A 144179-nucleotide genomic window follows, 5' to 3' on the forward strand; every position below is an offset into this window, starting at 1 on the left:
AGAGAAAGGAAATTTGTGTGAGTTAAAAGTGTAATTTCATTTGCTTAATTCAAAATTTCACTCATCTCCAAACATAGGTTAGAATTTGAAATTTTGGAAATGAAATTCTGATATTTCCCAAACACCCAATATTGAAATTGAATATCAAGATTTCAAATTCTGAAATTCAATTCCAACATTTGAAATGAATATCATGTTTCCAAACACAACCTTTGTGTAATTAAAATGTTAACAAAAATAAAAATTCACATAGAAGTAACGTTTACAAATCAAAGGAGATGAAAGAAGCCAGCATGTCTCGAACTTCATTAAGTTCTTTGCTTGTCAACGGACCTTCCTTTTGTACCTTGCAAAACTTGGAATAAAAATAAATTATGTTAGAATTAATTATTTAGGTTACACATGTATAAATAAAAGTTTAAAAAATTAAATCCCAAACTTGATTTATTATACGAGGCTCACATATATAGAATGTTTCTATTCTTTGCAAGTATAAACAAGCAAGTAAGAGTGAAATTCATGCATTTACAAGTTCACTTGGGCAAAAATGGCCTAAAATGGCATGTAATAGCTACTAACGTTCCCAAAGTTGTTCTTTTCACTCTAATTATCAATCCAATGACTTATACTAAGCTTATATACCATATTTGTATTGTTGATAACTATAAACAAGCAACTAGGAGTCAAATTCATGCATTTAAAAATTCACTTGGGCAAAAATGGCCTAAACTGACATGTAATAGCTACTAACGTTCCCAAAATTGTTATTTTCTTCCTAAATTTCAATCCACTGACTTATACTAAGCTTATATACCATGTTTGCATTGTTGGTAACTATAAACAAGCAATAAGGAGTCAAATTCATGCATTTACAAGTTCACTTGGGCAAAAATGGCCCAAATAAGGCCTATATGACTTCTACTTTGCCCATATTCTACATTTCTTATCTAATTAACTATTTTTTCTCATAACATGTCAATATTACATAATTTTAGGTGGTTAAGGCTTGAAATCACAGGAAATGAGCATTTTACTAAGTTTTAGGACGCATTTTCATCGAAATTCAACCAAATAAGCCTATATGACTTCTACTTTGCCCATTTATTACATTACTTATCAAATGAACTAGTTCTTCTCATAACATGTCAATATTACATAGTTTTAGGTGGCTAAGGCTTGAAATCACATGAAAAGAGCATTTTACTAAGTTTTAGGTAACCAAATAAGGACAATCTGACTTCTACTTTGCCCATTTTCTACATTTCTTATCAAATGAACTCATTATTTCTCATAAAATGTTAATATTACATAGTTTTAGGTGTCTAAGGCTTTAAATCACATGAAAAGAGCATTTTACTAAGGTTTAGGATGCATTTTCATTCATATTCAATCAAATAAGGCCTATATGACTTCAACTTTGCCCATTTTCTACATTTCTTATCAAATGAACTAGTTCTTTCTCATAACACGTCAATATTACATAGTTTTAGGTGGCTAAGGCTTGAAATCAAATGAAAGGAGCATTTTACTAAGTTTTAGGACGCATTAGCATCCAAATTCAACCAAATAAGGCCTATATGACTTTAACTTTGCCCATTTCTACAGTTCTTATCAAATGAACTAGTTCTTTCTCATAACATATCAATAATACATAGTTTTAGGTGGTTAAGGCTTGAAATCTCATGCAAAGATCAATTTACTTAGTTTAAGGACGCATTTTCATCCAAATTCAATCAAATAAGGCCTATACGACTTCTACTTCTGCAAATATATATTTCAAAATGGTTACTACGTACTTATGCAGAATCCACCTTTTTTTTTATCTCCTCGACAATCAGCTTTATGGAAATCGCAGCAGGGAGATCACACCTCTTCTTGGCTCCGGGCGGTTCCTATTTCGGGGTTGGGTCAGACAATGAACGCAAAGACTTATCGATGTGTGTTGTGCTACCAATTGGGTGTTCCATTATTAACTGTCTAGACACCGTACTCTGCTTGTTCAAGGGTTTACTGGGGATATTTTCGGTGACCACGCGGTGTTGTGTGCTGGGAATTGTGGGTATTAAACATCGGCATAATGTTGTTCGGGATAAACTTGTTGATGTTTGCTATAGGTCTAGTATTTCAGTGATAAAGGAGGTTAACATTGGGTTGTCTTGAGAGAACGACAGGGCCCTCAGACTTGCAGATGTGTTACTTTATTCCTGGGATCGTGGTCATGATGTCTATGTTGATTTGACAGGGTCTTCTCCATTGACACAGTCTGGGCTATCTGACTTTGTTCCTAGACGTGTTGTGGGTGATGCGGCACATCGGAAGTTAGTCATATATGAATCTAGTTATCGAGCAATTGGATATGGATTCCTTCATTCCCTTCTCCTTTTCTTCACTTGGGGAATTGGATAGGACGTTGTTGCATTGCAGAAGCGGGTTCAAAAGTTCTCGACAACTCAGGATATTAGGGCGCGATCTGCTGCTCATATTTTTACTATGATAGGATTTACTATAGCTAGAGGAGTGGAGGCCTAGATTATATCTCGACTTCCAACTAATTTAGTGTAGCTTGTATGGCTTTGTTTGTTTTTAAGATATAATAATAATAAATAATAATAATAATAATAATAATAATAATAACAACAACAACAATAATAATAATAATCTAATAATAATAATAATAATAATAATAAAAATAATAATCATCTCTCGTTTAGTCTCGTTCAGGGGCGATTAGGGTTGGGTAGTTCAGACTTCCACGTCACTATTCCGGCAGCATCTCCGGCATTCGGTTAGGTCAAGCGAGGGCTCCGGCTATCACGTCATTCTCCGGTCGAATTTCCGTCGAAGATAAGGCAGTTTCAGGGCATTTCGGGGGCAATTTCGAGGCGAATTATAGGCAAGTTCCGCATTGGTTTTCAGGCAGGTTCCACGACCATATCCCGGCAATTTTCCAAGCGCTAATAGGTCCGGCGAGGGCTTCAATTTTCCAGCGGTTTCAATCGTAATAAGGGGCGTTTTTTCAGGCGTAAAGTTAGGCGATCATCTTTTTTTTAAGGTGCAGTTTCAGGACGTGTTTTGTTGCAGTTTCAGGAAGTTTTTAAGTGGTTTTCCGGCAACATTTTTTTCAGGGCAGATAGGCTTCGTTTCTGGGTTGTTTTCAGGTGTGTTGTGGTCGTGTTTGGGGCTGTTGTGGGCGAGTTACAGGCTGTTTTTAGCGCAAGGTTCAATTGGATTTCTCTTTGTTTATTAGGCAGTTTCCTGCTCGGGTTTGTGTGCAGATTGGCGGTCCGTTTGGGTGTGACTTCGGTGCAGTTCCTAGTGCAGTTTTGGTATGGTTTCGGAGCAGTTTCGGGTGCAGCTTCTGGTGCAGTTTTGGTGGGTATAAGGTGCAGTTTTTGGTGCTTTTTGGGTGTGGTTTTAGTGCTGTTTTGGTGCAGTTATGCCTCCTATGGTTCGATTTCATTGTCCGTTTGTAGGACTTAATGGGTGTCAGGATGGTGGGGGTAATGGGCTCTCTAAAGCTTATTTGCTCACTCATCTCCGTGATCGTCATTGTTGTGGGGATGCACGAGATATGACGCGACACTCTCTTACTTCTGATTTGGCTATTTTCTTAGAGGCGGAGTCAACATTTCGTCGTATGGGCATTTGGTTTTGTGGGGAGTGTTTCAAGACATATACTTTTCGTACGAAGTGTCGACATGGTCCTGGTTCTGATGATATTGTGGCCCCACCTGATTCTGGGGATGTATTGTTCGGTTTGTTCTTTATGGTTTTCCTAAATCGCAGGGTCAATCTTCGGGGGTATCTGATCTTATTCCTAGTGTGACTTGTCAGCCTCTTCTGTCGTTCGATTTTGCTCTCCTGGATAGTTTGCTATCTAAGCGGTTCCGTTCGGTGAAATCTATTCCTCCTAAGTGTCGCTTGGGTTTTTCTCGGGTTCTCAAAGGAGCGCTTGATAAGGTGTTGCAAGCCTGATGACGTCTCTTGTTGGGTTCAACTACTAGTGTTGCCTCTTTGTGTTCTTAAAACCTTTTCTCCGAGGAGTAGTCGTGAGTGTTCTTCGGGTGTCAAGCGGCAGTGGCCGGAAGAGGGTATCACCGTTGCTATTCGTTCTTGGTCTTAGCCTGGTGGTCCTGCGCATCTTATGCGGGATACGTTGGCAGATGTGTCTCCTCCTTTGTTGGATGCTGATGATGAGCCTGATTTGTCTTAGCGTAATATTAAGCAGTGTAAGAGAAAGATTAGTGACGGACATTAGTGACGGACATTACACTGTTGCGGTTAGGGTTCTTTCATCTTCTGGTCTTGCCCCTTACAATGATGCAACTCATGCTGATTTACAAGCTAAGCACCCTTCCTTTCCGGTTCCTATCTTACCGGATATCCCCATTGATCAGCCCCTTATTGTTACATCTTCTGTTGTTTTGGATCAGATTAGAGGTTTACAGCGTGGTACGTCATGAGGTAGAGATGGCTTGCGTGCTCAGCACCTTCTGGATTGCTTGAGTGGTGCTGCGATTGTTATTTCAGATGAGTTGGTGGGCTCTATTACGCAGGTGGTTAATCTCTTTCGCGCAGGGAAATGTCCTGCTGTGCTGGGGGAGTATATTGCTAGTGCTCCTCTCACGCCACTTGTTAAGCCCGGTGGTGGTATTCGGCCTATTGTTGTGGGTACTGTTTGGCGGCGCCTGGTTTCAAAGGTTGGGGCTACTTTAATAATAATATTAATAAAAAAAAAAAAATAATAATAATAATAACAATAATAATAACAATAATAATAATAATAATAATGCTGAAATCTGCTCTGCTTTGCTGAAATCTTCTCTGCTCTGCTCTGCTAAAATCTATTCTGCTTATCCCTGCTCTGCTCCGCTCAAAAACTCAAAAGAACAAGGCCTAAGTCTTGAAGATCACATGAAAAGATCATTTTACTAAGTTTTAGGACGCATTTTCTTCCAAATTCAACCAAATAAAGCCCATATTAAATCTACTTTGCCCATTTTCTACATTTCTTATCAAATGAACTAGTTCTTTCTCATAACATGTCAATATTACATATTTTTAGGTGAACAAGGTTTGAAATCACATGAAAAGAGCATTTTACTAAGTTTTAAGACGCATTTTCATCCAAATTCAATCAAATAAGGCCAATATGACTTCTACTTTGCCTATTTTCTACATTTCTTATCAAGTAAAATTATTCTTTCTCATAACATGTCAATATTACATAGTTTTAGGTGGCTAAGGCTTGAAATCACATGAAAAGAGCATTTTACTAAGTTTTAGGACGCATTTTCTTCCAAATTCAACCAAATAAGGCCTATATGACTACTACTTTGCCCATATTCTGCATTTTTGAACTAGTTCTTTCTCATAACATGTCAATATTACATAGTTTTAGGTGGCTAAGGCTTGAAATCACATGAAAGTAGCAATTAACTAACTTTTAGGACGCATTTTCAGCCAAATTAAGGGCTATATGACTTCTACTTTACCCATATTCTACATTTCTTATCAAATGAACTAGTTTTTTCTCATAACATGTCAATATTACATAGTTTTAGGTTTCTAAAACTTGAAATCACATGAAAAGTGCATTATACTGAAATTTAGGACGCATTTTCATCCAAATTCAACCAAATAAGGCCTATGTGACTTCTACTTTGCCCATTTTCTACATTTCTTATCAAATGAACTAGTTCTTTCTCATAACATGTCAATATTACATAGTTCTAGGTGGATAAGGCTTGAAATCACATAAAAGGAGCGATAAACTAAGTTTTAGGACGCATTTTCATCCAAATTCAATCAAATAAGGTCTATATGACTCTACTTTGCCCATATTCTACATTTCTTATCAAATGAACTATTCTTTCTCATAACTTGTCAATTTTACATGCTATTAGGTGGCTATGGCTTGAAATTAAATGAAAGATGCAATTAACTAAGTCGTGGGACGCATTTTCATCCAAATTGGACCAAAAATGGCCTAAAATGGCGTACCTCATGCAGCTGTAGAGTGTCCGTAGAATGACTCACTATGTCAAACATGAATCTTATCACGTATAGGCCACAATCAACTCCGTTATCTTGTCATGCTCACTAGCATAGGAACAAAGTAAATGAATCAAACATGCATAGCAACAACTTATGCAATGTTTATTAAGAAAATCACAATATGGTGTGGCATTACCATCGGTGATTTCCATGTAGGACCCTTAGGAGCACGACAATTTAGCTTCTTCATAACACTATAATAAAGTAAGTTCAAATTTGATTAGTATGACTACTAAATGAGTTCGGTAATGATAATCAACACTAGGTAGCTATATTTACCTTTGTAGTATGGCCTTCATGAGCAACTTTAGTGCTTGAGGAAATCGAGCTGAATCAAATTGGAAGATTGTGTTATTGGAAACACAAATCACCATAAGGTACCACTGCAAACTACATAAATTCACAATAGACAAACAAATTAATATTACAAGTTAACATATAATCAAGGGAAACGATTGAATTTGACATGGTTAGACGTACTTCTCATAACATGGGGCAAATATGAACTTGTCTCTCGCACACACTGATTCTTTGATACTCTATTCAACGTAATCCATCACGTCAGGGTGGTTCAAAGATTCTAGTAGCGGAGGTCTGCTCGGGGCATAACCACACAACTTGACAAGGAGAATTAATTGAACTTAAGTGCTCCTGTAGTGCTCTGCATGCATGATAATAGGGAAATGAGGGAAATCTTAAGGATTACCACCACTAATATGAATAACATAATTTAAGTGGCATTAAAGTACCTTATGAATGTTTGAATGAGGAAAATGATAAGCATTGAACCACTTAGAAATTCATTCACATCTTCTTTGCTAATCCATACTATTGCATCCTCATCATAGTGGAACAATGCCTTAGGTAGTGTAACTTCAATGGGATCTCCACTAGGCAACTAACTAACACGATTGTGTAGAAAAGTTAAATCCTTAGAGAGCGATTGAAGAACAATGCCTTCAACAAATGGAGTAGGTTGCATGGCTGAACCTCTCGAAGAGATCTTCTTCGACGCTTGTTCACTCTTCAACCGTTGTTCACTCATCTTCGTTTGAGGTTGATCAATGCTTTTAGGCTTCTCCACCATCTTTCTCTTTGAAGTTTGGCTTTTATTTGAAATCTGATAAAAAAAATCTTGCAATTGGTTATAAAAGAAATCCATCCAACTCTAATGAAGACAACTGCGCAAAGAGCTAAGCATGAACAAAAAATACAGCCCGGGAAGCTACTGCCCAAGCCGCAGCAGCTGCACAAGCCGCAACAAACCATGCAACAACTGCCAAGGTCGTAGCAGCCCAAGCAACAACTGCACAGGCCGCAACAGCCCATGTAGCAGTTGTCAAGGCCGCAACAACTTAGGTAGCAGCTGCACAGGTCGTAGCAGACCAAGCAACAGCTGCCAAGGCCACAACAGCCCAGGCATCAGTTGCACAGGCCACAGCAGCCTAGGTAGAAGCTGCCAAGGATGATGGTGGCCAGGCCAGAGAGGAGGGGATTCGCAGCGGACATGGGGGGTCGGGGCTTACCTCTTTGATCAACCTTACCTAAGCACATGGCTAACACAAAGCTACCTTTTGCTTCTTAAAGTGTAAATATCTCATCCTCCTCTATAGGCACCGGTAGTCAAATGTCCTTGAACCCCTCAATCACAGAATTGATCCTGACCAAGTAATGTTGTGACCTAAGCGATCACAAATCGACCGTATCGCCGGGCGGTTGTGCACTAACATACGCCACCAAATGCAATTCTCCACTATTTGATAGCCTCGGGTGTAGAAGTGCACAACGGGTCTCTTCCTACACACATTCGGGATATCACTTAAGATCAAACAAATTACAAGGGGTCTTTTCCTACACAATTGATAACGTAACGAAATTCACTACACTAGAACCAAACAAATCACCCATAAATCTGGAAATTTATGAGGTGTTGGATTATCAAGCTCCCTCGAGTCTGCATGTGTAGGAGTACCAACCTGCAATAGTCATAATCACATCCGCCTGCAGAGCATCAAGTGTACAAGAATCACGCACTTTGTTGCACATTGTATTGAAAAACGAACAAAGGCTTGTAATAGCTTCACTCACGTGCTTCAGTAAAATACCACGTATTGCAATCGATAGGAATACTTGCATCATATTCTGACAATCATGGGATTTCATACTTGTCAACTTTAATTCTCCATTTAAGGATACAAATCTTTTCATGTTAGATGCGTACCCTGATGGAACCTTAATGTCGTATAGACATGCACAAAACATCCATTTTTCTACCCTTGACAATGTGTAGCAAGCCGGAGGTAAATAAACCTTTTCATCCTTGCCTTTTCCCTCATCTTTCTTCTTTGACGCATCCGTGGATTTTCCCTTTCCCTTGCTCTTCCCCTTTCCTTTTTTCAAAACAATTTCATTTTCCTTTTCCTTTTCCTTTCCCTTTCTAACCCTTTCTTGAACCCACAATTCTTGACGAACCTCCATCAATTTCAAATCTAATCGTGCACCCTTTCCATCCTTTGTTTTGCCTTAAATATTCATCAGTGTTCCCACAAGAGCATCACACACATTCTTCTCTATATGCATCACATCAAGACAATGCCTAACGTCATGTTCTTTCCAGTACGGAAGCTTCCAAAAGATTGATTCTTTTTTAAAAAGAGTAGTTAGGTCCGCAGCTTTTTTTGTTTTTCCAAATATCGTTGGTAAACCCTTAAATCGAGCATAAACCTCCTCACTAGTCAATGGCCTAAGCGCAGTCCCCTCTTCCACTTTCCCATCGAATGCCTTTTTCTGCTTACGATATGGGTGATCGCGCCTAAGCTACCTTCGAGTCCGCACGTACTCATCTTTGTGACAATTATCAAGGTGTATGCTAGGTGTGTCATCAATACAAATGGGGCATGCTTTTCTCCCTTTGTTTTTGTAACCTGACAAGTTGCCATATGCAGGAAAATTTTTAATTGTCCACATTAGGGCTGCACGTAATGTGAACAGCTCATTCTTATAAGCATAAAAAACAAAAACCCCTTCGTCCCACATCTTTCTCAAATCATCAATAAGTGGCGCAAGATAAACATCTATGTCGTTTCCAGGTTGCCTTGGCCCTGTTTTTAGAAGTGAAAGGATTATAAACTTACGTTTCATGCACAACCAAGGAGGCAAGTTGTAGATCATTAAAACTACTAGCCATGTGCTATGTTGGGTACAAAGAGTGCCAAATGGATTCATCCCGTCCATGCACAACCCAAGCCTTAAATTTCTGACTTCATCACCAAATATCCCAAACTTCATATCAATGTTCTTCCATTGCGGGGAGTCAACTGGATGCTTCAACAATCTATTTTTCTTTCTTCCCTCTGCATGCCACCTCAAGTTTTTAGCGTCTTTTGGTGTTGAGAATAGATGCTTGAACCTTGGAATAATAGGAAGATACCACAACACCTTAGCAGGAGGTCCCTTCTTACTAACATTGCAACTCATGCGCTTGTAGCGCGACTTCTTGCATCCTGGACACTCTTCTAATTGTTCATATTCATTTTGATATAGAATACAATCATTAGGACATGCATGTATCTTCTTATACTCCAAACCAAATGGACACATAAGCTTCTTTGCATAATAGTAAGACTTAGGAATTTCATTCCCATCTGGCAACATCTCACTTAACGCGGTCAATAAAGAAAACTGGTGTCCATCCAACCATGCTTCGACTTAATGTTAAAAAGTGTTAGCACGACTGAGAGTTTGGAGTATTTTTTGCACCCAGGATACAAAGGCTTTTTGGAAGCCTTCGATAATGAGTCAAACACATCACCTTCAACACCATGCATCATCTCATCCACTTGTTCAGCCTCAACCTCATCCACCTGATCATCCTTGACCTCATCCTCATCTCCATACTCACCATTATCAATAATATATTCATCATTCCCATATTCCTCGTTTACACGAATCTCATCGCTTCTGTCATGCACATCATTCCCATTAACATTCCCACTAAACTCTTCTTCTTCATCGTGCCAAATCCACACATGGTAGTTAAGCCTAAACCCACGACAAATTACATGGTCTCTAATGATTTCAACACTATTGATCATCTTCACATTATTACATTCAACCCAAGGACAATAGAGACAATCAACACCCATTCTAAGCTGATAAGATGAAGCCCTCTCGCAAAACTCTTGAACCCCATGAAAGAATTCCAATGTATCACGTCTACCATACATCCAACCACGATCCTTCTCCATTTAAATCGTCTCTAAAAATAGCAACATATTATGAATAATGTATAATTGCTACATATATTATGTCAATCAAATTAAAGTACACACCATGCATATACCATTCATAAAGTGAAAAAATGCATGCTTCTAAGGGGTCCTTATCACTCCTACCTAGCCCATCCTTGAACGTCTAATCTCACTAATGAATGTATGTCGACTTTTCAATTTTAAGGAAAATCCGACAGCAATTCCCCCCAGTTCTCCAAGTACATGATGTAGGTAATTACTTACCCACATATGTACCCAGAGAACATGGTGAGGAAATAGTAAGCCAAGATGTTCCTTAAAATCGAAAAAAAAGACATACATTACCACCTAACTGAGAGTAAATGTTCAAGAACAGTCCCAACCGGGGACTATTCAAGGATTTCTCCTAATGAGAAAGCCTTGAACGGGTATCTAGGCATATGATGATGCAAGCATACTATAGTTGCATTTATTTGTCATTAAACAATACACAAGTTGTAATAGCATGAAAAAACTTTTATTAACTGGATAAAGAGAAAGAAATATAACTTAGTAAAGTTTATAATTCATACCAATATACCAAGTACAATGGATGTACACTTTCTAACTTCCCACTTGAGCTAAATATGTAGTCTTCAAGCTAAACTTGTGCTTCACATATGAATATATATATATATATATATATATATATATATATATATATATATATATATATATATATATATATATATAAGTTAGTAATTAATTAGTACCTACATACATTGCTAAACTATAACACATCTATCATTCATCAAACTAACAATTGCTAATCACTAATTTATTTAAAATCTAGAGTAATTAATGTAATTTCACCAATTTATTCACTAATTTATAACACAATTGCTAATCACTAATTCATACAAAATCAGAAATTCAGGAAATAATATTATTTTTTTAAAGCTAAATTCAACCACGTTATATTTTACATACCAAAATTCAACTAACTAACAAGGTTACTAATCTCTAATTTATTCAAAATTTCTCATTAAAACCACCTAAAATTCACAAAATTGGGGTTTAATTATATTGAAACCCTAACTTTAGTTTGCTAATGTGCCTAATAATTGTTCAAAATGAAAAAGAAAATATAGGTAGAGAATTGAAAATCATTTTTCAAAATGGCCAAAAAATTAATACTAACCCTAGGTGGAAGAGGTGAGAATATCCACCATAATTGGAGGTGGAAGGGGAGGAGAGATGGAAGGCAGAGGACGGCGACCGGTGGAGGGAGTTCCGGGGTTGTGGAGTGGCGGTTGTGGTGAACCTCAGGGCTGCTCCTATGTCGCTGCTAAGAGGAGAATGGAAAGGGAAAGGAACTCAGCTCGCGGTGGAGGAGGCGACTGTGGTGGAAGGAGTTCTGGGGCAGGTGGCGGCAGTGGTGGATGGGGTTCCGGTGCAGGTGGCGGCTCTGGTAAAGGAGGCGGCTGTGGTCAAGCTGCTGTGAGAAGGGAGAATGAAGAGGAGGGAACGAGAAAGAGAAAGAAAGTAGGAAAATGAAAAATGAAAACCAACGGGAAAGAAAGAGAAAGAAGAAAAGGGGCGGTTTTTTTTATTAAAATTGGCACCGGTTTGAACGTGTGCAATTACTATAAGTTCGCACCGGTTTGGTTTGAACTGGTGTGCTTACTCTTTCATTAAATCCCTCTTATTTTTTTCGCACCGATTTTTTAAAACTGTTGCGCATTTCTCGGTGCTCATTTATGATTTCCTACTAGTGTTTCCATCTTCTAGCAAACTCTTAAGCGCTTGCATGGTGTCTAAGATCAGCCTTGGCTCTGATACCAACTGTCACGGTCCGAGTGTTTTGACACCGGATCGTGCGGCGCGCTCTTGTCTTTTGGCGACGAGAACGCAATGGGGCTTGTGAGCACAAAGCAACACAGGCCACATGTATCTCAAGGGGAGCACATGTCTTAATGTAACAAGTGAGGAGTTGGGGCTTGTGGCAGTCGATACTTTAAAGCGGGCACAAGCGGGTCCGACGACAATGAGGGTCTCTTAATTTGGAGGGGTGCTTTAAAACAAGGCAAACAAAATATCTATAAAGGCTTAAATCAACAAACAAATCTTAAAGCAATATGCAACCGGGTAGGGAGCTCAGATTTCATTCAATCATTCGCTCCCTAATGAGCTTTAATAAGATTACACATAAAATTACTAGTGAACACTGAAATGACAGTAACACAATAATTCTACCTAGAGCCTAGAAAACATAAAGAAAGACTTAAAAGACATTACATAGAGAAAATACAAGGAAAAGGGAGGGGATACATAGAAGAAAGAGGCGAATTCTAACACTATGGCATACCACAACCCCCAATTCCGTCAATTAAGCCCATATGCTTCATTACAGCCCATTTGCCAATTGAATCCACACTATTTACTAGTTTGTGGGTATAGATAGCGACATTCTCCACACCCTCAAGGTATTCACACATATTAGCATTTAATATACTTACACTTGCATTGAATACTTTCCTTTATTTTCGATAACCCGGCCTGATTTAAGCATTTGAGGGGTTTCCTTGGACACACCCACAAGACCAACTAACGTGCTCTTTGGTGTAGGTAATCTTTAGCCCAACGCTAAATTGGATTGAGCTCGTTTTCAGCCCACAATCAAAGGTCAAAGTCTTGAACACATTGCTTTACCTATAACACATTTTAAAATAAATTAAACAACCCGATAATCTTTATTTCAAAGACTAGAGATAAGACTACTCCAGTGTTTTAATAAGTGTTGCAGTTTGACCAAACACACATGTCGAGACACAAGTTTGACCATGAATTTATGTAATTATATATTAGTAAAATGATAGGAAAATTGATATTATGAAAGTATATATTATAACTAATCTAACGATGTATTATACAATAACATTTGTTTTTTATATATTGGTAAATTAATCAAGTCAAAACCAATATGTGAATAGTGAAAAAAGTCAAACTGTAACACTTATTAAAATACGGAGGGAGTAGAAGTGTTTGGTTCGCTTCAATGTGGTTCGAGTTCAAATCAAATTTGGATCGACTCTGCACACTCCTAGTGAGTTCTTATCAAATACAAGAGTGTTGTAATTAATTAGAAACGAATAAAAAAGAAAAAAAATTATAATTTATCAAAAACTAAGGGAGTATAAAGTTTTATCTACAGATGGAATTGTTACACTTCAAACAATTGTTATACAGAAGCGTTACATTACATATTACAGTCAGTCTTTTAAGGTCTGCTAGACTGCTAGTAGCCCGGCCCCTATTATACCTTTGACTTTTTTGGGTCATTGGCTCCAGAAAGCAACACAAGACTTACGTAGCTTGCGGATGGAGTCTTGCAGAGAGTCATGCAGCAGCATAAAAATAGTACTCGTTGAGCTTAAATATGTTACACGAAATATCTGATTCATTATTTGTCCTTAGTTTATGTACATTACTAGAAATTTCGCAAAGTCTGAAATCAAGTCGCCTCACACGTGGGCTGTCCGATCTAGGCCAACCCTCACTATTCTTGCAGGCATCACCATTCACCACTATCCACCCTTTCCACTATTCACATTGTACGAATAGAGTAGTCACGTTGCCGTCGAACGAGTAGAGTAGTCAAGTAGCCGTCGACCTAGGTTAATTAAGGGTTCATTCTCCCATAATATCATTTTAAAGGTAGAGATCTCTTATTCTCGTCCCCATCACTTTTTAACTGTTTGATCCGCAAATATTTAATCACAAAAATTGTGAGGGTTGAAATCTGATTACAGTTCTTTTCCTTATTATGAAAAATAAAAAATATTTAATAATTTCATGCTTAAATCAAATAACTAAAAAAGTACTTCTTATGAGTACTATAATTTATTTCTCCCTTCTTATTTGTTTACTTTTCATCCTTTTTCAACGTTTGTACCAAATGCCCCATAAGTAGTCGTCTAGTCAAAGTTAGCAAATGAATGGTAGGATCAAAGTTGAAATATAACGCGTGAATAAGCTCGGTAAAAACACATGCTTTAACTTGAACTAATGTTTAAGGCTTGTTTGATTACTAAATAAGCTTCATGTGAACAATTTCGTGTTCCATTTATTAGTGCTCACAAACATCTTGTTTATTTTATATTTTGAAAATATAAAATAAAAAATTATGTTTTGAAAATATACCTTACCACCAATATACATATTGTGCATGCATTCTATTTTCAACTTTCAAGTGCCTTTCGGTTTTGGGTATGTCAAGTCTGTCAAATCTTTACAGCAATATCATTTTAATAAATTCAAAAGACAATCTACTTTTATTCCCCACACGAATGTATAATGTAAATGTACAAAATCACAACAATTACTAATATTCTCAAATCCACAAGAAATAAATTTTGAAATCAAAAAAGATAGTACTCTCTAATTTCTCGGGAAAAGGGTATGTCAGCCACTAAAAAGAGAAATGCCATCGTCATCATACAATCCCTTATTACAATGCCCTAAGTAGACACAGCAAATAACCACTTGGGGTGGTTATTAGGAGAGAGATTGTGAGAAAATAATAAAATAATGAGGAGAGAGAAAATTTTGGTGGAAAATATTAATAACCTGGTTATTTCAATAACCGGTTATCATAGCTTGGTCATGCAATTTTTTTTTTGCTTTTTGGTTGACATGGATGGCTAAGATTTTGACACGTAATACAAATATCAATGGTTGAGATTTGCTCTGAATTTATAACCGTTGTAATTTTTGTAACGGCCATAATTTTTAAAATACAATTCTGAAAAAAAAAAAAAATACACCAACGGCTCTATTTTATTTTTCTCTATAAAATGAGCCCAATATTGAAGTATTTTGAAACAACTTTTTTTAAGTGAAAATTACTCTTCTTATTGGCAAATTGTGTTAAGATGAACATTCCAAAATCTAACAGAAAAAAAAAATCCACAAAATCTCATAACTCATCACAGCCCCAAAATAATCCAAATCCTCAACCTTACTATTCTAATCTTCCAATTGATCTCAACTCAGATTTAGATACAAATTTTCAAAATTTTCCGAATTACGGTTCACAAAATCTCAATTTCTCAAATCCAAGTACTTTCACTCCGTTTCCTTTTCAACCACCACAAAATCCTAATTATTCAAATTCTCCAAATGTTATCCCATCTTTTGAAAATATTCAAATCTCTCAAATTGATTCAACATTTCCCATGTCTCAACATTTTTCTATGTCACAAGGTGATGGTGCATTTTCGAGTTTCGATTGTTCATACACATCGAATGCATCAGATGACGAAAATGAACCAGAAGTTGAAGAAGGCGAAGGTAATGAAAGAGGTAATGAAGGAGGCAATCAAGATGGAAGGAAAATTTTTTGGTCAAAAGCTGAAGAAGTGGTTCTTGTGAAGGCTTGGCTTGAGGTTAGTCAAAATAAAAAAACTAACACTAACCAAAAGGGGGATGTTTTTTGGAGGAAAATAAAAGACAAGCATGTTTGGGACATCTTAAAACAACATGAAGCATGGAAACCAAGTGAAGATGTTGTTAAAAAATGCAAGGAAAAGACATCCACTCAAGGAAGTGACTCAAAGAGATCTCGTATCAATGAAGCTGGAAACTACTCCTCTTCATCAAACCCAGAAACACCAACCAGTGGTGATATTGGGTATTCAGGCTTTCCTTCTAGCAACGAATCTAGTAAAAATAAAGGAAAGAGCAAGGTGCCAAACATGCCAAGTGGAGCATGGCAACAATGGTTGGACACTGCCCAGAACATGAACCTTCTAAGGCAATCAGAAAATGAAGTTGAACTTACAAGGTTGCAACTAGAAAGGGAGAAAGAAGCAAGGAAGCAAAGAAAAATTAATATGGAGTTATTTAAACACCTCGATTCAAAGCCAAACTTATCTTCGGAAGATCAAGAATTAAGGAGCACTTTGTTGAAGAAGTTGTTCCCCTCAGACTAATGTATTAGTGTATGGTTGATTATTGTCGTAATGTTGGTTGATTTCAAATAATTCCTTTTTTATTGTTCTTTTTTATGTACTTAAGGTCTGATTTGTAGTTTGAATACTTATGGAGTTATTAAGTTAAATTACATGTCTCTTCTTATAATCGTATTATAAGCTTAATAATATTATTCAATACATTAAAGTTTTTATATAATAACATATAATTATTATTGATCTGACTAAACCTATTGATTCACTTTGATATATCACTGCAAAAGATGTACATTGATTTACATTACACTGTAAAGTATTTGATGTACCCAACACTGAAAAGCAAATATTAAATACTAGACATTGATGTACTTAACACTGAAAAGGTAATAGTGAATTTTGTTCACTGATGTACTTAACACTGAAAAGGAAATAGTAGCATGCATCACTTGCTTTGACGTACATAACAATGTTAAGGTGATAGTGACAATGCAAAGGCATGCATCTCCATTACTTTTAAAAATTATTAACTACTTTATGAATCATTGCATGCATGCAAGACTTCAAATTTACCATATAAGACAAAAAAATTACTACATATCATACACACTTGTTCTATAAGATGGATACATCAGAGTGGGATTCCCTTGAACAACCATCCATTTCCCCCTATTATACTTCTACCTTCCATTCTCATATCAAATTTGGTTTTAAAACATGTCATCTGACGATAGCTCCAACTCTTCTAATTCCTCTTCCAATTCAGAAAATAGCCAAACCCAACGATATGAAAGACGAAGGCAAGCCAATCGCCAGTTCGATCGAATGATGGATGAAGTTTTTATGTCCAATCCAGTTGAAGTATATCAAATGTTTAATCAAGTGCCAAGGCCACCAAGGGTTCCCGTTCCAAGGGATCGTGAGGATGGACACAGTCGTTTATGGAATGACTACTTTACCGACCATCCTGTGTTCCCTCCACAATTATTCCGTCGGAGATTTCGCATGAACAAACATATATTTCAACGAATTAAGCAAACTTTAGAAGAACGTCATCCCTTCTTCCAGCAAAGACAAGATGCTACAGGAAGATTTGGTGCCTCTGCATTACAAAAATGCACCGCGGCTATGAGACTAATAGCTTATGGCACCTCCGCTGATTCTGTGGATGACTACATTCGGATTAGTGCATCTCTTGCAAGAGATTCACTTCAGCATTTTGTGGAAGGAATAGTCTCTTACTTTAGTGATGAATACCTTCGAAAGCCCAATGAAGAAGATCTAGTAAGACTACTAAGGATTGGTGAACGTCGTGGATTTCCTGGCATGTTAGGTTCTATTGATTGTATGCATTGGAGGTGGAAAAACTGTCCACTTCGATTAAAAGGTATGTTTTCTGGAAGACCAGGTAAACCCACATTAATCTTGGAAGCTGTGGCATCATATGATCTTTGGATCTGGCATGCCTTTTTTGGGACACCAGGTAGTCGTAATGATATTAATGTTCTTGATAGATCCCCATTGTTTAATGATGTTTTTGAAGGTTGTGCACCCTCTATTAACTATGTTGTGAATGGTCGCACATACAATATGGGATATTATCTCACTGATGGTATATATCCTAAATGGGCGGCATTCATTCCTACAATATCACTACCACAAAATGAAAAAGAAGGTCTATTTGCCAAAGTACAAGAAGCTAAACGAAAGGACGTTGAGCGTGCTTTTGGAGTATTACAAGCTCGTTTTGCAATAATACGGAATCCAGCGCTAGCTCGTGACGCATCAATGTTAGGAAAAATAATGATAGCGTGTATTATTATGCACAATATGATTGTTGAGGATGAAAGAGATACATATAAAACGTATTACGATCCAAATGAATATGATCAAGCTACAAATGCGTCTTCAAGTAATGAAAATAATGAAGAGCCTTTTCAGTTCCAAAATAGCAACAACCGAATTGCAAGTTTGGAAACTTACATGTCTAATAGAGCACGTGTTCGTGATGAAGCTATGCATAAAGCATTGAAGAAAGACTTAGTTGAACATATGTGGCTCAAATTCGGTGTTCAAAGTAGGGACAATAATATGCATTAATAGATGTGTAATCGCAATATTATATCATTGTGTTTGTACTTGTTCGCGGTTCGTTATTATCTTTCAAAGACTTTTGTCATTTGATAGAATATATATGTATGATTTTTATTATTGTGGAATGTAGTAGGGTTACAATTATTGTTTGTGTCTTAATTAACGACTAATTACATACTAATTAATATCAAAATTGCATTATTTTTAAATTTTTGAGATTTTATCTAATTAATGTATGCTAATAAATAATTATTAATTTTGAATGATTATTACCAAATGCATTATTTAATAATAATAGAATTTAAGTAATAAATTGTGTGGTGGGGTTGGGTAAAAGTAGGAGAGAGAAAATGTATAACCAAAATATTATGGTTAACTATTGGCATACATTGGTTATTAAATGGTTATAAGAGTGGTTATAAGTGAGGTGGAAGATGGATAAAATAATAAAATAATCAATAACCAAGATGGGGTTGGGCAACCATTGTGTATGCTCTAAAGAAAGGTTTTTTTTTAAAAAAAATTATTAATTATGACAAAAAATGGTAAAGTCACCCTAATATAATAGAGGTCGTCCCATGAAGCCATTAATCCATGACTGTAATAATCATTGATCCCTTAGACCCTTGTGGATCTAAAAAAATGCCCCATGCAGTGGCGGAAAAGGTGACCAAGATCATATGTTTTTTCATAAAATTTAAAGACTTAGCTATTCTGTATAAATTTATGAAAAATAATCTAGCATCATATTATATTATATCACTAATAAATAAAGCCGATCTGGTAGCCAAGTCACAAGACAGCGACACTTGGTATTTTAGTTTTTCGCCGAGTGTCGCGCCATGTAGGAAATAAATAAGTATTATTGTGACACATATGATGCTAAGTAAGTGATTTTTGGATAGATTTTTTAAGATAAAATTGTTGTATAAAGTTTTATTATCGATAAAATTATAATATTTCATATATACAAAATTAATCATAACTTGTTATAAATATCCTATAACTTTGTTCTATTTCCATCATCAAATTCGTTTTAAAATGTTCTTTAAAATAAGATCCATTTGTAATATATTTAATCACAAACTTTTATAGGTAGCTGGCTAAATCGTGTCCCACCAACTATTACAAGTGTTACTTTGTTAGCGCTATAGGGGTTACTTAGTCAGTGTTATAGTGAAAACTCAATCGGTGTTATAGATAGGGGTTACATAGTTAGTGTTAGAGGTAGTTATATGATAAGCCATATGATATCGTATGTCTAAATATCCAACATTATCATAATGAATTATTTGATCGTATTTAACATTCAAGTAAATGTTATCTTAAAATTTTATCAACCATCTGGGTATCGCCCGGACACAAAACCAAAGGAGAGTTTTTTCCCAAGTTTTTAGAGCACCATGTAGGATTTTAATTTTTAAAAAATGATTAGAGTGCCACTTAGGATTAATATTTTTAAAACGCTACAATCGGATTATGCCACGTAAGATTAGTTATTTTTTAAAAAACGCTACATAGAATTATAATAAAAAGCATTTTAGCCAATGAAAAAAAAAATTGCAATTTATTTTAGATAAAAAAATTTATATTAATTATAAAAATAAAATCAGCGCCTTTTTATATTAATTATAAAATTTTATACTAATTTTAGAGCTTTTTTGTATGGCTAGCCATATCTTGTGGTCGACTGAGACACACCCAAACACTGACCGAGTAACCCCTGACCGTCCGAGTAACCCCTGATCGATTGAATAACCCTTGACTAACCATGTAACTCCCGACCCAAGTAATCCCGACCACACAATGTGACCAGCCACATATGAAACTTTTTGAAATAAAATATTATCTTTTTATATTACAAATTTTATCTAAATATGAGAAATAAAGTTAATAATTCATTTTATAATAAAAAAATTCAAGTTGCGAATATCACAAAATTTATTAGATAAATATATATTTAGTAAAATAGTCTATTTGAAAAAATATAAACAAACCGTGCATCGCACGGGCTTCATCTAGTCACTAATAAATAAAGCTAGTTAGGGGTGTACAAAAACTGGACCGGACCTGAAACCGGACCTGAACCGACCTGATCCGGACCGGACCTGACCCGGACCTGTTGATTCAGGTCCGGTCCCGGTCCTTAAAAATCAAGGTTCCCGGTTCCGGTCCGGACCCGGTCTAAACCCGGGGTTTTCAGGTCCGGACCTGAAACCCGGAAAAATTGTATTTTTAAAAAAAAAAAAAAAAAAAAATTCAAAAATCAAAATTACGCTGCAACCCTAACAAACAGCTATCTGACTATCTCCATTCTCCAAGACTCCAATCTCCAAACTCCCTGGCTGTCTCCCCCTCTCCCTCACGCTCACTGTCTCCAGTCTCAGCCCAACGCGGCAACGCCCACCGCCGACACCTCCTGCCTTCCTCACTCTCTCAGGCGAAGCCCCTTGCCCTCCCCCTCGAAACCCCTAACATTCACTCCTCCCTTGAAAACCCCTAACATTCACGCCGGTAAGTTATTTTTGGGGTTTTTGGTGGTGAGATTCTAGAGCTTATCTTGAGATCTTGCTGGGCAACAAAAAAAGGAGAACTTTTTGAGCAGCAGAATAGCGAAGAACACCGAAGGAGGCTTGGTTGGGTTGTTCTCTGGGCTAGCGAAGCTGCTGCAAAGTAGCAGAGCAGCGGCGGTAAAGCAGTGCAGCAGCGGTGAAGCGAAGCAGCGGACGGAGAAGTCGAGGTGACTTAGCTGTGTTCTGTAATCCTTCATTTTCTACGGGAATTCAGAGGCTCTGCTTTGATTTTTCTGGGCTGGCAGAACAACGGATCTGTGAAGAAAACCACCTAAGTGAAACAGCAGCAGCGGTGAAGCCGTTTAGTTGGAGTGTCGTTCGTGGTTGCTCTTTCATTGATTTGGTATTCTGAATTTAATTGATTATTTACAACTTTTGCATGTAGAATTTCAATTAATGAGTACTTTGCTAAATTATCTAATTATGTTTGGGTATTTTGTATTCGAAATAATGAATTAAGGTTTTTTATTAAAAAAAAAAAAACGAAAAAATCACAAAACAGGTCCATTCAGGTCCAAACCTGGACCGGACCTGATTTTTCAGGTCTAGCCCGGAACCGGACCTGTTAATTCAGGTCCGGTCCCCGGTCCTCATAATTACCCAATTCAGGTCCCCGGTCCAAACAGGTCCGGTCCAGGTCCGGTCCGGTTTTGGACCGGTGTACACCCCTAAAGCTAGTCTTGTAGCCAGACCACAAGACAACGACATTTGGCATATCAGTTTTTCGCCAAGTATCATGCCACGTAGGTGACAAAAAAATTGTGACACATATGTTGCTAAGTAAGCGATTCTTGGATAGAATTTTTTAAGATAAAAAATGTTGCATGTATAGAGTTTTATTAACACCATACTTCTAATATTTCATATATACAAAATTAATCATAACTTTAAATAAATATTGTATAACTCAGTTTTATTTCCATCATAAAATTCCTTTCAAAAAGTTCTTTAAAACCAGATCCATTTATAATATATTTAATTTAGTTAAAAAAAATAATAGAGAATCAGTAAAAATAAGTTTTAATCAATAAAACAATTTTGGTTTGGTAAAAATACTTTCGGTTCAGTAAATAAAATTTAAGTTCAATAACAATAATTTCAAGTCAATAATAACATAGATATCTATTTACAAACAAAATTACAAAAAGTACACTGTTATATGATATTGTATATCTTGCATTATCAAAAGGGATTATATGCCCATATTTAACATTTAAGCCAAAATTTTATCCTAATATTTTATCAACAATCTGGGCGTCGCTCGGGCACAAAACTAGTACATATATAAAGGGGATTTTTTTCCCGAGTTTTTAGAGAGCCACATAGGATAGAAATTTCTTAACGCGCCGTGTAGGATTATAAATTTTAGTGATAGCCAATCAAATAAGAGATTTGTAATTTCTTTTAGAATTAAATAATTCAAATGCCACATAAGCAAAATTGACGAATGAGATTTTAAATTTTAAATTAATTGAATACAATATATTATCTTAAATATAATATATAATGTATTAAATTTTTAAAACGCTACAATACGATTATGCCACGTAAGATAAGTTTTTTTTAACGCTATGTAGGATTATAATAATAAATTAAAAAAATATCAGAGCGACACATAAGATTATTATTTTTTAAAAATTATCATGAATAAAATTAAATAATTTATTTGGGTGATTAATGGAACCAAAATTATGATAAAATTTTACAAAAATTAAAAAAAGGAGAGTTTTTCAAGATATTTTAGAGCATCACATAGAAAAATATTATATTTTAGCCAATGAAAAAAAGAATTGCAATTTATTTATATCTAAAATTTTATATTAATCATAAATCACCCATTTTTCGTGTGGCTGACCATATCGTGTGGCCAGCTGAGATATCAAAACGCGACCGGGTAACCTCTGGCTGTCCGAGTAACCCCTGATCGATCTAGTAACCCTTGACCAACCGAGTAACCCCTGATCGATCTAGTAACCCTTGACCAACCAAGTAACCCCTGACCAAGTAATCCTGACCACACGCTGTGACCAGCCACATATGAAATTTGGTGGAATAAAATAAAACATTCAAGTAGTAAGCAAGCGAATATTACAAAGTTTAGGAGATAATATATATTTAGTAGAATATTTTATTTGAAAAAATACAAACAAACCGTGCATCGCACGAGTTTCATCTAGTTTATCATATCATATACTTGTATTATATATAAAGTTGCTACCATGATTAATTTATGAAATAAGCTTTTAAATACTACGAGTACTAAGTAAATGCTAATGGGACTTTGCTTTTTAAGAAAAGACTGGAAGAAAAAATAAAAATATATAGAGCAACAAAATTCGAGCTCATAGTCTCACGTAAGAAATCCCATAAAGAACTCACATGTTAACCAACTAAGCTGTGAAAATTTATTTGATAGCAAATGCAAAATTACTGTTTAAACAGTATAGAATCAAGAGGGTGCCCCTAGCCTACCCCAGCTACCCCCTGATTCCGCCCCTGGCCCCATAGCCGCAGAACGCGCCTTAAAAAAAATTTAATTCAGATCTATCGTTATTTTGACTTTTTGAGTATGAATGAAGGAACGAATATAGAACTTGTAATAATCCTTTATCCAATTTTGGGTGTTTTTACAGTCACGATAAGTCAACTATCCTAGCTTTGGGGTAGTTCAATGGTAAAGTTAATATTGTTCAATAGGACTGTAAAGTGAAAATTAAATAATTCCTACTTGTATAATAAATAAATTGTTGTGTGCCTTTAGAATTTTGTGGTTTGGATAATTATCATTTTTTTTTTTTTTTGGATTCAATAATTTTCATAAGGTCTAAGTAGATAAGTGTCACGTACTACTAGTAGGCCTTTGGTCACTCATAAACATAACTAAAAGTGTTGTCCACATGACGCCATTTTGGGGACTGCTGGTAAGCATTTAGAGCCGGTATGACATCCGTACCCCATATAACCATGATACTTGAATTTCTCGAGAGTGTTGAAGGAACACAACTACTACAACAATTTTTTTGATAAAAGCACAATAAACTCTACAAAATAATATATAAGAATGATGAGATTGTAATTTTCATAGAAATAGTAAGAACAAATAATAAAATTACTTCATCATACAACTCTCAATTGTGACTTGATTAAATCAAGAAAGGATGACAAAGGTCTGACTTCAATTGCAAATATCTCTCAATAATTTAAAGTATTTACGTACACATAGTTCATTGAGTAGAATTTGTTTTATATACCCGGGTATATCATACACCCAACTAATTCAAAATTAGTTTTGCTATTCATTTGATGATTAAATAAAAAACAATTATCATAATGAGAACAAAATACCTATGGGTGTATGGTACACAGGCGAACCGGAACCGACGGAATCACTGTAGCAAACCCTCCCTGGCTGAATGATTGAAGCACTCTAAGGGGAAAGCTGAGGGGATCCAGCTTTAAGAGTAACAGACCAATAAAAGAAGGTTTGTTACTTTTTCGCTAGGGTGAAGGAAGTGAAAAACCTCTTTCACTCTACACCCGGGTGTATATAACAAGCTCTCTTCATAGAGCGTTGTTTTTTGTTTTGTTTTTTTTTTAATTTATACGTAAAGAACAATCTAACTTATTATACCTTTAATAGTCGATCTGCCTTTAATTTCAACAGCTTTTTATAAGCAACCCCAAACCACGTGCAAAAAAAATACTAAGACTTTAAGAGTTGGGACACTTCATTGTATTGGTAGGTTAACACAATTGCGTGGGTCTCAAATTCGACAAAAAATAAAAATTACAATCATATGTACCATATACTAATATTTTGTGTCTATTTCAGAGTAGCATGTTTTTGTTGGAAAGTTGCTGCCAGGCAAAAATGAGCTTAAATGGGTCATGGGCTAAAGGGTCAATTGGGTCAATAGCCATGTTACACGGACAGTTCATGAACTCTTTTAAAAAAATAAATAAAAAAATAAATTATTATACTATTTTTATTTGTGTATAAATACAAACTAACTAGGTTAGTTGTCATAGAAAAAATATATCTTGGTGCATTATAGAGCTTGAGTTAGTGTGAAAGGTAAATAATCATGGCCGAGTTCAAGCATTTGGTGGTGGCAAAGTTTAAGGAAGGAGTTGTTGTGGAAGACATTATCAAAGGCATGAAAGATCTTGTCTCGGATATTGACGCAGTTCGGTCCTTTGAATGGTAAGTCTTTTTTACTATAACTTGCTATGTTTAACATACATACGTTACCTACATGAATCACTCTATAAATAATACGGATTTCTTTATCGATCCCTAATTTCATTAGATCATTTTTACGATATAGTCTTATTAACAAGGCAAATGCTAACGAGCTTCTCAATCTAGATCGATTGATAAAGAGAATCATTAATAAAATTATCTTATTAATGAGAAAAATGACATTTTTTATGAGTCGACTTTCTAGTTTCTTTTAAAGTTAATCATAGTATACCATTAAGAGTCGCTAAGGATTGAGGTACACAAGGATCAAACTTCATGAAAATATGGTAGTAGACGGACATATAAGTATCCGTCTTTGAAAATTAATCATGTTTAGACAGTACTTGTCTCATAAAAAAGTTAATACATATATACAACTTCCTGAGATGGATCAGAGGTTGTAGTTTTTTTTTTTTTACACTTCTGTAAATAAGTTATTAATATAAATTAATATTATGAAATCCTCTAAATAATTACATTGGGTAGTAAATTTAATTTGGTAAATGCATACACAATGTGTAGGGGACAAGATTTGGAGAGCCATGAAATGCTTAGGCAAGGGTTTACACACTCATTCTTGATGGCATTCAACAACAAAGAAGAGTACACTGCATTCTTGGCTCATCCTAAGCATGTTGAGTTTTCAGCCACATTTTCTGTAGCAATTGACAAGGTCATCTTGCTTGATTTTCCCATTGTCCTTGCCAAGCCCATCAAGCCATCGGAAACCACCGCGGCCGAGCCATCGGCTTAATTAGGCAACACCCACTACCGTCAACACCACGGGAAGCTGAAGCTTAATTAGACATAATAATGTCGTTCAGATCAATCCAAGTAACTTATATGGTGTTTCAAGTGGGATTAATTAGATTTTTTTTTTTTTTTTTTTTTTTTTTTTGGGGTTATGTTTAAACCTTACATCATTAGATGTAAGATTTAATTTGCAGGGTATAATGACATGCATTCCCTTTCATGTTTATCATTATAATGCAGGCATATGATGATTTATTATGTTTTGTACGACTTTTTACTTTTGTTTTGCCTTTTAGCTTTATATATCTTATGTTATTGTTGTATTGGTAATTGATGATAATCATGGCTCCCTTCTATATGTGTTGTTAGTCTCTTTTAGTCCGTCTAATTGTTTAACAGTTAGATATGTGACTACTCTCTTTTATCCCTTAAAATTTACTAATTTTCACCTTTTAAAAAGTTGTATTGATAAACAAATAGATTTGAGAGTGGTCAAGAAAGTACGTAGAAAGAAATTGTGATGACCATGGTGACAATATTTAAAGGATGGAAAAAATAACAAGGAAATTGCGTACCCGAGCTCGTAGTTTGTGTCCAATTATTAACCCTAATAGAGCTGGAATTGCTCAATAGTAATGTTCAAATTAACACTTTACCTCGTGTTTATAATTATCTAATTAATTAGGTCAATAAGTACAACATGTATGTAAATACAGTACAGATTATCTGTGAAATTTGCAGGTGTAAAATCATAGATTTCATGTGTGGCTGCTGTAAGGTGTGCGCTTTCCTGAACATGTCATGATAGATTAACTCACTTTCTTGACATTGTCTAAATAAATGTCCTGATTAACTGATTTGACAAATTCTTGTCTGCCACTTAACCAAGATTATTGCAAATGTTGTCTATTCTTCATGTAAGCTAGCCTTCCATCGGTGCAATTTGAAGGAGGATACGAGTTCAACTAGGGGTGTCAATTTAGTACCTGGATGAAGTTTGGGTTGATCCACGATGGGTAAGATTTGTTCGGGTTGGGTATGTTCGAGTCAAGGTTATCATTTTAATCTTGCATAGGTTTGGGTCGGATTAATTTCGGGTCAAGATTTGTCGAGTTAGAGTCGTGTACTTTGTAGGGGTCAGGTCAACTTCAGATTGGTTCATATTCTATTGACATAAATTCATATTGGGTTTAAAACGGGTTTGATTGAATTAATTTCGAATCAGATGAATTTAGATCGGATTGATTTCGGTTTGGCTGATTCAGTTTGGTTATGCTCGGTTCAGTTTGATTTGGATAAGGTTGATTCAGCATTGGATCAATAATTCCAATTCAGATCCTTTTCAGGTTTGATTGAATTTGGGTCAAGCTGACCAAATTCAAATTTCAAATTAGGTCATTTTTTAACCTAAGTAATTATTGAGTTATTACCTTATTATGGGCCACTATCTATCAATCATTAATTTGTTATTTTCTATATCGTTTCATTAATACTTATTAGTATTCTCATTAGATTAGATCTTGTATTAGTTTTATCTTTAAGCCAAATTAAACTCAAATTATCGATGACTTATCGTAGCTATATAAGTGGGACGATAACTAACAAATTAATGACCAATTGCTAGATGACAGTCACATAAGGTCGGGTTATGTTTAAATATTGTAGAAAGAAAGTTCTTAACGATTAATGAATCAAACAATTACATGAATCAAAGTAATTATATATGTTAAAGTTAAAAAAAAAATTGTTTGGTTTGAAATCATGTCGGGTTAAAAATTAGGTCAGAATAATATTAGGTCAGCTCAAAGCAGATCAGATTAAATCTGTATTTGTCGGATCAATTTCGAGTCGAATTGAGTTCAAGTCGGGTCAAATAATTTGTGTCAGCTAGGTTGTGAGTTCAAGTCGAGTCAAATAATTTGTGTCAACTAGGTTGTGAGTTCATGTCGGGTCAAATCGATGTTGAGTTAAGTTCAGATCGAGTCAACGTTGAATTCGAGTTGAGTTCCAATCGGTTACAGATTGGGTTTGGATACTGAATTTCTTGAGTCAAATCAGGTCAGTTACAGCTCGAAATGAATGGTCTTTTTTAGACCGGGTCGGTATGACATCTCTAAATACAACCCAAAAAATGTTTGGTTAAACGGTCTTAATTGAGGGAATGATAATGGATATGTATGTGATTTTGCAAGGAAGTAACTTACTTTAAACAAATTTTTTACTAGAAATATCAGTGTCCTAGTTCGTGTCATTAATGAAAATAAATGTTTTTTTAATGTATTAATTGACATATTCATATACACTATTAATAAATTATAAAAAAAAATAATAAATAAAATTGTGACAATCTTTTATAGACATAAATATTGATATTTTATCCTTAAAAATAATATAGATATATTTTTAGAATTTCATACTTCCTTTTTTTTTTTTTTTTTTTTTTTTTTTTTAAATTGTGCCCCATTGGAACATCATATGCCGATTCAGAACTTTGACCAATAATATTTTTAATTATCAACAAGTATAAATAATTATAACACAATTGAATTTAAATAATCTATTCAGAGTTTTGAGACGATTTCAACACGTATCAACGCAATTATATTTTCTCTTATACATAATTTTAGGTCATATTAAAATGCAATAGGTCCCAATAGGGACTTAAAAAAACGGAGGGAGTATATAATAAGGTCAATCCTGTCTAACAAAATCTTTTTATTGATTTGAGTTTTTAATAGAAGTAGAATTTTGGGATACCACACAAGTTTTAGGACAATGTTTTTGGGTTCCAATCAACCAACTTGTTGGGCCGCACACTGATCTTAACTCTATATTAATTTTATATTATTCATTTTAGGCTTATTTTACACGGAATTATTTTTGACCATCTTTCCAATAGGCCTCATATACATGAATGGAGTAAATGGACACTTATAAGCAAGTCATCACTTCCCTTATTCTTTCAATTCCATATGGGACTTGAGTTGCATACCCAAACAATTCTCCATTCAAACCAAGGACTACATAACTTATAATGTGACAGTTAAAACCCAACTTACCCTCTTTTATTTATTTATATTTTTTTTATTCCCATCCGATTCTCCCTTTAGGCTAATTCAGATCAAATTTGGGGTTCGGTTATGGGTGGTTAGGTTCTAGTTCTCTCCCAATTGTTGTTTTGGGAGATCGAATATGCAGTCTCCCCTACTAAATGCAGCCTCATCACCATTGCACCAACATCCAATTGATTAGGTTTCATATTTGTATAGGTGCAACAATTGCCTTTCAAATGCCAAAAGGCCCACTGAGGGTGAATATAGGTCACAATTAGGCCCTAAGATATGGAACAACCTTTATTTTATAAAGACATGATCCATCTTATGAGAAAACATTCACCCTAAATTTTGGGCTGGGAACTAGCCCATTTGAGATAATAAGGCCCAATTCAATTTGTGGTGTCTTTTTCGTCTGTAATATCCAATGATGACTTGACAACAGTTGGTCCAGGTGAAAATGAAGCTTTTTTATTTTATTTATTTTTTTATTTTATTGCTATCAGTATATATTTAGCTCAACAAAGCTTAGTATTATGATTGGTCAAGAGATTTCATAATAGACTGTAACAAGCAGACATTATAGTAATTAACTAGTAATAACTAGGTTAGAACCTGTGCGATGCACGGTTTATATAAAATTTATTTTTATAATTTGTACATTTAAAAAAAATGGATAAATTTAAATAAGAATTATGCCCCTTGTACAAAAATATTTGTAATTTTATAGTTTTAGATTTTCATCAAAATTATGATACATTACCTGTTCAACGTCGCCTAATACATATTTCAATATAGGAGTCCATTAATTAGTGTGCTATTTACAATTGTTTTATTTTTTAAAGATAAATTGATAGGTTGTTGTTGTTATGTAGAAGCTTCTAATACTCAGATTTTAAAATTGTTAAATATGGTAGCTCTAAAAAAAAAAAAAAAAAAGACATCATCCTTACATTTAGGCGGGAAAAAATTTATTATGTGAATGACATGTGGACAGTGATAACATCGGCAATATTTTATTTTAGTAATAGTTAATAGACTACGTAGTACTTTGTAGGTTTTAAGAAAGACATAGTAACAAACTCTAACAATCTGGCCTTTTTTTTTTTTTTTTTGTAAAAAATAAAATAAACATACAGTATAAATATTGGTGTAATTCATGGCAGAAGATTGGTAATTAGAGTTTTCCTCTTTATTTCTCAAAAATGAAATGAGTTTACTTCTTAATCAATAATATTGATGCTATCTTTCAAAAATTAATATTGATGCTAGATTGCTAGAATATCAGTAATTCTTTTAGGCTTTTAGTAGCTAGTTCTCAGGTTTTGGCTTGATGGAGGTAATGATTACCACGACGTTTATGACAATATCACTGTTACAGATATGAGATATAATCAATATCGGAAAATATATTTGTGTAATATACTTTCTCCGTTCTTTTATTATCGCACCAAGGTTGGGCATAATATTTTTGGTAGTGGAAAAGAGGAAGAGAGAGAAGGGTAAAAGTACAACATTAACCATGTGATGTAAGCATAAACCAAAGAATCAAGTGTTAAAAATAAGGGTATATTGGGTATTTGCAGTGTGAATAGAGACATTTTGTTTCCTTAAATGGATATGGTGCAATATTTGTGAAACTTCCTTAAAAAGCAAATGGTGCATTAATTAAAAAAACGGAGGAAGTATATATTATTAGTATATATATAGTCATGGTAGTATATCTTTTAGGAAGATTATTCTATCTTATATATTTTATCTTAAATTTTGTATAAATATTCTACCTATTGATCAATAGTAAACAAGTCAGATTAACTATAGACTCTTTCCTCCAAACTTGTCAATGATTGCCACTTTCTCTAATTACAACAATTTTTTTTTTTTACAAGAAAAAAAAAGGGATTTCAATAATAAATTATAGCCAAACGACACTTACGTATAATTCCTAAGAAATCAAGAATTTCAACACAAGTACACACCTTAAAACTAAATACATCGTAGATTTGATTAACAATCGCCTTAATAAAAAACTTCATCTGAAACAATACAATCTGTGAGTTCGCGCTGATTCGGCTTGAAATCCACTGATGCGTAGTCATTTGATTGAAAATTCTCATGTGGTCCTCGAGATTCTTGTAGAGATTATGAAACCCTAGATCTACAATTTTTGCCATACAAACATAAAAAGAAAATAAACTCAAGAGAAAAATCATCATCTCAAGGATGAGATTTATTTATTGAAAGCAATTAAAAGGTTTTTGAGGGCTTACCACCGGTAAGAACACCAGTGGAAGCCCCTACAAAGATTCACAACTGAGACCAAGAGGAAAGAGATGGTAGAGATGGGGAGAAAAGGGAGAAGAGTAGAGAAGAAAAACCTTTGAAAAAACTGAAAAAACCTAGCAGTGGAGGTTAGGAAAACCCTCCCAAGGAAGAAACCCTAAAGGGAACAAAAAAACCCTCCCCAAGAGAAAACCTAGAGGGTCTCTAATTACAACAATAATTATAAGTTTATAAACTATTTTATCATTTTTTTTTTTTTTGGTAGTCCACAATTAGCTAGCTAGCCTCATTTTTTTTATTTTTTTTTCCACTACAATTTAATGACACCAAATTGAAATCATTACTATAAGAAACAATTTTATTTTATTTTCTTTTAAAAAAAAATAATAAGAATCAAAGCATATATCGCATTGGATTAAATCTATTTTGAAAATCAAAAGTCGAAGGTCTAGACATATACATTCAACCTCGACAAATCATGGTACGTACGTAGAGAGTGCTGGAAAGTCGAAAGCAAAGCAGCAGTTCTAATATCACATGACATTAAATTTGAAGGTGATGCTGCTAGCTTGCTAGTCAGTTAGGGCATCCATCCATGGTGGACCTAAGTAACAACACCATTAAATTCGAAGGAAACTGGATCATATACAGCTATATATGCTTATAGTCAATCATTTCATCAAATCATTCAAATGGTTGAAGTTATTTCATCTAATACAATCATTGCTTAAGAAAGATATAAAAGATGGAGATATATTGGACAAAGTTGGAAGTTCTTATACGCAATCGGGTGCACCTATCTAGAGTCAGGTGCATCAAATGGTATTTGTTTGCTGCTTGTTTTTAATTCTTCAAATGCAATGAAAAAAAAAAAAAAAAAAAAAACCCTTTTTACACTCGGATGCATATTAGAATATCAACACTCAAACAAATTAGCATGCAAGAGAAATACACTATAAAGATCAAAAAAATCATTAATTTAAACTATGTAATATGTCCAACAATATTTTATTAGACAGAATATCAACTCTTTTTATATGACAATGATCACATCTCTTAAGAATATGAATGACTTAACTCAAATATAATCTTCCTTTACATGTATTAATGTATATTGGTCTTATTAGGCGTACTCCTAAAAGCAATAATACTTCATAATAATATTTGATTGAACACTATATAAACTTTATGTATCGTATTTTAACTCGAAATTGGATCTATGGTTTCTAACCAACATACTCCTTCAATTATTATTAATATCAGAAGAGTGTTGATTTGTTGAGCAAAGTTAAAAAAATCGAGCAAAATTTTGTTTTTTTCTTTTTAGAATATTTTCTGACGAACCGCTACAAATTAAATCACAATGAGCTGCAAGAAGTTTAAGCAATCAATTCGATTATGTAATCATATCCACAATACATTATTCAGACTGTACAAATAATTTCATCAAATTTGAATTCATAAAGTTTTATTTCAGATTATATAAATTCCCTAACGTTCAGGGTACGTAACTCACTGCACGTACGTTATAAATAAATAACACCATCCGATAAATTCTGCCTAATTGACTCCCAACTTTTCTTCTGTTTTTCTCCATCAATTCTGTGAGAGTTTTGCTAGTTTCCAACATTTCATTCGATACAACCAGTATTGGCCCTATGCAATATAGTGCACATGGGTTATTGGACGTTTTTTCAAAGTGAACCAATTTTGGCAAATATTAACCAAAATGGTTGTGTGGCAAAAGTATTTACCAACCTAAGCTTCCAGGCTAAAACGCTATCTCGGTCAGCGTTTTATGCCTGGGTTTTTTTTTTTTTAAAAAAAATCAACCTAAAAACGCTGTCTGGGACAACGTCTTTGTTGTTGACCTTTTTTTTAAAAAAATTTTGTAATTGCCTTTTATTTATAAAAATGTTTTAAAAAAAAACGGTTATACCAAAGATGCTGTCCCAAACAGCGTTTAACTCTGGAACTATAAACGCTGTCTCAGACAGCGTTTAAGGTTATTAATGAAACGTTGTCTGAGACAGCGTTTCTGTCGGTTTTTTTTCCCTCCAACAGCGTATTTCATTTCATTTCCTCCTCCTTCATTCTCAAACCCCTTCTTTCCCAAACTCTAACTTAATCCCCCTCTCTCTCATACTTGTGCTCCTCCGTGTAGACCGCCGCCGGCGCCGCCACCTCCACCGTCGCCCTCCGTGTAGCCCACTATATACTTCCCTCATCCTGAAATAGGTATTCATTCAACTTTCTTTGTGTTTTAAATTCTAGGGTTTATGTTGGTGATTTCTAATTTTTTTGGAATTGGGTTAAAATGTTGATGAGGTTGAGTTGTTAGTGTTAAAAATGTTGAATTGTTAGTGTTGGTATTGTTGAATTATTAGTGTTGGTAATTGTTGAATTGTTAGTGTTGATAATGGTAGTGTTGATATTGTTAGTGTTGATAATAGTTTGGATAATGTTGAATTGTTGTTGTTGGTTTTGTTGAAAATTGTTGACAATGGTTGATAATTATTAGGTTTTGAACAATTGTAATTACCTACATTGTTGTGTAATAATGGTGATTTAGGGGTTCTTAGTAGTTAATTTGTAGAGTATGTAAAATTTTTTTGTTTGATTGTGGTGATTTAGGGATGATTTAACGGCTTTACGTAAAATGTGTTTTGGTTGTTATGTAGAATATGGCTGGACAAAATGTAGCGTTGTTATGTCGATGGGGAGGTGAAATTTTGTGTAATGGATCAAATGTGGAGTACAGTGGAGGGAATATGGACCTTATAACACTTGAACCGAACATGACTGTGACTGATCTGATGAATGAGGTTCACAGTTGTATTGGTTCAAACCCTATGACTGTTGAACTGAACCTTAAAATGAGGTGTGGTACTGGTCATGGGGTGCAAGTGTTACCTATCTCTACGAACAGACATTTGAAAGGTTTGAGGAGCATAGTAAGAATGAAGGGTTTTCCCAATGAGATATATGTAGAAACAGTGCCTATATGTACCCAACAAAGTACTCGAGCAGAACAGCAAGCTACATATGTCTCTGATTACAACACCGCGTCCTTCCAAGAGCCTGCAAACCACATTCCATCGAATGCATATGGGATGGGTTCTTTCACTCAAATGATGCAGGACGACCAATTTCACTTGCCTTTTAGTTCTCATATAGCTTCACTAGTACATGCGGGGGGACGCGTGACAGTGTTCAGCCAGCCTGCTCCGTCGTCATCGAACACCGTGGCATCTTCGCCGATGCAATTGCATAGCTACTCTCCTATGCAAGGTGATGATGGTTCACCGTTTCGAGAAGAGCCAAATCATTTTGATGATGTTGTGAATAATGAATTGTCGGTGTATGATGTGTATGCAGAAATGGATGATGAGGACGAGAACGGAGAGGGGGATGATGAACCGACACAGGTGGAAGATGGTCAGCCGTTGGTTAGAACTCCCATACCTTGGTTCAGTGAGGTACCCGAGAACTATGAAGTTGATCAGTATTGGGCCGAATCGGGTAGCCACACCTCTTTTGTTCCTGGGGGAGAATTTGAGAAGGGAATGTATTTTGAGAGCAAGAAACTGCGTCAAGAAATGGTGAAGATGTATTCTATTCAGAGGAATCAATTCTACACCACAGTGACCTCGAATGATGGTGTCCTACATCTGCGATGCAAGAAGAAATGTAGTTGGATGCTACGGGGTACCAAATCGAGTGAGCACTCGCGTGGTTTTACCATAGTCACGTACAAAGGCCAGCACCAGGAGACATGTATCACCGAAGTACTATCTAATGATCACCCACACTTGGATTCGCCCGTAATAGCCGAGTATGTGAAGTCCTTTGTGCGGAAAGATCCTTCGTTGAAAGTGGAATTCATACAGGAACTGATCTCGAAGCAATTTCATTTCGATGTCCCGTATCGACGAGCGTGGTATGCCAAGGAGAAAGCTATAGCTGAGATATTTGGGGATTGGGAGAATTCATATGGCAGACTTCCCCACTTCATGCAAGCACTCCTACGGTCGAACCCGGGAACATGTGTCGTATGGAAACACAAAGCTTTAGTGGATGGTGTATACTACAGCAACATGGAAGTGTTTGAACGAGTGTTTTGGGCCTTCGGTCCTTGTATCGATGGCTTTAAACATTGTATGCCTATTATCTGTATCGATGGGACGCACTTGTACGGGAAGTATAAAGGAACACTGTTGGTTGCTACGAGTGTTGATGCAAGCTTCCAAGTATTTCCTATTGCATTTGCGGTGGTTGAAGGGGAAAACACTTCCAGCTGGTCTTGGTTCCTAGGTTGTATTCGAGATCGTGTCACGCAACGGGATGGCCTTTGTGTTATTTCTGATCGGCATCCTGGGATCATCGCAGCAATGAATGATCCTAATGTTGGATTCACCCAGCCTCGAGCGTATCACAGGTTTTGTGTCCGCCACATAGCCTCTAACTTGAAGACTCACGTGCGAAGTAACGACATGAGAGACATGTTCAAGGCCGCTGCGTACCAAAGGCAAGAAAGAAAACTTCAAGCTGATCTGTGTTTCATTGGTGAGGCCTGTCCCAAGGCCATTGAGTACATTGCTCAAGTCCCGTTCCCTATGTGGTCTCTGTTTCACGAAAGTGGTCGCAGGTATGGTATATGTACTACTAACTTCTCGGAGACATTCAACAATGTGCTGAAAGGAGCTCGGTTTCTACCGATTATGTCCCTTGTCGAGTTAACCTTCCATAAAGTTAACAAGTATTTCACTTTGTGAAGGGAGTCTTCTGAGGCTAGGTCTGATCAGGGACTTCCATACCCCCCAAAGGTCACTGCCATCCTAGAGAAGAACACCGCTAAATCCAGATATCATAGAGTGGATGCCTATAACCGGCGATTGCATATTTACCAAGTGACAACAGAGAGGGGAGAGAGAATTGGTAATAAAGGAGGCCACAAGCATACGGTGAACTGGCAGTTGAGAACTTGTACGTGCAACAAACCGAAGATATTCCACCTCCCATGTTCTCATGTGCTAGCAGTCTGTTCTACATACTCACTATCAGAACGGCCTTGGGTGGACCCTATGTTGTAGTCGGCCGCCTACATGAACACCTATGCACCACAGTTCTGGTCGATCCCCTGCGAGACAACCTGGGCACAGTGGGCACGGTACGTAGGCCCTAAACTCATTCCGGATGGCACAATGATACGTGGAAAAGGTCGTCCAAAGTCGAAGCGCATACGCAATGAGATGGATGACAGCAACCGGCCCCCAACCAAATGCAGCCGTTGTCACCAGCAAGGTCACAACCGCACTACTTGTCCATCTAGACCAACATAGGACCTAAGTGTATATGTGTTATTTGATATAGTAGTATGTAGTGGTGTTATTTTGATGAAACAGTTATAATTTTCTACATTATGTGTTATTGTGTTCAATTCGATGAATTTTATTTTGTACGTTGGATGTTTGAGATTTCCTGTTTATGCCTTTCAATCGAAATTAGTATTCAATATATTGTGTTAGTGTTTGGTGTGTAACGTTTTCAATGAACAGATATCATGGACGTACGGGATAGGACACCTGGACCTGTTGACCCTTCTGTCCTGACACTACAGGACACCCATCGGAGCGTCGACGTATGGAACCTGACGGTAATGATTCATCTTTAACGTTTTTGGATTCTTTGATGTACTATCTTTTGTTACTTATAAATGCTCCTGTGTTTTCAGGGTGACGTAGCGAAGCCACTACAGTGCAGGCACTACAGGACCCCCTGGGTTGTCCATGATCGCTGCCTTGAGTACGTGACGTACGCTGGCTTTGGCGGTGTACATCGCTTGGGATTCAGGGAGATCGACCGACACCTTGTCACGGCGTTAGTGGAGAGATGGAGGCAGGAGACGCACTCCTTCCACCTACCAGTTGGGGAGGCGACTGTGACATTGCGGGACGTGGCAATACTGACGCGCCTTCCAGTACAGGGGACTGCGGTGACGGGATCATTTCTAGTCGATCCCGTTGGATTGGTTGTGCGGGTTCTCGGGGTGCAGCCGGGTCCCAACGATGTTAGGGGCTCCGCCTTGAGGACGGTCTGGTTACGAGATACTTTCCAGGGCTTGCCTGCGGACGCCGATGACGCCACAGTACAGAGATACGCTCGAGCGTACTTGTTCTTCCTCATATCCGGCGTGTTGTTCGGCAACAAGAGCGGGAGCCACTTGCAGCTTATTTACCTACAACTGTTAGACCACGACTGGGAGCATATCCGTGGATACAGCTGGGGTAGTGCCTCTTTGGCGGTGTTGTATCGCCAACTTTGCAGAGCCTCACGGAGTGGTGCGCTCGAGATTGGAGGACCTCTGTTTGTGCTTCAGGTATACTACGTATATTATCACAAGCGAATTATGCAATGAGTAATGTCATATTTAACATAGTTTTGTGTTTTGTTATTGAAGCTATGGGCTTGGGAGCACATCCACGTAGCAGGACCAGGTAGGCCTGTTGTACATCGTCCGGGGCAGCAGGACCAGGATGACCAGTATGAGCCGTACATTGCTCCTCCTCGCCCTGCAGCTGATGAGGCTTACGGTTGCAGGTTTGTCACAATTGTCATTTTTTTCCCATATACGATTTCATTTTGTAAACATACTTACCAAATTTGTTGCCCCAGGTGGATGGTCCCCATACTCACACAGGCACATGCGCCGACGGGTCTCCCATACTACCAAGACGCCCTTGATCGACTCACTGAGGATCAGGTACAAACTCTGAAGACATTTGTAATCATTTAGGTACTGTGTATACTGATTGTGGACTAACTTATTTAGGATGTGTTATTGCAGATCACATGGGATCCGTATGTACCGGAGTTGGTAGATGTCATGCTTGCACATCTACTGGGGCATCAGGGAGAGTGGCGTGCCCGGGTCCCCCTGATCTGTTTCGAGGTTGTGGAGAGTCACCTACCTGACCGCGTCATGCGACAGTTCGGACTGCAGCAGCCTATTCCCCAGAACTGTGACACTGTCGTGCGCCTTCACGACATTGACCGTCGGGGAAAGACGGAGACAAACTGGGCACTGGAGCATTGGTAGTATCTTCAGCTATGGGAGCAGCGGTTAGGTCATGTCGTTCAGGGTTATCCCATGCAGGGCGTTATGGATCATGACGATCCGTACATGGTGTGGTACAGGCTTATCACACGCCGTTTCATCAACCCCAACTACACACCACCGTCCACCCATTACCACCCGGCACATGACGTCATTAGCGGATATGTGAGTTTCTTTTACTATACTTATCATCCTCATTTTTTAACTTTTTTAAATATCATGTACTTGACTGATCGATGATTACTACAAGCGGCGGATATGGTGGCGATGTATGATGCACTGTCCCTCGCCCTTACAGACGGACCCACCAGAGCCCAGGTCAAGCGGATGCGAGATATGTCCTCGACTTCCTTACGCAGACATGGTCACGGTCATCTCATCCAACAGCGGGACGGTGATGATGGTCACTCCATCCATTCGCGGTTCGACCCCGGCCAGAGTAGCAGTGGAGGTGATCCTACGTCGCACACAGAGGCAGAGGAGTACATCTTCCACAGTTCTGCACCCTTCAGAACCCAGGAGGACGTATCGTCCAGCCAGCTCACTCCCCCCCCCCCCCCGCGCCGGAACCCATTCACCACCATTCACCATTACACTCGGCGTCGTCCAAGACGAAGGGGCGACAGTGAGGCTAGGGAAGGGTTACACCAAATTGATGAGTAGTGAACGTATTGTATCATTGTTTTGTCCTTTTTCCTGGAATGTTGTATATAACGATTGCATTATCAATATAAGACATGCTGGTTGAATGAATCTGTTTGTGTTTTGAAGTTTTGTTTGCTTATTTATCCAAATCGGATTTATGTCAGTCAAAATAGATCCTTCAGGGCTAATGTACATTAAACAACAGACATTTAGAATCCATAGTCAAAATGGGGAAGAAAGGATGGCCCGTGGTGGTTAATGTGGTTGTTCATGGTGGTTTTAGTGTTGTTGGTTGTGGTGGGTGGTTATCGACGGTTGTTGAATGGTTGGGGTTGGTGGTGGAGCTGGTTGAAGTGTTGTTGGAGGTCAAAAGTGGTGGCAGATGGTGGTCGATGGTGGGGGTTGTTGGTAGATTGTGGTGGCAAGAATCATGGCAGGGGGTGGTGGGTGGGGGCAGAAGAAAGTGGCAGATCAGTGGCAAAAGGCTGATTTTGCTGCTGTTTTGCACACCAGCAGAGAAACGATGTCCCAGACAGCGTTTTAGGTTGAAAATAAGACGCTGTCTGAGACAGCGTTTTAGGTACAAGGAAGTTTGTATATAAAGCGCTGTCTGGGACAGCGTCTTTGGTATAACTGTTTTTGTTTTTTAAAAACATTTTTATAAATAAAAGGCAATTACAAAAATTTTAAAAAAAAGGTCAACAACAAAGACGCTGTCCCAGACAGCGTTTTTAGGTTGATTTTTTTTTAAAAAAAAACCCAGGCATAAAACGCTGACCGAGACAGCGTTTTAGCCTAGAAGCTTAGTTTGGTAAATACTTTTGCCACGCAACCATTTTGGTTAATATTTGTCAAAATTGGCTCACTTTAGAAAAACGTCCTGGGTTATTACTTTGGTTTTATTTATACGATTTTTAGTTTTTAACTAGTGTTTAGCTCGGGCGATGTCCCTTATCATATGTTATATATTATTGTATTATAGTTTTCATGTATTATACTTATAAAGATGAATTTGTCTGGCCTTTCATCCCTAGGAGATATGAGATGATAGTTGCATTGAATATTTATTTGAATTTATTATTTGAGTTTCTTATTTTTTTTTACAAAAAATTGAACCTTGTGCTTTTCATTTATATACTTAATTTTTTTTACATATTGATAATGTGGTTGGTAAGTGGCTTAGACAGTTAAGTAGTCATCGTTGTTATAAGAGGTTGGGTGTTCGAATCTCCTTAACCTTATCTTTTTATACAGATTAATGTTGGTTTTCTTCGGTGATGTGGCGTAATAGTTGAGATTGTTAAAGGTGACATGGGGTCATGAGATGTTGGGAAGCTGACGCAACGTAACTAAAAAGAGCTTACGTAATTACTTGATATTTCGTAGGTTTTATTTTAATGGTAAGATGTAGAATCCTATTTTAATGATTCGTCTTCATTATATATATTTTCAATAATAATATACTCTTTCATAAGTTATTAAATAGCCAACCTATGCAATGATAATATAGATCATCGTCTTACATGATAAATTACAAAAAGAAATATAAAATTAATGTGTATAACCAATTAAACCACACACTTCCTATGATATTAATTAATTAAACTATATTCTTACTATTACACCTAATTAATTAAACCCGGTTCTATCCACCTTATTCGAATAGTATCTAGTTAAAATTATTTCTGTTAGATTGTGACTCGAAATCTAGTAGGGCTGACTTTGAATGCAGATATCTCTCAAACTACAACTGAAGTTGGAGGTGATTCAAGTTGGAGGTGATATATTGTTTCAAGATCTTTCCAACGATAGGTCATATGCCCAATTCCGATAAGAAACAAGAAAGTTATGACTGTTTTACGAAGAACTGACGATGTTGGAAATTTGATAACGAGGTACTCGATGAAGCACGCCCGTGCCTAGTCGAAAATTCAGTTTTTTGGTCCGGTATAAGCTTAATTGTTTTAGGGATAATTTCCTAAATTTATATCATTTCTATGACGGCTATTTGACTATACTTGGAGAATAATTTAGGGTTTTTAATTATGGTTTTCCTGGTGTTATAAAAGGACCCTTTAGTTGATCAATTAGATCATACCTTTTGAGACATTAGATTTAGGATTCCTTGTATTATTCTCTCGTTTTTTCTCCATTATAGTGAAGAAGCTCTTGAATCCCCCACTCGTGGATGTAGGTCTAATTTGACCGAACCACGTAAATCCTTGTGTTCTCTATCTATCTCCTTTATTCCTTTTTCTCATTCTTATTTTTCATTGACTTGTTCCGCATTAATCAAACACAATTGCAATTAAAATAAAAATATAAAATTATATTTAATTTATATAAAATTAAAAAAAAAAACAAAAAATTTCCCAGCACCTCCCAACTAAAAAATTGGTTTAAAATAAAAATATAAAATTAAAAAAAAAAAAAAAAAAAAAAACCAACTACCAGCACCTCCCAATCACCACCACTGCCTCCACCCCACTCTCCCATAACCACCGCGAATACCCTCTTCCTCCCTTTCCCCGACACTTTCGGCCACCACACTCCACTTCCCGGAATCGTACTCCCTCTCCTTGCCCAGCCACACCACCCACGCAAACCCCCTGCCCAAACCTTGACACAACCACCTCCAAAATTGACTAGTTTTGGTTTTTTCTTTTGTTTTTGTTTTTTTTTTTAATTTTATTATTTTAAATTATAATTTAAATAATTTTTTAATAAAAAAAAAATCAAAGGTTAACTATTTTAACTAAAAAGGTTAGCCATAAACCTAAAAAAGGTCACTATGTAAATTTTTCTAAACCTTGGTGCCACTGAAGAGAGCTGGAAAAAAGTTCGTCTTCCACGTAGAAAACGCAAAACCATGAGTCCACCATGTAGAATTTCCCTTTTCTATTTTCTAGAATTGCTTAAGTTTTTTAGTTAGGTTTTGAGATGAAGATGTGTTTGAAGAGAGTTTGGTCATTATTGATAAGCATGCTTGGCGTCGGGACATTATACTCTCAATCTAGGCCATGTGATGGTTTTGTGTACGGAATCTTGTGTTTGGAAACGCACCGGTTCACAAGTTATGGAAGATTGCTGTTTGTTGATTGCATAATGTGAGTAGGGTTATGGAATTTTGTTTAAGGTGGAGGTTCTATGTTTTCTTATGAGCATTACATCTTGTTTTTGGTTTAAGGTGGAGTTAGCTTGTTTTGGTCGATTTCAAGTCAAGGTGGAGATTTGTTAGATTGTGACTCGAAATCTAGCAGGGCTGATTTTGAATGCAGATATCTCTCAAATTACAAATTATTTTGAGGTGATTCAAGTTGGAGGTGATAGCTTGTTTCAATTGCTTTCCAACAGTAGATCATATGCTCAATTCCAATAAGAAACGAGAAAGTTATAGTCGTTTTACGAAGAACTGACAATATTGGAAATTTGCTGACGAGGTACTCGATGAAGCACGCCCGTGCCTAAGTCCGTGCCTAGTCGAAAATTCAATTTTTTGGTCCGGTTTAAGCTTAATTGTTTTAGGGATAATTTCCTAAAATTATATCTTTTCTATGACGGCTATTTGAGTATACTTGGGGAACAATTTAGGGTTTTTACTAGGGTTTCCTTGTGTTATAAAAGGACCCTTTAGTTGATCAATTAGATCATACCTTTTGAGCCATTAGATTTAATACTCCTTGTATTATTCTCTCGTTCTTTCTCCATTATAGTGAAGAAGTTCTCGAATCCTCTACCCATGGATGTAGGTCTAATTTTAACCTAACCACGTAAATCCTTGTGTTGTCTATTTATCTCCTTTATTGCTTTTCTCAATCTAATTTTCATTGACTTGTTGCATTAATCAAACACAATTACACCCTTATTTCCTCACAATTTCATTGTAGTGAAATAAGTTTTTTGTTTATTGTTTTTTTTTATTAACTAGCTTTACAGAGAACGCGCCCACGTGCGAAGCCCTAAAACCCCAAAACCAAAAACCTGTCTTCAAACCCCTAGTTTTCTCAAAACCAACCTCCTCCTATCTTCCTCAGGTGGGAAGCCGGTGACCGGAGTAGGCGGCCTTCCTTCTCGATCGTCGGCGAGTCCTTTGCCTTCTTAGTTTATCTAAATCGAGGGAGATTAGAGCAGCCCTCGCCCCTACCGTAACCGCTATAGGTTTTTGCGGCTGTCCTTTCTATTTGGTGGTGCTCTGACCACCGTCTCTTTATTCTCAGCTAGTGGGTTCCCCTCGTCGTGGTTGCTGGTGGTGTGTTCCATTCGCTACCCACTTTGCTTCCCCTTTTCTTCTGCGTCCCTAGCGGCTAGTTCTTAGTCGGAATTTGGGTTACCAACTTTTTGGGTTGGTAGTATGCAAAAATTCTCAAGAATTTTGAAGCCTTTTTTCAACCTCCAAATTAATGTCTTTAATTTGATGCTCTCGGTATTATACCTTGCTGGCCTTTTGAACTTTTGTTCTCCTTTATTAAAATAACAGCACTTCTACATCCTTCCTTTCATAGTATTTTAGTTATTAGGTTTGGTCCTGTTCTTTGTTGTTGTTTTCTACCCCTCTCAGCCTCTCTTCTGCTTTGTGGTTGAATGGATTGCCGCAAATTACTTCAAGCACTTGCGTTTACTCATTTGAATAGTGATTATGATGAAAGTATTGTTAATTTTGCAACTTATAATTGCCCCCTAAACATCTTTAATCAAGCAAAGGTCTTGAAAGAGGAGGGTAATTGTTGTTTTAAAAAAGGTGAGTTTATTTACGCTAGGGCTAAGTATGATAGAGGGTTGATATTTTTATGTTTTGGTTTACCAAAGAATGAGGAAGATAGCATCATGTTATGGAATCTTGCTATTGCTTTGGAATTAAATCTTGCAGCTTGTGCCTTGAAAGTCCATGATTATGAACAAGCTAAGGAACTTTGCTCCTTAGTCATCGAGTTTGATGGTATAAATGCTAAAGCTCATTACAAAAGGGCTTTAGCAAAGATCAATCTTAACCAACTAGAAGAGGCTTATGAGGACCTTGGCAAGGCAGTCAGGTTAGAGCCTAATAATCAAGACATCCTCCGTGAACTGGAAAAAGTAAAGAGCCTAATTTGTAACAAGCTCGTCGGCAAGAGGGGTGCTGTATATTCTGTCATGACTCACTGTAACGAAAACAAAAAAGGAAAAATCAGTGAGCCATCTATTAACCTGGTGCGAGACCCAATTTCTCGTAGCAATGACCAGAATGGTGTTACGAGCTTGCCCTTGACAGGTCAAGCTAGTGAGATGGAGGTAGAGAGTCTTATCCCTACCCACAATGCTTATGCTCCTTTAGAGAATGAGCATGATAGCTCTATATACCCCCTAAACAATCAAGAATTAAGACATGCAAAGGTCATGGAATCTGGTAATATCCATTGCTTTTCCAATGGAACGAAAAGAAACTGGTCTCTTAAGATTTCCTCTCTTACCTAATCTAATCTCACGAAAGGGAGGACTTTGAGTTTCTTTAACCAACCAGTTGGTTCATGGATGACTGTACGAATGAAGGAAAGGACTACTAATGATAGGCATTTTCAAACTTACAAGGATATGGATCCAAAAGATCCAAAAGCCTTATCTATGTCTATTAAAAAGATGAGCCTAAGTGTGAGGAGCCGCGACAAAAAGTCCAAAAAGAAAAAGGTCATGCCCTCTCCTAATCCAGAAGTGGTCAGCCATGCTCTTGGGTTTGGAAAGTCCCACACTACTGATGTTGAGGAGGTAGCTGAGCCCATGCCATCATGCCTAACTGGTAACAACAATGAAGGTTCAAGCATCGAGGATGGGAGTGAAGTTCCAACGAGAGAATACCCTACCACTGACTTTGTTGATGTGGAATCTGTTGGATCCAATGAAGATGAGCCCATAACTCTTGAACCTGACCAAGTACATTTCACTCCCACACCCACTACGTTCAAGTTCTCTGTCTCGACAAGGAAGCATAGAAGGTCGCACAAGTCATGGGTGAAGAACAAGAAAAGTAAAAAAAAAAAAAAGTATTGTTTTTGCAGGTCCAAGACACGCAAAGCATCAAACTCCGAGCATCTTATGCCTAGTGTCTACGATGGATTTTGTAAACCCCCATATTTGTATTGCTTAGCAAATCATGAAAGTTGTACCCCCATTCCTTGGTATTGTCGTTAGTATGGTTAAGAGAGCTAAACGCAACCCTCTCCTTATTTTACTTGTAGTCTCGAGTATGTTGGGAGCTAGTCTCCTTTTAACCGTTGTAAAAAAAAAAGTTGTTTTTTTTTTAACAAAAATTAGTAATTTCAAAGAGCAAATATAATAGAAAATCAATATAAAAAAATTAATTAAATTGATAAAAAAATAATTTAATTTCAATAAAATAATTTGATTCAGCAAAAATAAAGATACACCGAAGAATTAGGATTATGATTAAAATTCTTAATTAGTAAAAAAAGTTATGACTATTTGAAGTTGACCCTAATGCAAAACCTTATCGTTTACTTTTCTCTATGACTCCTCCTTTCCTTGTTAATTCTTGTTCCTTCTTAGGATGATAAAAAAAAATGAGATAATGGGGGAGAGATAAAAGAGTTTGATGAGATGATATATAGCAAGATGATAATAAGCTTCATTGATTAGTTTGCACCTTTAACCCCCCTTTCTCTTTGCATTGATTCCTTTTTTCCCCCTCCTCTTTCTCCTATACAAGACTTTCTTTGCATTGAACCTAAAGAGTGGAGGAGAAATATTCTTCATTCCTCACAATAACGAAGAATGTAACTCCTAAATTAAAATGCATTTACTATATATCTCTTAAACTACAAGATTTTCTATCCTAAACGAGTTTAATTAATAAGTATAGAACTCACTTAATTATGAGAGAGCCCAAGTTTCACAAATTGATAAACGTAACATTTATCAAATGGCAAATAATTAAAAAATAAGTTGCATCATTTTCCGCGAATTGTGTTTTTATAATATATATTCTCTCACTTACTAGCTGGCATTTATGGAGCTCTGTCAACGCCAAATTAATGATGGTGTTAACTTCTAAAGCAACATCTTCTTCTTCCTACTCCATCTTCTTCATCCTCTAACTTCTTCCTCCTCGACCTTCTTCTTGCTTTACTGCTCCTCCATTGTAATTGCCACTTTCTTCGTGAACACCAGGCCACTACCACCACCTTCTTCGTGAACACAAGGCCACTGTTGAGCCCGTAAGCAAACCCACATGTGAGTGAAAGTGTTGCCCCACATTGAAGGAGAGTAAAAGTGAAGATGAGTATTGGGATGTGTATCCTACATTGAAGAAAAGAGAAAGTTGTGTCCACTTTATAAGGCTAAAGGGTTACTCCCCTCATTGCCATATGGTTTTGAGGTGGAACCTCCTTGGTCGTATAAAGTGGGCAATCGTGACAGATGTAGCCTAGGCCCAGTTAGCATGGTATCAGAGCCAGGTTGGGTTTGAGTTGTGATCTAGGCCAACATTATGGATAACTCACATATGAGGGGGAGTGTTAAGCCAATGAGCAAACCCACAAGTGAGTGAAAGTGTTGTCCGACATTGGAAGAGAGTAACAGTGAAGATGAGTATTGGGAAGTGTATCCCACATTGAAGAAAAGAGAAAGTTGTGTCCACTTTATAAGGCTAAGGGTGTAGACAACTGATTGTGTCTCCCCAAAAACCAAACTCAGTGATGAGTACCTTTCACGTCTTTGATTGACGAGTTTGGTAAAGAGTTGAAAAGTCACGCAAAGTTTCCTAGATCCTTGACCATATTTCTAACCTTACTTAAAGTGTTTTAATCCAAAACATTCATTTCGTGTCCTTGACCATATTTCTAACCTTACTATCTTTTAGAACCAACGCACAACGTCAGGACCATCGCACTGCGACAGTCTTGACGCGGCGTGACATCACCCTACGCGACAATCCTGTCGCGTCGCATCAAAAGTTGTTCTATATTATTTAGAACTTCTGATCTTTTTCTAATCGTTCGACTCACTTTTTTCCTTATAAATAGAGGTCGATTTTCCCGTTTTAAAATCAGCTTGATTTAGCCATAACCAGCTAGAAGCATCAAAGAATTTGTAGCCACTACCATCAACAATCATCAACAAATCAGTGACAATTAGCCTCAAAAATCCCCTCATCCGAGAATTCCAGAGAATTCTTAAACTAATGTTCTTATCTTAAATACCCCAAAACAAACACAATACTTCCTTTGCGCAATTCGATTACTCCAAACCATACTCAACGTTGCCTTCGACCTCGACATGAAAGGTTGATTGTTCTGAGGGTTTGTTCCCAAATCTACATTTCAATTCATATTTGATTTAATTTTATTGATTTAAATTTCTTGAAATTTGCTAACTTGTGTATTGTTTTAATAACAAGAAGGTTGAGGCATCAAAGTGAGTAATATAATCACCCTTCTTATTATTCTTTTTGATTTTGGAGTAGAAATCATGTTTAGGATGTTATTTTGATTTCTAGTATCATGTTTAGGATGTTATTATGATTTCTAGTATCATGTTTAGGATAATGTGTTAATTTTCTTATTAGTGACTATAGACACCTGATTGTGTCTCCGCTCCCAAAAACCAAATCCTTAGATGAGTACCTTTCACGTCTTTGATTAACGAGTTCGGTAAAGAAGTGAAGCTCGTGAAGTTCCCTTAAGCCTTGACCATATTCCTAACCTTACTTAAAACTTTTTGATCCAAAATAATTTATTTCGTGTCTTTAGACCCAAAATCATCCATTTCGTGTCTTTAAATCCAAAATCATTCATTTCGTGTCCTCAAAATCAATCATTCGGTGTCCAAATCATAAAAACGTCCAAACCAGATTATTTTGGTCTATAATCTCAGTACAATTATTTTTTAGTTGGATGGGGCTTGAAAAAAGCTTTCCAACGATATATTATAAGCCCTAATCCAACTTAAAACGAATAAGTTATGGCCAAAATACTAAACTGAGCCCAAACCGGACCTAGGTCCACCTTGCCTATGACCCAATGATCATGTGAGGGTCCAAACACCTTATTACTAATACTAAACCCATTAGGATTCCTTAGGAGTTTCTAGAAGTCTCTAGAAGGTTCTAATTTATCCTTTTTGAAAAGATAAAGATCAAAAGAGTTTGAAGCTGAATAAAACTTCGCATATGATAGTCCTTATCCCGTCCAAATTAGAAGACGTTTGGATAAATTTAGTTAATCTAATTCTATTAGAAATCAAACTCCGTACGGCTTAATTATCTTCAAAATCATCGCAGAACGACAGGACCAACGCGCCGCGTTAGTTCCACCGCGCAGCGATGGACACTGGCGCGCCGCGATGCATCTGTCGCCCCGCGTTGGAAAGGGTTCTATTCCGATAGATATTTTCTGATCGTCTAGACTCTATTTTTCCCTATAAATAGATGTTGTTTTCCCTGTTTTCTAATCATCAACAATCACCGAGAATTAGCCTTGAAAATCCCATCATCATAGCCTGAAATTCTTTAATTTCCATGTTCTTAGCCTTAGCCTAAACACATCCTTGACATTCTCCCTAATCAGTCACAATTCCTCATTCACGAGATTCGGATACTCCAAGTCATCCTTGACGTTGCCTTCGACCTCGACGTGAAATATTGATAGTTATGAGGGTTTGGTCCCAAATCTATATTTCAATTCATATTTGATTTATTTACTTTATTGATTTAACTTTCTTGAAGTTTACAAACGTGTGTATTGTTTTAATAGCAAGAAGGTTTGAGGCATCAAAGTGAGCAATTAAATTACTTAATTATTATTCTTTCGATTTTGGAGTAGAAATCATGTTTACATTGTTATTTTAATTCCTAGAAATCATGTTTAGGATGTTTTTTTATGATTTTTAGTATCATGTTTAGGATAACGCTTTGATTTTGTTATTAGTGACATGCTAGGATTTGTTATTAATTCATTTAGTATCATGCCTAGGATCTTACTGTTAACGATGCTTTGATGATGTTGTTATGATGATGATTGTTGTGTTAATCATATGTTGCTTGATTATTCATGATTTATTGCTATTACTTGATAACGCCCTTTTTGCAGGTTTAAAGGAAATTTGTACTTGAAATCACGCCTAATAAAATGATTAATTTAATAATTGAATTTAGGCTTATATAATTTTAATTCAATTGATCAACAATAATAGATTTTATTGTGCATTAATAATCAACCAACATAGATTAAACAGGTTTAGGATTAATTTGATGTATGTATGTTGATCGAAAAGCGCGCATGAATATCATAAGAATTAATTAGAGGCCTTTTTAGGGCAGGTTCATTCTCTTTTAGGTTGGATTCTTAACATCATCCCCAACATCCAGTCATGGTTCTGAACCACTGTGGAAGTAGTGATCTCCATGATCGTGAATGGGGTGTAACCTTCACACCCGTGAACGATTTATAGGTTGCTAAAACTTGTTGGCAACCTTTTTATCTTTAGCTTCTTTTCTTTGGAACGCTACCATGCCTAAAAGAATGAACCACAGTAGGGCTCAAAGACACGGAGTTGAAAAATTCCCTACAATGACATGCTAGGATTATTATTAATCCGTTTAGTATCATGCCTAGGATCTTACTACTAATGATGTTTTTATGATGATTGTTGTGTTAATCATATGTTGCTTGATTATTCATGATTCGTTGTTATTGCTTGATCACGCCCTCTTTTGCAGGTTTAAAGGGAATTTATATTTGAAATCACGCCTAATAAGATAATTAATAATTGAATTTAGGTTCAATATGATCTTAATTCAAGTGATCAACATTATTGGATTTAACTGTGCATTAATAATCAACCAACATAGATTAAACAGGCTTAGGATTAATTTGATATATGTATGTTAATCAAAAAGCGCGCATGAATATCAATAAGAATCAAGTAGAGGCCTATTTAGGGCGAGTTTGACTTCTCTTAGGTCAAATTCGTACCATCATCCCCGAATATCCAGTCATGGTTCCGGACCACTATGGAGTTAGCAATCTCTGTGATTGTGAATGGGGTGTAACCTTCACAATCGTGAAGGGTTTACAAATTCCTAAAACTTGTTGGCGACTCTTTTTCTCTAGCTTCTTTTCCTTAGAGCGCCGCCTGCTTAAAAATGACCCACATGTAGGACGAGGGGAGTTGGAAAAATTCCCTACAGTTTTTGGCGACTTCACTGCGGAGGATTTCTAAATTAATTCCCAATTTATTTAGCAATTTATTAGAATGAGTGGATGGGACTTGAAAGATTCTTGATATTCATGTCCGTAATTTTGATTAACATTGTGGCATAAGCATAAAAAGGTACGCATTGGAAATACCACCCGTAATGCGTTACATAGGAATACACGTAGGAAAGGCCAGAAATATTTTTCACAGCTAAAATCGTAAAGACGCTGCGAAAAATCGAAAAAAAAATCAAAAACCGAAACTGCCACAGAGCGTTAGAATTGTCGCCTAGTGACAGTAACTAACGCCGGACGACAGCCCTGCCGTTTCGCGACAAGGTTGTCGCTGGATGTTGGATACCACCGTCCAGCGACAGAGCCTAGTGATTTTGCGCTAGTTTTCTGTCTTCCTATTTGGCCCGATTCTAGTACTATCTCGAGGATTTTACTTCCTGATTAAGTTTTTTCTACCTTCCTGAACCCATATGTGTTTTATATATGGTTTGTAATTCCCCTTGGGAATTCATGCTCCGTCCACCCTAAAAATGCTATGTGCTATAATGGGTGCATCTGAGTTTGTGAATTCACAAACCATGCAGTTGAGTCTAACTCGCGGGGTCCTGTCCATCACGCCAACCCTTCTAAGGTAAGGCTTCCGTGCGATGCATCCTGACTCTTAACCATGGACCCTCTTGAATACCAAAATCCTTGACCGTAGAGAACTAGATCCATAGTTAGGTTGCAAACTCATTGCATTATGTTGTAACTACTAGACTACTTGTGCATACGTTATTTGTGATTAAACTAACCCTTTGTTTATGATTAAACTAACCCTTTGCTTTGACTTGTTTCTTGTACATATGCCTATATATACTAACCCAAAGCAAAAAAGACCTTGTCTAATTAATTTGGTTAATTGAAACGAACCCATAAAGTATAAATATGCTTGACCTAGAAGACTTTTAGGCTTAAACCTTCGAAAGAATGACTGAAAACAGACTGCGGTGACGTTCCAGTTTTTAGCACGCCACTTTGATCTGTGGCACAGAACAATGGTAACCATCGCTTGCGACAAGCTTATCGCAATGTGATGGAACCATCATTTTGCGACAGTTCCATCGCCACGCGATGGTTCAGTCCTTCTTTCCGAGCCTTTACATCGAGTCCCACTATCACGATTAACTAGTTTAACGTTAGTGTATGGTCTTTCCCTGGTCTTGTATGGGTCTTGCCACATGTCTAGTCACTTGGTCATGACATGAGTCTTGTAAATATCACTTCCACTCACGAGTCTTTGCACACACCTTGTACATATCTTTTTTCACACCATGACCATGTCTTAGATTCATGCATGAGTCATCCTTTCCTTCATTTGAGTTAAGGGTCCGTCCTATTCTCAGAAATTTCCATATCCTTCCACAAATACATCTTTTCCCTTTACATAACTTTCCATACCTCACACTTTTCTTCTTAAACAGTTTCCATATTCACATACTTTCCCTATACATATATACTCTCCCACCATACTTTCCTCCTACATGCTTCCCCCATGCTAATCATTCTCTCTCACATGGCATGTTCTTTCGGGAATTCCCCTGTCTATGCATCTTGAATTGAGTTCAAGTCATGTGATTGACAATAAGTATCCATGTGTTCTCTTTCTACAGCGTTTGGTCAAGAAAAGAGGGTCGATTAGTTCAAGACAACTCCTGCATACAAGAGATCTTCTTTATGAACACGGTTCGAAGAGAGAAGAAACCAATGGCCTCTAAGGAAGATGTTGAAAAACTCTTAAAGACCATGGAGGATCTTGCTAAGCTTGTCAAAGGACTCACCATTCGAATGGAGAAAGTGGAAGGCTGTGATAAGTACATTCCACCTAAGACAATCAAACCCATCCAAGAAGGGCTAAGCCAACTCTCCAATGAATACAAGTACCTCGACACAAGTTCTAAGGGACTCTCACTGGACAAAGAACTTCTTCCGCACAAGTTCTCAGCCACTGACATCTTTAAGTTCAAAGCCACTGACAATCCTTATTTTCCCTTAAAGGCTTTTGAGACAATCATGGAAATCAAGGGGATTGATAAGAAAATCTTCCCCTCGCTTTTCTCTCTCTCCTTAGAACCAGTATGCCAACAATGGTACTTTTCTATGGGTTTCGAGAAAATTGCTACGTGGGGGATAGTATTACACAGGTTTTCATTGATAGATACAAGTGTAATATCCAATTGGAGACCGACTATAGAGAGCTCGAGATCCTTAAGCAAAAGGAAAATGAAGGCTTCACTGCATTTTACAATAGGTGGAAAGAAAATTCTGCCAAGATGATCACCGTCCCAAATGAAAAGGAATCCGTGCGGACATTCATTAGAAATCTCCAAGATAAGTACCAAAAGCACCTACAATATCAAGTTCTGAACACTGTCAAGGCGGTATATGACATAGGCATTGACATTGAATATGACCTCTTAAAGGCTAAGGCTAATAACAATGGCAACAATGGCAAGAGCAGGAAGAACGACAATCCTTCTTCCGCTTCTTCCCATCAAAATAGCAACAACATCGATGACGATGAAATCTGGGCCCTTGACAATGATACTTCAAAAGCCAAGAAACCCAAAAGAGAATTCATACCCATTGGAATATCCTATGATGTTGTTTTCGATCGTCTCTACGATTGGGGCTTAATAAAGCCTATTGGCCCTACTGAAGATCCAGCACCAGAAAAACGGTCTTCAAGATGGAATCCCAACTCTTATTGCAAATATCATCGAGGCAACGGTCATACCATGGATGAATGTTAAAGGTTTCAGAACATTATTCAAGATCTCATTGATGCAAATAAGCTTAAGTTCCCTCTAGATGGAAAGAAGACCGAGTGATAATGAAACAAGGCACAAGGCACATCGATTTTTAGGATTTTCATGATTTTTTCTTCCTTTTTTTGTTTTCCCCTTTCCCTCAATAAGTCTAGCATAGACACCCTCCATCTTTTTCTTAGATTTATTTCATGTTACCTTTTCCATTTTCAATAAAATGAGCATTTATTTCCTTGCATATGATCATTGCATTTCCTTCCATTAAAAAAAAAAAGAAAGAAAGAAAACCACACCGAACTAAGCACAAGGTATACCAATGATTTGAGGCACTCCCTTGTAGCCACATCAAATCACTTTTACCCTTTCAAATATAAAATCTCTTTTTATAAACCACTTTAAACCTCGTCTAACGATTGTCCTTTCTTTTTTACCTACATCTATCTAACCTTGGGATGGGACGGTGTGCAACTTATGCAATTTTCAAAAAATAATACAAAAAGCTTAAACAATTCCTAAAGCAAATTAATAGAAATAAAAGTGTGCAAAATGGCAAGTGTTCCAATGTCTTTGATATGAACATGACTCGGATTGCGTTTCTTATCGAGTGCTTGGGACCATGTATGAGAAACATGAATGCCAAATGAGTGATAGACTGCATTATTAGGATTGCCCACACTTATCTAAAGAAGATTCAAATACAAATCAAATGCAAAAAAAAACAATAAAAACAAGTTCAGAAGTGAGAAATCTTAAGCATACAAGTACCAAGATTCAAATGCAATGTTGCACACCTTGGGGGCTTATTTTGGGTCTAGAGCCTTTATCCCTTCTTCTTCAACAATTAGCCTAACCTCGTTACAACCCTTTAAAGGCCTCCTTGAGGTGTGCACACACTTGAGTGAGGTTCGGCTAGAGCTACGTTCGGCCTGATTCCTAACGGATACGTAGGCAACCTCACAATGGGGTACGGCCGTAATAATTATTCATCACATATTCATGCATTATCATATCAAGGGATCTCCAATGCTCATCCTATCCATTTAGAGCTAGACTTGGGGGCTTGATCCCTACTTCATTAGCCTACCCAGCCTAAGAGTCACCATCATTTGGCTCTTCTCAAGATATTTTCCATACCCTTAGCCTAACCTTAGTGTCACTTTCACACACGTCACAAATACACAACCTAATAATCCTTCCCTTAGGAACCCTTTCTCATGAAATCTTGATATAACCCCGAGCATGCCTTGTCATCTTCGAATCACTCATTATCATAATCATTATCGCATCACAAAGTATGAGGTACTTAGCCTCCGAGCCTAAGTTACCTAAATATTTTCATTATCGGATCATCAATTGAGATAGTTTAGGATGTTATAATCCCTACACCAAGAGATACAACGACCAATACATACACATGATTTGACTTATTCAACATGCATCATTACTCGATTCATTCTTTTCATCTTTTTTACTTTTGAGGAAGTTTAAAAACTTCATTTTTCACCAACACCTTACCTTTTTTCATTTTCACGTCTTTCTTTTCGGGAGAAAGTCGGTACCCTCCACAAAAATGAAAGTTTTTTTTTTTTGCTTTTCTGCATTTTCGAGTTGCACGAGTACAATCATCACACAATGCACACACGAATCATGCACATTGAGTCATGTCGTGTCACCACATCAAATTGAGTATGCATACACGAAACATACACTTTAAGCTATGTCGTGTCAAAACACATCGAGTCGAGTTGAGTACATCAAGTTACAAAATAGGTCAAGTACACAAAGCCTTGAGTCAACCTCAAGCCAACCAACTGTCAAGGTCTTTCGGCAAAATTTGACTTTTGCAGGGCTCAGGTACATCACCTATGCGACAATTTTTTCTAAAATTGGATTGTCATCTTAATTGGCAATGTTTCCAAGAGTGGATTGTTGGGCATCTTCCTCAACTGGCAATTTTTCCAAGATTGGATTGTCATCTCAATTGCCAATTCTTTCAAGAGTGGATTGTCACGCACTTTTTCATCCGGCAATTTTTTCCAAGATTGGATTGTCATGCAATCCTTGGAAATTTTTTCAAGATTGGAAATTTTCATTTCCCTTGGCAATTTTTCCAAGATTGGATAGTCATTTCCCTTGACAATTTTTCCGAGATTGGATTGTCATTCACCGAATTCACCATGGCAAAATTTCTCAAAGAGGATTGTCATGAGTCTTTATTCAACTTAATATCGACAAAGTTTCCCCGACGTGGATTGTCATTCTTTTCAGTAGTGGCAATTCTCCCGAAGCGGATTATCGATCGACTCTTTTGGCAAATGTTCCAAGACATGGATTGTCGATTGTGGCAGTTTTCCTAAATGGATTGTCGCATATTATTGGCAAATTTTCCGAAGTGGATTGTCCTTTGAGAGTTACTTTCCAAGGTGTGGACTATCGATCGTAGCAAAATTTCCTATGATGGGTTGTTATGCAGCATTGGCAATTTTTTCTGAGATGCAGATTGTCGTTTCATTGTGGCAATATTTCCTATGGTGGATTGTTACGTGGCATTGACAACTTTCCCCAAACCAGATTGTCGTTCATCATTAAGATTTGTGTTGGCAACTGTTCCTAAAATGGATTGTCATCACCAGCAGATACGCGTTTTTTCCCTATATATAACTCCTTTATTTGTAGAACTAATGTTTTCTTCAGGTATCGGTGTTAAAAGGATGATTTAGGATCGCAGAACGTTATGAATCATTCTCCGTCCCTTTCGGCTTACTTTGACTTTTGTTTTCGAAACTTACGTTTCTCCAAACTCAGTCAAAGTGGGGGCTTCTATATATAGACAACTGATTGTGTCTCCCCAAAAACCAAACCCAGTGATGAGTACCTTTCACGTCTTTGATTGACGATTTTGGTAAAGAGTTGAAGAGTCTCGCAAAGTTTTCTTAAGCCTTCACCATATTTCTAACCTTACTTAAAGTATTTTAATCCAAATCATTCATTTCGTCTCCTTAGACCCAAAAACATTCATTTCGTGTTCTTAAAATCATTCATTTCGTGCGCAAATTATAAAAATGTCCAAACTTGATTATTTTGGTCCATCTTCCTATTGTATAGTTGGATGGGGTTTAAAAAAAGCTTTCCAACGATACATTATAATCCCAAATCCGACTTAAAACGAATAAATTATGGCCAAAATACTAAACCGAGCCCAAACCGAGCCTAGGTCCACCTTAGCTACGACCCAATGATTATATGGAGTCCGAATATTTTATTTAGGCCCTATATGATCATATTCTCAATCCTAAATCAGTTAGGATTTTCTAGAATCCTCTAGAAGGTTCTAATCTATCCTTTCCGAAAAGATAAAGATCTAAGAAGTTCGAGATTGAATAAAACTTCTCAAATGATAACCCTTGTTCTATTCGAATACAAAGACATTCGGATATCTTCTGCAAAATTCCATTGGAAATAAAACTCCGTACGGCTTTACTATCTTTTAGAACCAACGTGCAACGTCAGGACCATAGCACTGCGACAGTCTAGACGCGACACGACAACACCCAACGCGATGCGACAATCCTATTGCGTCGCGTCAAAAGTTGTTCTATTTTATTTAGAGCTTCTGATCTTTTTCTGATCGTTAGACTCTCTTTTTTCCTTATAGATAGAGGTCGATTTCCCCGTTTTAAAATCATCTTGAATTAGCCACAATTAGCTAGAACCATCAAAGAATCCTTAGCCATAATCATCAATAATCATAAAAAAATCAGTCACAATTAGCCTAAAAAATCCCCTCATCCCAGAATTCGAGAGCATTCTTAAACCAATGATCTTAGCTTAAACACTCCAAAACAAACACAATACTTCCTTTGCGCGATTCGAATACTCCAAACCATACTCGATGTTGCCTTCGACCTCGACGTGAAAGGTTGATAGTTCTAAAGGTTTGGTCCCAAATCTATATTTCAATTCGTATTTGATTTATTTACTTTATTGATTTAACTTTCTTGAAGTTTACTAATGTGTGTATTGTTTTAATAGCAAGAAGGTTGAGGCATCAAAGTGAGTAATTTAATCACCCTTCTTATTATTCTTTGATTTTGGAGTAGAAATCATGTTTAGGATGTTATTTTGATTTCTAGTATCATGTTTAGGATGTTATTATGATTTCTAGTATCATGTTTAGGATAATGTGTTGATTATGTTATTAGTGACACGCTAGGACTATTATTAATCCGTTTAGTATCATGCCTAGGATCTTACTGCTAACGATGTTTTTATGATTATTATTGTGTTAATCGTATGTTGCTTGATTATTCATGATTCTTTGTTATTGCTTGATCACGCCCTCTTTTGCAAGTTTAAAGGGAAATTGTACTTGAAATCACGCCTAATAAGATAATTTATAATTGAATTCAGGTTCAATATGATCTTTATTCAAGTGATCACCAATATTAGATTTAATTGTGCATTAATAATCAACCAACATAGATTAAACAGGCTTAGGATTAATTTGATATATGTATGTTGATCGAAAAGCGCGCATGAATATCAATAAGAATCAAGAAGAGGCCTATTTAATGCGGGTTTGACTTCTCTTAGGTCAAATTTGTACCATCATCTCCGAACATCCAGTCATAGTTCCGGACCACTATGGAGTTAGCAATCTCTGTGATTGTGAATAGGGTGTAACCTTCACAATCGTGAATAGTTTACAAGTTCCTAAAACTTGTTGGTGACTCTTTTTCTCTAACTTCTTTTCCTTGGAGCACCGCCATGTTTAAAAACATGACCCACATGTAGGGCGAGGGGAGTTGGAAAAATTCCTTACAAAGGGGCTACTCCCCTCATTGCCATATGGTTTTGAAGTGGAATATCCTTGGTCGTATATAGTGAACAATCGTGACGGGTGTGGCCCAAGCCTGTTTAGCAGCCACTTTCACCACCACCTTCTTCGTGAACACCAGACCACTTTCACCACCACCGACCTTCTTCGTGAACACCAGGCCATTTTCACCACCAGAATTCTGGCGGCTTCGCCACCGAACTAAACAAAAACACTAATTGAAAAGGGTGAAAAGAATGGTATGGTCAACCCTTAGAGGAAAGGGTTGTGTCCTCTGCCCAACTCTAGTTAAATGGTAATTCCCACCTTCAATGGTTAAGTGCTCCAATTTAGGAGAGAGAAAATGTTCAAAATTACAACAACAGAGAGAAATGTTCGTTAATGTCTTCTAACATCGTTAAATCTATTGTCCATTAAAAATGTCAGTATTACCCTTAACTTTTTAGATGAAAGTAAATCAAAACCCCTTGCTATTATAAACATGAATTTGCTCCTTAATTATTGACCTCTAATCTAGCGTGGTCTCATTCTTTGGGACTCCTTTCTTTAGTTGCGGGCCTCTAGTCCACCCTTTTAATCATTTGAGACCATTAACTATACAATCTTGATCCAAATTATATGAGTTGGTTATATTATCATTACCAAACTTCGAGATAAAGAGCAAGCCAAAAGTAGGCATCTACACTTTGGAGGCAACGTCAACAATTTTGTTAATGTGAGTCTCTTAATTAGATTTTTAGGGTTGTTGTTCTCTTAATTATTTTCATATTGGAGTCATTTACTCAATTTTGTCGGTCTTTCTTTTGTTGGTACTACTCTTTACATTTAGGAGGTGTTTGGTATAAACATCGTAAATGAAACGGAAAGAATTCAAATAAATTGGGGAAAGGGTAATGATAAACGTTACCTTTACTATATGTTTGGTATCCTAGTGGAATGGAAACAATTTAAGTAGATTTGATTGAGTAAGAAAACGTATTTTGTTTCCACTACTTTGTCAAGGGTAACAAGTTTGGAGATTTTGTTTCCCTCCGAAAACGGTATTTGTTACTTGTGACCCATACCAAACGACAAGAAATGAAAATACTTAATTGAATCTATTTCCTACATCTAAAATTACCATATCAAACGCCCCCTTAGAGTTATAGTAACTGAGAAAATGGATATTTGGATTCAATATGGACTAATTTACTATACAAACTTTCCGATCCCAACAAAGTAAAGTTGTGGATTTAAAATTGTGCTCGACAATATGGTTAAAGTTGATTGTTAAAATTTATACGCTTCCTCTGTTTCTTAATACTTACAACACTTCTCTTTTCACGCTTGTCAATGCAGTATTTCAATCGTTAATATCTTTAATTACCAATGTGTAAAAATTGTAAAAATTTGATATTATGAAAGTATAAATCCAGACGGGTATAACAAGATCCCACATGACTATATTTTTCCTTATCTATAAATCACCAAAGTTAGTCAAAGTGAGATATGTGAATAGTGTAAAAGTCAAACTGTTGCAAGTAAAAAAATGGAGGAAGTATATTATAAGACTTATTAAAAAGTTTGATTTTTTTTTTTTTTTTTGAAAGAAGATAATATTATTTCTGCCCAAAGAAAATGTTAAAAAAAAAAAAAAATTCAAAAAGTGGACAAAATCAGCAAATAACATTCTTATCAAAAAAAAAAAAAGAGAGAGAGACAGTAAAAGGACAAAGCTGTTTGCAAAAAACTGCATAAAGCAATTTCAGCTGTTACTCTTGTATGAGATCTTTTTGTACCTCTCCTGCTGCCCATTTTGGCATCTAATTCCTACAATCCTTCCCACTTTTTACTTTATTTATTTATACTGCTTTTTCATCATTGCTTTCCTAATTGTTACTAATAGAATACTAAATGATTAATTAAACTAATCCTTCTAATAGCTTTTCATTAAATTACTTTAACCTGATTATAATGTTATTCTTTTGCTCACATAAAGATTGGATCAATTTTCAAGATACATTCATACAAGACTCAAATCAATGCATTTCATGACTAAGACGATTGGGAACGAAACCCGTTTACATCACAGTTGGTTGTGCCTCCGGCCTCCCTATACAACACAAAAATTAAACCGGAGGCATTCTAAATAATCATTTTTTTTATGTATTTACTTCCTCTTTATCAGCAGCAATTACATTCAACCGAAACAAAAACTAAAGTTGAATTTAGATGATTAAAAAGAAGAACAAATTAAACTAAGATTTATTTTCTAAGAACTCTTACTAGCATAAATCAGCAAAGAAAATTCAACTCTTTCTTGATCTTTTTGTACCAATTTTTCTTCCAACCAAAGCCTACTTTCACCTCCACTTCTAGTCTTGAACATAAATACTGCAGACCCTGAAACCGGATTGAAAAACCAGTCATGAACATCCCACATCAGATCAACCAGCAACCCGTCGACGAACACGGTCTGATTGCCTCTGAAGTTCCACTGCAACCTCCTAACTTTGATCACTGTCCGCTTGTCAATGCTTACATACAGAACAGGCTGCTTAAGCCTCTCATGATCTTCGCTGCATCGGATCATAATATCATGACTTATACCAGAATCACAAAACTGTGCTTTAGTAGTGTAGAGAGCGTTTCCTGAGTAATGCTCCCTGCGAGAAACGAGCTGTACTGATTTTGACAGCAACGAACTGTCAGTTTTTAGTCTCTTGGTGACGGCTTCATGAGCGAGGTCACCAAGAGCTAAGGTGAGTTCGGAGTTAACTACTACGGCTACGTAGTAGCCGTCTACAGGTTCAGGGCCGGAATGGTATGTTGCAGACGAGAGATCCCAGTATACATCGACCTTTAAAGAGTCTACCTCGAACGATTTCTGGCCTTTCTTCTTACGAAAAAGGCGAGAAAATGTGTTGAGCTTAAAAGAGGCTGAAGAAGGGTCATCACCAAAGTTAATGCTAAGACCACCCTGGCCGAGCGGGTTCCTACACCATGTTACAGTAATCATGAACTGCGTTTGTTCAGAAAGAAGGACGGCTTTATAGAGAAAAATCACAGCATTTGGAACAGAAGGGGTGAGATTCAGATTCGATAGGAGGCACGGTTGGTGATCTTGGTTTATGTAACTAGAACACGTCGTTTCGGATATCCGAACCGCGTGTTCGCTAAAACATGTTACCATGTCTCTCATCTTTGTACAAACTAATGAAATGAGAGTAAAAAAGATGTATTTCAGGAATTTATTTATGAAATTTAGGAGTTATTTTAGGTGGAGGAGTTAGAGTTTTGATGAGCAAAAAAAGGGAGTGATATTAATTTGATTACAAGAAAGAAGGAAAGGAGATCCAAGGAATTCTGACAAACACCATGTAAATGTATTTATTATGATTTGAATTGCACCTTAAAATCTGTAAATTTGTAGTATTATGGAAGGAAAGGGAATAGAAGGTTGAAGGGGGGATCCTTGAGTCTGCCAGTTCAGCTTATCTATATTTTTTAAAAAGAAATGGAGGGGACCAATAACAGAATATTTTTTGAGTTTTAAAATTTTAAATTAATTGTGTTAATTCATACTCTTTAGTAAAAAAATGAATCTGAAGTTGTTTGGTTTAGTTCAACTAATCAAATCTTCTAGGAGAGTTAATGTCTAAATTTTAGCCTATTTACCCCTTGTATAAATTACTTCATACACTTAGGAATATCTAAAATAACGCTTACGACATGTGCTTATACTTTATACGTTATCTCACTTGTGTGTGCGCCAGATTGAGAGCACTGTTGTGACTTTTTTTAGTACCTTTAGGTGCATTGTAGGCCTGTTGAACCTTCTTATACGTGTTGCCAAAATTGTTCTTTTGTCTTTTGTTACTTGCATTATTTGAAGTTTCATACTTACCATTGCATAAATATAATTACAAGTGAATATATTTAATTATCATTCAACAAAACTTATAAAAGTTGAAAATTTAAAATCATATATCGAGACAAATCTAAGAAAATTTGACATAATTATTTGTTTTCTTGCTTGTGTATGATTTAAAAAGTGAGTAATCGAAAGTTTGTGGATAGTGTAATAGTGTAATTAAGTAAATAGAACGAAGGATGTAATGTTTTCTTAGACATCTCCTACTATTAAAAGCGTATGTTAAATCTTATTCAGCATTTGGATTGTATTTACCCTAAGATACATCATCTACTATATAGGTGACTAGCATTAATAAACCTTCTACAAGTATCAATATAATACAACTTAATCTCTTATGAATTTATGTTCATCTCATTTTCAGTAAAGATTATTAGGTTGACTGTAAAGGAAAGCTAGTAGAGAAGGTACCCAAAGTAAATAATTGATCCCAACTTTTTCAAACAGATTGGTGAAAAGTTACATTAAAAGTTCAAATTTGAGCAATTAAAATTTGACATATTAATACTAAGAGGAAGCAATAATCATGTTCATAGTCATTTTAGACACATTAATAATTTCATTTGACACATATTTTTCAATTGTAACCGTAAAAGTTGACCCCACAGGATTAAACCAAAACCATCTTTGTCACACTTAATCATAAGTGAAAATGAAGTACTAACCTTTTATTTGCCTACCTTTTTTGAAGAGGAAGAAGATGATGCTAATGATGATTATATCATGATAACAATGTTTATATATATAATAAAGGAGTACTACTTGAAATATTAGCTTTTTTTTTGTAATTGGCAGTTACTATTTTATCTATACAATGTACCCAAAAATATATGGTTGTAAGTTAGAAATCAAATCATTAAATATTATGCATAAATAAATAAGCATGTAAATAAATAAATAAGGTTGAGTCAAATAATGGTCCCTATCTTTTACTTCTTAGCTCTTGTTCTTTTCTCCTCTTTCAAATTCCATTGCAACTTGGTTAAGGAGAGAAGAAAAAGAAAGGTGAACCTTACTACTTGCATGACAGGATAGCAAGATGAACAAAAGTGGGGTTATAATAGTACATAAACATTCTCATCATTAAAGGTATCGTTTTATCACTTTATAATTTGTACGAGTATATCTTTATCTGAATTTATTGATCCTTATTAGTACTAAAATTTTTAAATTAAGCTTTATTAATCTTTTTTTAAGCTTATATTCCTTGAAACTTGCTTTGAAGGTGATAAGATTCATAAAAACAATTCCTAAATTAGGGAATCAAACATTTACACACATGTGTATATATCAATATATGCTCCTTAAAAAAATAAAATAAATAAATAAATAAAAAAAACACTTAGTATTTAGAGAAAAAGAAAAAGGAAAAAGAAAGGACTTTAGTTATTAAATCAATATATGTACTACTGTAGTATTGATACGAAGTATATGTTAATAAAATAAAATAAGATATGTATTATACCCGGGCTTGGTTCCCTCTCTTTCACCAAAAAAAATAAAAAAAAATGTATTATACCTAAATTTATAATAAGACATAAAAAAAAATGTCCTCATATTAGCATTAATAAAACTCTGATCTTACAATTAGTTTTACGAGACTTTCATACACAACTTTATCAAATCAACTTTTCTCAACAGAAAAAGAAGTAATATTTTGACCTTTATACTTTCTAGTTCATAAAGAAATAGGAGAGAAGAACCAAATCATGCTTGGTATCCTAACTATTATTTAGACAAAATCAACATCCAAATATTTATTTTTTTCTGAAAAAATGGTTGTAAAGCCAAAACAAGCCCTGGCCATAAAAAGATAAATATAAAAAAGTGAAGAATATTATTGTGTAAAAGTAATTTAAATATATACATGTATAAAATAAATAAATAATTAAATAAATAAATAAGGAAAGCAAAGAAAAAAAGAGAGGGAGAAAGTAGGAGAAAAGGGCCAAGAAATGATGATGAAAACGCAGGTGTTATGTTGTCAAAAAACGACAACCACCCATGTAAAACTACTCATCCAAAGATTGATTCTATTATGAATGGATTTTGAGAGCATGGGGAGAAAGATTTGCTAGGGAAAAAAGAGCAAAGGCCCATTTTTAGTGTACTTAATTATTTACTAAAATTTGTTTTTCTCTTTTTATGTCAACTGAATTTCTTGACCAAGTTTTAGGATTAGGGGTGTAAATGAGCTAATAGGTTCATGAACTACTCGCGAACAAGCTCGGTCAAAGCTTGGTCAAAACTTGTTTGTTAAGCTAACAAACAAGCTTGAACAAAAATCTTAAACTCGCAAATAGATGAACAAAGCTCGAACAATATCATGTTCGACTCGTTGATGTTCATGAACAGCTCGTTTAAGTCCATTTTATAGGTTTTTCACGCCCAATTAAAACTCAGACAATGTATATATCTTTTATTCATACATATTTGTAAAAAGTACTAATTATTTCATTATATAAAGGCATGAAAACTACCCGGCTTTACCTTTTTCTATAGAAAGATTAAAAACATCTATGGATGTGTTAAAATTTGAAAGAAACCGTTTTTTAATGATAAATTTGGCCTCGTTTATTTAATCAAACCTGATTTAAATTCGTTCAAGCTCGAACTGAAACCCGAAATGTAAACGAGTACGTTCGTGAACAAAGCTCGAACGAACCACATTCTTAACGAGCCTAGCTCGAACAAGATTTTTAAAAGCTCGTTCAAGCTCGAGATAGTTCGAACACGAATAATTCTTATCAAGCTTAGCTCGAACAGATTAAAACTCGGCTCGGCCCGGATTGTTTGCAGCCCTATTTATGATGATACTCATAGCAATGTACTAAGATTCAATCTTTTCTACATCATAATCAGTAGAATTCTCGATATACCTTCAAATGTACTCTGTAACGTAACATAAGAGTAGTTGTTTTAGCTTTTTTTTTTATTTTTTAATTGCGACAATTTGACTTTCACTTATGTACACATAATTTTGATCATTAATACTTCTACAAAAAATCTCGAATTATTATGTATATATCCTAATTCCGAAGTGTTAATCACTAATAAAAAAATATCATAGCGAAATACAAAGTACATAAATATAGAACAATTTCCCTCAAAATTGCTTAAAGACAAAATAATTCCCTATTTGCATCGGTTTTAAAATTAAATCCCACCATATTGTCCACGTGGGATTGGTGGTAGATTTGGTTTTTTGTTTTTTTTTTTAAAAAAAAATTTGGTTTAGTGAAGAACCGCTAACTGTGATAGCGGTTTTATACGATAAAACCGCTATCACCGTTAGTTCTTCTAATTAAAATATATCACACTTATAATCTTCTTTGCACTTCCTTAATTAGAATAACCGCTAACGATAATAGCGGTTTTTCACAATAAAAACGCTAGCACCATTAGCGGTTCTTTGCTGAACCAGAATTAAAAAAAAAAATATAACGAAGCTATCACCAATCCTACGTGGACAATATGGTGAGAATTAGTTTTAAAACCGACACAAATAGGGAATTATTTTATCTTTAAGCAATTTTGAGGAAAATCGTTCCATTAGCAAAAATCAAATTATTATAAATAAAGAGGAAAAAAATTATTACTTTGTACATACTCCCTCTGTCCCATAATATAGTTCATGTTTGTGTTTTTTCACGGTATTTAAGAAATAGGATGAGAAAGTGGATGAAGTACATTAATAAAAGTAAAAAGTACAATGATAGAAAAAAGTTGGAGAGAGAAAGTGAAAAAAAGTACAAGGCATGCGCAAAATTCAACGATAATGTAGGAAGTACAATAAATAAAGTTAAAAAAGTGAGGGTATAATGATCTTTACATATTATCCAAAAATAGAAATAGAAACAACATTTTAACTGTCTAAAATAGGAAAACAAAAACTATATTATGAGAGGGGGAGTATTTTTTTTTATAAAGAGTGTGGGCCAAAAAAAAATAAGAGGCAACTCGTCTGGTGTATGGACCCCATAATAAAGCTCTACAATGGGAGGTTGTCCCTCAATTATCATGCTGGAAGTACAGTGGAGATCTATAATAAGGTCTATATTATCTGATTTTGGTCATAATTTAAAATTGGAAAATTTTGTGTTTAATTAAGTGCAACGAGAATTTATTTATTGAAATAGAAATTAAGAGGGCCTGGTATTTTTGGTGCTCATTAAGACAAAAGAACCAGACATTCCAGAAAATTGATGCCACGGTTGTGGACTGTTGAGTGTTTGATCCCTTGAATCTTTTTAAAGCTTTATGATTCTACTCGTAATAATTATCATTTTTGTGTAACTTGAATGATTGTGAAGGACTACTTTATTCTTCGGTTTGGTTGATCTATATTAGTTGAGTTAAACTTAAGTTTTCCCGAATTATATTAACTCGATTGATCCTATTGAAAATTGATCTAGCCTAAATCAACTCAACATTAAAAAAAATGTGACAAGTATCGGTTCATGATCACAATAAACTAGTTGATAATCGACAATGTCTCATCATCTAAATAGGCTTTGAATTGGATTAAGCCAAACTAGCCCTAATCCAAAAATTACCTATCTTCTCAAATACGGAGTATTCATCATGTATAAGAGGATGAATTTCCTTTAATATAAGGAAGCTTCTCAAATAATATAAACTTCAATCACCAAAATTTCTTCAGATATGACGAAATTTCCATCAATATAAGGAAACTTCTCTATCAAAGCACCGGCCCTTTCTTTACTTAAATTGGTTCAAATTTTTTGAACATTTCTTATAAAAATGACTCGTAACAGTTTGCGTAAAAAGGATAATTATAATATATTAAGCATATTGGTAATAAAACTGGATATGACCCCATCAGAATCAAATTGAATTGAATCAATCTAAACAACACCCTGAACATGACTCTACCTGAATCCAATACAACCGACCTGATTGCCACCTCTAATAACTACAAAGCACAAAAACCAATTTCTTGTAAACGGCCTAAATCCCAACTGTATAGCAAAGAGAAGCACACAGTTTTAGCTATAGTAGACATTTTACTTCTAATGCGGCCTATACCTTAAGCTATGTACCAAAATCATTGGCTGAGGCAATTTCCTAGAGAAGTAAATCCCAATTTTAAGAAATAGGTCGAGCTAGGAACACATTAACTACTCCACTACGGATGACTCTTGGGGTTGGAATTGTTTTGGTAAAGCATTGCTGTCAAAATAGAAGTGCACTCAAAGATCCTTATTTTGATAAACTTCAAAAATCCCAGCGCAACTTTGAAAGAAATACACAAGTATCAGTAACATAAAGAGTATAGCAATAGTAGTATTATCCCGAATACGTCATTTGATCATGTGTTTAGAACATACTCCCTTCGTCCACAAACAGTTGTCAGATTGTGCTAAATCCTAAGCTAGCAGACTTACATTCATTTCTCCTAGCCCTTAACCTGATAAGACGATAACAATGTATTAGCCTGTTAGGCGCAACAGCGTGAGAAAAGCTAGACGAGGCGCAAAGAGGACTCCTCAACAACAAAGAGAGAAACTAACGCTAACCTTTCCACTATAGTACAAATGACAAAAAACCAAAAACCAAGTACGAAAGGGATGGAACAGAAATAGCATTTGGTGGTCTTTGCATAAGCAACAGTTGCAAGAGATCAAATAAATTTAACCCAAGTACACAAAAGGATCCACCAAAATAAGAGAACAGGAAGCTTGACAGTTGACAAGCACTCCCTCTCGCATTTTTACAACTCATGTTGACAGCCATTTATACGCCCACCAAAATTTCCGAAGAGTTTTAAAATCTTCACACTATAGCAAAAACAAAATAATCCACATAAAAAAGTTCCGAATAACATCTATATCAGATAATCTTTCAATTCATACTTATAGTTTTCCTTTTGGCAATCATTTTATTTTCTGAAGTTGCAAATCAATTGTAATGTTACTTATATGGACAATGATTCTCTCTCATTCTCTAGAGGTGTCAAACACTGACTCAACTAAACTAGACTCGACCTAACCCGAATCAAATCAGACTTTGATCCACATGAACACAATAATCTAGTATGACTGAAACCGACTAAACCTAGCCCGACTAGACCTAATCTGAATCCCAACCGGTGACCCGAAATGACACCTCTTCTAATCACATGAGAATCCCTTTTTTCTCTCCTCTCTTAAAATACTGTGTATTTCCTAAGTTGTAATTAAAAAGGAACAGAGAAAGTAAATAAAAGAAGCCAAAGGGGTAGAAAGAATTTTGATGCATTCAAGTAAAATAAATTGAAAACATATCTGGGACAATAAATAAATTAATGAAACACATGTTGCTAGTGGGCAGGCCGGAGAAACAGAAGAATCTTCAAACTGTCAGTGGCCAACTGTTATAATCGAATTCAATGCCAAGCTGCTAGCTTCCTTCCTCCTATATTACTTAAACACTAAGGAGAGATATTTGAAGGGAAACAAATTGTAATTATTAAACAATAAAAATACTTTAAAAGAAGGTACAAATTAAGGCTTTGAAACAAAAATTAATAATTACTCTGTAAAACTAAGTTCATTCTCCCACAGGTGCTACTCTGTCAATCCCCCTCTCTTCATTTGGTCATTCTACCATGGTGTAAAATACAATCAAATTTAATGGATTTAAATTCCTGGTTGTATTATAGAATTATCTCTATTTGACATTAATTATCAGATATTCCAACTTTTCAACCAAGATTACAATGTAATTTACAAAGAGTCACATTAATAACTTAAGAAGCTACATAATGGGTACCTTAATTGTAAACTCATAGCTTATTAGGAAAGGTGACGGGAACCTAAAATAGTACCCTAGACGGAGTAACTATGTGACCGTGAATCCAGACGAGGGTAAGTAAGCAGATAAATGTCCCAATGCAAACTGCACTTGACATTATTGAACTAGACCCAGTACATATGACTATAAACTTTGATGTAATATAGAAATTTCTTGTCTTGCTTCAAATAAGACAAATAATCAGATACCAAAGCTCACAAAGGGCAGGAAATCAGCAAGTGCTTTCAGTATTTGGTGGTTAGGAATGTCAAACCATCTAGCATTAAATTTCTAATACTTTATTAAAGAGTCATATACTGGGATACATTTTATAATTAAGGTACAGGATTTATTAAATATGATATTAAATATAATCTTATGACTTAATTAGTTGAACTGGTTTTAATTTGTAAACTAATATATAGATTTAATAAGTTGCAGTCAATCTGGCATGTTAGCCCTGTACTTAACACTCTAGACACAAATAACATCCTTTAATTAATCAATTTGCTAATTGTATTTTGTCGTTGCATAACTTAACCAAATTACACTAAACAAATATATTTTATTGTAAAAAACATGCGAGTTTTCTTAATTTTAAATTTTGAGGGTTTAATGTCAAACTAAATTCAAGTGTAATTATTAGCTGAGATTTATGCATTAGCAAGCTATAAAATCATTTTCTAATGCCCCCTAAAGTCTTATGATGAATCAACTAACTAATAAAATAAATGATTCTCCTTTTGAAAATAATACTAACATACACTGTTTTGGATTATTCGTAAAATTTGACATACGGCCTAAAATAAAAATATCTTAACTATCATAAAAGGATATTCTTTTGAAATTATATACTAGTAAATTAATTTCGGACGTAACATTTTAATTTTTGGAATTTATGGTTAAAACTTAAAAGGCTTGTAATACAGATGCCAGAATTAGAAGTATAGGTTGCAAAAAAAGATTAGGTTTTATTTTATTTATTGTTATTCAACAACCGAAGCATGTGCAGTCTTTGGTCCCCAAGGCTAAAACCTTAATTAGAGAACGTGAGTAAACTAATCTAGTCCCTACCCTTCAATACACCATAAATGATCAACCAAGAAAAATTTCTTATTAAAAATCTGATTGTTACTTACAGTATTTCATTGAATCTTGAATGTACTAGATAGCTAAGTTGACGAGACCCGAAAATTCACATCCATAATTTTGTCTCTAATGTACATAATCATCTTTTAATTACCCTGTATTACTAATTACTTTGTAAATATGACTAATTGATCATGTAAAAAGCAATACATAATACATCAACAAATATTTACGTTTATTTAACCCTGGCTGGACTGTCGAACACATATTTAACATGACAGCCATAAAACAACCACCGTTTTCCCTAACCCACCCAGAATCTCTAAACAGATTGATAAATCAGAGAAATTCATGTTTTACCACCTTAACCATTCATGACTCTTAAAAGACAATCATATACATTATATTCTACAGACCTTTTAACAAGAACAACTTACATATTACTCCCTTTTACCCAAGAAGATTGTAACAATTTCTAAAACTAAGATAAGTGTACTGCAGACTATTACTTATATCTACTTTCGATTGCATAATTCCTATATAAATTTAGTCACGTAATGATACTTCTACGGAGTATTATATTCTAGGATGAGGACGACCAATTTTTAAAATTTATATCAACTTTATGAAATAAATGGTCTTTAAGGGAAATTATGATATATCTTTAATTGCGAAAAGCTTAAAACAATGCAGCATTATTTTTCAGACACTTGAACAATGCTTCTAATGAACATGTACTTAATTGCATTAATAAAAGCTTTCAATCGTTCACTACACTCCAAAGCACTGTTGCACAAAACTAGAGGCGGATCCAAGTACAAAAAATTAATACTAGTAATATATAACCATTCATAAACAAAAATATAATTAATAATACATAAACATCCATAAAGAAGATGTTTGGAAAAAGAAAAAAAAAAAAAAAAAAAAAAAAGTAGCTCCATTTTCAAAAATTAAAAAACAATCATTATTTGAAATCATAAATACCTCTAATGAAATTAATGGAGCAGATAAGAAGCAAAAATCGGTAATTAAATATATTCTTGTCTTTTAATGATTAGAAAAAATATGAAAATTGTTTTTGGACAGGAAAAACAGATAACATGATGATTTTGTAGATGCTCAGACTCTAATACTTAAGCAATGTGTATAATGTAGTCAATCCAAAAAGTACTTGCTTATTTGCTATAATATGATAGCAGTCCTTCCTGACAGTGATAGTAGCTTAGTAATGGCAAATTTAAGATCAGCTAAGATTTACTAAAATATTGTATTACGAAAATATGAAAATACCAAACATGTTGGGTATTAAACACATTATAAATAGACAAAAATACCCTTGAAGCAAATAAAGACAGTTATGAAGCAATAAATAAAAAAATAAATAAATAAACTAAACTTTCGAGTGCTAGATGACATTTCGCCAAATTCTAAATTTCTAATATTAAAATCAGCAGCAACAAAAATTAAAAATATAAATACTAGTATATTTCTTATATAAGAAAGAAAATAAAAGATGTTTTCACTTGGTTGATTAACAGTTGTTTTACATTGCTATATCCATAATCAGATTTTGACTTTATTATCATTTCTCTCATTTTCTTGCATTGTTTGATTGGGTTCTACATACTGACTTCACAATTACTACAAGCTAAAACATGATTTCCATATCAGGCCTCAAATGTCATTATCAGCTCTAGTACAATCTCAAGTGAATAAGGCACTGGGCTGAGCAGGCACGTAAGCATGAATTTGGCATGACCCAGCATGAATATGGCACGGCCAAGCATGAGGCGCAAAGAAGTTGGCCACGGGGCTTGGGCTGAGTCTAGGCCAAGGTTTTGGGGAAGTGACAGCATGGTCCACTGTCATTCACTCATTCATACTCTCAAGTCTCAAGCAACCTAATGGTAATCAGCTCTGATGCAATCTCCTCGAGCAACCCAATAATTTGGCTAACATTATTATGAGCTTCATCACCTAAATACTGGAACTATTCAGCGGAGCCTACTTTCAATAGACTAGACAACATTAGTAATTTTCTAGATGGGCTCCAAGACACAACATATCAGACAACTTAAATCAAATCCAATGTGAAAGCATAGATTTGCTGCCATGCAAAAGCATCTATCCCCATCTGATTCACGAATCCTAACTCACCTAGTAAGTACAGCTCAATGCAACAATTCTCTCAAACTACTCATCTGAAAAAGCCGCGTCCACTAAGCTAATCAATAACTAGGGGCAGGTGGTTTACATCACTGCTTTTAGGAGTATATTTTGGTCACGTTTTTTATAATACTATCTTTGGGATCACAACATTTGATATTTGATAGACGTGGGTATATGTCCAAGTGCAGGGCTAGGCTATACTATAAAAACTATCAGTGTTTATGGTCCTTAATGAAGTGTCAAGATTCCATACCCATGTCAGTACTAGTACTCTAACATAGCTTGCAAAGAAACAACTCAGATAAAAGCTGCCCAAACTGATCCATTGAAACAAGGTAAATATTTAAATGGAAAGAAAATTACTGACTTCTTCATTAAACATTATTCGCAAGAAGTTTAATCCATAAAGAAAAGCAGTGGAAGCTCAAAAATATAATTTGGCTTAACATTTGGTAAATTCTCTATCTTCAGATGACATTTCTTGTGCCAAATTGGACTGTGTACATAAATGCTCACTACCTAACAGCTTGTCAAAATATATTTCTAAGCTAGAATTTAATTTCATAGTAAACATTAACATCAAAAGGCCATGTAAAAGATACCTTAGTACAACTAGAAGAGAAGAAAAGAAAGAGCTCCTTTACTTGCAGAAGGGAGCACCCAGTTGACTAGTCTACTTCTAGATGGGACTGACATAGTTGGCAAATCTACCTGTCAGGAAAGGAATACAGCCATTATAATCAAAGTTGGCAAGTTCAATATAATTTATTGATTACAGTACATTAAACATTTCCAGTAATGCAAAACTCTAAAAAAGAAGAGATTTTGTGCATACTTACGAAGCTAAAGTAGCAATGCTACAATAAACAGGTGTTCGAACAGTTAAAAGGTATAGCAATGTCCAATTGCACACTATCACATACTGAGAGTAAAAATTAAATGGATTTCAACTAGCTTAATTAGTTAAAGTCTTAGGGGGTGATAATACCGCCTACATTAGTTGCTGGTGGCTCTCCACACCACAAAAAATAAAAATAAAAATCTACTTCGTAATATATAGTTACTTCAACACTTAATTCTCAATATAATCCTGGATAGTATGGCACTGATGTAACAAAGCATTTACTTCCTCATAATACATCTTAGGCAGAAGCTGTGATTAAACCTATACAAAGAGTTTATAGGTACACAGTGATGTATATTCGTTAAGGCCAGTAAATAAGCAATATCACTGCCAAAGTAAAACACTTTAAATCTTGCCCTTCGTAATGTTGAATGGTCGTGAGCTTGCTGGTGTTGAAAGAAAGATGGTACAATTTCAAACATTGCGTAGCAAGCTTGTAATACCAGGCAAAAATATGGACCCAATTTGAGATTATATCAGCACTAAGATTACCAACTATTAAGTATTCTGTAGTCCTGTAAACTTATAGGTTCTTCCATTGACAGCTGTAGATGATAAATCTTGTAAAACCTACAACTTCAAAAGTGTCAATCTCAATTTCAGAGAAAGTGTTGGGCCTTTTATTTTTTTTCCAATTCCAGACTAGAATTCAATATATGGACGAGTAGCACAACACAAAATTCAAGTTAGCTACTGATAATACATTCGTCATCTTAGTTCTAGTATGTTATTCAAAACTAACAAACCAGTTTGGGGGAGGGAGGTGAAAGGATTAACGAATGTGCTAGCTAGTTTGCAATTAACGACAATTAAAAATAACGAAGACGGAAAAAACAAATAATAAATGAGACAAGGAGAATTTAACGTGGGAAACCCGAGTACCGGGAGAAAAACCCACCAATCCACTATAGAGTAATACTTTGATGAAGAACAATGTAGTTTACAAGCTTTCAATTCACCATGAAAGCTCCCACCCCAAACTCACCCTCTCAAACACTCAAACCCTAAGTGTTTTGGGTTTACATTGAGGCTTTCTCTCTCTACATCTTTCCCTTCATCCTATTCCTCACTCCTAACAATGACAAAACAAGAATATATATAGTGCAAGAGTACAAGGAAGATCAACGGCTAAGATTACATCCCGAACGAAATAAAAGAAATCACAGCATTGGAACAGGGCAGCGAACCAAGGGTGGTTCGGTCGAGCTCTGGGAAGTCAAAAGGTTCTGCTCAAAAACCTGGTTCGACCGAACTACTGCGCGACAACTCTCCGTAAAACGGCCATAACTCCCTCGACTCTTGACCAAATCGCGCTTATGACCAGTCGTTGGAAAGCTCTTGAGACAAGCTATCACCTTTAACTTGAATCATCTCAATATCATTTCTAGATCTTGAGATATGCTCATTTGAAGTCAGCTCCTGCTTTTCATTGTTGCTTTCCACCAAGCAAACAATCCATGGCTTAACTCCAAAGCTATGCACCCCCTTAGCCTTCTTGAACCGTTCTCTACACTTCTCAAACCCAACAATCTCCGACGTGGAAATCAGTTTAAGTGTGAGAACAAACACACTACACATATACTCTCATGGCTTCTCCATTGTGCTCCAACATCTCTACATAAGCTTTACAATCTCCTAACCCGAAAATCGGCTTATCATCAAGAGATCACACTAACGCAATGAGTCAACCATCATCATCAACATCTTCGCTAATCACCATAGCAAAGACTCGCTTTCTCTACACCAAGAAAACAAACCCACTTCCACTTAACCAAGGAAGTGATATAACCTTGACAAACTCATCACACAACCGAGGGACTTTCCCTTGTTCTCCAAGCACTTTCACCATGCTCCAAACCGAACACACCCTCCAAAGCAACACACAAGCCAAAGGAATTCATCTTTGCTCTTGGAACAACTCACCATGCTTCCACCCGAACAAAACATCATTTGCTCCACTTGTTTCACCACACACAATGCCCTTGTGTGCAACACGTTTCCTCTCTACCACGGAACAACACCGAAGTCTACACCAACTTCGACACAACCATTTCCTTTTCACCAAGGAAACACCATCTCCTCTTCGCCAAGGAGACTAACCATCAAGATCAACACCAATCTTGATAAAACCACTTTCTCTCAACCAAGAAAGCACCACTTCCTCTACACCAAGGAAGTAAAACCCGGAGTCTACACCAACTCCAACACACCACCTTCTACACGACAAGAAGGCAATGAAAACATCGAGATTTCAACCAACCCCGACAATACATTCATTTCCTCTACACCAAGGAAATGACACCTCCTCTCAACCAAGGAAGCAAACATCAAAGTCTACACCAAATTTGATAAACATCACGTTATCCAAGGGAATTTCCTAGTTCTCCGAGTACTCCAAATATGCTCCACACAAACTCAACCTCCGTGACAAACACAAGCCTTTTGGGCCTTTTCCTTTGTTGATGGAACACTCCTACCATGCTCCCACCTTAACAAGCACTCATACTTGCCTTTCACACACATAAAACCATGTGTGCAACCATCACTCACAACCATCATGTGAGCCTTCATGATACACCTTCACCTGGCACGTCTTTCCCGAGCTTCTTCTATCATTGAAACACCGAACACCACGGCTTCTCTTCAATGACAATCCAACCAACAATGTCTACCGCAAAGATTCACATCACCTCAACAAAACCCATGTGAGACCCCTTCACTTGACATGGTTTTTCCGGCCATCTTCAACCATTGAAACGCCAAAACCACGGCTTTTTCTCAATGGCAATCCGACCAAGCCATGCTTCCGCAAAGAACTCACCCCCATGACTACCCATGTGTTTTCCAAAGGTAACAAGGCACCACTCCATTATCCCATGAACTTCAAATCAAGTTCCCTCAACAATTTCTCCATGGCCCTCCCTCACACACATGTAGCCAACAATAATGTTGAGTTTACTACCAAATATCAAGATGGGGAAAATCTTGATATCCTTTAACTCCAACATTATTAACACTCTATAGATTTCAATCCTCCTACTCTGTCTTCCATTGTTAATCAAACACAAAATTCAAGACTTTTCAATTTCAATAACAACCAATTGAAATCCATACCAAAGACTCAAATTTTGAACACCCACAACACCAAAATTGAAAATTTAACACCAAAAATTCAATCTTTGGACTTTCCAATCACAAACAACAAGCATACCACACAAACTAACCCTAAAAATCCGCCAAAACAACCTTGGCTCTGATACCAATTGAAAGGATTAACGAATGTGCTAGCAAGTTTGCGATTAATGACAATTAACAATAACAAAGACGGAAAAAACAAGTAATAAACGAGACAAGAAGAATTTACCGAGTACCGGGAGAAAAACCCACCAATCCACTATAGAGTAATACTTTGATGAAGAACAATGTAGTTTACAAGCTTTCAATTCACCATGAAAGCTCTCACCCCAAACTCACCCTCTCAAACACTCACACCCTAAGTGTTTTGGGTTTAAATTAAGGCTTTCTCTCTCTACATCTTTCCCTTCATCCTATTCCTCACTCCTAACAATGACAAAACAAGAGTATATATAGTGCTAAGAGTACAAGGAAGATCAACGGCTAAGATTACATCCCGAGCGAAATAGAAGAAATCGCATCGCTGGAACAGGGCAGCCGGTTCGCCCGAACCTACCCTTAGTTCGACCGAACCAGGGGTGGTTCGGTCAAACCTCCAAGAGGTTCGGTCGAACTCTCGGAAGTCAAAAGCTTCTGCTCAAAAACCTGGTTCAGTCGAACTTCCGCACTGCGCGGACAACTCTTCATAAAACGGCCATAACTCTCTCGATTCTTGACCAAATCGAGCTTATGACCAGTCATTGGAAAGCTCTTGAGACGAGCTATCACCTCTAACTTGGATCATCTCAATATCATTTCTAGATCTTGAGATATGCTTATTTGAAGTCAGCTCCTGCTTTTCATTATTGCTTTCCACCAAGCAAACAATCCATAGCTTAACTCCAAAGCTATGCAACCCCTTAGCCTTCTTGAACCGTTCTCTACACTTCTCAAACCCAACAGGAGGTGGGATGAAATCAGATCTACCACAGGGTGAAAATCTGAGAGGTTGGTAATGTCGCATCAATATAGGCCGGTAATGTTAAGCATCAATATTCAAGGTAGGCATACTTCAAAATTAACACATACACACACATCAGCAAGCCAATGTGGCAGAGGAAGAAAACAGTGCAGGGTGGAAATCTGAGAGGCCGGTATTAATAAGCATCGATAATCAAGGTAGGCATACTTCAGAATTAAAATTTAAATTGATAGTAGCCTGAAAGAAAAAGATAGATAGATAATTAGTTAGTTAGATAGTAGCCTCTTGAAAGCTTGGATATCATTTAGTTTTCTGCAATTACAGTTTAGTAAACAAATCATCTTCCTCATCCCTTCAATTCTTTCATTAATGATGTCCAAGCTAAGATAAATTTTAGCAAATGGTACAAAAAGGTCAACCTAAATGAGAAATATAAGGACAAACAGGTGATACCGATTTTCAATCAAACAGGCAGTTAGATGAGTCCTAAATGCAATAGCATCTTTTCAAAAAGGACATGTATGAGTGTATGACACATAAAGGACAATATGCTAGCCAAACAACAGATATCATAGCTGTGCATCATAATCAGATAAATAAAGCATGGAAGCTTTTACTCATTAAACAAGTAAACAACAGTGTACAACTTAAAATGTATACATAACAGGATTATCAAACTGATTGAGATGGAGGTATGACTGTGTGACTGTATGACTACATGATGGAAAGTCACAATTACAAATATGCAAATCTTTCAGAACCTGCACCATGTTTGGATAAAAAGATGAGTATATATCTTCTCTATTTGGATAAGACATAGCACATAGGGCAAGTGAAGGGAAAGGAAATATAGGGATCCATACCCTTCCTTTTTAATAACCAAATCCCTTCATTGTTGGAGAGATTTGAAAAGAAAATGGATACTATTTCCCTTCCCTAGTTTTCTAGCTCCACCCCACAATTTCTTTTCCTGCTTTTTTTTTTCCCTTCACTTTCTCTTCATTATTGTCTTCCAAATATAGTGTTAAGCACACAAGAAAAATTTGCAAGCAATGGATGCATGTAGCCATAACCAGCTGCTCCTACTAAGATTAGGTAACTCTCTCTTCACTAATACCCCCACAGCATTACAAAAGAAAATCGAGCTTTAGAGGGTTCTAGGGCTAAGTATTATTAAGTTATAAACTTGGGAAAGATCCTCAAAAGGCACAATAGAATTTTTTACACAGCCAAACAGAAAAGGACAAAAAAATAATCACCCAAGATACAAAGCTGTGAACCACAACTCTATGAAAAATTTGTCAATGGAGTAGACAATAAAAAGGGAAAATAAATAAATAACAAAGGTACTGCTATGATTATTTAAGAATCAGTAAATATAATGTTGAAAGTGTTAGGGGAAAAGAAAAAAAAAGTCAATTGCACAACAAATTAAGGATCTGTTTGGTCGGGGTCTTTGATTAAGAGAAAAGGAACTGCTCTTTAACTTCTTGTTGTTTGCTCACGTTTTTCTTCTTTGTTTCCTTTCTCCAGTTTCCATGAACAGAGTTGCCTGTTAGCCCAGATACCTAATTCTTGTTTTTCCACCATTCCCTAGGACATGGATTACCCCAAATTTGATTTTTGCTTACATAATATACTGTCACCTATTACCACAATGCCAAAGCCACTGACTGCCACAACAAGTGCACTATCATCCCGGAGGAACTGCCATCCAAGTTCCCACCATGACACCTTTTGTTAGCAACCCCAACCTAAAAAAAAACCTCTTCCCAATCCCAGAACACCAACCAACATCACTATATTTCCTCCACACGAAATCCCCAACTCCCACCACTTGTGTGTCTTCTAGGAATACACTTAGACAGCAATTCACACCTCACCCCCATCGCATCCAACCAAGACCCGGAACAGGATAGAGGGCAACAACCAACAAGCCTTTTTAGTTGTGTCAATGATGGCTTAGATTTAGCCACATGGTGGTCAGACTTGCCCGCCAAATTTTGGAACTTTTGGCCATTTCCAACCACCAAAGATTGGAATTTAGACCAATTCATCATATCAGTGGCTAGTATAGTGAAAATCTGAGTGGTTATTGTCCAAGCTACGAGATGGAGAGTGATATAAACATGAGATGGACGTAGTTAAAGAGAGAAGGAGCAATTGAGCTTGAGCATGATGATACAAGATTGGGATGAGGTAATGGCAATATAAGAAATTGGAGGTGACGAGATTGTTGACGCCAGAGGAGAGTTGGTGATGAGAGGATAGGTATATTCACTTTTATCAATATTTGACAACCAAACAAACACAAATGAAGATTAAATCCAATCCTTTTGCCTACCAACAAAAAAGATAACAGAATTGTTTTCTAGTTCTTTCCTTTGGCTTATTTAATGAATTAAACGGAAGATCAACGTTTCACTTTACAGCTCTAATGGGACATAATGGAGGATATTAATTCGCCTGAAGCTATGTGCATTGGAAAAAATAATTGAGTAGTGCTTATAGCAATTAGCAGAATAAACAAAATGGTTTGATAACTTCCTGCCTATAAAGAATAAAAGGCACCTTCCATACACAAGAGATATAGATAATCACCATCAGAGTTGGCAATCTTGACACTATGTGAAACTAAGACACTATCTATTTCCGACAAAAGGCATTCCTAAATGTACATAAATGGACCTTTTTTCTCATGCCAGAGATGTCATATAGCCTTACATAAAGCCACTTGATGGTCAGACTTATTCTGAAACTTTTGGCCATCTCCAACCACCAAAAATTGGAATATAGACCAATTCATCACATCAGTGACTTGTGTAGTTGAAATTTGAGCAGTTATTATCCAAGGTAGAGGTGACGAGTGGTGACAATATGAGATGAATGTGACGATGCAATAATGGAGCGGAGGTGGAATAGAAGAATGTGGTGGAAGAGATGAAAGGAGAAATTGAGCTTAAACATGGTGACATAAGATTGAGATCATGAGATGGAGAAGTAATGGCAATGAGAGGAATTGGTGGTGGTGAGGTTGTTGAGACCAGAGGAAGCCTGGTGATGAGAGGATAGGTGTATTATTTTTTCAATATTCGACAACCAAACAAACACAAATGGTGATTAAATCTAATCCTTTTGCCTACCAACAAAAAATATAACAGAAGTTTTTTCCAGTTCTTTCCTTCTGTCCTAAAAGGAAGATCAACATTTCACTCTATAGCTCCAATGCGGCATAATGAAGAATATACATTCGCATGAAATTATGCACAATGGGAGTAGTAGTGCTTCGAACAATCAACAAAATAGTTAAGATGGTTTGATAACTTCCCTTCTACACAAAAAAAAGCACCTTCCATACACATGAAAAATGGATAAGCACCATCAAAGACTTGGGAATTTTGGCACTAATTCGCAAATAAGACACTGCCTTCTATTTGCGATAAAAAAGCATTCCTATTTGTGCATAAATGTCACTTAGGACATTATAATTAATCCCTCCATTGATCACCTTTAAATCAAGAATTCATACAAACATAATTAAGAAGCAAAAAGAGATGAGAACTATTAACTAACTTAATTCAATCCTCAAAAATTGCTTAAAAGGTTGCTTAATGCTACTCGGAGCTATATGAATTCAATGTCTTATATCATATTAGATACTCATTTTACCATATTTCCCTTTCCTGAAACAATACAAAGCGAGTATTACCGGTCCTAAACCTAGTCTATGCGATACAACCGATGACCTACCGAAACTTCATTCAGACAAATTCACTATAATCACCAATGTACATAATCAATAATCACTAATTAATAATTAAAACAATCAATTAGCCAGCATGTTAGATCCCATCACTGAAATAAGACATTAAATCCAACCCGAAATCGAATAGCGATAAAAAGGACTTACATTCAGCAGAGGAATCAAGTCCATCAGGAAGCCTGGAAACAAGACAAGCCGAAGCAATGGCGCTATAAGCCGGAATAAGCGAGCACAACTCACGACGAACTCTAACAAAGAAAATATCATACAATGTCAGAATTCGATGAAATTGGAGAGAGAAAGTAAGAGAGAGAGATTGAAAGGAGTACCTGAATGAAGAAGGAAAGGGGGAAGGGGAGATTGGAGTACGACGAAGAAAGATTGGAGGAGATGAATTAATGGAGAATCGAGGAGAAGAAGATGGAATTGAAAATGGATTGTTCTTCTTGCAAATTGTGCGGAACAATGTTGATCTTCCGCCGATTGAAGCTGCTGCTGCCATTGTTGTGTGTTTTAGCAGATGATAGGCTTAGTTGAAACTAACTGCAAAACCCTCTACTAAACCCCTCTTCTTTTTTTTTTTTTTTTTTTCAATGGTACAAACAAGAGAAACACAAGAACAAAACAACATAAATAAGTTAAAGAGTTACAAATTTGAAGGATATCTAGAACCAAATTATCATATCTTTATACGGAAAAGTGTTAGCGCATAGTAGCTATTGATTTAGAAATCTATAGGATGGCAATATTGCAATTAGTTGGAACTTTGTAACATGCATGTGGGTCATTTAAGTGCCAAGTGTGTAACGGTATAGCACATTGTAACGAGGAGTGAAAAATTGAAGCGGGAAAAAGACTCCTTCAAAAGCAAATGTTGTCAGTAAAAAGTGAAAAAGGAAAATGGAAGAAGCTCTTCAATGGCGATGACGAATGCTCAGCTGAAATCCATTATTTCGTCAATGGTAAAGTCGAAATTGCAATAAATTGATGAAGAAGTAGATTATAAGAATGGGAAATCGTCGGCTGGCAGACATGTTGGGGGTCGATTTAGCGGAAGCATTGCGACAAGATGGCGAAGACGGGCGTGATTGCGCAAGGGAGTTGCGATTCGACTCTGAGAATGTAAGTGTCTAATTTATTGCGTTGTGGTAGATGTGTTTGGTTAATTTGTTGGTTGTTAATGAAATATAAAATTAAAGATTGGGTAAGAGATTAGGGTTTGTGACTCCGTAGCACACATTGTTGTAAGTATGAGTACATGTTAAGTGTTTATAATTGATCAATGATATAGGGTAATTGGTAGTGTAATTTAGTAATTATTGTGTATATTGCTTGAATGGTGATTGTTATGTGGGTATTGTAATGTGATTAAATGAGTGGTTTAATTTGGGATAAGTCAGTTTTTGTATCTTTAAATTTTGTTTAGTTGTCGTTTCTGATCGATGGTTGGTGAATTTAGTTTGACAATTGATGGACATTTTGGGGTCTATTTAGTAATGGCAGTGGTTTTCAAATATTGGCTTAATGGTCTATGTAGTCATTGAAAATGGGCTTAATAAATGTTATGATGTTGTTCTTTATATTGTGTTGTTATGTTGTGCTATTTGTTATTGTTTGTGCTGGTTGTTGTTGGGATATAATGATCCACTAGATTGAGTTATGGATGTATATGTGTTGTATGTGGGTGTTGGTGAGGCACTTGGAGAAGATAGTGAGGTTGATGTATATGTTTATGAGGAGGGGTTAGAGAGTAGGGATGGATTTACAAAAGGAGATGAGGAGGAGGAGGATGAAGAGGGAGAAGGAGATGAGGGAGAAATACAGGGGTCAGATTTTAAGGAAGTAGAAGTTGAGGGTGGCGTTGAAGATGAAGGGGCAAAGGTAAGAGGTTCCTCATTCATAACCCAAAAGAAGAACACGGTAATGGTGAACACTGTGTTTAGTGTAGAAGAGGAAGTACCGCCCCTAACTTTGGGCATGGTATTTGGGGGTTAAGATGAGTTAGATACCTATTTCTGGAGTTATGCTAGACAAAAGGGTTTTGGTATAGTGAGGGCTGCTTCTGGGTGGGTGGATGTGAAGAAGGAATTGGAAAAGGGAAAGTGTTGTAAGGAGAGAAGGAATGCTAAGTGGACTTGTGACTGTTATGGTTATGCTTCAAGGAAGCATAAACAGGATGCACTGAAGGAAGGGTTGTTGCAAGATGAAGAGACAGTTCAGAAACGGAAGACTAAAAAGTGCAATTGTCCTGTGGAGTTGTATGCCGGTGTTAATGAGGAAGGGAACTGGGTTGTTCGAAGGCTGAATTTGGAGCACAAAGGTCACATTGTTACTCCGGGAAAGTCAAAGGATGTAGCGATGTACCGAAAGCACGAGTTAATGGTGAAAAACAATCACTTGGTCAAGCAAGTGCATATGGCGAAGAAGTCTAAGGTGAAGGTATCCCAAATGTACAGTTGTTATGCTCGGGAGCGTAATGGAGTGGAGGAGATGACATTTACGTAAAGAGACTTGGAGAATGAAGTGGCTCAGAAAACTAGACTTGAGCTTACTAAGGGTGATGTAAATGGCATGATAGAATACTTCAACAAAATGAGTGTCGACTATCAGAATTTTTTCCATCTATGTCGGTTTGGGAAGGACGGCGCATTACAAGATGTTGTGTCGGTAGACGCGAGGAGTAGAGCTGCGTATGAGGAGTTTGGAGATGTTGTGTGTTTTGACAGTACGTATTTGACAAACAAATTTCACCTTCTCTTTGCTGTGTTTATCGGTGTCAACCATCATGGGCAGAGTATTTTGTTTGGGTGTGCATTGATCTCTCGGGAGACGGCGGAGACGTATGAGTGGGTGTTGAGGACTTGGCTACATTGAATGGGGGATAAAGCTCCTATCTCAATCCTAACGGATCAAGATCCGACGATTAGGAAAGCTGTAAACTTGACTATGCCTGAGAGTTGCCATAGGTGGTGCATATGGCACATACTTCAGAAGTTTGGGAGGTATGTTGGTAAGCATGAGGACTATGAAGCTGTAAAGGATGAGTTTGAAAATATCATTTATGGTAGCTTAGATGCTGATGAATTTGTAGATCGTTGGGCGGACACAATTGATTATTACAAACTAGGAGATAATAGTTGGCTTGAAGGTACTACACTTCCATATGTTTTGGTTATTTTTTTATTTTTATTTTTTTTATTGATTGTTAGTGATTTCTGTTAGAGTATGCAGAGGTGGTGTAGCTAGCTGTGTGTAGGGGACTGGAAGCCGTTTCAGTTCTGACTTAGAGTAGGAGCAGGTTTAGTGGTAGACTTTTGTACCACTGAATGTTATTTTTTTCCAATTTTCTTATTTGTGGCACATTTCGGAGACAGTGAATGTACCATTCACAGGAGTCTAGGTGTATGAGGTTTGTTAGGTTTTAGATAAGCCAGTTTTTGCAATTTTTTGAAATGTAGGGCTGTATGAGGAAAGGCACATGTGGATCCCAGCGTATTTGAAGCATTTATTCTGGGCCGGAATGAAAACGACCAAACGATCAGAAAGTTTCAATCACTTTTTCAAAGTTTATGTTGACAAGCATACAATGTTGTCTGAATTTGTGCTTCGATACTGCGATGCAATGCAGATAAGGGTCGAGTCAGAAAGAATTGCGGACTCCAACACAATACGGTACGTCAAGCATTTAGCTACTGATTTCCCAGCAGAGGAAGTGTTCCGGAAGTGTTACACGGACGCCAAATTCAAAGAAGTTCAGCGGGAGTGCAAGAGGATGTTGTACGTGCGTCGCCTAGATGACTATGAAGTTGGTGAGAATCAAGTTGAGTTTGTTATTGAGGACCGAGTGTGGATCAAGCCAAAATATGCAAAGAAAGAATCTGTGACTAAGATTCGGAGATGCTACAAGGTGTGCTATGATAGTAATACATATGAAGCAAGTTGTGACTATAAATACTTTAAGTGCCATGGAATCATACTGCCATGGACCATGTGTTGAAAATAGAGGTGGTTTCTTGAATAGTTTCCTGTGAAAGTGTACCTTATGATTCGCAGATTGCCACTGTAATCAGGGTGGTACATTTTCAGTATACGTAGGGTTTGAAGGTCAGAGTAGACGTTGTCAGAGTTCAAATCCATATTGATCTATTATTTTATTGTTGTTGTTGTAAAATTTTATTCTTGTTGTTCTGTTTATATGTCCTGAATATTTGTTTTTGATACAACGTAAACTAATATAGGTTTGTTTGATTATGAAGTAGTTGAGAACAATACAGCTAATATTGTAAACTACTGTGTCTGAGTGTGTTGTTTTGAATTGTAAAACATATTATTATATACAATAGAAACACAAATTTAACAAATCATAATCTGCAAGTTAAAAAAAGAAATGTCATTATAAAGATCATATTTATCATACATGATGGATGAGTAGACCATATTGTATAAAATACGCTTATTTCCCTAACGCATTTACAAGTTAAACAAGATATTGTATCTTCAGCATCCTCGTCATAAAGACCAGCCCATGCAGATAAGTTCTTCTCGTGTTGTAGTTTTAGTTTGCAAAATGTTTGCGGCTGTGGCATATAATCTACAACCAACTTATTTCTCATCTAATTTGACATCGCCATGTCACGTAACTTCCTTCTGCAGTGGACGATTCCTGCAGATCCGATGTTGTTGATAGTGTTCTTTAAAAGCTTAACACCTTTTTCTTCTTCTCCAGTGTATATATATATATGAGGCTTACTATATATGCTACCTCTGTATTTTGCAACGCAGTTGCTCTTTCCAACCTCTTCAACCCTTCGTCTACCACCATAGTGTTGAAGTATTGTCGCTACGATAACGTAAAATAGAAAAATTTTAACAATTATCAATAGGTTTTTTTTTTAATATTATAATGAATAAAATTCTCAAGTAATAAGAAAGAAGCCTTACAAATCCCAACTCAAGCAGAGCTTCAAGATGTTCATTCTCCACGCACTTCATGAAGAATGTGTTTGCCTCTTCTCGATGTAACCACCTTCATGTTTCAATCCAAGAGAGGTGAATTTGTTGAAGGACCCTTTTTTCTTCGGCTATCCTTCCTAGGGTCTTGCAACTTTTATCATGTCATACGCCAGAAATTACATTATTAAAATCTCTGTGTATAGGGGGATGAGAAACAAATTACAAATTATAAGTAAAATGAAATCCTACCTTAATTTGCACTGAAATAAATCTGCAAGAGATGACTTAGCAACGCAACACAGAATGGTCACTAACTAGTACTGTCAAAACGGTTTGACAGTTCGGTTTCGGTTCGGTTTGAAATCGGTTCGGTTTGAAATCGGGTCGGTTTGAAATCGGTTCAAATGTCTTACGGCTCGGTTTCAGTTCGGTTTAAATAATTATCGGTTCGATTCGGTTTCGGTTTATTCTTTAACGGTTTAAATTCGGTTCGGGTTTTAAACGGTCCGGGTAGTAAACGGTTCGGTGCAAACGGGTTGCGGTTTGTTAACGGTTCGGTGTAAACGGTTTATATCCCGGTTTAAATTCGGTTCGGTGCGGACGGGTTGCGGTTTGTTAACGGTTCGGTGTAAACGGTTTTATCCCGGTTCAAACGGTTTTGGGTTAGAAACAGTTCGATTCTTTTTTGGTTCAGTTTTATTTTATTTCGGTTTATAACTGATTCGGTTCGTTAACGGGTTCGTTTCTTCTACTATTTAACATTATTCGGACCGGTTTTATTTCAGGTTTTCTAAATTACGGTTTGGGTCTATTTTTTATTTCAAAAAATCGGTTTTTTATCGAGTTGTTTGGATTCAGGCAATTAAACGGTTTTGGTTTGAAATTTGATACTATTTTGTTGGTTAAGAAGTTTTATATCAAGCCGAGACTTCATCACTTCATATTGAGGCATCATATTATATGCAAATTCTCATTAATTTTATAAATACATATCATGTTATGTTTCAAGTTTAGCCATACTGATCTTACTAGTTTATTACAAAGTAGATTATAAAAGTTTAGTGAATTAATGTATTATTGTTTTACTATCAGATTATTATCTGCTTATTATTTGATCATTTAATTAATAGTGTCATAATTATGATTTGATGAGTTGTTGTGACATCGAAATTTGCAATTTGGTATTCGATACTTAATTAGTCAACAAGACTGATAATTAAGACTCGTTTATCATTATATATTTGCATAAATTTATATATGAAGATATTACAAAGTAGTTTGATTTGTTTAATGAAAGAAAACATTAATGAATAAGAAGGTAATATTGATTCTTTCAATCGATTATACATATACATAACATCTAACCATCTCATATTCTCATAGTTAAATATTTATTAGTATAAAGGGATGAGAATCATAAGATCATTATATTTTTGTATATCCTTTACTGGTTTACCCCTAAGGATTAAGTCGCTAATTAGTAATTACTAATTACTTAATTAGACTAACAAGTTAAGAAAGAGTAACTTTTAACTTCAGTCTAATAGATCAAATACTAAAATGCTATTAGTATATTACCGAGTAGGATAGTCTAGTACACTGTTAATCTATTATGCAACTATGCTAAATTGACAATTGCTCATATAGTCATATTAGTCAATCACTCATGTAGTCATATCTAATTAAGTAATTTGTATTTAAGTACTAATCTACTAGTCAATTTGGATGTGCTCATTGAGGTGTGTTTAATGCTTGCTTTCACTTTGGCTAATTGAATGCATGATCTAATTAATTAATAAACATATGCGCATAATAATTATGTTTCAAATAAAAGAAAAAATAAAACACATATGTGCATAATTAGATTTTATTTAAAATACCTTTTAACTTGGTTTTATTCTTTTCTTTATAATCAGTGGTTTTTAAACGGTTCGATTAACAAGTGATTCGGTTTATAAACGGTTTGGTTTATAAACGGTTCGGTTTATAATCAGTTCGGTTTATAAACGGTTCGATGCAAACGGGTTGCGGTTTGTTAACGATTCGGTGTAAACGGTTTTTATGCCAGTTCAAACGGTTTCGGGTTAGAAACGGTTCGATTCATTTTCGGTTCGGTTTCCTTTCAGTTCGGTTTAGATTTGGTTCGGTTCTTAAACGGTTTAACGTTACTCGGATCGGTTCGGTTTCGGGTTTACTAAAATGCGGTTCGGGTCGGCTTTCGGTTTCAAACAGTCGGTTTTTAATCGGTTCGGTTCTCATTCGGATCGGTTTGAACCAGTTCGGTTCGGTTTTTGACAGTGCTATCGCTAACACTTCCGACGGAAGGATGTCAACCATGGAAGTTGAAATTTTTCGCCTTTTTGCTACTACATCCATGTTTTTTTTTTTTTTTTTTTTTTGCGTTTTTATGGAATCTGACCTCTGTTTTTTTGGAATAAAAGGAAGTGAGTTATTTTTAAATCTTTGTTTATCTTTGAAAATGTTTGAGATAAGTAACTTAGTCAGTGAAATGCCTTATATATAGACTGTAAAATGACGGTTCACATTCTGCAAGGGAGTGGATGTAGTGGGTGGGAGATGTAATGATGATGGTTAATCAATGTTAAGCGTAAATGATGATTTACTGGGGGAGATAAATAAATACGGCACGCATAATCTGGGGAACTGCCATTTCCCTGACCCTTCATTTCAATATGTCATTTCAACGCATGCATATAATAATTAATGGTACATGTCTTAAGCAATAAGTGTACCACTACAATATGTTTGGGCTTGTTACAAGCCAACTTTGTGTGATTTTATGTTTGTACTTGCAAGTGAAGTATACGTTATATTGATTACAATTTTAGGTATGGGATAATAAAAATTGAACAATGTGCTAATTCGAACAACTAAACTTCAGTGTAGTACATGAAGTAGGCTTCAAACTCCAAATGCAATACATCTAAGACAATTAGGGTACTACTGTAGTCAGGATGGTACAAATGACCTTTTAAAAAAGGACCACTGAAAAGAAAAAGGCATGTTTCTTGTGCAGGTGGTGCAAAACATTCATAGGAGGACATTTTATGCTCACATTTGTTGGTGTTACTAATATCCTTCGTCGTGGGTTTCACATTTATCTTTGGTACAAATAACTATGTAATAGAGTTGACCGCCGTAACCAATTCATAATCTTTTAGAGATTTGTTAGTCACAACCTTTGGGAAATTCACGGTCATAATAGGACATCGTAGCACAATTTTTAATCACGATTCACGTTCTCACTAATATTTTGTTAAGAAGACGTACATGTAAGAATGCTAGAGTTTACCTCAATAACTAATTCCTAACCTTTTAACGATATCGTAATCACAACCCCTATCTGTACCTTATGTTCGTAATCACAACCTTTGGGATACTTACCCCATCAATGAATTCAGTTACTTTTAATACAATGTATACGTCCATCTGCTGTAATTCCTTGTTTGAGTCATTTAACTGTTGATTGGGTCGGTCATGTGCTTACTTGTCATCGACTGTTAAATGATTTAGGATACGTAGGATTTCAAGGTTAGAGTAGGCGTTTTAATCTAATCGAGGGTACCACTTAGACAATTAGGGTACCACTATAATCAGGGTGGGACAAATGAACTCATAAAAAGAACCACTGAAAAGGAAAAGGACCTATGATGGCTCCAACCACTGGGAAATAAGTTACTTTTAACTCTTTGTTAATCTGTGAAAATGTTTGAGATAAGTAACTTACTCAGTGAATTGCCTTATATATGGAGGAGTGTAAAATGACGGTTCAAATTCTGGATGAGTGGATGTAGTGGGGGAGATGTAATGATGACGGTTAATCAAGATCCCAAGACGGTTTATCTATCTTCTGCAAAAATAATGATTTACTGGGGGAGATTAAATAAATTAGGCACGCTAAATCTGGGGAACTGCAATTTCCGTCACCCGTCATTTCAATATGTCATTTAAATGCATGCAGATAATGATTAATGGTACAAGTCACGAACAATAAGTGTACCACTGGAATATGTTTGGGCTTATTTTAAGCCAACTTTGTGTGATTTTATGTTTGTAATTGTAAGTCAAGTATACTTTATACTAATTACAATTTTTGGTATGGGATAATAATAATTGAATAATGTGCTAATTCAAACAACTTAACTTCAGTATAATACATCAAGCAAGTTTCAAGTATCAAATGCAATACATCTACTCGTTATCGATTTTTAAATGATTTAGGATATGTTGGGTTTCAAGGTCGGAGTTCACGTTGTTATCTGATCTAGGGTACCACTAAGACAATTAGGGTACCACTGTAGTCAGGGTGGTACAAATGACCTTATAAAAAGAACCACTGAAAAGGAAAAGGCATGTTTCTTGTTCAGGGTGGTACAAAACCTTCATAGGTGGACATTATTTAATCTTAATTTTGTGATATCACTAATATTCTTCTTCGTAGGTTTCACTAATATCTTTCGTACAAATAACTAATTACTATAGTTGACCTCATTAACTAATTCGTAATCTTTTAATGATTTGTTAATCACAACCTTTGGGAGATTTACGTTGATAGTAGTACATTGTAGGACATTATTTAATGACAATCATCGGTTTCACTAATATTTTGTTAATAAGACCTACCTGTATGAATACTACAGGTTACCTCAGTAACTAGTTCGTAATCTTTTAATGATTTCGTAAGCACAACCCTTACATGTACCTGAAATTCGTAATCACAACCTCTGGGATATTTACGTCATTGACGAATTCAGTTACTTGTTTGAGTTATTCAGTTGTTGCTTGGTTCGTTCATGGCCTTACTTATTATCGATTGCTAAATGATCTAACCAATTACACCCTGTAATGAACAATGTTTTTTTTATGTAGTCCTCCTTAAGAAATTGGACTTACCACTTACTTCGTTAACTTAATGAAAATGAAATTTGTAAAGGCCTTAGTTTTCACGTGTTGATTGTATTATTTTACACAGAGTGGTACATTTTATGGACTAGAGGGTACCATATATATGGTCACAAGTAAGGGTATCATTGCACTATACGCCATGAACTGGTCGTCTTTACAAATTCACACTATATATAAAATGGGGCCCATGGTGGAAAAATGGCGCCTAAACAAAGGAAGTTTCCCGCTTTTTGTGGTTTCACCATCAAACACTTCACTCTACTATATATGCTTGGGTTTGGAGTGAAAACAGTCATTTGTCCAAAAACGTGACCCTCCTTCTCAAACACTTTCTTCACAAATTACTTACAATGTCAACCATGTCCTCTACATCGACCAAAAGTCGAACAATTCGCCGGCCGTTTGCATCTATGGACATCTCATGGATATCAGCCAAAACTTGCAACTGCTTGGGAGATGACGCAACCCTCGTGGAATTTTGGATCTTAATGTCGGAGAATAATCCGAAGCGGCCGTACTACAAATGTCACCACTGCGGGTACTGGGAGTGGGTTGTTCAGTCGGACCTCATTAAGGATGGTCCACCAACAAACATTGGCGGTGTTGTTCGACGGGTAGAGGTATTAGAGCACCAACACATAAAGATCGTAAAATTTGGGCTAACTATTTTTGTAATTGTCGTTTTCGTTTATTTTAAATTATAATTGCCGTTTTCATTCAACTGTGGTTAGTAGTAGCGTAGTTCATTAATAGTTATGAAAACATTGTTTGCGCTTCTGTATGCTAAAATTCCATATGCAGATTTATGTAGTTCAACTAGTTCAATTTCATGTGAAAACAACACATTTGCACTGGTACTAAACACAAAAGTCTGTGTACCACTGTGAACAAAATTATAGCCAACTAGTAACAGGATTTAGTGCTGTGAATGTACCACCTAATACAATAGTGGTACGTTAGACGATGAGTCCTGAAAAGAACACCCAAGCACTTTTTGATGACAAGAAACATGACCGAGTACCATTAAACAGGCCAGTGGTACATAAAACATAGTAAGACGTACCGTGGTAAAGAGAATGGTATAGAATGATACCATTTAACTGCCAGTGGTACGTAATACATACTAAGACTAATAAAGGTAATGCGTACATGCAACTAACAAAGAAAATGAAATACGACACTACGTAACTAGTCGAACACAAAATCATGGTTCCCTTCCCACGAATCCCCATATGGGTCACCATTATCAGGCTCATAACCATCCCAAAAGTCACCGGAATCAGGATTGGACTTGTTCTCGAACCTATCCTTCGCCTCGGTCAAACGATGCACATACCAAGATGGGTAGTCGTTGTACTGAAATGGCTCCCTGGTGATAAGATCTAAGTGTTGCATCTCATCGTACCCGTTTTCAGCCAACATCTTGCTTCTAAAATACATGCATTGTTCTTCGCTCGTATGGATCATGTCAAAAGGATCCTCTGAGCCACTCTACTGTCACGTGAATCAAATCTTTGTCGTAGTCCGACGTGAAATCGTGACCAAGTAGTAGAAGACCAAATTTATCACCTTCCTCACAGTGGTTATTGAGCACGTACTCAACATTTTGATGCCAATCACACATAGGGAGGAAAAGCTCCCAAAATTTTATCAAGTGTCTGCAATAGTATGGATATCGCATCTAGTAGGTCATGTTTTCCAGGAACTCACGGAGATTCACACTTATTGTGATCTTGTAAGCATCAACAACGTAGTGCATGAAACAGAATGCTTCCATCTGAAAGTACCCGGGACCTCCTACTTTTAAAGGAGTTAGGAAAGGGTACTTCGGATGAAAATCTATCCCAATGATGGGATTTTCAAGCCCTCCACAAGAAATTGTGGCTGACTGGTCGGCGAACATAATTTCTTTACCTCTTTTAGGGAGGTAAAAGTCTCGAACAACACCATTTGCGTCGCGATACCCATTTTTTTCATGAATTCCAACCGCTTCATAAGGCGCCTTGGGCTCTTATCACCAACCACTCCCTTATCAGCCACCACTCTCTTATTCCTTTGGCTACCCTTTTTTTTTTTTGGCAATTTCTGTTACTCCAAGGAAAGGAAACCAGCCATGAACTAATACTTGCCCTCCTTCTTATACTCGCAACTATGAGCATGCGTTAAGTTCACTCCCAACTACTTTATGTTAGTTCCATTACTTCCAGTGGTACAAAAAGTGTACCATTACGTTAAGTGTTCCTGTATGTTTGTGACTATAAATTGTTCCACTGGAATGAATGTGTGTTTCTTTTGAAACGACAGCTCTGTGCCATAATACTGGACCTAGGCCATGTAAACTGCAACAGGGTGAACATTCACCATCGTAATTGAAGGTAAAAATTAAAACAATACATACAATGGTACAATTAATTGAACCGAATACAAAATCAAATGTACCACCAGTGATTATCTTGTACCATTAGCCAGACTTTGTGCTTCTTTTGACAAGAAAAATCCTTAGGGAACTTCTTCTGGGGAACTGCCATTTTCGTTACCCGTCATTTCAATATGTCAGATCATAATGGTACATTTCGTGAACAATAAGTGTACCACTGCTAGCTGTTTGGACTTATTTTAAGACAACTTTGTGTGATTTTATGTTTGTCCTTGTAAGTTAAGTTTACTTTAGAGCATCAATAGTGAGAAGCATCTTAAAATCGGGTTCTTAATCTCTCTTCATTACCACATCATCACCAACTCCTACTAAGAGTCACCCTTTATATAATCTACGAAATGCACTAGTTCTTACTAAGAATTAGTTTTGCAGATTGTGTACAACTTTTTAATTTTTTATACGTATTCATATGCAAAATGTAGCAATAGTATTTCTTATTGTTGTCATTTCGTCCTTAGTCAGCAAAGCTCTTTTTTTTTAAGCGCTACTCCTTATTTCAGAAGCCCGAAGCCTAATTACCAAATAAGAAACTCCCATTTGCGTCATGATACTCATTTTTTTTCCATGAATTCCAACCGCCTAATAAGCCGCTTAGGGGTCTTATCACCAACAACTCCCTTATCAGCCACCACTCTCTTATTTCTTTGGCTACCCATTTTTTTTTTGGACAGCTTCTGTTATTCCGAGGAGAGTTTCCTTCCAAGGAAACCGGATACCACCCATGAACTAATACTTGCCCCCTTTCTTATACTCGCAACTATGAACATGCAAACTCCTTCATGTTAGTTCCGTTTCGTCCAGTGGTACAAAAATTATACCATTACATCTTTACATTAACTGTGCCTGTATGTTTGTGACTATAAATTGTTCTGCTAGAATGAATGTGTGTTTCTTTTGAAACGACAGCTCTGTGCCATAGTACTGGATGGACCTAGGCCATGTAAACTGCAACAGGGTGAACAGTCAACATTCACCACCGTAACTGAAGGTAAAAATTAAAACAATATATACAATGGTACATTTAATTCAAGCGAATACAAAAGTCAAATGTACCACCCAGTGATTATCTTGTACCATTTCCCAGACTTTGTGCTTCATTTGACAAGACAACTCCTTGGGGAACTTCTGCACCAGGTTAAAGAAATTGCAAAGCATTTCATCACAACAAAATTAAGTTTCCATCCATACTCTCCATCCATTGCCTTCCATTTCTCATTTCATCTCATCTCCATCCCCTTCCCCGGTTACAAGGTACCGACAATGGCCGGAAATGCCGTTGTCAAACACTCTAGCTCAGGTCACCAAATGTTGCCTCACCCACATCAACCAATATTGTACTTTCAAAAAAACCTAAGGGGGGATGTCCGAAATAAACCAGAATTTAGTAAAGTACTTTAGGAACACCTACAACTTTTATATATAATGGGATATACTAGCCTGTGCAATCCATTAGAGCACATCTCCTCCAATCAATGTGCTGCCAAACTAATTGCATACAATTACAAGATGACATGCCGATTTTGGGACACCTTCCTCTTTTAGAGGACTTGGTGGGTTGCTACGATAAGGGAGCTTGTGTCATGTTGTATTGGCTCATAGAGAGGTTCTATTCCTCGTCGTCCCCACTTACAGTACCACCTGAGATAGAGGAAGCAATTGACTTGAAGCCCAATCTTAACACTGACTCCATAGTTGGTTACAGTTTTCCCACGCTTTGGCGCCACATATTTGTTGGCTCTTTCACGGATACCCTCCACCTCATGACGGTCGATACTACTAATGCCCACTTGAGGTTCCAGGTTGAAGGTTGTACCTTTAATCCGAGGCTTAACCATCGCTGGCCCATTCGTAAACACTACCACTGTGTTAGCTATAAAGGAGAGCATATTTTCTCAACCAAAGAGTATGGCGTAGTCGATCGGGGGTCGCTCATTCTATTTTGGAACGCCCGAGGGTGCACAAGGCCCTCTTTTAAAGAACACTTCGCGGCCCGACACGAAAAATTTAACCCCATGTTGGTCATCATTTTGGAAGCTCGTATTGGTAAACATGACGCGAACAATTGCGTTGTTCATAACCTCATAGGTGAATATCAAGCAGAGATATGTGGTCCGGAGTCAAGGCTTGGTGGAGTAATGATGTTTTGGAAACCAAATATGCTAAGGGCCAATTTCTTGCACAGATCGAGTCAGCCAAATGGGTTGCTTGTTGATGCTGTTTTCCAGGTAATTTGTTTGTTTTATAATATTGTTTGGAATGTAAGTTATTTAGCTAACTAAATGTTGTTTGCAATTACAGGCTCCTCCACCACCAACATGACCTCCACAACAAGTTGAATTGAACAATGACCCGTTTAGGGATCAAACACTCCTCAATGCTCTGTGTCTTTGTTTAATTAGTACTGTAGTTTATTTGCCTTTCCCTAACACTATTTTTCTGTATGCCTAAGACTATGTTCGATTATGCCTTGATTGTTTAATGCATGTATTAGCTCTGAAGTTATTACGAATAGGGGGAACACTACACGAAACCAGCAAATTGGCAACGGTTCAAACCCCCCCAAAGGCAACGGTTTTGAACCGTTGAGTATTTGAGGGTTGCCAAATCCCAAAAAAATTGGCAACCCCAGTTCTCCAAGTACACGACGTAGGTAATTACTTACCCACATATGTACCCAGAGAACATGGTGATCGAGGAAATGGTAAGCCAAGATGTCCCTTAAAATAAAAAAAAAAAGACATACATTCACCACCTAAGTGAGAGTAAACTTTCAAGAACAGTCCCAACCGGGGACTATTCAAGACTTTCTCCTAATGAGAAAGCCTTGAACGGGTATTTAGGCATATGATGATGCAATGCAAACATTTCATATATTTATTGTTGTATTTAGTTTGTCATTATATAATACACAAATCTAATATCTAGCATGAAAAAACTTTTATTAAAACAATAATAGAGAGAAATAAATATTTATAGCTTAGAGAAGTTTATAATTCATACCAACACAATGGATGTATTCTTTCTAACTTCCCACTTGAGCTTAATTAATGTGTAGTCTTCAAACTTAACTAGCTTGAACTTCAATTCACATATGAACCTATAAAAACGCAAAGACAAAAAACAAATTAAAAGTTAGTAAGTATGTATGAGAAATGGATAATAAATACAAATAGGGACATATGATTAAAGAGAACGAGAAAATGGTAAGTAGATATAGGTAAGTAAGTAGTTAACAATCAATGAACTCCCAACATACAAGTGCCTTAGATGCTTAAATGTTTGAAAAAACCTCCCTGCGCACACCACCAAAAACATCCCCAACATACTTCTTAAACTCTTTAACCAACTTTAAAAAACCAAGCACCCAATCAAAACTAACCTTGTAAAAATAACAAAACCAAAACCCGAGACTAACTATACACAACCAAACAAAACAACCACACACCAAAACAAACAAGAAAAAATAAAACTTAGGCAAGGCCTAAACAGAGGCCCGTACAAAATAAATAAACTCTCTAATGTAAACAAAGATGAATTATTCAAAAGAGAAACTAAGAATCCTTAATAAGAAGGGAGTGGGGGGAGAACCAACAACAACAGCAGCAACATCAAAAAGGTTTCATACCCCAAGTTGATATGACCCAAACGTGAAAATCAATGCATTTGCTTCTTGAACCAATTTTTCATTCAAACCCTTGACTCGGCTAAGTGAGTTCACCCAGTGCTTCACAATTTATGCAAAAGCCAACAAAGAATAACCCAAAACATTGTTGAATATCACAAGCTCAAATTAGCATAGTAATTCAAAAAACAAGAAACCCAAATAAAATACACACAAAAACCTAATTTGCTAGCTACTTACCTTGAAGCTGCTTCAATGGAGGTGAGAAAGCTCACACAGCCCTTCAATGGAGGTGAGAAAGCTCGCACAACCCTTCAATGGAGATGGAGGGAGAAGAGAAGAGAAGAGGGATTGCGTGGGAGTTGAAGACACCAAGAATTGAAGGAATGAGGAAGGAGGAGGGAAAACGCAGAAGGAGGGGAGCAAGTTCGCACAGCTCTTCAATGGAGGTTCGTACCTCGCACCAGGCCACTTCAATGGAGCAAGTTGAATGAGGAAGGAGGAGGGAAAACGCAGAAGGAGGGAATTGACAACGCATAACCTTTTTTTTTTGTAATTGAATGAATGAATTGAAGACGTTGATGAACAGTGACAACTGGAAACAAAACCCGCAAATTTTTTAAAAAATTAGCAACGGTTAACCGTTGCCATTCATGAACCTTTTATTTTATTTTTATTTTTTTAAAAAAAAAACGCAATTGGCAACGGTTAACCGTTGCCAATGTTAATCAATATTTAAAAAAAAAAAAAAAATTGGCAACGGTTACCAACTCTGATATTTTAAATGGCGCTCACTTAAGTTGCCAACGGTTTTCATGAACCGTTGCCATAGGGGGGGTTGCCTATTTCTTTTTTTCTACTAGTGAAACCTTGAATATTCCACTTAACTGTGATAGTGGTACATTTAATTCTCCAAAAATGCCCCACGTACTGAAAGGAAATGACGTTGGTACATTTAATCATAGTGGTATGTACCTATGCTGTGTACATACTACGTACCTATGTTGTGTACATGAATAATGACCCTTTCATATGCATCGTGTGTACATACTACGTACCTATGCTGTGTACATGAAGTGAATATGCACAACTGCAATCAAAGTGGTACGTTTTTACTTTTAATTGTACCACTAGAAAACCAGTGGTAGGAGAATACTGACCCTTTCATAAGGGGCAATCAGTTCAAAACTTGTCAGCTAAATGAAGGGTGAACTGTAAACAGTGGTTGGATTACCTCATGTTTTGTTTGTAGTTGGATTACTATTTTCGTTCCTTAGCATTATTCTATGAATTATGGATTTTAATGTTCAATTTCGTTGTTGTTATGACCGGGAATGGGAATTCTTTTTCTAACCTAAGAGAATCCAGAGCCAATTCAGCCAATTGGGATTATACGCTAGATGATACGAATCCTAGGCTTGCAATTTTACTGAATTGCACTTCTATCCTAATTCATGAATACATTGACGGATCAATGGTACAAACCACACCAATTTAATGTACCATTGCAAAGACCAATGGCACTTGTACTATAACATTGTGAACTAAATTGTAAGAATATCATTTACATTCCACCAGTGGCACTTGCAATGTACCTATGGCACTGTAAGTTGAGTTTAAATTAGCCTGTTCGTGTAGATTGCAAAAAGTAATTAAAGTGCAGTTGCTGCATAATCTGCAAAATGCAACAAAGCACCTAATGCAGACTTCACATCAAACACTTAGTCATGAGTGGACAGACCACCTCCACAGCCAAAGCAACCTAATAGTTACCCCTGAGTGGACAGACCACCTCAGGGAGGAGTACGTTTGCCAGCAAGTGTTTAAATGTTCAATACACAGTACTCAGAGCCACCATAGTTCAACCCCAGAAAATAATTACACCATCGCCCATACCTACCACTAACATAACACATAACAGTTTTCTCGTTGTTTAACTAGAACCTGGAATCAAATCCCCCAGACCATCTTTCAATTCGTTCATTTCACACTGCACGTTGTCCAAGAACAAATTTGCCCGAGCACTAGAAATCTTCCCTTGTAAATGTATGCACAAACACTGTAGCTAACTACTTCAGAGATCTTAACACAAAACACAGATATATACACCACTTACCACACTAAACCTCGTGGTGAATTTTCTGGCAAAGAACTTAATACACGCCAGCATAAGAAAACCACAGTATGAGCTGCACATTGGAGGACCACAATCAACATAAAAGTTCAACATACGTTCTTCTGACCTTAAAATGGTCAGCTAGGCTGTAAGTTATTGGCACAGTAAGTAAATAAGGAAACAAGTGCTTACTTATCCCTTGGCTCTAAGATCTCAACAGTGCATCTCGTCTAAGAATGTAGCTGACCAGTCTTCCATGCTGGGTCACAGAGTCGAAAAAGGACGTCAATACCACTAACCTGTAGTTTGACAAACACATTACACATAACCAAATGGGTCCCAGTAAATACCATGTTTGTTTAGAATGAAAGACATTAGAATTAGTACCAGAAGATCAAACTCTTTGGCATGTGTGGTGAACGGGTCAGGGTACATAGAATCTATCATCCACAACTCTCGAGCCTTCATGTCTAATGCTAAGCACCACCAGTGCGACTCGTTATGGGAATCCTTAATTAGGAACTTCAAGCACTGGGACAAAGACCTGATAAAATGACAATGTCAACGCCATAAGCACAATTTAGAGTATTGACATGAAACACATTTAAACCTAGAGCATTGAACTATGAGAGTAAGTAGCTGACCGCTCGAATCTGCGACAGCTTAAAGCTCAGAAGAAATTTGGCATACTTGTTACAAATATGTTCTTTTTTTCCTTCGTTCAACAACAATCGATTCTACGATCCAAACAGAAAAAATAACAAGCATGATCATCAATTACCCCAAAGCTGAAATGAACCACGAACCACTTACCGAAAATCTTGGGTCAAGCAAAATACACTTGCTTCTGTTCCCAAAGTCTTTAGTGGCCCACTGCTTGGTGTATAGCACACTGGCCATTCTAACATAATCACCAGAAACCCGCAATTTATGGTGCACCACTTCAAAGCAATCCCTCTCGTTGGCTTCCATGTGGTCACACTTTATCAACACAATACCAGGGCTATGAAGTGAAGCAACAACATAACACCAAGTATACACATAAACATATTAGAATTTACAATTAAAACCAAAAATTTACAAAAGGCATGCACAAAACAGAATTTTCACTCAATTACACGTTTCTGAATTACCTAAGTGGATCCTTCAGGTCCTTCCAGCGCTTAACAAACTGCAGCAGACGTGCCTCGACCGTTGTATGGCATCGGGTGTTTGACACATTGGTGAACATGGCTGACAAGGCTACCTCTGTAGGTTTCACCACCCTCTTATCTGCAGTTCCGTTCCCCTTCCCAATAGACTCATCTTCCTCATCAGATGAAGATGAATTTGCCAAACTACACTGAGCATCAACCAACACAGTAGTTCCCCTCGTCCCAACCAAGCCCACAACTATTTCAGGTCCAGGCTCCATGTTCTCATATTCCCCTTCAAGATCAGAACAACAGCCATGGAACTGTGAGACAACACCTTCATCAACCCCATCCACCTTGGATTCATCTCCAACCACCTTGACATCACCCCCAACCTCTACAAACAGTGGATCAACCGAAATCTTTTCAACCACATGGTCCAGGTCATCTTCACATGAAACTGTATCAGTAGAAGGATCTTCCCCACCAAATCCTTTCCCACCTTCTTTCAGTTGTTCCTTCTCCAACAAACAACTGCCCAAAGGCTGATCTGCACCATTCACAGCTTCATGCTTTTCACCAGACAAGTTCTCATGCACAACAACTTCCTTCTCCATTGGCTTCCCCCTAATCACTCTCTGGGCATTAGCTACGTCAACACACTATGACATCAACTGATACATTGATTTCATAACGTCACCTAATTTCAAGTCCATCACAGACATCAATTTTGGAGTAATTCTATCCAACACCTTCAAGAAAACATAAATACAAACTATTAACAACTGGCATAGGACATATCACTTATTTTATAAAATACAAAGCTACATCTAAAACTATCATTGACTTACATTATACCTGCCGCGTAATATTTTCCACGTCTACCTCCTGCGTAGTCTGTTGCACGTCAACTATTTCCACCCTTTGCTTTGGAACCTCCCGAGGAGTCAACGAATGCTCATCCCCATATGCTATATCCAGAGACTGCAAAAGAATCAAACACAACAGATTCAGCAGTATTCACATCAAATGAAAGTCAAACTAATACTAACCGACAATTTTCCAAAATCCCCAGATTCTTTTTTATCATCATCAACCGCCTCATTAATCTTTTCTTTGGACCGTGCCTCAAGTCTCGGTCTGACACCCCACCTCATTGGGACGTGACTGAGGTGATCTAGATAAAAAATCTACAAAAAATGCACAGGATGGATGATTTAGTTTAACTAACCATTACAAACGATAAGACTGCAAAATTTAATAATATTACTCAAAGAGCATTTGGTGTACGGTGGAAAATACCCAATTTTACTCACCAGCAAAAAAAGGATACAACCCCCAAAACTTGCAACATATCCATCACGAGCAAATTTCTTTTGGAAACTCTTGGCTGCTACAACCATCTAGTTAAATACATAAGTGCACCAGTCATACTCATCAGCTTCATTGTAAACCAATAACGACGGTACAAGCTTCACCCCAAGATAGCTTGTATTTGCCATATCACATAATAAGTAGCCCAGAGCTGCTATGAGAAAGGCTATCTTGAAATCAGCCTTCTCGTCATTCGACAGCGGCAACACATTACCTTTCTCATCCTTTCGAATCAGTGCCCCCAAAGCAGCTACTAATGAAATGCTATCATTTTTCCCAAACTTTTCCAAAATTCTACTATGCTCTGCCTGCTTATCCTCAGGAATCGTACACGGGAATGCCTTCGACCCCATGTGAATCCCAAGTACGTACTCGGCCTGAAGAGGACTCAAAGGAAGCACACAGTCATCTCCAAAAGTTATCGAACCATCACCCATCACCCTTGTCAACAGCCAGTACACAAACTTCCGGGGTACAAAAGTTAGGGGTATACTTAACAACCCTCCAAAACCCATTTCTGTGACCAGCTTCTTCTTAGAGTCATCAAACTTCTTCACTGCAGTTGCAAAAGCCTTCACACCATGCAAATTTGGGGCTTACAACATTATATTCAAACAAGACAAACTTCAGTCAAATGACACCGGCACAAGCCTCACAAAATAAGACCACTAACCGATTAAATTCCTTCTAGGTTACTCAAATTCTTCAATTCTAACTAATTCCTTTCTAGGTTACCTCAATTTTTTACATTTCCAACTAAATTTCAACAAATTACAACAACTGTCCTTCCATATAAACCAGCTAAAGAGACACTAATTATACAATCCCATTAAAAGTACTTGTGAATATTCAATAAGGGATTTTAATCTTGCACATCCAATTAAGGACTCACAATATTCATACTTAACTTACAACTCAAGTACAATTTACAATTAATCTTTAGTAATTCAGTTCATTTTCCCAACTACCTAAACAAAGGCCCAACCACATAAATCCCAACAAACATTTCCATGTCATGGATTTCAAATAATGTTCAGAGAGTACCTTCTGCGTACTTCTTGATTGGGATTTAACGACAACCCCTTTCTCCTTCGCCACTTCTCCTTCGTCTTCTCGACCTACACATGACATTACACATTTCATTTCTCCATCCAAGTATTACACAAAAAATAAGCTTTTATCATTTGCATCAAACATGGCATACCTTTAGCTTGCCCCTTTTTCCTCCCTTTTTTCTCAATATGACCTCGCTTGCGCTTCCCTTTCTCAACCTTTTCCCGCAATAACTTCATCAGGAGATCCTGGTAGCTCAATTTGTCCTGTTCAGGTTCTTCCTCACTACCTTCACCGTCGTCCTCCACATCCTCATCTACCTCATAATCGCCATCTGCAGAATCAACATCATCATAACCAAATTCATCACCAGCAGATTCTTCATAACCACCATCATCAGAACCAGCTTCATCAGAGTCCTTTAAATACTCTTCCTCAAAAACTGGATCAAATTTCAGTTTCTTCTTCCCTTTACTAGCTACTTTCTTTTTCGACGCCTCCTCATTCACGACTTTCGACCGCGCCTACACAAACACAAATATTTGCCAGCAAAAATCAACTACAACACACAACCATCACTAACCAAACACACAATGTTTTAATTTCAACAAACAATAACTCACCAATCCTGATCCCTTACTCTTCCTCGGCATTATTTCCTCCTGCCAAGTTCAAATGAACGCTCGATAAATGGGATTTCCCAACTACATAAAACCATTTCAACAAACCCTTAACTCTTCACATATAATTTCTCCACTATATTCACATATACATACCACAACAGTCATAATTTCTTAATATAACAATATCACTTATTCATAATTCAATACATCTACCACCACAAAAAACTCAAAATTAATCACTCATTTACATGGATTCAAATTAACTTAAGTACTTCAATTCAACATTCCTACCACCACCACACCCAAAACAATTTCGCTTCTTTATTACAATTAAACAACAAAGGGTCGCAAATTTCAGTGGCTAGCAAAGCATTACATAATCTAAATCATCATAACAACAAATTCATTCCAATTACGGGTTTTACAACCTCAAATTAATTCCAATTATAAACATGAACAACAAAGGAAATCCTAGTTCGCTAATTTCACTGGATAACTGTAAATCACATAAAGAAAAACATCATAACAACAAATTCATTCCAATTAAGGGTTTTAGAACCACGCCCACTAAAATTTTTCCCAATTAAACAAATGAACAACACAAGAAACCCTAAATCGCTAAATTCACTGGAAAACCCTAGATTACATAAACTAAAACTTCATAACAACAAACAAAAGTCACAAATACAACATTTACACATAAATTCATAATTCGAGAAGTGGTTTGCGCCCATACCTTCAATCAAACGACGAAGCTAGTAGAAGCTACCTACAATTTTCGCACCAACTACACCGCAGTAAACTTCTGCTCTTACTCCGGCGATAACCACCGTCCTAGCATCTTCGTTGGAACAAAGTACATGACCTTCAAGGAAGAGAGAGAGTCGAGAGAAAACAAGAAACGGAGGAGAGAGAATAAGCTTTAAAGGTAATGAAATTGGTTTTCGAAAAATAACGGGATACCAAAACACAGTAAGCCTTCTACTCCACTTTTTTATTTTAATGCCTGGTAAATGACGCTTATGCCCTCCTATACACTTGATATTCCCATAGCTGCTATGCGCTGATATGTACTCTCTTTATACGATGGTAAAAGGATAATTAGGACCACTTAATATCTTGATCCATGATTGGACCACAATCAACAAGCAAATCATATCAATGTACTTGTATCATGGGGCAAGATCCTTGACAACACATATGATTGGACCACAATCAACAAGCAAATCATATCAATGTACTTGTATAATGGGGCAAGATCCTTGACAACACATTTATAACATGACACCAAGCTTTTCTTGGTGGAGTTGGTGGAAAACTCACTTTGTAACTTTGAGGTCACAAGTTCGAGCCCCACCAACTACAAAATGCTTGGGAGTAAGGGGATTCCCTTACCTCCTCCCTCTACTCTCAAGTGATGACCTGCGGAGTTGGGCTAGCTAAACCTGTGAGAGGTGTCGGTTCAGTAGGGTCCTTCATCTTACCTTTAAAAAGAAAAAAAGAAAAAAAAATTCTAACGTGACAAGTTAGTTATGTATTTGCATTTCCTCCAAAATGTGAAATGTAACGAGTATTAATCCTTTTCTAACGGCTTGACAACATACTTATGAAAAGTAACGATTTTTTACTTAAAAAAAAGGAAAGTTTGTGACCAATCTATTCTAAAAGTGGAAATTGGTGTTGATATCTTTACATGTCTCCCTTCCATCATTTTCTTTGGGTGGTAGACTGGTTGCTAATGGACTAAAAAGTTCAAATTAGTATACTTTATACTCAAGTATCTTACTTACGACAACTAACATTGACGTGCCTCGTTTATTACTTCACTAGCTATACAACAACTAACATTAAATCTAATATGAGTAAACTCAAAATACGGTCCCTAAACTTTGCCAAAAGTTTAGATTTGGTCCCAAAAGTTTCAAGTGGCTAAATTTGGTCCCTCAACCACCAATGAGTCATCATCTGTGGTGGCTAGTACAATGACTCACCAAAGTTTAGGGACCTATTCATATTTAATTGCTTACTGGACCAAAGTTTAGGAACTTCAATTGATGACTGGACCAAAGTTGAAGGACTTGACCATATTTTGATGATTTCCATGATGATTGAACCAAAGTTGAGGGAAAACATGACGCAATTTATGACACAATTTATGGAAGCTAAAAGTTTAAGGGTTAATAAAATACTAAACTCGAAAACATGAACCAATGAATAGTGATTACCAAATTAAATATTTTTCTTGTTCACGTTTTTATTATAATTAAAATAAGTGTATTAAGCAATAAATTTGACAATAAATAAAAATTCAATTCACCGACTCCGGTGAGAATGCCGGAAAGCTTATTAAAGGCACACTTTGCACCCAAGTCATTAGTTTGTGGTGTTTTGGCTACTACTCAATGTACAGGGTCCTGCGTGCACTAAAGTCATAGTTCAGAGTGTTGAGGCCAATTTTGCCTTATATTTATTGCTAATCTTTCATTATTTTACTACTAAATATAATATTTGTATTTATAAACATATTTTCGCTTAATTCCAATTAAAGAGCACTCTCAATATACGTAGTACATTTGAACAACCTGTCATAATAAACATTTTTAGCAAAAAATTTAATTTGTGTATTACATGGGCTAAATATTAGTACACGGGTTAAATACTAGTACTTTTAAAAACAGGTTTTCTTTAAACCCTTATAAGTCTCGCTCTACCCCATAATTCAGCGATCGTATAAATACCCGACCCATTCATGTATTAGACCGATCTAACCCATTTGCAGCTGTGGTGGTAATCGTAAGGATGCTGAGGTATAACCGTTTTTTTTTTGTTTTTTTGAATTTATTTATAAGGAAAAATTAGAAAATAACAACACAAATTTCTCAAAAATTGAATTATAACACCACAAAAAACCCTAAAAATTGGATTTCATCTCCATCTAATGGTTTTTTGGATGAAATCCGTTAGTGGGACCCACCAAGTACACGTGTCACGCATTGATTAGCTTAAAAAACAAAAGAAAAATTAAAAAAAAAAAAAAACTAAACCTAAACTAGCACCAGCCCTACCACGACCCTACCGCTGGCAACCCAACTCTAGCCGAAAACCACCACTGCCCCACCTTGATCGGCGAAACAAAGCGACACCACCCCTACACTGGCGGCTCTACCCGTTCACCCCTTCCCCCTCCTCGAAAACAGCCCAACTTCTTCAAACCACCGCGAAAAACCACCCCCTTTTGCCCCACCCTTGAAGCGGCCAAATCGACCATTGAAATTTACCATTCGGGGTTTCCATGGTCGATTCCGACCATTTTGAGGGTGAAAGGATAAAGGAGAGGTGGTTTTTGCCGTTAGAATTCCGACCGTTGGTGTAACACCCCCAAATCTCCCTCTATGGAAATACCAGTATAATACGTATAATTATATCGTAGAGATAGACTTAGGCGTATTGCTACCGCGTGATTACGCAAGGCTACCAAAACTACTAACCAAAACCAATACTTTGCAACGGAAACTCAAGCTCTTTCTTTATTAATAATAACTATAAATAAAAACCATTGTCATGAGTACTCATAAATAAACAAAGACCAACAATCCTAATTCTAGGTGAAGAACATTTTCTGGACTCCCACATGCTCAAATATTGACTCCACCTTAAAATAGTCAACACTGCTTACCATTAAGATAACCAGGGCGAACCAAAACAAATAAGAATACGGATTAACAAAATATGCTAAGTACGATAAGTACAAGATAAGTAAATTCAATTTATTTGCAAACATGCTTTTAAAACCAATTCCAATAATATAATTCCAAAATTCATGATTCAAAACCAATTCCAATAATTCAATAAAACGATTTATAAAATCAATTCCTCCTTTGAAAACCAATTCCTCTTTTGAAAACCAATTTTCAAATATTCTCAAAACAATTCCGATAACTCAATAACTCAATAATAATGATTAGTAAAATCAATTATTTTCGAAAACTCAATCTCCTCTCTAAGTGTGCACACCCTCCAAGCTAGTCTCCTACTATTTCAAGGCTATTCATGAGGAAAGAGTAGGTCATACAAAGTCCATAGTCTTCAATGAATCCGCATAGTGGGATTTATATAATAATTTTGCTTGTAAAGCTTTTTAATAAAATCCTCTTTAAATTCCTCTTTGAATAAAATCAAACTTTTCAAAAACTCCTTTTGTATTTAATTCAACAAGATTTTTAAAATCAAACCCTTTTTTTTTTCAAAAACTCTTTTAAAACAATCCAACATACTTTTAAAAACCAAACTCTTTTAAACATAATAATTCAAAACATGATATAAAATCAATCCTCCAATTCATTTTTCAAAACCAATTTTCAAAACATGCTTTATTACATAAATCATAATTCAATTTAACTCAATCATCATAAAAATCATGTAAAACATGCTTGTTCAATCCAATCAATTTCAAAGGTATCTAGCCACCTAAATGTACCTTTGATCCTTGCTAGCAACACAAAAAGAAATTTCAAGAACTTTGATCAAACACACTCTACAAATAAATATAACCTTAATTAATATAAGGTTAACAAATAATCACAACAAAAACCCCCCCAACTATATGTAATGAACCTTATAATTTATTTTTCATAAACATGAATAAAAATCTGATTTTATTTAATTAAAACTACTCATAATAATTTTTATAAATCCCCCATAATAATAATAATAATTAATTTAATAAGAGAAGAGAAGAAGAAGAGGTAGAAAACCAAGGAAAAAAAGGAAGAAAGGTGGCGCATGGGGAGGCGGCTGGTGGCAGGTGGCCAAGGGTGGTGATCGGTGGTGGTTGTGGTGTTTGGTGGTGGTGATTGGCGCAAGAACAAGAGAGAAAGAGAGAAGAGAAATTAAGATCTAATTAGAGAATTTGGTGTGAGTGTTTAACCCTGAATCAAGGGGTATTTATAGACTAGCTCATGCAAGAATTATGGTAGGAGAATGTAGGAAGAATTATGGTAAAAAGAATTAAGGAATTACTTGGGGAAGAGAATTAAAGATTTATGGAAAGTTTTAATATTAAGGTGGCTAAGAATAATTAATTTTAGGAAAGTATGTTGTCATGAAAAATAATATAGCAAAAGGGGTTTACTTGGGGAATAATCAAGGATGAAATAAGGTAGGGAAATAAGATGATCAAAATTTAGAAGGTGGGAAATAAAAATTAAGGAAATAATAGATTTAAAGGAGATATTAAAAATACAAATTACCAAAATAATTTACCCAAAAATCCAACCATGGTGGCCGAAGTTTTTGAGCTTCCATAGCTCAAATTTTCGGACCACATTAGTATAATTTAGGAAGTTATTTTGCTATATTTAAGGAATTAAAAATAATTGTGTAAATAATATATTTTGTATAAAATAATTAATTAAAAAGGATACCAATTATTCACTAAATAAATTAACCAAAAAAAATCAGATTTTCCACACTAGGAAAATCCAAAATCCTTAGCTAATCATTAAGAATTTTCAGACCTATTAATTAAATAATAAAAATATAATTTTTGCTTTAATTAAAATATCCGAAATATTTATAAATAATTCGGTTTTTAAAAATAAAATAAATCCAAAACTAATAATTATGTTTTAAAATACTTTTGGCGCCAAAATTCAAATATCATTTTGGCTCCAAAATTCAAATAGTAAAATAAATTACTAAAATACTCTTTTAAGAAAATAATAATTAATTAATTAAATAATACGTTTCAAAAATACAGGGTATTACAGTTGGAGAGGGGTTGCCGGCGGCAGTGGTAGGGTTGCCGGTGGTGGGGCTAAGGGTTTAGGTTGTTTTTTTTTTTAATTTTTTTTAAACCCAATCAATGAGTGACACGTGTATTTGGTGGGTCCCACTAACAGATTTCATCCAAAAAAATCTGTTAGATAGTGGTGAAATCCAATTTTTGGGTTTTTTTTGTGGTGATATAATAAAAGTTTGAGATTTTGTGATGTTATAATCCAATTTTTGAGAAATTTGTGGTGTTATTTTCTTATTTATGTTTTAGACCCGACCCATTTACTTATTAGACGGATCTAACCCATTTATAACTGTGGCGGGTCATGGCTTTTAATAGGGCTACAATGCCTCCAAACCTACCTCTCTCTCAGTTCTCCATTGAAGCGCGCTCAACGTTCTCCGTTGAATCCCATTGAAGCAGCTTCTGAGGTAAGTTGTTTGTTTTTGTTATAATCTTATCAATTTCACAATCTAGGGTTCGAAAATCTCAACTATTGGTCCTAAATTCTAAGATAACAAAAATGAAATAAAATTATGAGCTTAATTTTTTTTTTTTTTTTTTTTTTGAAAGAATGAGCTTAATTTGATTATTGAATCAAATATTCCTAAAATTATGTGATTTTTCGTATCAAATTTGGTTGCTAAAATATCGCACAACCCTTTCGCTTTACTTTTTTTTTTTTTTTTTTTTTTCAATAAGACGGTCCAAAACCTAATATATGAATAGTTAACAAAAACCCTAATATTTTTACAGAGTCTCAGCCTCCATTTCTCTTCATTGCCTTTTGACTCCTCAATCTCTCTTCATTCGGTCTCACTTTCATTGGAGTATGATATTTAGGATTTTGAGATGTTAAACGTAATTATAATTATGAATTTGTGATATTTGTGCTAAAGAAATAATCTTTACTTTTGGTTGCTTTTCTGTAGGTGGGTATTTTGATTGTTTATCGCAATGAGAATTGAAAAGTGCTGGTTCTGTTCTTCCCAGATATACCCCGGCCATGGAATTCAGTTTGTTCGTAATGATGCTAAGGTATTACCGCTTTTTAAATTTTATTATTATTATTATTATTATTATTATTATTATTATTATTATTATTATTATTATTATTATTATTATTATTATTATTATTATTATTATTACGACGATTCATGTTAGCCGACCCCAAATCATATTGGGACTAAGGCTTTGCTGTTGTTGTTATGTTATACGTTTTGTTGGTATTCACAATTTTAAGCTGGCAAGTGATGAAATTGATGCACTTTGATCAGAAACTGTTGACCTTACAACTGATTATAACAGAACAAAGGCCCATTAATGTAACAAAATTCAGTTACAGCAATATCCCTTAACTTATGTTATAGCCAACTGAAGGACTTGTTCGTTAAACCAATGAGTAATAGCCTCCAAAGGAGGAGGCGTAGGTGGGGGCCTGATTCTTTCGATGAAATAACAACCAATGTACACCCTAACTTAACAGAATTTTTTTTTTTCAACAAGTTCTTAATATGACAATCGAGGTTTCTTGGGCAATTATTCACGAATTGCATGTATCACCAGACTTTTGTTTAGTGCCTTCATCTTTCATACGAACAGCTTCCATGTACACATCTTCATCACTTTTTGGATCTATTGTTTCCAACATCAGATCATTAGGTTGCCTTTAATACCAATCATGTTGACTCTTTCATTTCTTGTTACATTTGCCTTATTCTGCTCCATGGTTGATATGGGTATGTCAGAATTGACCCTGTCACCAATTGCCGAGCCTTTTAAAGAAGATGCTGAAGGGCTATCCTTTGAACCAGAGCTGTCATAATTACTCTTTGTCTGAAACAACTTGAACAGTTCCTCAAACTTGTCATCTATTCTTCTGAATTTGTCATCCATTTTCTTCAAAATTTCAGAATTCCATTGCTCCTGAGTATTCATTCTGCTCTCCAATGCTTTGATTTGCTGTTCCATGTTTGGTTTCTTCTTAAGAGCAGGCACCAATCTTCAAGAATGTACGCAAATTACCCAGAAAGATTTCTGAACAATTTTTTCACCTTGACAATTAATCAAACAGTTTGTGGGTATATTCCTTATTGCCCCCAGAATCTTAAAAGAACTTGCTGTGATTCTGATTCAATCAAAGAATGGATTGAATTTTGATTCAACTGGAACTCTAATGGAGTGTGGCTCTGATACCAATGATGCAGGATCAAAGATCACTGCTAAACTTTGATCAGAAATTGATCAAAGAAAACTTGGCTACTATTGCATCGTGTAGCTGAACAATATTGCTGTTATGTGTTAATTACTTTGAATTAATTTATTACCAAGTAGTAGGCTACTACTCTACTAGGCTGTGTTAGTCAGTGCTTCTCGCTTTCTCTTGGCTCTAAATTTCATAATGTAAATGAATAGTTGAAATAACACAAAGGTGTGAAGCCGCCGAGTTTGCTCATCATTCCATCATAGGCTGTTTAAAGATTTGACTCTATTGGCCACATACTTTCTGAAATTCAGTTGATGTTTTGTGTAGCTCTATAAAGATGTTGTACTCTTTGGTTGATTCTTGAGTTCTTTTCATCACTAGGCCAATGCGTAAACTATGCATAAGAAACTTTAATTTTGAATAGTTATTACTGAATGGAAAATTAGTTCTATAGCTTAGTTTTTATCACTGCAAAGTGATACTATTAAATGCATTTTATATTAAAGCCGCCCCACCGACTACCTACCTAGTTCATGTATAATCCCTAAGGACTACATTTCTACTTAAAAATGATATCTTATTGCTACTTGGTTCATTTTCTTAATTCTTTTTCAAATTGTTTCCTTCCCAGATTTTTAGATTTTGTAGATCCAAATGTCACAAAAACTTTAAAATGAAGAGGAATCCTCGCAAGGTTCAGTGGACCAAAGCTTACCGAAGATTGCATGGAAAGGATATGACACAGGTATGATCGTTGATGCAAATCATGCAATTGGTATTTACTAAATATTACAGTAAATTTCAATATTCTTTGTGTTGTTTATTAATGCTGTTGCTGCAACTTGCCTGTGTGTATTCGGTTTCCTAGGACTCTACTTTTGAGTTTGAGAGGAAGCGTAATAGGCCAGAAAGATACGACAGGACTCTTGCTGAGAATACATTGAAGGCAATTAAAACTATTGACAAGGTCAGAACATCGAGATCTGAGAGTCATATCAAGAAGAGGTCAGTTCTCATTCTTCTATATCAGTAGCTGCTTGAGCAGAAAAGTTGGAATTGTTAAATTCTTTTGTATAGAAACTGTTCTTTATTTAATTCTCTTTTTTTTTTTTAATTTTTTTTTTTTTTTGCAGGATGAAGGGAAACCCACGCAGAGAGCAGGACAGAGCACGGAAAGAACTGGAACAGGACATCCTCCTGGTCAGCAATACCATGACTCTAAAAGAAGACCCTTCTCTTGTTTTACCAAAGATCAAAGTCCCCAAGACTTCAAATCAACAAGAAAATCTTGCAATGGAAGAGTAATTTGTCTGTGGCTGGGTATAGAAGCAATTTACAACTTGTGGTTCATTTTTGTAGTAGCCTTTAGCTGAACCTGTAATGCTCTGAATACTGTGAATTTGTTGATCTTCAGCTTTTGCTGACACACTGGTCGTACTTCAAAGAGTGATTTTCTTTTTGTTTCATTTTTATATTAATATTGTATTTAACCTTTGTTGATTTATGTTCTGATGAATTTTACTCTAAACTCTCATAAATATCGATACCAGACTGAGCTTTAATAGTTCTATCAATGTGTATGAGATAGGTTGCCTGCATTTGTTGCTGGTTTTTCGTGATATGTTGGTTTGCAGTGTATGATTCTGAATGTCTAGTGTCATGTGGTAAGAGAATGTTGAAGACCCAGTGGCCAGTGATGCATTGAGATGATGCGGATATTTGCCAAAAAAATATAGTGTGCAGTGTGCACATCACATGCGCCGCTTCTCATTGGATGGATGTGAGATTTTTTATCGCCCAGGCTTGCTCCTGAGCTCATAGCTCAGAAGTTTTTGTTAGTAACTGCCTTCTGGCCCTTAAGTGGATACATTTTTAACTGTGCTCATTTCAATTACGCGTAGTTGTATATTTGCTTATTGTCAGAACTGCTCGTCAAACATAATATGTTTGCTCTCAGTCTCATGTTAGTATAAGTGATATACTGAGCAAAGCTGGTTTGAAAATTATGCACGGTTGGTCCAATAAAGTTCGGCTTGAAAAGACCGTTGACGAGCTCAATTTTTTCCCAATTAAATTTTTTAATGTACGAGAATTATAACAATTTCCAAGTATACAAGTTCCTTTTATGGGTCTGATTTTGGAATCACAGCTCACCCTAATATTTTCTTGCTGATGCTTGTGCGCTTTAATTTCTTGTAATGCAACATTGCCAATTTTCCATCATATATGACTTTCGTTTGCAAAGCTAGGGTGCATGGATTGTCTCCATCTTTGTATATTGATTTAACATCTCTTTGAGAACTCTTTGTTTACTATATGCCTTCTGTTGAATTGTTGATACAATCATACAAGCACTAGTTCTTTTTTTTTTTTTTTTGGTTGTTTATTTATCCAACATGTACACCTTTAACAATAATACATAAAGATGGCTCTGGACCGTGTCGGGTCGTACCTCGTGCCAGGGCCACATGCTTTGGTTAGTTAGGCCCGACCTATGACTCGGCCCACGAGTTTCGTGTCGTGCAGGGCCGAAGTTTTCAAAAGTTTGGCCCGTGCACGGTCCAAACCCACGTGCCATCGTGCCGAGCAGTGCCGGGCTTGCGTGTCTAAGCAAAATTGCATTGATTTTAGCATGGTTTGTCGTGCCGGGCTCGGTCATGTCGTGCCTTATCATGCTTCTCCCAAATAAAGGCGGCCCATGGCCCACACGCACAATACCGTGCCGTTCGTGCTTTTTACGTGCTCGTGTCGTGCCGTGCTTTTTTCCTGATGGGCCATGTCGGGCTTCAGGCTGGCCCAACCCAATGCTATCTTTAATAATACATTGTATGGATTCTTGCTAATTTGTCTCAATATACCCTTAAAAACCAGGTAAATAAAGAACTTAGAACTGTATAGGAAAACGACGAGTTTTCTTGAAAATTACGATATAATATATGTAAAACTTTTTTAAAAGACAATTAAAAATAAATGAACTATTATGAGTAACTTTTATACAAGTATATAATACTTGTATAAAGTAAGAAGTAAAACATAAAGTATTTTTTTGTAAGGCTAGAGTTTAATACAAGTACCAAAACTAGATTAGTACTTGTAGTACTCATGTGGTGCACCATTAGGGAAAAAAAAAACATTTCTAAATCGTGCAACAAAGTTATTTTGTGACAAATCACATAAAAGAGTGTTTTTGTAGAGAGAAAAGTCATTAATGCGTTAATTAGAAATAAAAATTAATTTTGAAGGGAATTTTTTAATAAAAGAATAACACGTCTCAGGATTTTTATATTAGCAATAGTTGTAATTTTATTTATTATTTTTCTGAAATATTCCATATGAATATATAATACACAAATTAAGGATAAGTTGAGGGACAACGATAACCATACGACACTAAAAACCATAACTCCACTTCAAAAATAACCAACAAAAAACCCCAATTGTTTTCAAAAAAAAAAAAAACAAAAACAAAAAACCCCAATTGTTTTCAAAAAAAAAAAAAACAAAAACAAAAAACCCCCATTAGCGCCAAAATTAATCAAAAACAAAACCCTAATTTCAATTCCACACAATCAAATGCTCGCCATTTCACCTTCTTCCTTCTTGATCATACCAAAATCTTCCCAAGTTAGAATTTCTTCAGCATTAAACCCTAAATTCTCGACCATTCGATCGTCTTCCTCCGTAAATGAGGCAGTGTTGGAGAACAGACAACCAGAATCTTCGGCGGATTTTCCGGCGATAAAGGCGGCGAAGAGGGTGGTGTTGGTGAGACATGGACAGAGTACGTGGAATGCTGAGGGAAGAATTCAAGGTAGCTCGAATTTCTCTGTTCTTACTACTAAGGGCGAGGCTCAAGCTGAAACTTCTCGCCAGATGCTTCTCGAAGATTCCTTTGATGTCTGCTTCACTAGGTATTTTTTCCATTTTCTTGGTGTTGATTTTTCGATTTTATGGTTTTGATTGATTTTATGTTATTATGTTCGAAAATTAGAAATTCAGGGTTTAGAATTAAATGGGAAATTTATATATTCAAGCAATCCTTTGATTGTAGGCTGAGTTGAGTGAGTTCATGTATAGTAGCAAAGTAGCAATTAATGTTAAAATCGCGGTCCGGATAGTAGAATGGTATGATTCTACTGCAATCCGAATATGGATGGCTAAATGACTTGAATAACAACCACTAATTGAGTAATCGTGTCGTGTTGGAAAGTAGCATTGTTACTATCCCGGATGATCTTGTATTGTATAAGTGTGTAACTTGTATACTCTTGGCATAACTCTATCAAAGTTGGGTTATTTTGGGAAATTCAATCATGAACCATTGCATTACTAACTACAAGTACTATTTTTTGAGGATGACAATTGTTTCTTACATTCTAGAATTATACATGTGACTATTATATGGGGACAGAACTTTGAAATGTGGAGTAGTTGTTTTGATACCTCATCCTTGAAAGTAATTCAAGTAATTTCAATACGTTTTAGTAGCCTTCTCAAACTGTATAGTGTGTTATACTACTGACGCTCAAGGCAGCAGCAATAGCAATATCAATTTGAATCAGCATATAAACTATGACTATCTTGTGAGTGTTATGACTGTTCCCAGTCAGGAGGAGCTGAACACCTTGCAAACTTCTACCCTTTTTGTAAACTTTTCTTCATTCTTCAGTATCTATCATGTAACCTTATATACAGCTACAAATATCTATAAGAAAGACAGACTAATTCAGCCAATTATGCATGAACTGTCTAACATTGCAAATTTGATTATAAATTTGAGAGTCAGTGAGGCTAACTTCGGAGAGGAGTAACCTAAGTGTGCTACCCTCTCCTTTCCAAGAAACTCTGTGATTGAGTCAACATAATGCTGGTTTGGACTCACATCTTGACTAACTCGGCTCATATGAATCGTAACTAGGTAAGCCCTATTTGATCTACAAAACACAGATTCAATCCAAAGAGAGTGCATCAGGCCCTTAGTTGATCCCTTCTCTTTTAAAAAACATATTCGCCCAACCATACTCCCTTTTTTCCATAATGCTAAAACACTGTTGTTTTAATTCTGCTCATCAATTATGCACCTTATAATTTTTAAAAAGTCGGCTAGGATAAGTACTGTGGGGCGTAAAGGGGTATGCATTAGCTATAGCTTGAGAGTCTGCCACTATTGGAATGTGTATCGTCCCAGAAGCAGACTAGTCAAGTACTGAACAGAAACAGATCATAGCAACAAAAAAACACCTTCATTGATGAAGTACACCAAATCCAGAAATAGACTTACTTGGCACACATATTAGCCATATCACTCATATTGATGCAACCAAAAATACCAAACAGGCTCACAACACTATCATCTGAATGAAACCGTAATGTCTCAATATTGTTACACTTAGACCAGTCATTGACAGGAAAACTAATGCTACTTCTTTACACGATATTGAACTTTGTGATTTTGTTTTTGATCTAGAAATGTCTTTGGATATGTAGATAGGGTAATTTTGTTTTTATTATTCTTCAAATCAATGATTGGTTGGGTAGCTGATATTGCTGATGAATGGACTTTAGGAGCAGGAATTAGTGTTGCATCCAATGGTTTTCGGATCCTGTTTCCTGTCTTGTGCAATACAACGTGGCATGTGTGTAAACTGCTTTGTAAATTTCTAAACATGCACATCTTTGGGGGGGGGGGGGGAGGGAGGGGGAATAGAAGTGAAAGCTTGGGTGAAAGGTATAAAATATGATTGAACGTGAAAGACAAAGTCTCCCTTGTTCAAATTTGGGTACAAGGTCATAAGGATTGTGTATTATGGTCAAATCTGGATTTTACAGAAGTTCCACGTGCTTTTTCTCTGATAAGATGTGTTTGAATTTATGAGAAATTTGCAATGAAGGTATTTTAGACTTTGAATGAACTGTTTGAGTAATATGGGTGGTAATAAGCATAGGTTTTGTTTAGGTGGTGATTGGTTAATTCTGAGGTCAAAACTATAGTGAGTGCCACAAATACAGTAAATGATGGGATATGGCCAATGATAAAGTCAAAATTTTGAGGACATAAGCTTTCCCCTCTTTTGCCTTTTTTATATATGGAAAGCATTTTGGCTATGAGGCTTGAGGTGTAATATCAGAAGCAACATGGAATTTGTTAAATGATATTGTCCCAAAATCTGAACAACCACAATTTTTTTGCCATTTTTCTGCTCTTAGTTTGAGGTTATCTCTTGACTGCTATTTATTTTGTTGTTGCAGTCCTCTGACTAGATCAAAACGAACAGCTGAAATTATTTGGGGTAGCCGTAAGGAGCCAATGATCCCAGATGTCGACCTGAGGGAAATAGACCTGTATATTTTTCAAGTTGAGTATGATTTTCCATTTTAAGTAGATGGAACCTTCAATAAAATTAGGATTGTCATGATCCTGTAACTCCAGTTATTGATGCATTTGATTGTCTGTAGGGGCTCTTAAAACATGAGGGGGAGGAGAAATTCGGTACTGCATTTCGTCAATGGAAGCTAGATGCTCCAAACTTTGTCATTGATGGTCATTATCCCGTCAGGGAGTTGTGGACACGTGCCAGAAGCTGTTGGGACAGAATTTTAGCGCATCAAAGCAATTCAGTACTTGTTGTTGCTCACAATGCCGTGAATCAAGCTCTTGTTGCAACAGCAATTGGTAAATTTTTATTTTCTTGTTTGATGTTTAAGATCTATACATACGCATGTTTTCTTAATTCTTTTTTCATGTCTTTTTCTCTCATTAGGCTTAGGAACTGAGTATTTCAGAGTTTTACTTCAGAGTAACTGTGGTGTGAGTGTGTTAGATTTCATTCCTCAGGCAGAGAACAAGTCTCCATATATCTGCCTTAATCGTTTAAATCAGGTACAGAAGCCTTACATTTGACTGTGCTATGGCTCTTTATTCTAGTTTAAATACCTTTGGCCAGTGAGCCTTTTGTTTGTAGTTCAGTAAAGTAATTGACGTTTTACTTGACATATTGTCTAAAACATGCTTTAATTTTTCTCTTATTGGTAATAGTTTTGCTTGTTAAAAGCAATGAGGGAGTATTTAGTAAACTACTATATGAAATCGTCAATTCTCTCCAGTCTTTCATCCTTCGCCTCCAGCAAGCTTTTGGGCACAAAACATGCCAAGGAAAGCAGTATATCCTCTTGAATCTCATTAGGTCATATGTCAAATTTAAGAAAGGCTGCATTGTTTTGAACTGAAGTAAATTGTACTTAACTTTTCTAAACTGGAATGTAAGCATTAGTTGCATTACTTAATTGAACTAAAGTGAACTGACCTTATCTGACCTGACTTTTTGCCCTTAAATTTAATTTAGTTGAACTGATCTAATTAATATTTTTGAATTGAACTGAATCCGAATGAGTAAAAGTAATCTAAAATACATCCCAAAGCTCCTAGGATTTGCTGGGGAAACATGTTAATTTGGCTTTTGTTTTAATCAATGACTTTCATGCACCTCCTTTCTCCTTTGCACTGTCTGAATTTCTGAAACATGAGTACATTATTATTCGTATGCGGTATTATAAAAAAAAAAAAAAATACAAAAAAGTATCTAAGAATGCTATCAGTGAAGTTCCACCATGCGAGCATTGTTTAATTGTCATTTCCTTTATGACGTTCTTTTTCATTATTGATGATTGTTAAGTGGATCTTTTTTATTTTATGACATGTAATGGTTGTACTGCAGACTCCTAATTCACCTATTGCTGCTGGAAGTTCTGCAGGTCGGAAAGCCAGTAAGCGCATCATCCTAGTTACTCATGGATCATTAGTGAACAATGAGGTGTGCAAGTAACTTACTATTCTGTATATCGCTGTGCATCTGTTTCTCATCATTATTTATTTAATAAGAGTATAAATAAGATAGTATGAATTCCATGCAGTTGAACTTGAAGCTATACATAAATTTATTGTGATTCAAGCAAATGCTTGTAATATGGTTTTCCAGATATGATGTGGAAAAGGCTACAAGATAGTATATAACATATCAGCTGACCTGGCGATTAAGAAGCAAATACTAATTGGGTGTTCATATAATCATATGCATATATTCTTGGAAGGTGTAGAGGAGGGTTCTAAATCTTGAAATTATCAAATTCTGTTCTGTTTCACCCTGAAATTTCATCATAGTTGATTAAATTTAAATATGTCTAGTCTCTTACAACTTTTGTATGTCTTTTCCGAAAATTTAGTTCTGAACTTCAGGTAATTTTTTCAACAGGCTAATCTCCCTCGTCTTGGGAATCAACCTTTGAGCATGCTTGGCAGCATTCAGGTGACTCAAACTTGATTGCCTTATGTTAGGTATCTATTGATGCTTGTTACCTAAACTCATTCTTGAATGATAACAGTCACAGAAAACTGCAGAGCTACTTCTTGATTTGAAAGTGGATACAGTAGTTAGCAGCCCTGGAAAGGCCTCAATGGAGACAGCACAAATCATATCCAAGGTAAGCTGATCGAACTTTTCGAGGCCATTTTCCCTATTTCATCTTTCTTTATGTCATTACATGTACTAGTTCTTATTCTGCATTATGAGATGCAACTACTGACCTCTGATTCTTTTTATTAGACTCAAGAAGCTGCAGAGAGCTTGGGAGCTGATAGTGTACCCCGATATGTGAATGTTAAAGAGATGAAGGACCTTGATGTGGAAACCATGCTTGGCCAGTTAAAACAAGTAAGCTTCCATAAAATAAAAGAATAGAAAAGAAAAGAAAAAATGAGGGCTGCAATACAGGTCATGCAACACTCAACAGAAATGCCACACTTTCTAATTTCCTATCTCTTCCCCCACCTTTAATTACAGGGAGCAGCTGTTGATTCAATACTCCAGCCAAGTTTGTTGGATGGACTTGGAAATAGAATTCTTAGTCCTGTATGGGATCAGACAGGAAAAGTATGGCAAACTTTATTAGATGAATTATCCGGTTCTTCAGAAGTGGTCGTGGTTGTTGGACATCCAACTCTTCACATCGCACTGATGACACATTGCCTAAATTTATCAGAACAGTGGCTAGGGTCATTCCATCTCGATGAAGGTAGTATTAGCGTTATTGACTTCCCTGATGGACCAAGTGGAAAAGGCATTATTCGATGCATAAATTACACTGCCCATTTAGGAAGATGGTCAATTCCCATCACTAAGCCAACATTGGATGAGGAAGAAATGAACTAATTGTTTCTCTGTATAGTGTGATTATTGAATAGATGCGAATACATATACGGTATACTGTTATCAACCAATGTTATGCAAAATTGTTATCAAAATTTGATTGTGATATAGTTTGATCCTTAAATACCCATTCATCGGTATTTAATCATCGAAACATGTGTACTAACATACTGAGTAGTGTGTACTCTGTCAATAATGCAATAGTTGCTGCAATTGTTGAGGCAATCAGATTGTTACTAATCAACTGAGTATTAAAAGACATTCTAGTAGAGCACTAGTTATACTATACATACATCTGAACTCAACTAAACATACAAACCCTAAATTTCACTAAAACCCCATGTTAATTTACGGAGAAAAAAAGTTAAATTAGTACTAATCAGATCATACCCTAATATGTTCAACCAAATTAACCCAATAATCAGAATTGTTAATGTGTTTCTTCATAACAAAGGCGCTCTTTTCCTTCTTATTCTTATTAGCATAAACAGAATTACTCTCAACACCATCACCACCAACCTTGATTTTCAAACAGCTCCTCTTCATGTTGTTCTTCATCTTCTTCCTCAAAGAAGCACCCACATTTTGTTGATCCATGATCATCCTCGTCGAATCGAGTTCTTCCCCATCTTTACTGCACTCTACTTTGCACATAAACAGAACAATGAAGAAGTATCAATGTCATATTCACAAGTAATACAACTCCCAGGATTTCCTATCAAATTATGATGCTTCTTAGATGATCTTAAATTAATATAATATACATCAGTACTATTAATGCTGTAACATTGAATCTTAGTAGCATCCAAAATATTAGACCCTAAACTCAATATGTTTTCTTTATTGTAGCAATACTGGTAAGTATTCTTCTTTGTTCTAAAAACTTTGTAATCTTTATGCTTTGCTTCCTTCTCTATTTCCAAATTTGAATTACCGCCACATTTAACACAAAAATAAAAGATATCAAATATAACTTGAACATGCATATATTATTATAAGCAGCAGCAAAGCTTAAACTTGAAGAACAGTGGAAGGCTAATGAGAAGATTGATTTTGGACAAAAAGAGTAAATCATTGTGAGTAGTTACCTAGCTCAATGACATGCTCCACATCTTCTGTGCTAGATAGAATTTTCATAGTTTCCTCTCGTGCTTCAAAGTTAGAAGAAGAATTTCCTGTAGTTTTCTCTTGTGCTGAAGAACTAGAAACAATCTCAGTGGTTCCTTTTCTGGATATAGGTCCAGATAATGGAGCAGAACTCTTCTGTGTATGCTGTTGTAAAGTATCGCCTTCCAGATTGCTTGAAGAAGGCAGTCTCATCACTCTCTATAGGTCCCCTTCATAATAAAACATACAGAAGGTTTAAATCAAATTGAAGAAATGTTTTTACTTGACCTTACCTGCAAGATGTTTCAAAGCACTAGCTTGATCAAACAATTCACTGGGGTGGATTATGTTCTCTTTCATTAGACCGTGAGAAGTAAGCAATTGTATTTCATAGAGAGTACAAATATCTGAGATACAGGATGCATATATGACACAGAATAAGCCAATTGCAGAACTTGAAAATTTATAACTGACATATGCTAACGAGTGCATAAATGAAAGACATGGTATTATCAGAACTACCTCCCCCAAATTACTACCAAAGTACTGATCTACAATTCAATATTTCAGACACCTTAAACCTTTACTAGTCTATTTTTTATTTCTACACTTATTTTTCAGTATTAGCCAACACCCTGCAGATTGAATACAATGTCAAAGATAACATATAAATGCCAAACAAAATGTTGTAGAAACCACATAGGAAAAAATATATTCCAGTCCTGGAGGTAGCAGCATCATACTTCATGAATATAAAGCACAACAGAATTATATTCCTTAATTTCAGTGCTGTAAGACAGTAAGAGATTATAATCAACATACTTTTTCTCTATCTGATCCTTCAGACAAAGTGTTAAAAACCAAATCAATTGTCTTTATTCCTAAATCCTTTTGCTAATTTATAAGCTGCCATGGTGTCATTGTAATCAATCATACTACATTACTACCAAATAAGCCATAATAGGCAATGAGAATAATACGACTAATGTGAAATTGCAGAGAGTAGAAACACAGTCCATTTCAAATTTAGACACGTAATCCCTCTGTCCCTTAAAAATTGCCCCGAGCAAGCTATAAGGGAGGAGGGAATAATACGACTAATGTGATATTGGCTTGAAGCTTCAGTACTCCCTAACTGATAAATCCTAGGCTCTTCTTCCACATTCAATACCTTCGATCTCCAATCATCCCTGAGTTTAAGAGTGAAGGCATCGTGGGAGAAGATGATGCAATTGCGGAGTTGACAACCAGGAAATTCCGCAGAAGCAGCAAAGAAGCAGTAGTTTTTAGACACAAACAACACCTGTTCATCATCTTCATCACCAAAACTCCGGACCTCAACCCATTGGCGTGAACAATGATTACCATTGGATAACTCGAAAACCCTTAAGCATTGCATACTCCTGCAAACTATATACAACTTTCCATCAGTTGATGACTCTACCAAACGCTTCCTACATCTATGGAACGATACATCATTCGTGACAACAGGAGCGTCAACCAAGGGTACTAGTACACATTTGTCAATACCCATTTTGTAGAGTTTTCCTTTTGAACTCAAGGCACAAACGGTTCCACTAAATTCAACAATATCATTTGTTTCTGAAAACAGACTCCTCCTAAGCGTGTTAGGGTAAGGTATCAAGATGTCCTAGAATCTAAGTTCAATTATTGTCCAAAAGTTTGAGAGCTCCGCCTTGCTAAGGTATGTCCGAGGGCTCCGCCTTGACGTCTGAGGGCTTCGCCTGCAAAACAGAGAAGGTTAGCTGCCCCGGGAGTGTGACCCAGGAAAGCCCCTCCGATGCTTAAGTGAGCGAATATACTTTCTAGAGAGAAAAAGTAGAGAGAGAGAGTTCTTAGAGAGAGAAAGTAGAGAGAGAAGGAGAGAGAATTAGAAAAAAGTATCCCTCATTAATAATTGGAGAGCTATTTATAGTTGTACTTTCAGGTGGCAAAACTGTACTTAGTTGTACAGGTTAAGGATAAATTCGTACTTTCCAATGATTAATGATGGGCTGGATCATGGAGGGATATTTTCGTCATTTCAGGTCACTGGGCTTAGGACAATGGACTAGGCCCAAACATTTAGCCCCACGCATGATATGTGAACGAGATCGCATGAAGTTCGGATGTCACGCGGAATGAGTGAAATTGAGGTTGAGAAGTTATCATGTGAGCCGGAATAGCTTTTAGGCGTACCTGAGGGCTAAAACGAGCCCCAGGCGTACCTGGGGGCTAAAAATGAGCCCCAAGCGACTTGCAAGGGTTGAAAACCAACCTCAGGTCATGCTTAATAGGTGTTTTGATTGCAATGACTGAGCGGTTTGAGAAATTATCCGAGAGGGAAGCTTGATAGTGGATGACGGTTTGCAGATAGCCGAAGACTTGTCAAATCTTAGTGAATTTCTAAGGGCCGATCCCCTGTATATCGCTGAAGGCATGATTTGTCTTGGATTTCGGCTAAGCTTGTATTAAGAATTTATTGATTACAGTTGAATGCTAATTAGCTTGTAATTAAGCTTAATCCTCTATTAGCGATATTCTGGGCTCAATTAACACTTGAGCCCATCAGAGCCAGGGATTTGAGGGGATCGCCTCTCCTCTCCTTTCAATATATGAGTTCCCACCTCATTTTCATTTGCCTCACATTCTTTCATTTGCCTTAGAGAAATTCACAAAATTTTCTCTCCAATTTCTCCCAAATCCTTGAGAGTTTGAGTGTTCAAGTCACATCGCTCGGGTTCATCCCAATTCATCAAGATCTTCAAGAGGTATGTGCTTGTGTTTATTTTAATTTTTTTTTTTAATTTTGGATATGAGAATGCCGAAGGCTAGAGGGTTGTTGGCTGAGAGGTTGATACCCCTCTTGCCAAGAGCCTAGCCTGCGACAAGGCCGAGAGAGAGGAGAATGCCGAGGGCCTAGGCTTGCGTGGTCGAGGGAGAAGCCGGCTAAGCACTCGGCATGTGTGCTGAGGGGATAGCGATGGCCGAGAGCTCGACTTTCCTTGCTTGGGAATGCCGAGCCGAGAGCTCAGGGTAGAGATAGGAGCAGGCTGAGTGCTAGGCTTCGCTGAGGAGGTAGCAACCCGAGGGATGTGAACTGAGGGCCTGCTGTTGTGCCGAGAGCTGGGGATTGTAGGACGGGGAGTGGCTCATAGCCCTTGGCGCATATACCGAAGTGCTGAGGCATGCCGAGGGCCTTTGGTAGCCGAATGCCGAGGGCCTTAAATAGCGACAGGCTGAGGGGTTGCCTGTTTTAGATATTTGCGGGGCCGAGAGATTTGATACGCTGAAGGTTGATAGTTCGACCTAATATGCCAAGCCGAGGAAGAAGAGAAAACTGAGAGAGTTGAGTTTTGAGAGCTAGGGGTAGCAAACCTTGGGGTTGGCTAGCTCCGAGTTTTCTGATTAGCCGAAGGCCTTGATGTGTCGAGGGCCTAATTTCCGAGGGGGTGCATGAGCTAACCGCCTGGCCATACGGGTAGGATGAGAGGTAGGCTTGTGGGGCGCTCGACTTCTTTACACAAGATGTGCGCTGGGCTGAGAACTCGGCCCATTTTAATAAAATATCCGCCATTTCCTTCTTAAATTTCAATTTTTTGAACTTTCTTGAGATGTGGCGAGAGAATTGGGTCGAGGGCTCTATTCAAATTCAAGGATAGTAGCAGGCCTAGAGATAAAAGGAGAGTAATGGCGGGTCGAGTGCACTAGAAAGCATAGCTAGCCCGGGTCTAAGCGTGAGGATTACTAGCTGAGCGCTTGGCTTGTTTAAGAGTTTATATTATGAAACTTCATCTCCGCTAGGCTTATTATAATAAAAACTATCAATTCAGTTTATAAGCTTAGCTACGGTTGAAGATGAACAATTTGAGTTACTTTTGGTACAATACATTTTAAGTTCAATTATAAGGTAATTTTAGTTCGGGACATATCGGGTATTGGGTCTGTTCGGGTCAATTTTGGGTATCGGGTCTGTTCAGGTCAAACACTTCGGGTCAATTTCGGGTCGGGTCAGTTCGGGTGTCGGGTCAGGTTCGGGTCAACTCCATTTTCGGGTCGGGTCAATTTCGGGTTTTGGGTCATTTTTGGGTCAATGTTTTCGGGTCATGGGTCGGGTCATTCGAGTCGGGTCATCGGGTCTGGGTCAGGATTGTCAGGTCTAGGCTTATCCATTGAGAATTTTTCTAACACTTTGAATGTTTTGTTGATGTAGGAGTACTCGCCTCGGGGTGCATTTGACTTGTTTGCAAGAAAGTCTTCCGGCCTCTTTGACCACTTGGTGAGCATCTAGTACTTAGTTTTTTTAACTCTAAGTATCATATCTTCACATTTAGTAATTGTGTGCCATTTTTCTTTGTATGCTTGAATGTTCCTCGGCTGCGCTATTGATGATGTTAGGCTTAGAGGTACGCCTGTCGTGCTTTTGTATGTACATTAGAACATCCTTCGAGTAATCTTGAGTTGAGCTGTGCATGTGTTATGAACGACCAAGCGACTCAAGATTATCCGGATTCTCTCCCCGACCATATGTCTTATATGACTTATCAAAGGAGATCTGGTCGGGTATGAGGCTTGTAACAAATGTGATTGGTAGTAGTGTTGATATGTCGATTCCTTCGGGTGTGCCACCTTTTTACATGCCATCCCCTCCCCCTATGCATGATTTAGGTTTTGATTATTACTTACCTCCTTCCCCTTGGGAAGTTTCTCTTACACGTGAACCAACTGTTAGGGATTGTTTGAACAGATTGCTTGTTAACGGTGTGGTGACTATGTCAAGTGAGGATGACACGTCTACTTCTTCTCTTGAAGCACCGGTGCCCTTTAGGCCGCCTGTTAGGAGGATTAGTCCCTCCATGTGCTTCCCTCGGCCACTTGGCTTAGATCTCTGTCGGAAGGGACTAGGCATTTGCAAATTAAGTATAGTATTAAGGAGCCTTTTCTCATTTCTCCCTCTGGGGGTGATAACACTGTAGATAACCCTCCGCCCGACTGTATAGATAGATGTATATAATTGTTTGGATAATGGGTTGAGGTTCCCTTTGCATCCATTTATTGAGGAGTTGTTAATAGAGTATAACTTGTGCATTACCCAGCTTGTTCCTAACTCCTAGTTGACAATAAACGCCTTTATAGCAACTTGTAGTATACTCGGCGTACCTTGTACCATCACTTCCTTTAGGAACACCCATAGGCTTTAGGAAATCTCGGGTAATGCCGACAGCCACAGGTGGTATGCTTTTCACGATAGGGAGTTCTACCTTACCATACACACAAAGCCTTTTAGCCAAAAGGGCTTCTGCCACACCTTTCTTTTCATTTTCCATGCGAGGGGTTGGAGAATACCCCGAGACCATAGCGGCTTACCTAGGGTTGGCTTGAACTATAATCACTAGTGGAAAAAAAGACATTTGCTACGGTTTTTTTTTGAGGTAATTGCTATGGATTTGAACCGTAGAACTAGTGGGCGTAGCGAATAAGGAAAACTATAAACCGTAGTAATTTTAAGTGTTTTGCTGTGGTTTTTTTAAAAAACCGTAGCGTTTTTGCATTTTTTGCTGCGGTTTTTTTGAAAAAACCGTAACCTTGCTATTTTATGCTACGGGTTTTTTGTATGAACCGTAGCAATAAGTGGCCCCAAAAAAATAATTTTTTTTTCTTTTCTTTTTGCATTTTTAAAGCTTAATAAATGATGATTGTATAATATATAGAAAAAAAAATTTCATAGAATTAATCTTAATTATACAATGTAAACTTTTTACAAATAAGAGAACTTTACAAATAAGACTAGTAGTCTATTCAACAAACGAAAGCAGCAACATCAACAACTTTGGACAGCAACATATGGACTTTGCACAGTTTGATCGAATAAGAACACAAGCATGCTCGATCTTTTCACTAGTAGAAAAAGGCAAATAGGCACTGGCCATTCAAAACCTACTTAGGGCACCACAGAGGCAGAACAACAGCAGCACAGAAGTGGCAGCAGCATCAAAGACAGAAGCAGCATCAATGTCATATAATGCATCAACTGCAATACATTAACCAGCAAGTTGAACAGTGAGATAGGACTCATAACCTGCAACTGCAACAATGCAGCGACTTAGGGTCAAAAGCAACTATTTTATACTTTAGCATATTATAAAAGTAGCAGCCACCTCTTGAAGGTCAATTATCGACTCTCAAATATATACAATAACTCCTGAATACAATGATGGAGCATGCAAGTTTATAGCAGTTCAACAAAGATCATGCACACAAACACACACACATACAAGGGGGGAGGGGAGGTAAAAAGAGAGAACTCTGATCAAATATATCAGTCATTTGTACAACCTCAAAAAAATTGGATCCCTATAAAATGTAATATCAGATACCAGAAAAAGGAAATCAGATATCAAAATTCAGATCCACATGATAAAGAGATCAAAGAATATTGCAGATATATCCTTACTTTGGGAGTAAGGAAAATAAGAGCATTAACTCCAAAAAAGGTCAACAATGATCAAACACGTGATAATATCAAAATTAAAGGATTTACGAAACTGCCACTGTGAGAAACAAAAACGTTTCTCACAGTGAGTAACAGAGATTTACTGTATAATATCATGAAAACGTGTTCAGCACAAAATAGACCTAACCTTGACCAACAGTATATCACATCCATCAAGTGAATTTATAATTAATTGATGAGATGCAATATAGAAATTAAACATCCAAACAAACCCAAGAGATCTGAAAAATAAACACTGTATGTGTGTGCGTGTGTGTGCATTGCAATACTCAGATTTCTATTAACCCAAGGAACCCATGAAAATAAGATAAAAAGATCACAAACTTAGGCTATATAAGGCACTAAGATATGATATTGTAATTGATTATGAGCGGCCTTAGTATTTTAGTCAATCATAGCAATAAAGTTCTAGAACTTGGGCCTTAGTATGCACAAGATGAATACAGTATGATCAAACAACAAAAATGCTGTTGATACTTCCATTAAGATGTCTTACTATCACAACCTCACAAATAAATGAAATAAAAGAAAGATAAAAAAGAGGAGTTGGTTAGATGAATGCAAGCTGAAGGTTCAATGGGCACTCAAGAGGGGGGGGGGGGTGAATTGAGTGTTAAGTAATCGTTAGCGATTTTTGCTTCTTTTCGGATTATGTGTAAGGAACCAGTTGTGCTGGTTCCCTTATGCAGCGGAATAAAACAAAGCAATAAAGAACACAACAAATTTAACGAGGTTCAGCCAACTCAGGCCTACGTCCTCCTATCCTAAGTCCTTTATTAATCTACTCCGAAAAACAAAGACAAAGAACACTCTACTGTTTCCCTACTCCGGGAACCAGTCTACCCCACACTCTACTCCGAGTGTGCTCTCGACTTACACTCGTAAGCCCAATGTGTTTGAACTCACAAACACTCACCCAGCCTTTAACCCCTTTGTTAAAGACTCAATACAAGAATCAAGAACTCTCCTTTGATCTCACTTCTACGAAGCTAATTAAGAGAAAATGTTTTTGTACTAGAATGCTCTTGTATATGACTTGATGAATGGGATTAGTGCTTAAGTATATGCTCTCAAATAATTGCTCTTTTTAATTTCTGGAGAGGCACACGAAATATGTGAAATAAGATGAGTTTATATAAGCTTAGATTCCTAAAACCTAGTTTCCTTAAATCACACAATCTTAGAGAATAAGATATATTGTAATTTTAGGAAAGTATTTATCTTATTTGATTTAATCACAAAGATAGAATCAATTAAGATAAATACTCCTAGTTTTTAGGTAACCAAGAATATTTCATCTTATTTCCAGCTGCACAAAATATTTTCAAAATAATCTTTTCGAAAAAAAATCTTTTTGTAAAATCTTTTTCCAAAACGGCAGCTCGAATATTTCGTACAGTGAACCTGGTTCCCCGACCTGGTTCCCTGAATTGAAACATGTTATGAAACCTGTTCCAACTTTGTACCAGATTTCATATCATACTTCAATATACTTTTAAGCACTTATATAACCCAAACATGCAAGCATACTACGGAGCATATTACATGAAAACCTAGATAACATATTAAAGCATAAATCGTCTTTTCTTCATGTAATCTTCAAGACTTGAATCTTCCTTGAATACTTCTATTATGAGCAAACAATCTTTCTTCGAAATATCTTCGAAAGGCTTCTATGCTCCAAGTCTTGGAATCAACTCAACTACTGCACATGTAACATGGTTAATGCACAATAAAGAGTATGTGACTGCTTTTCCGCATAGCAGTCAAGGAAACGGTTCATACTGGTTCCCCACCAGTACATAGCACATTTATCATCTAACTGTTTCCTGTATATAGATAAGTTAGTTCAATAGATAACTCATATAATCAATAACTTATCTAGGAAAACAGTGTTCTATTTTAGTTGGTTCCCCCAACTGTATTGAACACTTTCAAAGACCTGTTTCCCTTAGCTGTTTGTCATCATTCAAAACTATCAATCAAAACCTAAGGGACTCAACAAATTCCCCCTTTTTGATGATGACAAACTCTTGAAGTTCTTGAACCTGTGGACATGCTCAAAAAGAAAACCGTCAAAAACTTCAAGGACTCAAAACTCTTTGGAACAAGTCAGTTAGGCTAACTGGTCCCCTAAACTAGCTAGCTAAACCTTAGGCTTCAACTTCAAACCACTTCCCCCTTTTGGCATCATTAAAAAGTATCCACAAGTAAAAGCAATGTGCACAAGTTAATGTGCTTATCCATACAATGGCATCAACCACCATTCAAGCATTATGCTGCAAAAAGAGATTAGTCAAACAGTTCATACCATAGCAGAGTTAGTAGTTCATACAAGCCAACAAAGTTCAACCAAAGAAGCCCAAATCCATCCAAAAAGAAAGTTCATGGAATGGAGAGAAGTAGACAGACCAACAAAATCAGTTATTTTAGAATAAACATGAGGGTGAGGAAACAAGAACAGAAACAGCATCACTCCTCATCATCATTCTCGTTCCCTTCCTCCTCCTCGAACTTTGCAACATCTTTTGTATTATCATCTGATTCCTCTTCATCCTTGGCACCATGCTCTGCTTAAACCAAAATCATTATATTACTAAGCATATTCTTGTGATTCCCCAATCTGTTTCAAAACCACTTCCTGACCTGCTGGTTCCTCTATTTTTTTTTTTTTTTTTTTTTTTTTTTTTATAAATCATGAGAGATCCGCACTTATTCATAAAGTTCTCCTTGTTGCATAACGAGTACAAGACTAGCATCACATCAATCAAGCAAAGACCTCCACCCTTTTGTGGTGTGAAAGGTTCTTGCTGGTACCCTTTTTCTCTTGGTTTCCGGAAGAGAATTAATGGACTGTTCCTCCTACACCTTCTCAGTGAACTTCTTTAATGAAGATTGAGTTACTCTACTTCGTACCATGGTCTTAACAATGAGTGTCTCCTCATTGTAACCAACAATCTCTATTTCATCCTCTTCACTCTGACTTTTCCGAATTTCCTCCAACTTCGGGCTTAAGGACATTTGAGCTTCCTTCTGATGTTCCCCCTGAGACTGAGTTGGTTCCTTGAGTGAACAGTAACCGAATGAACAATGATGAATTTAAAGCATACGAGAGAGAGAAAGAGAATTTCGAGTGATGATGATTGATGATCTGCACAAAGGGTTAGTGTATATTTTTAACAATGAAGCACAAAGAGAGAAGAAGGAAAGAAAAGAGTTAGTTGAGCCAATAAAAAGCAACTGTAAAGGATATTTTTTTTTATTTTTTTTTTTAAATTGAAATCAAAAATTTGGTAATTATCTTTTACCATAATTATCTCAACCAACTATAAATAAGGCATATGATATGTTTGCCTTTTATATGGGATTAAATAACTGAAATAAGATAAATTCCTTCCAAAAGGAAATATCTTATAGTAATCTTCCGAAAATAAAAGATATTATCGGATGACATATCAGAGCTGGTCTGCTGTTTCCCTTTGCTGGTACCTGTATAGAACCATGTCACGCTGTTTCTGGCAATTCAGCCTGATTTCACCTGTTTCTTACAACAATGATTCTCAATCCTTTTGAGATTTTGAACCATCTACACAACACTTGAAAGATATCAACATAAGTATGTACACACACTATACAAGAGAATACCATTCTAACCAATCATTGAAGGAAGTAATTGAAGCCAATACCTAAAATCTAACTAGACCTAAAAGGACTCTTAACCTACAAAAAGACTCTCTACACAAAGGCTTTGTGAAGATATCAGCAATTTGATCTTCACTTTTACAAAACAACATCTCCACCAATCCTTTTTCCACATTGTCTCTTAAAAAATGGTGTCTTATTTCAATGTGTTTTGTCTTGGAGTGTTGCACAGGATTCTTTGAAATATTGATTGCACTAGTGTTATCACAAAAATAGGAACACTTTTATAAATAACACCAAAATCTTTCAGCTGGTTCCTTATCCACAGTAGCTGGAAACAGCATGAAGCTGCAGCTATATATTCAGACTCTGCTGTGGATAGGGCCACTGAATTTTGCTTTTTAGAACCCCATGAAATTAGACAAGAGCCAAGAAAGTGTGCCATACCTGATGTGCTCTTTCTATCAACTAAGAAACCAGCATAATCTGCATCTGTGTATCCAATAAGATCAATGGTACTGCCTTTGGGGTACCACAATCCCAGATTTGCTGTTCCTACAAGATACCTAAGTATCCTTCTAACAGCCTTCAAGTGAGATTCCTTTGGATTGCTTTGAAACCTAGCACACAAACCAACAGAAAACACAATGTCAGGTCTACTAGCTGTTAGGTAAAGTAGAGAACCTATCATTCCTCTATAAAGAGAAGCTTCAACATCTTTTCCCTTAAGATCAGCATCTAATTTTGTAGATGGGGGAACAGGTGTATCATAAGCTTTGCTGTTCTCCATGCCGAATTTTTTCAGCAACTCTTTTAAGTACTTTTGTTGATGGATCATTATTCCATCATCCATTTGCTTAATCTGCAGCCCTAGGAAGAATCCTAGTTCTCCCATCATGCTCATTTCAAATTCACTCTGCATAAGATTAGCAAATTCATCACATAAAACCTGATTAGTAGCACCAAATAAAATATCATCAACATAAATTTGTACTACAATCAAGTGTTTCCCCCTGGTTCTTATGAACAAGGTCTTGTCTACTGTTCCCCTCTTGTAATCATTTGCCATCAAGAAATTTGACAATCTTTCATACCAAGCCCTCGGAGCTTGTTTCAACCCATATAATGCTTTGTCCAACTTGTACACATGTTGGGGGAACAGTGCATCTTCAAAACCAGGTGGCTGCTCCACATATACTTCTTCCTTTAAATATCCATTGAGGAAGGCAGTCTTTACATCCATCTGAAACAGCTTAAAATTCATGTGAGCAGCATAAGCAATTAAAATCCTAATAGCCTCTAGCCTAGCTACTGGTGCAAACGTCTCATCATAGTCAATTCCTTCTTGTTGATTGTACCCTTGCACCACTAGCCTTGCTTTGTTTCTGACTATAGTACCAAGGTCATCTAACTTGTTTCTAAAGACCCATCTAGTGCCAATGACTGATCTTTCCTTGGGACGGGGAACCAGGTGCCAAACCTGGTTCCTCTGAAACTGATTTAACTCATCTTGCATAGCTAGTACCCAATCAGGATCAGTCAATGCCATTTTATAGTCAGTAGGCTCTACATTAGACAGGAAAGAATAGAAAGCACAAAAGTTTTGAAAAACATTTGTTCTCGTTTGAATCCCCTTATTTATATCACTAATTATTTGATCAGTGGGATGAGAAGATTGATATCTATAACTTTTAAAATTAAGACTGTTTTGTGCTTTCTCATTAAGTTGGGAACCAGCATGTTCATGGATCTCTCCTTCTTCTGAGGAGCCAGGAGGATTCACATTCATGCTGTTTCCTCTATCATTACTTACCTCAGGTTCAGGGGTGGTACCTTCTTCTGTTCCCCCTGAACTCATTACCTGTCTATTATTTGAGGAACCATCAGGACTTGGTTCCCCTTCAGAGTCCTCATTATCTTCATTTTCTTCTCTAGGCACTTCATCATTATCATCTGGTGGAGTATTTGGTAGGCCTAGATCTGCTTGCACTTCATCCGTGGGACCAGTATACTGGTTCCCCGTGAAATCCATCAATCCAATCACTTCATCAGGTTGTACCTGCGCAATCTCAGAAGACATGTTAAATTCATCAAAAATGACATGGACACTCTCCTCAACACAAAGAGTCCTTTTATTGAAGACTCTATATGCTTTGCTGTGAGAAGAGTATCCAAGAAAGATTCCCTCATCACTTCTAGGATCAAACTTATCAAGTTGATTCTTCCCATTATTATGCATATAACATTTACATCCAAAGACACGAAAGTATGTGATGTTGGGCTTTCGACCTTTAAGAAGTTCATAGGGAGTCTTATTTAACTTTGGTCTAATGAGACCTCTATTCAATATATAGCAAGCAGTGTCAACAGCTTCTCCCCAAAAACTCTTTGGGAGACCACTCTCAATGAGCATCGTCCTCGCCATCTCCTCAAGAGTTCTATTCTTCCTTTCTACAACATCATTTTGTTGAGGTGTTCTAGGGGCTGAGAAGTTGTGATTAACTCCATGTTCCCTACAATAATCAATAAAGTTAGCATTATCAAATTCAGTACCATGGTCTGATCTTACCGAGACCAGCTTGTGGGTGAGCTGGTTCTCCACTTGTTTCACCAATGTTACCCATTCTTCAAACGTTTCATCCTTTGTGTGTAACATCATTACCCAAGTGTACCTAGAATAATCATCAACCATAACACAGACATATCTATGACCTCTTCGACTTTGTACTCTCATGGGACCACACAAGTCAATATGTACAAGTTCGAAGGGTCTGCTGGTACTCATAATAGTTTTAGGCTTAAAAGAAATTTTGACCTGTTTCCCCCTTACACATTCAGAACAAACTTTATCAGCTTCATACTTAATGTTAGGAAGGCCTACAACTAAGTCACGTATTTTAAGTTTGTTTAGAAGTGTTAGGCTAGCATGTCCAAACCTCTTATGCCAAATCCATTGATTATTGTCAGAAACAGCTCTCAAACAGATGGACTTGTCTTGAGGGATTTTATCTAAGAAGGTGATGTAAACATCATGCTTCCTGGTTCCCTCACATACAAGTTCTCCTGTTTGTGAGTTAACTATGTGACATAGGTTGGCTTGAAACTCAACTCTATTACCTTTGTCACATAATTGAGAAATACTCAAGAGATTATGTTGCAAGCCTTCAACATAATAAACATCATCTATTGCGTTAGAAAGTGTCTTACCAACCTTACCTAAACCAGTGATGGTTCCCTTGCTGTTATCCCCAAAGGTGACACTTCCTCCATCAAAGGCCACTAGTGAAAGGAATTGATCTTTATCCCCGGACATGTGTCTTGAGCAACCACTGTCCAAATACCAATAGGTGTCTCCCTTCACTCTAGCCTGCAAGAGCAAATCAAACATTAGATTTAGGAACCCAAACATACTTGGGTCCCTTTTCAACAATATTAACAACTTGTTGATCCTTTCTTCTCCAAACACACTTTGCACCCTTGCTGTTCTTATTAGCACTAATTTTCTTAGCTGGACATTCATGTATCTTATGTCCATTTTTACCACAATGAAAACACACATGCATCTCTTTAGTCATGACATACTTGCCTCGTTGATATTCTTTGATCCAGGTGGTTTCTCTGGGAGACCAGTTAGTCCTGGTTCTCTGTCTAGTATAACCGAGACCAACTTTTCCTCTGTTTCCTCTTGATGAAGTCAGGTAATTTAAGGATTTTTGAGCATTCAATAATTTGTCCACATGTCTATGACTATCATTAAGTTCTTTTTCTCTGGTTTCAAGTGTCTTAGTCAACAATTCGTTTTTCTCTTTAAGAAAATCAAAGTTACTTTTTAAAGCTTCGAATTGTAGATTAAGCTTTGAAACCATACGGTCAATAGACATGTCAACAACCACTGGTTGCTTGTCCTTTTTCAGTTGATTGATTTCCGCATGCAAATCACAAATATTACTTTCATACTTATCAATCATATTACTGACATCTACACTGGTACCTGTAGGGGAAACAGTGAACTGTGCAGCTTTAAGTGAAGCAATTTCCTTGTGAGAATTTTCCAGGTTGTAAGCCAATGTTTCAAAGGCCTTCAACAAGGAAGTTCTAGTACATGAATTTGCTTTACTTATAGCTACTGAAAAATCAAGAGTATCACTAGTGGTTGATAAGTCTCTAGGGAACCAGGAGGTCAGATCCTCTTCACCATCAATTGGTTCAAACGATCTTTCCTTTTCTAGTTCCACTTTACACTTGTCCAATTCAACCTCTAGTTCTGCTACTTGATTTTTTAGTTCATAACAGACTCCTTCTAGATGATCACAGCTAGCAATAGCAATATTACATTCACCACTTTTTTCTTTTAATTCTCTTTTGCAAATTATGTATGTTTCACTTAATTTATAGCATTCATCTAGTAAGGAATCAATACAAGCAAGCATATTTTCTCTATCATATTCATGCATATCTTCTCTAATTTGCTCTAAGCTTACCTTGCGTTCATGTAGTACATCCTTCTTTGCCATAAAGCATTTGTTGAATGTACTGGTTCCCCCTCTGGTTCCTGGACCAGTGTTGTTTTCCTTGATGTTTGTAAAGGCAGTTAGGCAAACATCTGAGTTGGGTGATCCTTCTTCTTCATCTGACCCTGAGTCAGAGTCTCCCCACATGGAAGCTATCATGGCATTCTTGTATGCTTGTTTATCTCCGGATTTAGACTGTTTGTCATTCCACTTAGGACAATCTCGAATAAGATGTCCTTTTTCTCCACACTTGAAACATCCTGTAGAAGAAGAATTAGAGTTAGATTTTTTATAGTTTTTAAAATGCTTACCTTTGAAATTCTTCTTTGATCTCGAAGAGATCTCTCAAATCTTTTTGCAATCATGCTAATTTCATCTTCATCATCTTCTACTGTTCCCTTAAGCGCCATGCCTCTTGCTGGTTCCTTCTCAGACTTAGAGTCAATCAGCATCTCATGAGTCATAAGGGAACCAATCAGCTGTTCCAGAGACAAGGTAGACAGATCCTTTGCTTCGTATACTGCTGTTACCTTGGCTGTCCATGCATCTGTTAAACTACGCAATAATTTTCTCACAAGATCCTCGTCAGATAAATTTTTACCAAGAGATCTAAGATCATTTACAATAGTCATAAACCTACGAAAGCAATCATTGATTTTTTCATTTTTATTCATGGCAAACAATTCATATTTAGACATGATTAAATCAATTTTAGACCGTTTTACCTCACTGGTTCCCTCAAACGCAAGTTCAAGGGTGTCCCATATCTCCTTAGCACTACTGCAGCCAGATATACGATTTGTTTCGGTCTCACCTATTGCTTGTTGTAGTATTGACATTGCCTTAGCATTCTTCTCCAGCAACTTGTGATCAGCAGTGACCAATTCGCTATCTTTCTTGGGAACCTAGTTCCCCTCAACATCTGTCTTGAGAATGATATTAGGACCATTTTTAACTACGAGCCAGCATTCATAATCAATACCCATGATAACATTCTGGATCCTGTTCTTCCACCAAGCATAATTATTTCCATTAAACTTGGGTGACTTGTTGTCATAACCGATTGCACTTAATTCTTGAGTACTCATTCTTAACTCCTCTAGATGTTACTCTTTCGAGAAGCTTAGGCTCTGATACCAATTGAAGGTTCAATGGGCACTCAAGAGGGGGGGGTGAATTGAGTGTTAAGTAATCGTTAGCGATTTTTGCTTCTTTTCGGATTATGTGTAAGGAACCAGTTGTGCTGGTTCCCTTATGCAGCGGAATAAAACAAAGCAATAAAGAACACAACAAATTTAACGAGGTTCAGCCAACTCAGGCCTACGTCCTCCTATCCTAAGTCCTTTATTAATCTACTCCGAAAAACAAAGACAAAGAACACTCTACTGTTTCCCTACTCCGGGAACCAGTCTACCCCACACTCTACTCCGAGTGTGCTCTCGACTTACACTCGTAAGCCCAATGTGTTTGAACTCACAAACACTCACCCAGCCTTTAACCCCTTTGTTAAAGACTCAATACAAGAATCAAGAACTCTCCTTTGATCTCACTTCTACGAAGCTAATTAAGAGAAAATGTTTTTGTACTAGAATGCTCTTGTATATGACTTGATGAATGGGATTAGTGCTTAAGTATATGCTCTCAAATAATTGCTCTTTTTAATTTCTGGAGAGGCACACGAAATATGTGAAATAAGATGAGTTTATATAAGCTTAGATTCCTAAAACCTAGTTTCCTTAAATCACACAATCTTAGAGAATAAGATATATTGTAATTTTAGGAAAGTATTTATCTTATTTGATTTAATCACAAAGATAGAATCAATTAAGATAAATACTCCTAGTTTTTAGGTAACCAAGAATATTTCATCTTATTTCCAGCTGCACAAAATATTTTCAAAATAATCTTTTCGAAAAAAAATCTTTTTGTAAAATCTTTTTCCAAAACGGCAGCTCGAATATTTCGTACAGTGAACCTGGTTCCCCGACCTGGTTCCCTGAATTGAAACATGTTATGAAACCTGTTCCAACTTTGTACCAGATTTCATATCATACTTCAATATACTTTTAAGCACTTATATAACCCAAACATGCAAGCATACTACGGAGCATATTACATGAAAACCTAGATAACATATTAAAGCATAAATCGTCTTTTCTTCATGTAATCTTCAAGACTTGAATCTTCCTTGAATACTTCTATTATGAGCAAACAATCTTTCTTCGAAATATCTTCGAAAGGCTTCTATGCTCCAAGTCTTGGAATCAACTCAACTACTGCACATGTAACATGGTTAATGCACAATAAAGAGTATGTGACTGCTTTTCCGCATAGCAGTCAAGGAAACGGTTCATACTGGTTCCCCACCAGTACATAGCACATTTATCATCTAACTGTTTCCTGTATATAGATAAGTTAGTTCAATAGATAACTCATATAATCAATAACTTATCTAGGAAAACAGTGTTCTATTTTAGTTGGTTCCCCCAACTGTATTGAACACTTTCAAAGACCTGTTTCCCTTAGCTGTTTGTCATCATTCAAAACTATCAATCAAAACCTAAGGGACTCAACAATCAGCCATAAGAAGTGTACTATAAACCATGTACGACGACTGAAGTGGCCATGACATCGGTACAACCAAGTTCCTGTAACATATACACAAGTATGTAGGCCAAAAATAAGTATTACATTCCCTTAAAACCATACTATATTTGCGACAACAATATACGTCGTACATATAAAGAATACAGCTACATACCCTTCAAAATTTTTGTACTTGCAACGATTCATAAAGTTCACAGTAAATCTTCCAAACAGGACACTAAGACTTGTAGCAAGATTAGGAATCTTGGAAGTTGGTAATACGAGCCAAACCTTGATAACTTGAGTGTAACTTGTTTTTTCCTTAAGAATGTCAACAGTCCAAGCAAGATTTAGCTTCTCATCAAGCTCGTATAGCTTCAACAATTCAATAGCCGCACCATAATTAATGCCGGCCACATCCATCAGTAGTTTTTCATCAGAGTTGGACTGACGCCATCCATCAGAGATCTTGTGCAGCATTTCCTTAACTCGCTTTTGCACCTCAATGCTGTGTATGCTTGATATAGAGATCTTAAACTCGTCGCTAAACATAACCTGCATATAGGTATATGTAGTTTAATTCTTGATTTTACTGCCCTTTTTTTTTATAGCTAGATTGTTACTGATGAAACCTACCCTCCATCTTGCTTTCTCAAGTTTTAGATATCGAAAAAAGTTGGATTTACCGGCTGATGTAGCTTGATTAAGGTCCATGTCATCATCTGCATTATAAAAACACCCTAGAGTTTTGGCATCGAACACAAGGTTCTTCCATACCAATCCACTATTGCCTAAAGTACTCCTGCTTCCAACAATCCATAGACAGTACCTACATGTTTTATTCCATAACCAGAGTAAAAGAAAAAAGCTATCACTAAGTTTACAATCCAATAAAGTGGAGTACTACATTACTAGATCATGTTTTCGGAAGCTAGAATGTACGTAGTCATACCTTGCCCTGGTGAGAGCTACATTTGTTCTCTGACAATTCGAAAGAAACCCAACTGATCCATTTCCATTGCATCGAACAGTTGAAATAATTATGATATCCTCTTCACCACCTTGAAATCCATCAACAGAAAGAATGTTGATGCAGAAATTTTCCTTATGTTTTATGTACCCTAGTTTTTCTTGAAGTAAACCTACTTGACTCTAGGGTTTGAAAATACAAAATTGAGGATTTGAGGATAAGCCAAAGAAAATTATATATTGGTATCAGTAGATGAAAAGGCATGAGATGCTATAATAAGAGTAATTAATAAAGACTTGGAAGTTAAAATGACAAGCAAGACTCATGCAATGCACGTCGTAGCCTAGGGGATATCAAAGAACTTTTCAATTTCTGATGTAGCTTTGCTTAGGAATTCTCTCCATCGAATAATTTCAACCGTCATCGTCAATAAAAATTAAATTTATTTATTTAAAAAAAAAAAAATCACTCTCTTTGATTAGCTTATTTGAAATTGGATGTTAAACGTATGAACATCACAAGGAGTAGATCATTTCAAAAGGACAGAAGGAAGACATTCTCCAAAATCTTGATCTTCTTAGGCTCAGCTTCTTAAGTGCTTGTGTTAAACTCCTTCGGGTACATGGACCACGTACTTGTTAAAATGGTGCCAGACAACCACATAACATAGATGCATGCAATGCGACTGACTTTATAAAAATCAAGTTCCAACCCAATACGACCAAAGTTATTATTTTGTGCCGGTACTTAAGCTATTATCATTTCTGATGGATCCAACAACAACGTTCTTCCATCACTACATAAGTCTCGATTGGCAAGGTGTTAGAATCCAACCTCTTTGTTATGTATTCTTCTTTATTTTCCTTATATTTTCCTTATGTAATGTCTCTTTAGTCTTTCTTTTTATTTTTCTAGACCCTAGGGAGAATTATTGTGTTACTGTCATTTCAACGTTCACTTGTAATTCTCTACTAATGCAATATAAAGCTCTTTAGGGAGCGAATGGTTATTCAATCAAAGCTCTCTACCCCGTTGTTATTGCTTTAAGACTTGTGTGTTGTTTAAGCCTTTATAGATATTGTGCTTGCCTTGTTTTAAAGCATCCCCCACCAAACCAAGAGACCCTAGAGACGTCCTCATTTTCGTCGGTTCCGCTTGTGCCCGCTTCGAAGTATCGGCCGTCACAAGCCCCGACTCCGCACTCGTTGTTCTCGTGCGCCCTCTTGAGACACCGTAGGTCCGTGTTGCTGTGTGCTCACGAACCTCCTTGCTTTAGGCTTGCGCCCTTGTCGCCAAAAGACGAGAGCGCGCCGCACGATCTGGTGTTGAATCACTCGGACCGTGACAGTTTGGTATCAGAGCCAAGTTTGCCGTAGAGATGGCAGAAGAAGGAGAGATGCATGAATACACATTCGAGGAAAGACTTGCTTGGCTTGAAGGCAAGTCCGAACAGTGGGCTATGCTTGAAGAAAGGCTGCCCAAACTCGAGGATATTGTAATAAAACAAGCCGACCAAATAGAGAGGCTTGCCGCTACTGTGGATGGGTTAACGGAGCAACTTAACTTCGTGCAAGGCGTCGCTGATGAAGCACATGATAAATGTGCAACCTTAATGCGTGCCCAGAGAGGGCTCGGGGGAAGTGGAGGTGCCAAGATAAAACCTCCCAAGCCCCGGACCTTCAATGGCACGAGAGATTCAAAAGAAGTCGATAATTTCATTTTCGACATGGAGCAATACTTTCGGGTCTGTCAGTTGGAGAATGAGTTAAAAGTTGATACCGCCACTATGTATTTGGTGGATGATGCAAAGCTTTGGTGGCGCACCAAGTACACCGACATCCAAGCTAAGAGGACGTCAGTGGATACTTGGGAGGATTTGAAGAAAGAGCTGATGGCCCAATTTTATCCCGAGAATACCGAGTTTGTTGCTCGCACCAAGCTCGCTGCTTTGCAGCATAAGGGTTCCATCCGGGAGTATGTCAAAGAGTTTTCAGCGTGCATGTTGGAGATCCACAATATGTCCGAGGAAGATCGCCTATTCAACTTTGTGCGTGGTCTTAAGGAATGGGCCCAAAGAGAAATTTGGCGCCAAAAGATTGATACTTTATCGGGAGCCATCGCTGCAGCCGAAAGGTTGATGGACTACTCCTCAGAGAAAGGACAAGGTTTGAAGAAAGGGAATAGCGGGCCGACACCGAACCCTCCTAGGAACTCCGGACATGGCTCGCAAGTGAGCTCCAACAACTCGAACAATAGATACAATAGGAGTGGGGGAGAAGACTCTCGGAAAAGTGGAGCTTCTTCCTTCTCTAGTAGAGGAAGCACCCCTAGTTCATCTTCGACAGCCAGGCCATTGACGTGTATCCTTTGCAGAGGACCGCACAAGTGGTTTGAATGTCGACACAAGGGAGAAATTGACAATCTCCAAAAGAAACTGTCGATGAGGTAGTACCTAGTGAAGGAGAACATTCCAGACTGGGGGCCATTCGCATGATGTGCGCTATGGGAAGAGAAGGCTCTGAGGGCCAACCCAAAAACTCTGGATTGATGTATGTGAATGCGTTGGTAAACGGAAAGGAAACTCGTGCCATGGTGGATACCGGTGCTACCCACAACTTCATTTCAGAAAAGGAGGCAAAAAGACTTGGGTTGAAGCTCCTACCAGAAGGAGGCAGTATGAAAGCGGTGAATTCAGTTGCCAAACCGATCCACGGCGTTGCCAAGAAAGTAACAATGAAGCTGGGAGATTGGAGCGGACAGGTGGACTTTACCGTTGCGCCAATGGACGACTTCAGCTTGGTGCTCGGCATGGACTTCTTACACTTTAGTAAGGAAGTCCCGATGCCGCATCTTAGATCTATTCTGGTGCCCGGGCAGCAACCATGGCTCCTCCGAACCTGCGATTCGGGAAAAGGGCCGAAAGGGCCCCTCCTTTCAGCAATGCAATTGGAGAAGGGGTTGAAGAGGAACGAGCCCACGTTCCTAGCAACACTTTCCGCGAAGGAAGATGAAGCAAGTGGAGACTTTCCGCCTGCAGTTGCCGAGCTACTATCAGAGTTCCAGGATCTCCTCCCGAAAGACCTACCAAAAGTTCTCCCACCTAGAAGGACAGTGGACCATGAGATTGAGCTGGTTCCAGGGGCGAAACCCCCAGCACGAAGCCCTTATCGCATGGCCCCCCCAGAATTGGCTGAACTCCGGAAACAATTGGAGGACTTGCTTGAGGCAGGCTTCATCCGCCCATCAAAGGCTCCTTATGGGGCTCCTGTGCTTTTTCAGAAAAAACAAGATGGAAGTCTTCGATTGTGTATCGACTACCGAGCATTAAATAAGGTTACGGTGCGCAATCACTACCCTATCCCTTTGGTGGCGGATTTGTTCGATCAGTTAGGGGATGCAGTGTACTTTACAAAGCTAGACTTGAAGTCTGGCTATCACCAAGTTCGTATCGCCGAAGGAGATGAACCAAAAACTGCTTGTGTGACGAGATACGGGGCATACGAATGGCTAGTCATGCCCTTCGGCTTGACGAATGCACCTGCTACGTTCTGTACTCTGATGAACCAAGTATTTTGAGAGTACTTAGACAAGTTTGTGGTCGTGTACCTCGATGACATCGTTGTCTACAGCAAGACTTTGGAGGAGCACCTCGAGCACCTAAGATTGGTCTTCGAGAAGCTGAGAGAACATCACCTTTTTGTGAAACGAGAAAAGTGTGCCTTTGCGCAGGAAGAAGTCGGATTTCTTGGACACTTTGTGGGGAAGGGTCGATTGAGGATGGACCCAAAGAAGATATGTGCTGTTCGCGATTGGCGGGATCCCAAGAACCCCTCTGAGCTGCGATCCTTTCTAGGACTGGCGAACTATTATAGAAGATTCATTAAGGGATACTCAGAGATCGCAAGTCCCCTCACCGACCTATTGAGGAAAGATTGTCGTTGGGAATGGTCAGGGCCCCAGAAGGAAGCTTTCCAGAAGTTGAAAGAAGCAATGGTGAAGGAGCCGGTCCTTGCCCTTCCAGACATCACCAAACCATTCGTGGTCGAGACGGATGCTTCGGATTTTGCTTTAGGAGGAGTGCTCCTCCAAGAAGGACATCCTATTGCATTCGAAAGTAGGAAGCTGAATAATGCGGAGAGAAGGTATGCGGCACAAGAAAAGGAGCTACTAGCCATTGTGCACTGCCTAAGAGGATGGAGGCACTACTTGTTGGGGTCAAAGTTTACCGTCCGCACAGACAACACCGCGGCGAGTCACTTTCTCACCCAACCCAAGCTGACAGGAAAACAAGCTCGGTGGCAGGAGGACTTAGCTGAGTTCGACGTGGAGTTCACCTATAGAACGGGATCCAGCAATAGAGTTGCCGATGCCCTGAGTAGGCGGGCCGATCTTGCTGCGATGTACAAGTTAGCGCCAATGACGGCAAGCAGCATTGCCACATCCGTTAGAGATCAAGTTCGTGCTTATCTCCCAGATGATCCGATGACAAAAACCATAACAAGGATGATTGAAGAAGGGAAGACTAGACGCTTTTGGTTGGAAGATGGCCTCATCTTCACCAAAGGTACAAAGCTGTTCATCCCCAAAGCAGGGGGATTGAGGAAAATGTTGTTGAAGGAATGCCATGATACGCTGTGGGCGGGACATCCAGGTTGGCAGAGAACCCTCAGTCTACTTGCGATGGGGTACTACTGGCCAGGAATGAAGGAAGATGTGATGAGCTACACCAAAACCTGCCTTGTGTGCCAGCAAGACAAGGTTGACAGACAGAAGCCCGGGGGCTTCCTTGAACCTCTTCCTGTACCAACTCGACCGTGGGAGAGTGTGTCGATGGACT

The 144179-nt window shown here is 36.8% G+C and overlaps 8 protein-coding genes and 1 long non-coding RNA gene across 12 annotated transcripts; 6 read left to right on the forward strand and 3 right to left on the reverse strand.

Moving 5' to 3' along the window:
- Positions 1-15220: 15220 nt before the first annotated feature.
- On the forward strand, positions 15221-16279 carry LOC110699778. The gene has a single exon (XM_021877294.1). It carries the CDS (start codon positions 15221-15223, stop codon positions 16277-16279), a length of 1059 nt encoding a protein of 352 aa, XP_021732986.1.
- Positions 16280-16972: 693 nt separating this feature from the next.
- On the forward strand, positions 16973-18355 carry LOC110699779. Its single transcript, XM_021877295.1, has one exon. It carries the CDS (start codon positions 16973-16975, stop codon positions 18353-18355), a length of 1383 nt encoding a protein of 460 aa, XP_021732987.1.
- Positions 18356-24894: 6539 nt separating this feature from the next.
- LOC110699595 (stress-response A/B barrel domain-containing protein At5g22580-like) lies at positions 24895-26176 on the forward strand. The gene is made up of 2 exons (XM_021877096.1): positions 24895-25126; positions 25688-26176. Exons 1-2 carry the CDS (start codon positions 25008-25010, stop codon positions 25917-25919), a joined length of 351 nt encoding a protein of 116 aa, XP_021732788.1. The 5' UTR covers positions 24895-25007; the 3' UTR covers positions 25920-26176.
- Positions 26177-59792: 33616 nt separating this feature from the next.
- LOC110699596 lies at positions 59793-61402 on the reverse strand. Its single transcript, XM_021877097.1, has one exon. It carries the CDS (start codon positions 61037-61039, stop codon positions 60110-60112), a length of 930 nt encoding a protein of 309 aa, XP_021732789.1. The 5' UTR covers positions 61040-61402; the 3' UTR covers positions 59793-60109.
- A 5129-nt stretch (positions 61403-66531) lies between these two features.
- On the reverse strand, positions 66532-81211 carry LOC110699597. Of its 4 annotated transcripts, none has more exons than XM_021877099.1 (4): positions 80920-81211; positions 80738-80838; positions 72430-72534; positions 66532-67202 (listed from the first exon to the last, which is right to left on the reverse strand). In XM_021877099.1, the coding sequence occupies exons 1-3, from the start codon at positions 81090-81092 to the stop codon at positions 72440-72442; spliced, it is 369 nt and encodes a 122-aa protein (XP_021732791.1). In that variant the 5' UTR covers positions 81093-81211; the 3' UTR covers positions 66532-67202; positions 72430-72439. The 4 variants fall into 4 exon arrangements, 3 of the variants coding, with proteins under 3 accessions (XP_021732791.1, XP_021732790.1, XP_021732792.1); XR_002506945.1 differs by having other exon boundaries at positions 66541-67202; positions 72430-72538; positions 80920-81209; XM_021877098.1 differs by lacking the exon at positions 66532-67202 and having other exon boundaries at positions 72178-72534.
- A 27689-nt stretch (positions 81212-108900) lies between these two features.
- LOC110699599 (probable ribosome biogenesis protein RLP24) lies at positions 108901-112371 on the forward strand. Its single transcript, XM_021877101.1, has 5 exons — positions 108901-109034; positions 109536-109641; positions 111441-111554; positions 111678-111814; positions 111943-112371. Exons 2-5 carry the CDS (start codon positions 109561-109563, stop codon positions 112112-112114), a joined length of 504 nt encoding a protein of 167 aa, XP_021732793.1. The 5' UTR covers positions 108901-109034; positions 109536-109560; the 3' UTR covers positions 112115-112371.
- A 1648-nt stretch (positions 112372-114019) lies between these two features.
- On the forward strand, positions 114020-120237 carry LOC110699600 (probable 2-carboxy-D-arabinitol-1-phosphatase). The gene is made up of 9 exons (XM_021877103.1): positions 114020-114720; positions 117059-117164; positions 117266-117482; positions 117571-117689; positions 118525-118620; positions 119059-119112; positions 119189-119287; positions 119410-119517; positions 119647-120237. Exons 1-9 carry the CDS (start codon positions 114383-114385, stop codon positions 120013-120015), a joined length of 1506 nt encoding a protein of 501 aa, XP_021732795.1. The 5' UTR covers positions 114020-114382; the 3' UTR covers positions 120016-120237.
- A 2915-nt stretch (positions 120238-123152) lies between these two features.
- On the forward strand, positions 123153-128209 carry LOC110699601. The gene is made up of 3 exons (XR_002506946.1): positions 123153-123890; positions 125333-125398; positions 125518-128209. It is a non-coding gene; the product is annotated as an uncharacterized LOC110699601 (long non-coding RNA).
- Positions 128210-138390: 10181 nt separating this feature from the next.
- LOC110699602 lies at positions 138391-140156 on the reverse strand. The gene is made up of 2 exons (XM_021877104.1): positions 139009-140156; positions 138391-138927 (listed from the first exon to the last, which is right to left on the reverse strand). Exons 1-2 carry the CDS (start codon positions 139084-139086, stop codon positions 138484-138486), a joined length of 522 nt encoding a protein of 173 aa, XP_021732796.1. The 5' UTR covers positions 139087-140156; the 3' UTR covers positions 138391-138483.
- Between the last annotated feature and the right edge of the window lie 4023 nt (positions 140157-144179).

The sequence above is a fragment of the Chenopodium quinoa genome, unplaced genomic scaffold, assembly GCF_001683475.1.
Source record: "Chenopodium quinoa cultivar QQ74 unplaced genomic scaffold, ASM168347v1, whole genome shotgun sequence".
In the NCBI taxonomy this organism is placed as follows: Eukaryota; Viridiplantae; Streptophyta; class Magnoliopsida; order Caryophyllales; family Amaranthaceae; genus Chenopodium; species Chenopodium quinoa.

Bases quoted from the DNA above. Each gene is read 5' to 3' on its own strand.
- LOC110699597 (XM_021877099.1), bottom strand. From the start codon at position 81,092: ATGGCAGCAGCAGCTTCAATCGGCGGAAGATCAACATTGTTCCGCACA. The intron at 80,839-80,919 runs GTACTCCTTTCA...TTTCTTTGTTAG, and splicing joins CCCTTTCCTTCTTCATTCAG to AGTTCGTCGTGAGTTGTGCT. The intron at 72,535-80,737 runs GTAAGTCCTTTT...CCTGACAGGTAG, and splicing joins ACTTGATTCCTCTGCTGAAT to ATTTGCCAACTATGTCAGTC.
- LOC110699778 (XM_021877294.1), top strand. From the start codon at position 15,221: ATGAACATTCCAAAATCTAACAGAAAAAAAAAATCCACAAAATCTCAT.
- LOC110699600 (XM_021877103.1), top strand. From the start codon at position 114,383: ATGCTCGCCATTTCACCTTCTTCCTTCTTGATCATACCAAAATCTTCC. The intron at 117,690-118,524 runs GTACAGAAGCCT...GTTGTACTGCAG, and splicing joins GCCTTAATCGTTTAAATCAG to ACTCCTAATTCACCTATTGC. The intron at 118,621-119,058 runs GTGTGCAAGTAA...TTTTTTCAACAG, and splicing joins GATCATTAGTGAACAATGAG to GCTAATCTCCCTCGTCTTGG.
- LOC110699779 (XM_021877295.1), top strand. From the start codon at position 16,973: ATGTCATCTGACGATAGCTCCAACTCTTCTAATTCCTCTTCCAATTCA.
- LOC110699596 (XM_021877097.1), bottom strand. From the start codon at position 61,039: ATGAGAGACATGGTAACATGTTTTAGCGAACACGCGGTTCGGATATCC.
- LOC110699595 (XM_021877096.1), top strand. From the start codon at position 25,008: ATGGCCGAGTTCAAGCATTTGGTGGTGGCAAAGTTTAAGGAAGGAGTT. The intron at 25,127-25,687 runs GTAAGTCTTTTT...CACAATGTGTAG, and splicing joins GCAGTTCGGTCCTTTGAATG to GGGACAAGATTTGGAGAGCC.
- LOC110699599 (XM_021877101.1), top strand. From the start codon at position 109,561: ATGAGAATTGAAAAGTGCTGGTTCTGTTCTTCCCAGATATACCCCGGC. The intron at 109,642-111,440 runs GTATTACCGCTT...TTTCCTTCCCAG, and splicing joins TTGTTCGTAATGATGCTAAG to ATTTTTAGATTTTGTAGATC. The intron at 111,555-111,677 runs GTATGATCGTTG...TCGGTTTCCTAG, and splicing joins ATGGAAAGGATATGACACAG to GACTCTACTTTTGAGTTTGA.
- LOC110699602 (XM_021877104.1), bottom strand. From the start codon at position 139,086: ATGGACCTTAATCAAGCTACATCAGCCGGTAAATCCAACTTTTTTCGA. The intron at 138,928-139,008 runs GTAGGTTTCATC...ACCTATATGCAG, and splicing joins TTGAGAAAGCAAGATGGAGG to GTTATGTTTAGCGACGAGTT.